Source organism: Rhinolophus hipposideros (assembly GCF_964194185.1).
Source record: "Rhinolophus hipposideros genome assembly, chromosome: 20".
Taxonomy (NCBI): domain Eukaryota; kingdom Metazoa; phylum Chordata; class Mammalia; order Chiroptera; family Rhinolophidae; genus Rhinolophus; species Rhinolophus hipposideros.
Window position 1 is genome coordinate 14,005,383 of NC_138066.1, and position 144,179 is coordinate 14,149,561.

General features: G+C 42.6%; 4 protein-coding genes and 1 pseudogene across 7 annotated transcripts; 4 read left to right on the forward strand and 1 right to left on the reverse strand.

The window, feature by feature from the left end:
* Nucleotides 1-331: 331 nt before the first annotated feature.
* On the forward strand, nucleotides 332-19,378 carry CCDC92B (coiled-coil domain containing 92B). The gene is made up of 4 exons (XM_081028714.1): nucleotides 332-573; nucleotides 8,804-8,956; nucleotides 13,098-13,145; nucleotides 15,546-19,378. The coding sequence occupies exons 2-4, from the start codon at nucleotides 8,827-8,829 to the stop codon at nucleotides 16,136-16,138; spliced, it is 771 nt and encodes a 256-aa protein (XP_080884840.1). The 5' UTR covers nucleotides 332-573; nucleotides 8,804-8,826; the 3' UTR covers nucleotides 16,139-19,378.
* Nucleotides 19,379-23,138: 3,760 nt separating this feature from the next.
* CLUH (clustered mitochondria homolog) lies at nucleotides 23,139-46,034 on the forward strand. Of its 2 annotated transcripts, none has more exons than XM_081027636.1 (26): nucleotides 23,139-25,882; nucleotides 32,621-32,823; nucleotides 33,650-33,821; nucleotides 34,783-34,926; nucleotides 35,083-35,207; nucleotides 35,305-35,459; nucleotides 35,538-35,663; nucleotides 35,955-36,102; nucleotides 36,314-36,406; nucleotides 37,217-37,911; nucleotides 38,612-38,835; nucleotides 39,031-39,135; nucleotides 39,269-39,369; nucleotides 40,209-40,361; nucleotides 40,454-40,516; nucleotides 40,620-40,864; nucleotides 41,077-41,161; nucleotides 41,318-41,471; nucleotides 41,552-41,691; nucleotides 42,506-42,586; nucleotides 42,666-42,791; nucleotides 42,879-43,000; nucleotides 43,284-43,377; nucleotides 43,467-43,601; nucleotides 43,681-43,754; nucleotides 44,533-46,034. In XM_081027636.1, the coding sequence occupies exons 1-26, from the start codon at nucleotides 25,783-25,785 to the stop codon at nucleotides 44,717-44,719; spliced, it is 4,050 nt and encodes a 1,349-aa protein (XP_080883762.1). In that variant the 5' UTR covers nucleotides 23,139-25,782; the 3' UTR covers nucleotides 44,720-46,034. The 2 variants fall into 2 exon arrangements, with proteins under 2 accessions (XP_080883762.1, XP_080883763.1); XM_081027637.1 differs by having other exon boundaries at nucleotides 39,034-39,135.
* On the forward strand, nucleotides 29,480-30,067 carry LOC308489246 (uncharacterized protein; the record flags this gene model as incomplete). The annotated part of the gene is made up of 1 exon (XM_081030141.1): nucleotides 29,480-30,067. The coding sequence occupies one exon, from the start codon at nucleotides 29,480-29,482 to the stop codon at nucleotides 30,065-30,067; it is 588 nt and encodes a 195-aa protein (XP_080886267.1).
* A 10,158-nt stretch (nucleotides 46,035-56,192) lies between the features above and the next one.
* Nucleotides 56,193-119,442, reverse strand: PAFAH1B1 (platelet activating factor acetylhydrolase 1b regulatory subunit 1). Of its 2 annotated transcripts, XM_081027639.1 has the most exons (12): nucleotides 119,048-119,439; nucleotides 118,366-118,501; nucleotides 91,766-91,987; nucleotides 74,032-74,116; nucleotides 73,702-73,776; nucleotides 72,577-72,783; nucleotides 67,291-67,459; nucleotides 65,373-65,475; nucleotides 64,415-64,643; nucleotides 63,061-63,162; nucleotides 60,982-61,138; nucleotides 56,193-60,086 (listed from the first exon to the last, which is right to left on the reverse strand). In XM_081027639.1, the coding sequence occupies exons 3-12, from the start codon at nucleotides 91,795-91,797 to the stop codon at nucleotides 60,013-60,015; spliced, it is 1,233 nt and encodes a 410-aa protein (XP_080883765.1). In that variant the 5' UTR covers nucleotides 91,798-91,987; nucleotides 118,366-118,501; nucleotides 119,048-119,439; the 3' UTR covers nucleotides 56,193-60,012. The 2 variants fall into 2 exon arrangements, with proteins under 2 accessions (XP_080883765.1, XP_080883764.1); XM_081027638.1 differs by lacking the exon at nucleotides 118,366-118,501 and having other exon boundaries at nucleotides 119,048-119,442.
* Nucleotides 119,443-137,637: 18,195 nt separating this feature from the next.
* LOC308488587 (large ribosomal subunit protein eL15-like) lies at nucleotides 137,638-138,204 on the forward strand (annotated as a pseudogene). Its single transcript has one exon. The product of its transcript is annotated as a large ribosomal subunit protein eL15-like (transcript).
* Nucleotides 138,205-144,179: the final 5,975 nt, after the last annotated feature.

A 144,179-nucleotide genomic window follows, 5' to 3' on the forward strand; every position in this document is an offset into this window, starting at 1 on the left:
GGAGGGGCGGAGCGGATCGGGACCCGCGGCCTGGGCGCTGTCCGCGGTGCTGATCCGCCCGCCTCGCCCTTGCTCGCCAAGTGGCCGGCGGGTTCCCGGCGTTTCCCTTCTAGCTCCCAGCCGAAGCCAGCTCCACCAAGTCGGTGGCCCGCTGGGGTCCTTAGGCCTGGCTCCTGGGGCTCCCGGGGTTTCCCCCGCCCCAGACCGCGGAGCCGCCAGCCTCCCTTCCCCCCCGCCCCGCCCACTGCCCCTCCCTGCCAGTCCCAGGTCCCTCCTCCTCCCCCCTTATCGCTCCCGCCCCCCCAGCTCCCCCCTACGGCTCGTTCGCCAGTTCCGGTCACGTTGCTGGGTGTTTACGCCCGGAGGCCTCCCCGGACGCCCCCTCGGCGCCTTGGAGCCCCCCAGAGCGCGGGCAGTGCCGCCCCGCAGCCTCGCAGCAGCTGATGGCGCCGCAGCCGGAGCGGGCGCTGCGGAACCCCGGACGCAGCTAGCGCGGGGAGAAGAGCGCCTCCCCCACCCAGCCCGGCCCGGACCCAGGGCTCCTCTGGCCTGTAGCTCCCTCAGGTCCCCAAGGTGAGGAAGCTGGTGGGCGTGAGGGGTGGGCGCCGGGGTGACCCCGGGTGGGAGCAGCACGGCCCGAGCTCCAGCTCCCCTGGGAGGACTGGTGCGGGGCTGGGCACCGCAGCGCGCCAGGCAGACAGGACCCATGGTGCTGGCAGAAGTTGTGCTCCACCGTCCAGACTCGGGCCCTTCCTGGCCCTGGCGGAGAGTCCAGAGCAGCCGAGGTTAAGCCACCGCCACCTCCTAGCACACACGTCTTTCTTTCTGCCTACCTTTTTCTGTCCTGCCTGGAACCTCTCTCCCCCCTCCGCCTAGTCTCCACATCCCTCCACCTTCTCTGGGAGTCATGTTCCAGGAGTAATCAGGGCAGAACATCAAGACTGAAGCGGGTGGGCGCTCCAGTTTTCCCATATACCCCTCTCCTGTGTGCCTGAATCCTCAGCTTTGCTGATGTTGGGGTCGTGGGATTTTCAGTGGAGTGGGGGAGCCATAGCCTAGGGGTACTGGAGGAGGAAGGGCCTGGAGTGGACAGGAACACAAGACCCCTAGAGAATGTGGCTCCACCAGTAGCCAAGCGCCCCCCCTGACAGTCTCAGACATTTGTCAAGGGCTGACTTCTTGTTCCCAACTCAAGTCCCCCAGGAGAACCAAGGACCTGGGGGTGGGGGAAGTGATTATTTTTTAATACAGGCTCTTACTTGCCCTGGTGATTGCCAGTAGCATTCAACTCATTCTCCCTGTTTCACCAATATTCCTTGTGCTCCTGTTCCATGCTAGGGATTCCTGGAGACAAAAACCTGCCCTCAGGAAGCTTGTGGCTTAGAGCAGAAGACACACACACACACACACACACACACACAATACATGGTAGAATGCCTGGGGAACACGGTGGCAGGAGAGAGCCAGTCCAGCTCGATGGGGGTGAGGGAAGCCTTCCTGGAAAAGGCAGCGTTTGAGCTGACCCTGGGTGGGGAACAGCACTGCCCGAGCTCCGGTTCAAGGTTTAGGACGCAGAGATGGGTGGGGGGGAATAGTGAGGGATGTTCACAGGTATGAGGAGAGTTTGTTGTGAGAACAGCAAGAGGTAGAATCCGAAAGAGGAGGAGATCAGAGTGCTTTTAGATGGTGAAGAGCCTTAAATGCCAGGTGAGCGCCCAGTGGAGTGCTCCTACTTGCCAGGCACTGTCAGTTGTGTATATTGGGCAGACTGCTTACCCCCTCTGAGCCTGTTTTCTCATCTGTGGAGAGGATATGTGTACTAATAGAACCTTCGACATAGGATTATTGTGAAGATAAATGAATTAATACATGTAAAATGCTAAGAACAGTGCCAGCCATTTGTTGTAGTTATTATTATTATAAGTATTATTACCTGTACAATCATAATTATGATGTATTATTACCTGTGCATTCATATCTGAGAAAGACTTCTTGAGTTCCTACTCTCTCTCTTACTACAGGTCTCAGAGTCAGGTAGTTAAGAGGAATAACAACTAATAAAAATAAAAAACACTTTAATTCATTTTCTTGCTCATTTATTACCATGACTGTCCTACCTAATATGCCTGCCTTGGCAATTAGAATGATGCAAATAATTTTAACATTCTCCTTGAAACAAGAAGGCATGCTTAAAGAATTTTAACAAAATGTGGGTATGGAGTGTTCAGAACAGCCCAAGGATATTTGTTGACTCGATAAATATTTTCAGTCCCAAAGAGAAAAGACATACTAAGAATGAAATAGAAACTGGGAGAAGAGAAGCAGTCAAGGGTGAGAGGTGGCAGATAATGCAAACTCCATGCAAGCAAAAAGCAAGAGTCTTCAGTTCTAGTTCCTCTCCCAGCCACTGCATGTGCCTGAGGGAGAGATGGGGTCAGTAAGGGATAGGGGACATTGAACAGACTAAGGGAGGGAGAGTGGTTGGTCACCCAAGGAAAGATTGTATTAGAAAAGTGGTTTTCAAACGTTTGGTTAGCAGGAGCCTTTTCTCCAATGAATTTGTGTGCACAAACCCATGTAAAAGAGGAGTAAAAACAGCAAAGCCTCAAGCCCTGCCCCTTGCACCCAGACCTTTTGGCGTCATCTGAGACCCTTCTGCAGAACTCTGGGGCTCCATGGAGCAAATATGAAAATCACCAATTGAGATGATTCTGAAAACTCTTTAGAGCTTTGAGCGCTATGATTCTGTCCTTTCTGTGGTTCTTCCAATCCAAAGAACTGTAAGAACTGGAGAGGGGAGAGAACCACAATTTCCTACTTGCCAAGTCAGTTGTAGGCAGATAGCTGGGAAGGAAAGTGGGTACCCAGAAGCTCCAAAGAGACAAGCAGGAGGTGAAGTTGTTTTCAGGGATCAGGAGCTCAGGCCTTAGAGAGTCAGAATTGTGCCAGGGTCAGAGGGTTCCTGCGCCTGACACTTTGTCTGCAGTTGGGGAACTGAGCACAGAAGGCGCCTCCTACCAACTTCCCAAAGGGGAAAAATATTTGTAACTTTCCGACAGATCAGAAGCATGTCCAAAGGACTTTGGAATTAACTCTATACTTAACTCTGTGTTACGGGCCGTTTTTATTTAATTTTTAAAAATGAACGTTTGCCATCGAGCAGGAAAATGAAAAGAAGCACATGGACAACAGAGACAACGCAGTTCCTGAGGTAGTTAGGAGAGTGGACAGACGCTTCTCACTTTAACCTGTGAGGTTGGGGGTCTCAGACTGGGTGGGGGAGACGATGGAGCTGATGGTTCTCACCCTTCAGCTGCTGCCACTGGCCTGGACCCCGTCCTCAGGCACGAGGTTTGAAGCCAGGAGGTTCCGGGGCTACATTTCTCTGTTAAAACCTGACATTTTCCTGGGATGGGCCTTCCAAAGTACACGTGACTCCCCAGCCACACAGAGATCTGTTGTCCCTGGTTCCCCTTTCCCCACTCCATCTCCCGCCGTTCCCCAAACAAACTAAACAATAACGTCTAAGAAAGAATATTTGCCAAGATCGTTTGTGACCCAAATTTCTGCCCTGAGAAGAGCAGCCTGCCTAGTTGGAAGCAAATACTCAAGTCCTTCTGCGAAGGCACGGAAACAGCTGGTTGACTCATCGCGTCACTGTGGCCGGGGTCCAGTCTCCAGGGCTGTGTGGAAAGGGCTTTGACTCTCCTGAATCATTTGCACTTCAGCAGCTGGGAATAGACATTTTCTTCCTTCCTCCTAAGCACAGGCCCACACACCTTCATCCTCCAGTTACATGCACAGCACACACACAGATTCCAGAAAAGCAAGAACCCACACATTCAGGCATGCACACATCCGTGCACTCCTTGAGGCATGGAACAGGCGCAGGTGCCTGTACACACACACATGCACACACATCGCGACATAGATTTTTGAATAGCAGTGACCTAGCTCCCCTGTTCCTCCCAAGTAATGCCCCAGGATATCGTACTGCCTGCTTGGCCCCTGTTTCTCCCTGTTTGAGTCTCTTGAGCATGTCAAATCTAACATGTCTCAGGCTGGATCTTACCTTCTCTGTAAATCGGCTCCTTCACATCAATTCACCCTGGCTCTACAAATTCTCTGACTCATATATTCCACCGATATTTACTGGGCATCTCCTGTTTGCCAGATACTGTGCTAGGTGCTAGGGAACAGGAGGAAACAAAACAGTCCATCTTGTATTGCCAACAATCTGGCAGGAGAAACAGACAATAAACAAAAAATGCACTATATGCATGTGGTGATAAGCTCATGGGAGAAAAACAATGCGGATTAAGGGCGTGGAGAGTGACCGAGGGTTCTATTTTAAATCAGATAATCAGAGAAGGGCTCTGGGGAGATGACATTTGAACAGAGTCCTGGATGGAGGGAGGGAATTGGCCATGAGGGTATCTTGGTGAAAGGCATTCCTGGCAGAGAGGACAGCACATACAAAGTCCCTGAGGCAGGGGTGAGCTTGGCATATTCAGAAAACAGCAAGGAGGCAAGCATGGCTAAGATGGAGCCAGCAATGAGAGTACAGTAGGAGATGAGGGCAAACAGAGCCTGGGGCAATTAGGTAGGGTCTGGTAAGAACTTTGGATTTAGTTTTAAGCCTGATGGGAAGCCATTGGAGAGTTGTGAGTGAAGGATAGGGTGACATGAGCAGATTTGCTAAAGGAACTGTTGCTGCTATGTGGAAAACAAAGGCAAGCGTAGAAGCGAGAAGCCAGTTAGGAGGCCACTGCAGGGGTATACCAGAGGCTCGGCAGCTGGGGCTACGGAGATGGCAATGGAGGTAGTGAGAACCGACTGGGCTGAGGATTTTTTCTGAGGGTAGAGCCAACAGAATTTGCAGATAGATTGGCTGTGGAATACAAAGAAAAAAAGGAACCAAAGATGACTCCTAATCATTTGGCCTGAGCAATTGAGTGAAGAGGCAAATGGCAACGCTGTTTTTCAAGATGGCGGAAAGTAGGCAAGAGCAGGTTTGTAGGAACAACCACAAGAGTTTGGTACAGGGGCTTGTAAGTCTGAGGGACCTATTATACATCCAAATGAATGTATTAGGTAGTCAATCTAGTGTTCAGGGGAGTTAGTTTAGGGGTCAGCATATAAATAGAATTTACAGCTGTAAGATTGGACGAGATCACCTTAGGAGTGATTAGATAGAGAAGGGGTCCAGTGTGAAAGTGGTCTAATGAGAAAGATGAGAATGTGAGGGGGAAATCCAGCAAATGTGCCTTCATACTTGAGGTGCCCAAGCCGGAAAACTGGCACACATCTTGGACATCCCCTGCCCATCATCATGACCTATCCAATCCATCCCACATCCTGCCAATCCTACCCCCAAAATACACCTGGAACTTCTTTCTATCTTTACCTCCATCATCTGGTCCAGGCCTCCATCATCTCTCACCTTTAACCATGGCTACATTCTCCCAGCTGACCTCCCCATAGCCACTTTGCCCCCTCCAATCTGCCCTCCCCACAGCAACCAGGGTGATCTTTTTAAAATGCAAATCATATCATGTCCCTCCCTGCCTAAAATCCTTTAATAACTTATCAATTCACTTGGTATGAATCCAAAATTCTTAATATAGTTTACAAGACCCTGTGTGATCCTTCCGTTGCTAACCTCACTTCTGTGAGCCTCCCCCAATACCTTACACACCAGCCGTCACCAGCAGTTGGTAATGTCTCTGTTTCTCAAAGAGACCATGTGAAGCACTTAGTACAGGGCTTGGCACATAGTAGGGACTCAATAAATGTATTGTATCATTATTATCCTAACTCTGGGCCTTCACAGATGCTGTTTCCTATTTGGGATGTATTTCCCAGTACTCTTCTAATTCCTACTCCTCCCTCAAGTCTGTGTTACTTTTCTGTTGCATAACAAATTGCCACAAACTAAGTGGCTCAAAACAACATAAAAGCATTTTCTCACAGTCTACAAGGATCGGGAGTCTGGCATTTTTTACCTGAGTCCTCTGCTCAGGGTCCCACAGGCTGAAATCAAGACTGGCTGCATCTCTAACAGAAGGCTCAACTAGGGAGAGATATGCTTCCACGATCTCTTAGGTTGTTAACAGAATTTACTTCCTTGTGGTTGTAGGACTGAAATTCCTATGGTCTTGCTAGCTGCCAGCCAGGGACCATCTTCAACTGCTAGAGGCCTCTTTCAGGTCCCTGCCTGTGGCTTCCTCCATAGTGTGTGTCACAGCATGGCAATTTACCCCTTCAAGGCCAGCAGAATTTCTCTCAGGCTTCAGATCTCTTCCTTCAGTAAGGGCCCTTTGAACTGGCCTGCTGAGAACAAGCTCCCTTTTGATTAACTTAGTCAGTTGATTGGAGGCCTCAATTACACCTGCAGAATCCCTTCATCTCTGCATTAACCTAATCACAGGAGTGAAATCCATCAGAATTCACAGTCCCACCCACACCCAAGGTAAGGAGATAAAACAGGAGAGTGTGACTACCACAGGCTGGGAATCCTGGGGACCATCTTAGAATGCTGTCTGCCATGAAATCTCTACCTAAAGTCACTTCCTCAAAGATACCTTCTCTGACCCCAAATGTAAAATAGGTTTCACTTTATATGCTTTCACCTTACCCTGTAGGTTTCTTTTATGGTCCCTATCACATTATAATTGTACACTTCTTTGTATTATTATGTTTGTTTGATGCATTATTTATTTGTTTGATTCTCTCCCCTTCGCCCTGTGAGCTCCATGAGAGCAAAGATTTTGTTTTGTTCATCACAGTGACCCTGGTACCTAGTATAACAGGTGGCAATAGTCAATCATTGAATGAATAAATGACGAACAAGTGAGAAAATCCAGACAGGGATTAACCTACTCACACATTGAACAGAGAAGAAAAGGAACGTAGCACTAATTCAGCCAGGTCCTGTGCTAAGTGTGCCATCCATTTTAATTTCACTTAATCCTCATAGCTGTCCTAGAACTGTTAGAACCGTGTTTCCCCAAAATAAGACCTAGCCAGACAATCAGCTGTAATGCGTCTTTTGGAGCAAAAATTAATATAAGACCAGTCTTATTTTACTATAAGACCACGTATAATATAATATAATATAATATAATATAATATAATATAATACAATACAATACAATACCGGGTCTTATATTAATTTTTGCTCCAAAAGACACATTAGAGCTGATTGTCCAACTTGGTCTTATTTTCGGGGAAACATGTATTAGTAGCCTCATTTTACAGAAAGGGGGTTAAAAGGTTCAGAGAGGTTAACTGTCTTGCCCAAAGTCACACAGCAGGTAACTGAAAGACCCAAGATTTAAACTGGGGATTGTTCTCAGTGTAAATGTGGAATATTCTTAGGATTCAAAAGATTTGGTTGGAGAATTGGGTCTGCCACCACTTATTGACCATGTGAACTGGCATAAATCACTTCAGCTCTGAGTCTCTGTTTGTTTGTGAAATGGGGTGGTCATACCTACTGAAGAGGGGTTGGCAGAAGTAAGATAATGTCTATACAGTTCCTTAAACATAGCAGATTGTCAGTAAATGTAGCCAGTGATACCCACAGGCCAAAGGGCCACCCTCTGCTGAAATGAAGACCTATTTGGTTGGATTCTGTTGTCAGGGGGACACAAGGGAAGGAAGTCCAGAAAGAGAAGCCTATGAATGTGAGGGTCTCAGGTAGACCTGCTTTGGGTGACTTTATAAATGAAAATCTGCATTTGCAGAGACATACATGGAAGCCCGTTGGGAGGGGACCATTTGCTGAACAGAGCCATCCATCTATCCATTGGCCTTCTTCTCCTCTGTCCAGGGAATTCCTGGGGCAAGTGGAGGCAGTTCCTTCAAAAGTTTAGGGAGTCCCTGGTAGAGAAGGTATGAGCTGAGTCCTGGGTTCCAGAGGTCTGCACCTCCACTGCCCCCCACCCCCTCCTGTTTTTGCCCTCTGTCTCTCTGCTTTTCCAGGACTCCGATGATCGCAGGAAAAACTGACTGGGAAAGGGGAGGGGCCAGAAGAGGGCGCGCTGAAAGGCCAGGCAATCTTTAGGATTCAGGGATGCAAGCCTCCCCCTCCCATCAGTGTCTTAGGTTTCGTTTCCCCCATGGATTCACTGCATGGGTCTCCTTAGCACCCTCTCCCATTCCTCTTTTAAAAAAGAACTCCACCACCTGCTTTCAGCCCACAGTTAGTGTTACTAAAACATTCATCAGATCTTCCTCCTGCCTGACCTAGAAGAGCCCAGAGCTCTGGGTTGGGGTTAAGTCAGAGAAATGGAGTTCAACTGGGAGAGGGTGTTCTCAGAACCACCCTGCTGCCCTGCCAGGTGGCTCACGAGCTGGGATGCTCACAGGATGGCAGAGCTGGAAGAGACCTCAGGGTTTTTTTATTCCACAACTCTCTTAGTTTAGCCCTGAGAAAACCAAAAGCCCAGAGAGGGAAAGAGCTTGCCTAAAGTCACACAGCTGGTTAAGAAGCAGGCTAGAACCCATCTCTGTCTCTCTCGGTTTTCCTCTCTGAGAAGTAAAGGAGACCACGGGGCAGGGGAGTGAAGCCATTTCCCTCTGGACCTCTAGTTTTTCATCTGTTAAATGGGAATAATCATATTTCCCTCCCAATCCACCCACATGTTCGTGAAGCTTTGGTGAGTAAATACAGGGGAAATGACCATAGAGGCAGAATCATCTACCTGGTGGCAACAGGATCTGAGATTGAAGGACACTGTGAGGGATCTGAGGGCAGATGGAACCAGAAGATGTGGGTTCACTTTGTCCTCTTCCCCAGGTGGGGCCCAGGCTTGGGTTTCCATGGATACCATGTCCCTGGAGCATCAGATCCAGAGTGTGCAACGCCACATCAGCTTCCTGAAAAAAGAGCAGATGGCCTTGCTGCGAGACCTGCACCTGGAAATCCTGAGGCTGCAGAAACGCTGCTCAGGTGAGGCTTGGAAGGATGGCTGGGGGTGGGGGCAGGGTGGGCAGGGGCGACTGCCAACATCATAATCATTTGTCTCTGAAGGGGTGCCCACCGTGAGTCTCTCTAAGCCTCACAGCAATCCTGCCAGGTGGGTGTTCATCACCCCTTTTTCTGGATGACGGAACTGAATCTTGGGGAGATGAGATACAAGTTTTAGGGCAAAGGGCTCTGGTTCGGCAATGGAGGGAAACCTGGAATCCATTCCTGGGAATTTCCTGTCCTTTTCTATCACATGTTCACCCAGCATCTCCCAGCCCTAAGAAGTCCTTGGTCTAGTTGGGAAGACACACACACACACAGGGAATATTAAGAGGTATAGAAAATAAATAGGGCCAATGGGAGTTCCTGGGTAGGATCCTGTATGGCTTGAGGCATGGATAATGGAAGAGGAGACCAGGAATCCCAGGTTCCCCAGAGGAGAGAAGCATTTCATTCTCTGAAGGCTGAGTAAGATTTAGACATACTGAGACATTACATGGGAATGCAGGTAGAGAAAACATTCCAAATGAAAGGAACAGCATGACCAAGTCCAGAGGTAGGAAACCAAAAGCTTAGGAAAAGTTCTATTTGATGGATAAAGCTGAGCTTAAAGGAGTATGGTGAGAAATACGGCTGGAGCCAGATCATGGAAGACCTTGAGAAATATCAGGACAGCTAAGAATTTGGTCTGTCCTCCTGGGTAGTGGGGAGCTAATGAAGGTTTTGAGCAGAATAATGCTGCATTAAGAAACTCAACCTGGCAGTTGTATGGAAGATGAATTGGTGGTAGAGGGAGGCAGGGAGGCTAGTGACAGAGCTGATGAAATGGTCCAGGAGAGAGACGAAGGGGAATAGAAAGGAGAGGACCAGTGGGAGGCAGATGGAAGGAAAGTACTTGGCAACCAGTTGGATTTGTGAGCAAGACAGAGGAAGGCACCAAGGACAAAGCTAAATCCGGAGCCTGACCTCCCTCTTGGACTTGAGGCCTCAGCTGCCTGGCCCTCTCAGAGGCCTGGCTCTGGCCTAGGTGCTCACTCAGGCTGAGTCTTCAAGTGCAGGCTTTAGAGCCAATGACTCACAGAGTGTCTCAGCTGGAACAGCTCAACCTCCTCATTGTACAGGTAGGTAAACTGAGGCCCAGAGAGAGAGAGAGAGAAGCAATGTTAGTGGCAGAGCCAGAATTAGAACCCAGAGCTCCCAGTCTTACGTGCCTCTGCAGCTTTCTGCACATTCTGTCCCCAAAATGTTCAGACTTCTACCTCTTTTCCAGCCCCTCCCTGTGCATGGGAGGCTTCTCATTCCCCAAAGGGAAACTGAGGCCCAGAGCATTTGAACACCCTGCCTGGCTTCTAACTTTGGCATGGGAAACCAGTAGTCCTGACTGTCGGCCCCACAGCGTCCTCTGGCTCCATATGCACTGGCCACATTCCAAGGCCAGGCTCCCTGCAATCTCCCCCAAAGCCTGGACAGCAGCCATGGCCAGCCCCACGCCAACTCACCCTGCCTGATGCCACTTTTTCATTGCAGTAGCATTAAAGGATGTTGAGATGAGTGAACCCTAAGACCCAATAGCTCTTCCTGTAATATCTTTTTGCTTTGCCCTGTTTCTGAAGACCTGGGTCCTTCCATTCAGAACACAGGCCAAGATCCCAAGAAAGTGTAATAGGCAGGAACAGAGGGCTCTTGGCCCCCACCACTTTTCTCAAATGGGTATGGGCCTGCAGCCTCTTGGTTATAGATTAAGGAGATAAAAATAACTCTGGGCTGGCCTGGGGCAGCCACTCTTGGGCCTGAAATGACTGAATAAGGCCCTCCCTCTAAGGGATGGGGGATTGAGGAGGAGAAGGGAGCAGAACAAAAGAGAAGAATTTTTTTAAAAAAGTAAATTCAAGAGGGACCCAGAGGCTGGGAAGGGGAGGAGGGGAGAGGGGAGGGGCTGATGTAGGAGCCAAGGGGACAGGGCTGCAGGGAGAGCCTGCCAAAAAAGGGTGACAACTCAGAACGAAGGGCTTGAGAGGTGGGTGGTGGGGCAACTAGATGATAACAAGAACTGACCCTACGTATTATTCAGCACTGATTCAGCCCTGAGCTGAACCCTCTGTTTATTTTCTCTCATTTAATCCCAGCAACAGCCCCTTGTGAGGCAGGTGTGATTTTTGTCTCCATTTTGCAGATGAGAAAACTGAGGCTCAGCTCAGAGAGGTGCTGTCACTGGCCCAAGATCACATAGTGTATCTGACCTCACAGCAGCTCATCTAAACCTTGGGGACTGTGACTGGAAGATGGGCAAGGAGATTTGATGGCTGGGGGAGTGGGGCCCAGCTGGGATTCTATCTCCCCTCCCCCACTCTGTGGTTAAGGGTAGAGGAAAAACCAGTCCATGAAGAGTTTGTGGCAGAGCCAAATTCCCTTGGGCTATGCCCCTGAATCTAGTCCAGGGTCCCTTGGGCTACACAGCAGGGCCTTGGAGGAGGTGCCAAGTTGGCCCCAGGAAGCCCTGGGGATGGAGGCATCAGTCCTCCCAGGGTCCTCAGGGAGGAGGTTCAAACTCCAGTCACAGCAAAAGGCCCAGGTACCCCGGTTCTCAGTCTCCTAGCAATAGCTGACCTCCCCAGGGAAGGTACCTACAGCAAAGCCCACGGTCTCTAGAAGAGCTGGGTGAGGGCAGAGAGCAGGGGCAGGCAGAGGGTCCACAAGGCTGTCTCTGTAGGTGCTGCTGTGTGCTGGTCTGAGATGAGTTACCTGCCTCCACCCCCAGGTTCACACCTCCCTTTGGGCACTAGACTCACACATTCAGGTACACACAGCTGCTCCTGAATAAGTGCCCTCACACAGGCAGCTATGACTCCCCACCTCTCTGGTACCCCTTTCCCAGCTCCTGGTGGAGTTGGGGAGGGCGGGTTGGACTGGAAAAATGATCAAACTCAGCTGGCTGAAGGGGGGGCCGTTCTGGGCTGTAAGGAATGGGGACTGGGAAGACAGATAGGCAGAGAGGTGGGGGCTGGGCTGCTATACTGCTCAGGAAGAAAGTGCTCCTACACCAGCGCCCTTGACGGGCTCCTTGGCTGCCCCGCCCCACCCCTCAGCGCCAAGCCCAACACCGTGCCAAGTACCATGCAGGCTTTCCATCACCAGGTGGCGCTGTGCTCCTTGAAGCCCTTCTCCTTGCCTGGTGGAATATGATGGAAGCCGGGCTTGGAAAGGGGCAGGGCTGACACTCAAAAAATAACATTGGCACAGCAGTGCTGGCTGTGAAAACAGTGAAACGCATGTGACCTCTTGGTAAATAACCGCTACTCTGAGTCCTGCTCCAGTGACCCAAGCAGCCCAGGACCCTCGAGGCTTCCCAGATCCACCGACTAAACACTAAAGGGGTCTTCCAGAATGGCTCTAATTGGTTGGCATGTTAAATATTTATATATCACCTCTGGGAAGGGGCAAATACTCCTCCAACCCCCAAAGCAAGCCAGGCTTCTCAATCCCACCAGTGTTGAACTAACCCCGAAATCCAGGCCATAGAGCATGCACTGGAAAGATCCCTGGGCTTGGAATCAGGCAGATTAGGCTCAGGCTGTGCCTTGACACCTCTCTTCATCTCTTCCCTCTCTGGGCTGTAGTAAAATAGGTAAATAGCATGTTTCCCCGAAAATAAGACCTAGCCGGACAATCAGCTCTAATGTATCTTTTGAAGCAAAAATTAATATAAGACCCGGTCTTATTTTACTATAAGACCGGGTCTTTAATATAATATAATATAGTATAGTATAATATAATATAATTTAATTTAATATAATAAATATCTGGTCTTATTTTACTATAAGACCGAGTCTAATATAATATAATACCCAGTCTTATATTAATTTTTGCTCCAAAAGGCACATTAGAGCTGATTGTCCATCTAGGTCTTATTTTCAGGGAAACACGGTAGGTATGGGGGGGGGCATGATTTGGATAGTTTCTAAGGATCTTTACTGCCATTTTTACTGAGCTATAATTCCCTGATCTCCCTCTCTCTCTCTCTCTCTCTCTCTCTCTCTCTCTCTCTCTCTCTCTCTCTCTCTCACACACACACACACACACACACACACACACACGTGACTACCTTGTTTTTCTCTCTCCCCAGAACTGACCCATGACCTGGAGATGAGAGAGGCTCAATCTCACCAGCAAGGTAAGAGAAGGATGACTGATGGGGAAGTGCCATGGGAGCCCAATAGATCACCTTTTCCCCAGCAGTTAGTAGGATCCAAGCCTTCTCTGTCCTCAGTCCAGACTTGGGGACAGCCACTCCTCAGCTTGTTGAGCACAGTGCAGGATGTCAGCCCCACTTGCCCACTCAGCTGGATGACTTTGTGCAGTGGACAACCTGCACCACCATACTTAGTGCCATGTATCCGTGTCTCTGGCCAAAGTAGGAAAATGAAAGCAGGAAGGAGATGGCATCCAGGAAGTCCACCTGGCCAAGTTCATTCCTCTCTGAAACCTACCTCCTCAGTCCTTCCCATCATGGCACAAGTGTTTCCCATGGTCAGTGTCCATATCCTTCAAGATGCTGAGTATCAAGATGCAACACAATGGCACATGGGGGCCTTGACTTCAACAACTTTAGCCTAGATGAGTTAAAAATAGACACACGCACATTAGCAAATCCTTCATTTTTACAAAAGCATGACTTCTTACCAACGTAGCCATTCCACTAAAAGACTTTTTTACAGATTATGACTTCAGCCATAAAATGCCAGGTGGGGTGGAGAGATGGTGTTCAGTGGGGACAGAGTTTCCGTTTTGCAAGATGAAAAAGTTCTAGAGATCTGATGCACAACATTGTGAGTACACTTAGCACGACTGAACCATACACTTAAAAATCTTTAGGACAGTAAATTTTATAGGGTTTTTTTTAACACAACTTAAAAATAACTTTTTTTAGTGGAAGGGGTTGCATTGTTGAGATCTGAATCACCAGATTACATGATCTCTGAGACCTAGGACTGGGTGGTACCCATGGTCTTGAAGTATACCGCACATTACCGACATCGAGAAGTATACCGACATCGAGAGGGACTCTGTTGGTGCTTCATTAAAAATGAATCACAAAAATAGTCTTTCTTAGCCAGGAGAGATTTAAGAATGGACTCCTGCCATATTGATTTGCTGCTCATACAACTAGAGCTACACGACATGAGTTAGCGAGGGGGAAGGCTGGAAGCTTAAGGTCAAAGGGTAGGAGCCCTACAAATTGCTTTGCGTATTCGTGCATAACAACCTAAACACATGAACTTGAAGGAATCCTGCCCACTTCTTTTAAGTGGCAACCATGGGCTACCTCTTGGTGCCTAGGTACTTGGGAGGAAGTGGGCACACATCCCAGACACCAAGTAAGGACAGTTCTGTGACAACAGCAGCTTTCACTACGGCTATTGCCCTTCCTCTAAAACGGTTTTGGGAGTTATCTGGACTGAACTCACTGCCCCAGTTGTCTGGTTTTTATCTTCTCTCAGTGGGCTTGAGAGCTCTCTTTGTTTTCTTTTTTTATGAAAATCACTTGGTGATTCCATTCCAGAGTCACCTTTTACCTACTTTTTGTCACCGTTCAGCTACCTGTGTCCCTATACTCCCTCACATGTGCCAATCCTGGGATGCTTTCCTGCTGAGATGGAGCTTATGATCCAGGAGGCAGGGGTCCTCAACTCTGGGGGTCCATTAGAATCACCTGGCAAGATTTAAGTAGTGCCAGTTCCCAGGTCCATCCCAGAGATTCTGATTCAACTGGTCTTTGGTAGGAGCCGGGAAACTATATTTTAAAGTTCTATGGGTGGTTCCAATGTATTTCGGGGGTTGAAACCTAATGCAGGGGACAAAGGCAAACAACAGACAAGTAAACAAAAAATTACAAAATGTAATAAATGCTCTGTCTATGAAGGAAAAAGGTTGGGGCACACTGGCTTCCCTTTCTGCCCACACTCCTACTTCTTTCAGCCCCTTCTTGCTCTTGCATGTTTCTCCTGCCACAGGCTTTTGCACAAGTTGTTCCCTCTGTCTGAAGCACCCTTCTCTCCCCTCTTCACTACTTAACTCCATGCATCCTTCAGATCCTAGCCCAAGTCGCTGTTCTGCTGAGGAGCCTTCCGTGCTTGAGTCACATTCTCGTGTTAGTCAGGGCACTGGCACCTGACTAACCTCGCCTTCGTTTTTGTGATTACGTACCATATACCTCTCCCCCAATGCTGGATGTAAGCTTCATGAGAATGTTTTCTTACCCACCATATTCCCAATGCCTAACATGGTGCACATAGCAAGGGCTCAACAAATATTTATGGGGTGAATAAATGGTCAGGAAATGTTTTGCATGTAAGCTGAAACCTGAAGAATTAGAGGAGAGTTCAAGCAGACGGTAGGATGGATGCAGGGGCCCTGAGGAAGGAAAAATAATGCTTGTGTAGCCGTGGGGAGGGAGAGCCGGACAGGACGTGTAGCTGGGGAGTCAGAGGCCGTTGTTATGAAGATGGGTGAGCTGTGCGAGGGGGGGGGGGTCGGCCAGGCGGGGACTATCACCTCTATCTCCCCTTTCCAGAGGCGACGTCCCGGGAGTTGGAGAGCAGGTGCCGCACGCTGGAGTCCCAGCTGGCGGAGCGGTCTGCGGCCAATGCGGAGCTGCGGCGGGAGGTGGCGCAGCGCGAGGCGCTGGTGTCCGCGCTGCGCTGCAGCCTGCGCGCTGAGGAGCGCCGCTTCCTGGAGGAGCTGCGTCGCCGCAGCCACCGCGCCACCGTTCTGGGCACCGAGCTGCAGAAGCACACCGAGGCGGCCGCCTACCTCTCCTGCCAGCTGCATGCCGCGCGCCAGAGACTGCAGACACCACGCCCAGGCCCCGTCGCCGCGGTCGCCGCCGAGTCCCGGCCCCGCCGGCGCGCTCAACGGGCCCGCCGCCAGCCCGCCGCGGAGGCCGCCTCCAAGGGCCCGGGTCGGGACTGGGCTTCCTGGGACCGCGCGGGCGGCCTCCTGGATGACGCCGACCCCATGCCCGACCCCGCGCTCTTCCTCTACGCCCGGAGGCCCCCGCGGCCCAGCGGCCGCAGCCCCCGCCAGCCGCCTCCCCAGGAGCCCCCGGACCAAGCTGACCCACTGGCTGCACCCAGCCCTCCCAGTGCGCCCGGGGCCCCCGAGTAAGCTCGGGCCTGGCGGGATGGAGAGTGGGGGAGGCCGGCCCCCGGCTAGGGACGCAGCCCGGGCCACACAGGCAGATCCCGGGGGCCGAGGGAGCCGGCCGCTCCCCCAGGGAGCGGGCAGAGGTGGCCCCGGCTCCTCCATCCGTTCCAACCGCCCCGCCTTTTGTATTTCCCACCGTCTCCGAAGCTTCGAGCTCTCCGCTCCCGCGAAGGCGCTCCTCCGCGGGACTCCGCGAGCGCACCTTTTATGTAGAGGACTAGCAGTACTGATCCTTATCTGGTTCCCACCCTGCCACTGGGAAGGGAGGAGGTGGGGGTCACGCCATGCCCCGGGAAAGCTGACAATCGTTGGGCAGGAGGGGGAAGGCTGGGCTGGCCTACAGAAAGGAACCAGAGTGGCACTTAGCACCCCTAGGCCTTCCAACCTGTCCCCACCCCGCGACCTCCCCCAGCCCCGCACGGCTGCTCTTCCCGCCAAGCCTTCCTCCAAGGAGAGGCTCGGGTTCAGGGGCTAGAGGCAGGACCTTTTCCTCGGAAGCCGCTTCTCCTCCCTCTACCCCGCAGATAGGTCCTTACAGGTGAGCACCGAACACTTTAGAAGACACCTCCTCCCAGAGACCCTGGTGGGGAACGTGTGGCCTGATGGAAATTTGAACTTAAGGAAGGTAGCACCCACAGACCCTTAGAGAGGATTACAGGATGGGTTTGGTGGCAGAGCCTGGTCTAGAGCTGTCTTCTGCTGGGTTTCTCCACAGGACGCCAACTGAGATTCAGACGGGGAGCTGTGTTGGGGAAGTGAGGGGACGCTGGTGACTTGCCTGCCCTGTCAGGCCTATGGAGGGGCAGAAACTGCCTTCAGGAGGTAGCTGGGAATCTGAAGGTGCCCTGGGAGTTGCCTAGTCCTGTTTATTGGTGCTAATTTTGCCCAGCTTCCTAATTAGCTGGGTGCACCCAGAGGCTGGAAGAAGGGCCCAGTTTCTTGGAAGTGGCAGTTGTTGATGGAGGTCTGACAGTGGTGGGGTGCTCAGTGCCCTATTTAGGTTGGGGAGTGGCGAAATGGAACGTGGAATGCCCCACCTCCTGACTGCATTTCTCCCCAGCTCCCCTCTCATGACCAAAGGCAGTTCCAGTCCAGCTCATTGCCTTCACCCCACCCCAAGCCCAGCCTCGAAAGAAGGACAAAACCATAGAACCCCCATCTTGCCCGCCCCATGCCATCCCTCCTCTGTTGGTCCCTCATTGAGTCCTAAGTGCCTGTGAGGTCATCCAGGGGCTGCAGAGGGAGGACATGGGGCAGGCAGAGGCCTTTACCTCACTCACAAACATCCCATCCTGGCACATCCTGACGGTGGTTGAAGCTGAGCTTTCTGTGTGTCGCCCAGGGATTCATGAGATGAGCAGAGCCCATGCCTAGGGGTGATGAACCCTTCTCCCATCACAGCCTCCGTGAAGAAGAGGGGGAGAAATCCCCAAGCGTACCCTCTGACTCTGTGAGAGGGAGCAGGAAATAGCACACTCCCAGCCCACACAGACGCGTCCCCTCCCAGGCCTGTGGCGCTCTGGACTGCTGAGACCACTGAGCAATAACCAGCCCGGTCTAGGTGTCCAGCTACTGGGACGCAGAGGCCACGGTGAGGGCATCCTTGGCACAGACAGTGCTCTCCAGTCTAACCTGGGCCCCAGGAGTGGCCTAGGGGCCTTGCTCTGCCTGCCCCCCTCCTGAACCCCCACTCCTTCCAGTCTGTGATTGTGCCTCTGCTCTCTGTCTCCCCTCAAGTGTGTGTAACTCACTGTACCCTCACTCTGCCATCTCTCTTTCAGAGTGTGTCTACGAGGAGGCCTCTCTCCTCTCTTGGCTGCACTCACTTGAAGGGGCCCAGAGGACTGTGGGAAGGAGGGAAAGGGTACCTTTCTGGAGGTGTCTACCCAGACCCTCATGTCCCATAACCTCACTTTTGGGGTTAACAGGATGACTTTGTTACGTTAATTCTTCTACAGAGATGACAAAGTACTTTATCCACCCACCCACCCACGAAAAGCCATAGCTACGCCTACCCAGCCTACCCCCCAGCTCTATAGCAATAGCCCTCTTCCCCTTTTCCTCTGAACCCAAGCTGTCCATTGGGGACCCCTACCATACCCCAAGCCCAGGGATCCTCAGGTGACCTACCTGCCTCTCCCCAAGTGACCCCCATCAGCACCTCTCAAGTCCTGTCTCGCTTCCAACAACCAGTGATAATGACACTTAATTGTGTGTGGAGTGCTTGGAGATCCCCCAGATGAAAGTCCTGAGTGCTGGGGCAGCTGACTAGACTCTCAGCTGAGGTGTTGGGGGTGCCTGGGAAAGGAAATAAGGCAACCCTCCCCGCCCTACTCAGCCAGCTAGGGAGGGGAGGGGCTGAGGCAGACGCAAGGCTTCCAATTTTAACAGATGTTCCCCTTCCCCACCCCTCACCTGGAAATAATGGGCTAAAGATTTCCCTCCACCTGCCTGCCCTGGGGTTAGGAACAGAACCATTCGGGGCAGCAGAATGGAACTTGAAGTCAATGGCCTAGGCTTGGCCTCAGGGGTCCCAGAACTCAGCCTCAGGGCCTGGAAAGGCCCTGCCCACTTCCCTAGCTTGGGGAAACCCCCCCCACAAGCCCCTGGAACACTTAGGTGACCAGAAGGGAAAGAATTGTTTCTCCCCCTCCTCCCCTCTTGTCTACTGCAGGGATCCCCATTGGGGGAGGGGCATGGTGACATGGACAGTCAGGGGTCCTAGTTGGAGCTCCAGCCACCCCCCAAATGTGGACAGACCTAGGAAGGAGAGCTGAAGCTGGGGATACCTCCCTGATCTGGAAACCAGCCAGGGACCAGTGGGCAAAACAGCGTGAGGCTCTTTACCCCAACCCCTGCCATATCCCACCCAGAGTGGCCTGCAGTTTGGAGGACCAGTTCAAGGCTGAAATGGGGTAGCTCTTCCTCAAACAAGCAGCAGAACGGAGGCCTCCTTTGTGGAGAGGAAGGAGGCCTAGAGGGTATGGAACCGCACCTCAGCACAGAGAGACAGGGATCTGTAAGCACCCGCTCGCTGAGGTGCCAGCCTTGAATGGGGGACATGCAGGGTAGGGCAGAGGCATCCTGCTCCAAATTCTCTGTTGGCTGTGCTTTTTAATCCAATGCTTTTCAGAGTGTAGTCACTCACCCACAGAAATAGAGCCCTATGCGTTAGGGGTGACTGTCATATGCCTTATTCTTAATAAAATATCTGAAAAACACAAGCCAGACCTCTTCTCTGTGGCACTCCACCCCACCCCAACGCTGTTCCAGAAGGTGTGGGAGATGATGTGGAGGAGATAGAGAGTGGTTTGGGAGTCAGCCAGTGGGCTGGGTGAGACTGGGAGCTAAGATTTTGGAGTCCCCTCAGTAACTATTCCTCACACAAGGCAGAAGGTGCTCATCTGAGATGTCCCCCATGCTCAGGCTCATCCTGTCCTCGCCATGCCACTCCAATTTAAATGGAAAAAGGAGGCCTTACCTCAGAGGCTCCTGGCTAGGCTTGGGAGGGGTAGACTAGAAGTGATCCATGCCTGAAGTTGCCCATTGTCCTGGCCCGGAAAGAATCCTGGTATTCTGGCATCTTTGGCCATGCTAGTCCCCTTCCCTGACACCCACCCCCATCTGACCCAGCTGCAAGAAGCCCGGCACCCCAGAGAAGAGCCCTATTCTTATCCTCCACTAATAACAGTTATCCTGGGGCTGCAGTTTGACAGCTCAGCACACCCAACACCCACAAGAACCCAAGCTTGTACATTTTCGGTGTAGTTCTGTGTTGTGGAAGGCTCTAGCAGGAAAAGCAGCAGCTCTGTAGTCTAAGGTTGCAGGGGACATATTAGTTTTGCTCGAATCCTTCTTTTGATAACAGGACCATAGTTTCCTTTTGAGCAACTGCCCTCCCATCTCAGTCCATGTGTTGGGGGGAAGGGACTGACCCCACACACGTGATCCAGGTAAGGTAGGTCACACTGATTGGGTTGTAGGTGAGCACATGACTCAGTCTGAGCCAATGAGAGTTGATCTCAAGACTTTTACTGGAACCATTCAGTCAACACCAAGTTAGGTGATAGGGATCTAGAAGGGAACAAAACGAGATTATTGAGGACAAACTCTTGGGTGGCCAAAGTGACAGCATCTCAGCCTGGAGGTCTGGCAGGCTGTTTGCCACCACAGGGCCTGCCTGAGTATGAAGCACCAAAAAAAAAAAAGCAGGACCAATTGAGATGGAGACAATTCCTGAGAATTAAGCAGTCTGGATCCAGCTATGCCTGCAGCCCATATATCCTTGCCCTTTTCAGTTATACAGACCAATAAGCCCCCTCCCCCACTTTTGTACTTCAGTAATCAGCATTAATTTGTGGGTTTTTTCTACTTTTTATTTTAAACAATTTAGACTTAAAAGTTTTGATACAAATACAGAGTTCCTGTGTATCTCTCACCTAGCTTTCCCTGATGTTAACATCTTACTTTATTATAATACAATTATCAAAACCAAGAAGTTAACATTGGTACATGACTATTAACTAAACCACAAATCTTATTTGAATTTCATCAGTTTCTCCTCTAGGGTCCTTATGGGGACAAAGTCCCAGAGAGCATTTTCCAGGCTTTCAGCCTCACATAGAAAGGTGCTGGCTCAGGTGGTAGATGGTCATCAGCTGTGGCTAGTTGGCCGTCAGCTGTAACCAGTGAGCCATTGGCCACTAATATAACTGCCGTGGCTGCACTAGCAGCAAATGGGGGCTAGCAAGAAGAATGGGGGCTGAGCTAGTAAGAGCAGATTGCAGTTAGCACGGTGGATTGCAGCCAGCAAGTGAGGTTGGTTGGCAGAGAGAAGTGAACGACGGGTTGTGGATAGTGTGGCTCCTGCTTCCTGTGTCTCCAACCCGGCCACCAGCAAGACTATAGTGGTCTGACTCCCCTTTCTATGGCTCCGTGGGTGTTCCTTTTTGGCTTCGCTATATCCTGCGTTTTTATGCGGGGAGCAGGAGCTGAGACCCCGCATGACACCCTGCGTGACAGTCCTCTTTCTGTCCCAGGATCCTATCCAGGATCCCATTGCATTGAGTTATTTTTTCTTAGTTTCCTCCAATCTGTGACACACTTCTAAAAGCCATTTTGAGTTGAGTTTTAGTGCCTTGATAACTTCAACAGTCCTATGATGTCCAAGAACAACTAATCAGTGAAGGAAAAACAAGTGATGCCAACCAATAAAATATATTGAATAAAATATTCGCAGAGTTCTGGGGAGGGAGTGACCACTTCCAGCTGCCAGGACTAACAAGGAATTTAATAGACACAGTGGTATCTGAGTTTGACTTCGGAGACCTAGGATCGTTTCTACATCTGTCCCCAATTGACTTGCCCAAGGTCACATAGTGAAAAAGTCAGGGATGGAGCTAGACTTGAAGTCACACATTTTGATTCCTATCCAGTGTGTCCAGGTGGAACCAGCAGGCAGGCCCAGTTAGTCCCATCTCAGTTCCTGGCTCCAGCCTCTGGGGATTAGGTTTGAACCCAGGATGGGCTAGAAAGCCCAGGAAGTATGGCCCAGACCCCTGCTTGTCCCTGGCCTTTGATCTCCTGGGGCAGCTATGAGAGGGAAGGCCCAGCCCTGGATAAACATCTGCCCAGGATTCTGGGGTCTCGTGTACAATTTGAGAAAAAGGAGAAAAGACAGGGCAGGGAGAGAAGGATCTTAGGGTCTCTCCCTCCAACCCCTGACGGTGCTCTGCTGAACCCAGCCAGATTCACAGTGTGGGGTGAAGATGTACAATATCATCATCAGACAACTCAGAGATGATCCATGCAAACCCCTAATTTTACAGATTGGAGGACTGAGGCCCACGGCAGACTGTCGTCCCTTCCCTCCGGGAAGTTCTGCACACACAGGTTTGGGATTGAGGAACGTGGAGCATTTCCTCTCTTACAGGTCCCTACAGTCAGGTTAGTGAGGTAGGGGGGAACCCGCCTGCTATCCTTGGGAATTCTGAAAAGGAGGAGGCAAATAGGAATGCCCAGCTGAGTGGGTACATCCATCATAACAATAATTAGGGAGGTGGGAGGTTTTAAGCAGGCTAATTATGTAGGCTAGGTCTCAGCCTTGATAAACCTTCCTCTGTATTTACTTAGCACCTTTACCCAGGGGCCCTAAAGATGGGGAAACTGAGGTGCTCAGGAGTGCCACCCATACAGCTCTGCAGAAGGGGACTGTGTGACAAGAGCCTGCTAGGAAAAGGGGAAGGGGTCTACGGAAGTCAAGTTATAGCTTCTAATGCTGCTGAGACCACTTAGTCACCAGCACCCAGGCTGACCCGTAGGCACTCACAGCCCCTGACCTTGAGAAGGACGGGGGAGGAAGGCCAAGGGCTTTTCCAGGCTTTTCCAGGGCTCAGCCTGGTAGGTCTCAGCCAGGCATTGTGGAAATGATCTGAAGCTTATGATACAAAGGTCAAAGCACAGTGTACACAAAGAGGATATCTGCAAGGAAAGCCGAGATATTATAAATAACGATGGAGCTCAAAGGTGAAGGCTGGGCTGCTAGAAACGCTCCTGCTTAGCAAAAGGACTGCTTGGCACTCGCTACACCCGGTCATCCATTCAACTAACAACATTAAACGCCTATAATGCATCAGGCTCTGAGAAGATGCTGGGGATACCCAGATAAATAAGGTATGGGCCTTGTCTTGCGGAAGTCCCCCAGTCTAGCAGCTAGACCCCCCCCTGAGAACCAGACACCCCAGTTTGGCCAAGACAGTCTCGGTTTATGCCCCTTGTCCCAGTGTCATTATTGATAGTTTGCTTTCACTCTCAAAAGTGTCCTGGTTTGGATGCTAAATTATATGGTCACCTTAACCATAGCACAACGTACAGGCAATGGTGGAAATAATCAGGCCAAGCGGTGGGAGTAGTTGCTGTTAAGACTGTGATAAAACAACATTGATAGAGGCCGCTTGAGAGCAAGAAACAATCTGTTTAATATGTGATCAGAGGTCAGACCACCTGACTATAGAGAAAGTGATCAGAGGGTGACACTTTCTGTGTCTGTCTCCTCGTCCCCAGGCTTGCTATCCCCCAATTAAACCTGAGCTATACTTCTGGTTCTGAGTAATGTTACCAACATGGAGGCTTCCAACTTCAGCTACACTGGACTTGGTACAATTCTCCAAATTCCTTGCGTTTCATGAGTACAAACTAAGAACCCATCAATCAAGAGACTGGTTAAAAGATTTATGGTACAATCACAGAACAGAATATTATCCAGCCATAAAATGCAATGAGAGGGGTGGATGGTTGGCTCGGTCGGTTAAGAGCTCAGTGCTCATAACACCAACGTCGCTGGTTCAATTCCCACACGGTCCAGTCTGCACCCTCTACAACTAGATTGAAAAAAAATGACTTGGAGCTGATGGGTCCTGGAAAAAACCACTATTCCCCAATTTAAAAAAAATATTTAAAAAGAAATGTAATAAGGAAAGCTCTTTGTGTAGTGATATGTAACAATCTCCAGACTATATTGCTAAATTATAAAATCAGGGTGACGAATAGCAGGTACAGTGTGTCACCATTTGTGTAACTCAAAGGGTATATATGTATACACACACACACACACACACACGCATTTTATATGCAAAGAATATCTCTAGGAGAATATATAAGAATTGGTGGTCTGGGGAGGGAAACTAGGTAAAGTATGTACGAATACTTTGTATTCGTAAAGTATACCCTTTTTGTACTTTACGAAGTTTGAACCATGTGAATCTATTACCTATTCAAAATTCTAAGTAAAATTAAAATATTTTTAAAAAACAACTAAATGAGTGAATAAATTCCCAGAGTCACTCTTTCTGTGCCTGCTTATATGATTCCATTGACTTGCTCATTAGAATCCTTTTTACCCTTCAAAGTGCAGTTCAGAACAGCCTCTTCCAAGAAGCCCTCCCTGACTGCCTCCTCCACACACTCAGAATAGCCTTCCTTAGAGGCCTTGATGCTGCAGCCTTGTACATGAAGTTGCTGAGTGTATCTCACTTCATCTAACAAATTGAAACTTTTCCTGGCAAGGACTGGATCCTGTTTATCTCTGATCTTTCTGTAGCACCGAGCTTTTACAAGTGATACCACCATCTCCTTCCAACAGCTAAGTGAGGCTAGATACATATGGGTGTTTTTATTGACAGAGGAAGCAGCTGAGATTCAGTGAGGCGAAACTCAAGAGACTTGCTTAAGGTTACAAAAAGAGACAGGTGGAAGTTGTGGTGCAGATTCCAATCCAGTCTAGTGTTAGGTTCATGCACTACCCTGGCTACCTACCTTTTATGTACACCAAGTAGTCAGGTCTTGCTTTTATTCCCAGCCAATAGTCCTAACTGATCTCCCTCTAGTCTAGGTCAGTCCCCCTTCTCCCCCACTCAGCAGTCAGAGCATTTCTCACTTCCCTTCCTCCTGCTTAAATGCTCAAAGTTTTTCACTGGCTTCCATTCCCACCACCTGTACTCCAGGACAAAGTACACTTTCCTTTGCAATTTTTATGAGGCCCTAGGGCCCGCCCCAGCCCAGCTCTGCAGCTTCAGCTTCTCAATTCCCATTAGATCCTGGAAAATGTTAGGAATATGCCTTAAGTGCTTCCCAATGGCTTCCTGGGTCTGTGCATGGAAGACCGTCCTCACTCTCCATTCCCATCAATTCACTGGTAAAATGTCACCTGGGCAGCATTCTCTGTCCTCACTTCTTCTTAGTCCCTACCAAGTCCTACCACCTGAAAATCTGAACGACTGTTAAGCTTCCAGGCTGTGGATTCAGCCTGACCCAACTGTACTTCTTGTTCTCTGTACGACCTGAGTCTCAGCTTCCTCCTCTGTATAATGGAGATCGTGTACCAGTCTGGAAACGAGGACTCACTCATCTGGTGGGGGTGTCGAGGCCGCTGGCAGGAAGGACAAAGTCCTCCCTGGCTCAGGACAAAGTCTGTGGTGGGTTTATTTTTGACCCTTCATCCCCATTTGCCATTCTCCACTCCCGCCTCTAGTGACCATCCTCCACCCCCTCCTCAAAAAGCCAGGCACCCCAGTGCTACACCTTGGCGGCAAAGGGCAAGCTTAGGGAGGAGGGAGCTGAGGGTCACGCTAACATCGCAGATTAGAGACCGCGTGGTCATTTGGCAGATTTGCAACTGGAAACAAGAGGACACTGGGGGAGGAGACGGTTGGCAGTGGCAGTCTTAGAAAAGTCTCCACTCAAGGTCAAGGTGCCCGCCCGACGGGCAGCGAACCGCAAGTACGCCTCCCGCAGCCCCGCCCCTCCAGGGGGCCCGAAGCTTCTCTCTCCCAGGAATCAGCGTACGTTCCCTTTAAGACGTTCAAAAACGTCACAGCTTTGGTGACCGGCCGGCGAGGCGTGGCGCGTTTTGTCCCTCTCGAGCCGCCGTGGGCCGGGCCGGGCGCAGGGGCGGGGCAGGGGCGCGATGGTGGGGTCAAAGGTTACAGCGCGCACCACGTGGGCCGGTGACTCCGTCCTTCCCGCAGCGGCCGCGGCTAGCAGGGCACTTGGGTTAGTGGCGTGGCGGGCGGTGCGGACAGCTGAGCCGGACGCCGGCTCCCGCCGTCATGGTCATCAAAACGGACGAACTGCCGGCGGCCGCCCCGGCCGACAGCGCCCGGGAACCCAACTCGCAGGCTGGTGGCAAGGGACGGCCGGGCGCGGCCGGTGAGCAGGGCCGGGGCCAGCGGGGAGCCGGGCGGGGAGGCCAGACTGGGCCGAGCGGGCGGCTTGGTTCGAGGATCCGCGGAGATCGCCGCCTTCCCTCCGCGCCGGGCGGGGTCGCATCTCTCCGGGCCCTCCACCGGGCCGCCCCCGCCCTGAAGGTCACCTTCACTGTCGCCCCCGGCTACGACCGGGGCTTCGCACGTGGGGTCCCGAGGAGGGCAACGGCGGCGGGCACACGCGCGCCAGATCGCGGAGACACGTGCGCGCACACGCGGTTTCGGGGTGCGCCGCCGCCGCGGACAGAATCGGCGGCCCCACCCCCCCTGCTCGCGGGCACTGGCTCTCCGGGCCGGGGTCACCGACACTTGCTCTTCAGGCTCCGGTCCACGTCAGGATCCCAAAAGCGTGCCTTGTGCACGGGCTGCAGCCCTGCGAGTCAGGCGCCGCTTGGGACTCCCCAGGCGTGTTCTTTGGGAGGCGCGCGAGTTCCGCCGCGGGTGCTGTGACGGGGCTTCGCTGGTTCGTCCGGACGCCAGCCTTTAACCCCAGGTCTCCGGGCGCGGCCCTCTGCCGGTGCCAGTTAGCCCGGTCGGCACACCTGGGGTCTGCCTGTGTGTGGGGCCAAAGCCAGCCTCCTTGGCAGGAGGAGGTGTTTGTGCCAGAACTTGATCATTAACCCGCCTTATTGCGAAAAGTGGGTCAGCCCAGAGTTGCTGTTTTTAAGGCAAAGGTCGTCAGTGTGGAGTGGAGCTGCCGGCTCTCCCCCCGGGGGCTGTGTGGCTGTGGCTTTGGGAATGGCCGCAGCATTCTCTGGTGGGGACTGCTTCTCTCCAGTTCTCCTGGGCCTTCTTGGGTCCCTTCGTCACACCTCAGAGTCTGGCCTTGAGGCTGAAGCTGCTTCCTAGCCCATCCGGTGTCATGTCTGAGTCCTCGCAGAGCCCCAGGCCTGGACTGGGCCCTCTCTGCCCTGTGTGGGCGTGGGAGGGCAGAATGCGCCTTGTCTCCCACTTGCCCCCAACCCTCCTCAACAGGGACTTGTTATTGTCGTTCTACTTCCCACCCAGCTTTGGTGAGTCAGGATGGGGCAAGTGTTAGGTAGGCTCTCTGAGCCTGTCACCTGTCACAGCGGGTTTACCTTGTGGTAGGGGATAGGTACGGCGGCAGCTTTGCTGATTGCCTAGACAAGGCCAAGGTTTGGGCAAAACAACAGATCCTGATGACCCCAGCTTTGCAGGCTTTGCCCTATGTGGCTCTGAATCGGTGGGGGCATGCTAGATAAGAGGAGGTAGGTTAAGAGGGGCTGGCCGATTTCCTCTCTAGCAAAGAGACCTGCAGAGATGAAGCGACTTGGCCAAGGTCACACAGCGATGTGGCTGTCGAGAGCATTCGGATCTCCAGCTCAAGGCAGGCACGCCAAGGCTGCCCCGACTGTCCCAAGAGGAAGCTGCGACAGGCATGTTGGTTGGGATCGTGCTGAGAACATGAGGGCTAACGAGGGGAGAGTCTGTTGGAGGACTTCTCTGGAGGCCTGAGTGAAGCCCCTCCTCAGCTGTGTGCTGGAGGCTCTGCTTGGGGCAGCTTGGGGCAGGGGAGTGGCACAGCTGTTCATTTTGGGGAAACGGGGATCATACTAGCAGGTGGAGCATTGGCTCCTTCCTCTCTGGGAAGCTAGTGTAGGTAGGACTTGAATTACAGCCAGCCTGAATCTAGTCAAAGTAGGAGGGGGCATTAATGGAGCCTCCCAGTAGTCTCTTACCCAGCTCTGGAGGACTCCCTAATCCCACTGAAGAGGTGCTCCTCTTCTGTGGAGGGAGCAAGGGTCAGTTACCTTCTTGGAAATAAGCTGCTTTTAGGGGTTAAGAGAACAGGCAGGTTTTTCAAGTTCACAGTGGTGTGTCGAGTTCCTTCTGCCTAGAGGAGGGCTCCTTGGAGTTGGCGCCCAGTGCTGAGAAGGGGTGGCCGACTGGGGAGGAGCTTGGGGGCGTAGGGGAGCTCCCGGACAGGATTCCAAAGCTCTTCTCTTGGGTAGGTAGAGTAGCTTGAGGAGTACTGACTGTCCCCAGACCCTGCAGGCCTGCTTCTGGCCTGGGGGACAGGAGGAAGGCAAACAGGTGCCCGCATCCTGGAGTCTTCCCTAAGGCTGTTTGTCTACCTTCACCCCTTTCCCTTGAAGGCCTGAGTTCCTGGGATGGGGCCATGTGCCTTTTGGGGCCTTACTTCCTGCTGGAGCCTCACCTGCTGAGGCCTCGGCTGGGGCGGGGCCCGGCTCTGGCACCGTCTACTGAGTAAGGCCATGCCAGGCTGGGGAAGGCACACAGAGGCCACCCAGGATGGCCTAAGTTTCTAACTCCTCCTTTCTGCTGCCCATTGGGTCCCTGTGCTTCCAGGCCAGGGCAGGGCCACGCGTTGTCTCTTCATGCTGATTTGACCAATGAAAACTAAGGGTGTATATGCACTGCTGTTTGGAAAACCCCTTCCCATTCTGCAGAGGACCACTTCCCTTTCCCTAAAGCCCAAATGCTCAGGGATGCCCCCTGGGATAAGAGAGGTGGGGGTGCCAGCCCAGGGTGTAGAGGCCAGGGGAGGGAGTCCTATGGCTGGAGATCGATTTGCCTGCTGGGCTGAGTCCTGAGGCCTGGAGGAAAAGGGGGGGTGTCTTGTGTACCTGGGGGCGCCCCAGCCTGGGGGAGTGGCACTCAGAGCAGGGGCTTAGGCATCTGATGGGCCCGGTCTCTTCTTGACCTGGCTTGGCTGCCTGTTCCCTCTGTGACTTTGGGCAGCTTGCTTACTAGCTTTCTGGAGTCTCCGTTTCCTCAGGTGAGATGGGCTAGTCGCAGTGATTGAGGGACCTGCTGTGGATGGGCCCCGAGTGAGCACTGGCTTTCTGGTGACCGGAGGGAAGGTGGTTGTCACCGCTCCGCGGGTCATTGCCTGCCCGACCCCCTTCTTCAGAGGGTTAGGGTGTATTTGGGGAGGAGGGGAAGGTAGGAGGGGCTCTGCCAGGACCTGGCCCTTAGTAACATCTGGTATGTGCAGTTGCAACCTTTGGTGGGGTTTTGGGGGAGGCGGAGAACCTGGCCTGTGCAGGGCCATCAGGGCTGCCTGGGAAGAGACAGGACTGGATTGGAAGGGAGGGGGTCTGGAGTGAACCTGGCTCCCCGCACCCACCCTGGTTAGTATGGATGCCGGAGCAGTCTTGGCTGGGCCCTGGCAACAAGTCAGAGTGCCCTGGGAAGGCGCCCTGGCGAGGCTGGGCATGTTCCTTCTCCACAGCCGAACAGCCTTCAGCCTCTTGCTGCCAGCTCTGTTTCCCCCCCGGGGGGAGAGAGTTGGTTTTCTCCTGGCAGAGCAGGGGCTGCTGGGAAGGGAAGGCAGAGCCTGCCAGCTTCTTGGTGGAGTTGGAGGCCTGGGGCACGGGTGCAGTTGTCCTCTGGTGGCCCATCCCCCCTCCCACCAGAACCAGTGACTCTCTGGAAAGGGAGAGCTGCCAGGTCACCTGCAGGGGGCAGCATGAGCCAGAGGCCCCAGCCAGCACCTTGACCCAGGAGGCAGGCAGGGTGCTTAGCGTCTGGGACTGGTGGACGGGGCGGCCACCTCATGGCCTGGGTCTGGGTCTGCACCAGTTGTTGCCGGCAGATGGCTGAAGCAGTTCTGCCCACCCCCACTGGGGCTGGCGCTGAGGAGAGGACCCCCTTGCTGGACCCTGCCCCTGCCAGCCAGTCCCCGGGGTCCTCGATCCTGAAGGGCCTAGGTCCCCCAAACGCTGGCTTTTCCTGCCCCTCTAACAGCTTTATCAGCAGTGACTCCCTTTCTGGGGAGTATAGGAAGGTGGATCTGAGTGCTGATGGCAGCTCCACCTGGGGTCCTGGAGCCACCAGGGCCTCCTGGCCCACAGCTGTCCTTCTGGCCGACCTTGAGCAAGATGCGAGTCAGGGGGAGTGTGCCCTTCCTGGGGCCGCCCCGGCAGGCCTGGCCCCAGTGAAACCCGAAGCCAGCCAGAACTCCAGCCCTGGGCTGACCAGCTGCATGGGGGCAAGGGTAGTGGCAGAGGCCGGAATGGGGGACACAAGCAGTGCCGGGCCTGAGCCGGAGAGCTGCCTGCCTTGCTGTGATGGCGGTGGAGAGACTCCAGAGCCAAGGAGAGGGCGTCCGCTGACTAGACCAGGTGGGCTGTGGGGGCAGTGAGCCAGGTGGCCAGCTTCTTGTGGGGAGATCATTTGGTCTTAATCCAGTGTTAGGGAGACCTTCAGGGTCCCCTAAGAGGAAGGAGGAGGGGCAGGGCAGGCTGTCCTGGGGAGTGGAGGCCCATGGGAACCAGCCACATTCCTTTGAAATGTGATAGGGGATTGGGTACCCCCTGGGGTGGGAACCTGGTGCCAGGTGCCTTCTGGGCAGGCTCCCTGGACTGCCAAAGGGGGAGTGGGAACTGTGTCCCCCCCTTGCCTTGTCTTGCCTGCCCTTCTTGCCCTCCCCAGCCCGACTCAGGGAGTACAGTCTGCCTGTCTGGGTCAGGTCCCTGACTTTGCGCTGTAGGATCTCAGATCTCAAAGCTGCTGCTCCGTATTGGGTGGGGGCCCCTTCCTGCATCTTCCCTTATCCCAGGGGCTCTGCAGCCACAAAGCTTTTCTCAAAGACCCGATTGGGGGAAGTGCCTCCTCGTATCTGCCCTCCCTCTTTCTGCCTTTAAAAGCAGACCAACCACCGCCCTTCTCCCCGCCCTCCTGTCCCTCTGTTGGCTTGTCATAGGGTTGGCCAGGTTCTCCCTCTGTGTCTGGTTGCTTACTTTCTAGGGGCTGTGGGCTCCCTGGAAGGAGAGGTCCTTGTACGTCCTTGTGGTTCTCAGTAGTTTCCCTTCTGGTTTGGAGAAGGTCGCTGGGCATGGGGATTGGGGGATGATGGTCAGTGAAGGTCCACAGTGGCCAGGATGGAGGGCAGGGTGACGCGCTGGCACAAGAATCCAGGGTCCACTCTTGACTCTTGACCTTGGGCAAGGCTCTGAACTTTTCTGGGCCTCGGACGTCCTTATTTGGGGGAAGGAGGAGGAGACTGTATCTGAGCTCCTGGCAGTCCTGTTTATCACTAAGTTGAGGGGACCCAGGAAGGAGGGAGTGGCTTCTCTCCATGTCCCCCTGGTGTGCCCTTCTGTGCTGGGCTTATCTCCTTTCCCAAGGCCCTCGCTCCGTGTTTCTGATGGGTCTAGATAGGGCCCATACAGCTCTGGGGAAATGTACTGCAGCCCCACTTGGAACGGCCGTGTAGGGAAAAGTAGGGAAAAGGGTGGGATGGAATGGGGTCTGGAGCAGAGCGGGTGAGCAGACCTGTCTGGAACTCCCAGGCAAGGAAGGGGCCAGTTTGGTTGCCAGGCAGACCTTGGGTCGGAAAGCTCTGTGGGCCAAATGGGCACGAAGGCAGGCCTGGGTTTTGCTGGAGGGTTTCTGTGAGCAGGTCCTCTGCTCCCCAAGGGAGCGAGGGGGCTCTCCTTTGTTCCCCTTAGTGTCTGAGTAGAAATGAAAGGTTTTGTCACCCGCTCCCCCTTTCTCCACAGCGTGTGTGTTAGGTGCTGTTCACTATGTATTTACAGTAATTAATTCATTAAGTCAGTGCCTTTCTGTTGTGCACAGGCAAGAGGGGGAAAGCAGAGCTGCTGGTATGCGCAGCCACCCAGAATGCAGCAGTCCAGTGTTCTGGGAGGTGGTGACCACGGCTCTGGGGACAGTGGGAGGTCGTAATTCTGCCATAGGGTTGTCTGGGCAGGCTTTAGAGAAGAGGATTTACTTCACCTAGGCCTTGAAGGATGAGGAGGTGTTTGCCCGAGGAAATGTGACATTGGGGACAGAACAAACAAAAGCACAGGTGGAAGGGAAGATGTATGGCCTGTCATCAGGCTTTCGAGTAGTGTGGTGTGGCTACACCTTGACAGGGAGAGCTGGCAGGAGCTGAGAGGGACTTCAGGTTGGTGCCTGAGAGTGTTGGCCTGAGAAACTTGGATCGTGTGAGCAGTGGGGAGTATCAGAAGGTTCTAGGTGGTGCTCTTGAAATAGGGGAAATGGCCTGTACCGGGGCTGTGGCTGTCGAGTCCTGGTCCTGGGACCAGTGGAGATTAGGTTGGGTGACTAGATCGGGGTGTGGTACATTCACAGAGCGGGGACCGGTTTGTGAATCCCAAGCTGACAAGATGTCTTTGGTGATGCCACATATTGAAAAGCTTGAGCAGGCCTGGACCCGCCATGTGAGCTGTGATGCGTGAGGGTATTTGATGCCACGGGAGAGGGCGAGATGAGAAGGAGGAGAGGGACACTGACAGCTCAGACTGCTGGGAGAGGCTGGAGCGGGAGAACGAGGAATAAGAGCAACAGTGTCCATCAGGGACGAGGAGGAGGAATAGCAGAGAGGGGACGCTGCTGAGAAGTGGGACACATTAAGGCAAAGAAGACCCTTGGGTTTGGCCCTTAGAGTGGCATTGGTGACTCTGAGGAAAATGGTTTGGGTGGCACGCTCAGATAAAAGCTGAATGGGAAGAGTGAATGGGAAGGGAGAGCCCTAGAAGTGGAAGGGCTCTGGCTGTGGCCTGCAGGTGGCAGGACGGAGAGAAGTTTTGTGCCCAGGGTGAAGGGGACTGGAATCTGGGGTAGGGCTGAGTGTTGGGAGGACAGGCAGGTGCCCACCCCGGTGGATGAGGCGAACGGCCCACCTGACCAGCCAGACCCATCTTACTCATTGCTTTCTTGTCACCCGCAGAGCTGCCATCAGTCATGCTACTGAATGGGGACTGCCCAGAGAGCCTGAAAAAGGAAGAGGGGTCCTCCGAACTGCCCCGGGAAAATGGGCTGGATGAGGCTGAGCCGGGAGAAGAGACCACTGGACAGGAAGTCATTGTCATTCAGGACACGGGCTTTTCTGTGAAGATCCTGGCCCCCGGGATTGAGCCCTTCTCCCTGCAGGTGGGATGGGGACCAAGGCCCAAGCCTCTTTGGGAGGACAAGGGTGAAGCCAGCCCTTGCCTGTACTCATCCTGCTCCCATGTGATAGGCAGGAAACCGAGGGTCCTGTGCCTTGCCCCAGGTTACTCAGCTAGCATGGTGAATGTGGGATTCCAGGTTCAGGTCATTGTCCCATTGCTAGGGGACAGCTCCCTGCTGGGACTGCCAGCCCTGTTTGGGGAGAGGTATGGTGGTGGCTGGGGGGGGGGGGGTGGTGTCCAGAGCTCCTCAGCCCTCTGCTTTGTACTCTCAGGGAAGTCACCTCTCTGGCTGTGGCTTTACCATTTGCTGAGAGGAGAATAGTATTGGGTGGTCTCCAAGAGCAGAGCCAACTCAGGGGTCTTACAGACTGGTAACTCATTGGGGAATGAGGTAGTGCTCTCTTATGTCTTTTGTACCCACATGCTTGGGCCCCAGAGCACCCCTTCTGGAGCGGGGAAGCCATGTGCCCTGGGGACCTCAGCATCGGGCAAGGGAGAAGGCAGGATTGTTTTCTTTCCCCCATTCTTACATTTCCTGCTGCTCTGCTCAGGGCTTGCTCTTGGTCTGCAGAAATAGTTTAGGCCTGAGGGTACTGGGGCAAGACTCTTGTCGTGCAGACATGTGTGTATACTCTGCACTCACACACACAGGTGTAGATAGGCATGTATACATATACATATACATACATATATGTGTATATGTACACATATACAGGGCCTGCAATTTAGAATCCAAAAAGTGGGAAACTGGGTACTTTGGGCTGGGGAAAGCCTCACCAGGGTGGTCGGGGCCTTCTCCCTGGCAGGTGTCCCCCCAGGAGATGGTACAGGAGATCCACCAGGTGCTCATGGACCGTGAAGACACATGTCACCGCACCTGCTTCTCACTGCATCTGGATGGCAACATGCTGGACCACTTCTCAGAGCTGCGCAGTGTGGAGGGGCTGCAGGAAGGCTCAGTGCTGCGGGTGGTAGAAGGTCTGTCCGCAAGTTGGGCGGCCTGCCAAGGGAGGGCACATAGAGGCAGGGCCAGGTGGCACTCCAACCCCCCTAGCTGGTCATAGTACGTGGAGGCTCAGTGGTACCAAACTGAGGGGGAGGATTGGAGCACAGGTCTGCTGCTCAGGTTGTCACCTGTGCCCCTTTTAACTTCATGGGTTCAATACGAGTTGTGATTTAAAAAATAAAAACAATACCAAGCAAAGGCTTGAAATTGGTCCAATCAAGTCCTGTAGAGATAAAAGTTAGATCTCTTATGGAAACTAGTCTCACAACTCTTTGAGTAGGGAAGTCAGGCCCAGTGTGGAGCGATCAGCTGGTGTGGTCACGCCGGTGTAGTTGTAAAATAAAGCTTTCGTGAACTTGGGTCCCCTGGACAGAAGTGGCTTCGAGGTTCCCAATGTGTTGACTTACAAGGAAATGTGAAAAAAATGTAACCCAACTGAGCCCAGACTTGCTTGATCATAGACCCCCTTCTCCACCACAAGAGCCCCCATTAGCATTTCATGACACACGTATTAGGGGGCAGTGTGGTAGTTCGGGTCCTGTTAGGTTCTCAGGCCAGCCCTGGACGCAAGCTGCCCTGGGAGAACAGGACAGGCTGTGGCGGCCCCGCGGCTCTGCAGGCCTGCTCACTCGTGACACTTGTGAACAGAGCAGGGGGCTTTGTGGACAAGCTGAGGCCTGTGTGCTTCCAGAGGCATTTCTTGTGCCCTTTGGCAAAAGGTTCTTTGCAATCAAGGATCCCTGCCCACCAGCAGGTAGGTGTGTGTGTTAAAACCAGAACTTGAGCTTACGTGTTCATAATGGAATTTGCCAATGGAAGCCTAAAATTGAAAATCGAGAAGATCCATGGTCGCACCGTGGCAGACCTGTCTGTGCTGGGAGGGTTGTTGCAGGGAACAGAGCCCTGCAACACCTGTCACTTCCCTCCTGACAGAGCCATACACCGTGCGTGAGGCGCGTATCCACGTGCGCCACGTCCGAGACCTGCTCAAGAGCCTGGACCCATCCGATGCCTTCAACGGGGTGGACTGCAACTCCTTGTCCTTCCTGAGTGTCTTTACCGATGGCGACCTGGGAGGTGCACGAGGCATTGTGGCTGGGCTTGGGCAGAGGGGCCAGGCCGTCCCGCGTGGAGGGGCTGGGGCTGGAGGCACCCAGACTGGGGCCAGTTTAGGCAGGGAGTTTGTTGGCCCGTGGGTAGTCCTGTGCTGACCACTAGCCTCGGGTCCCTCAGACAGCGGGAAGCGGAAGAAGGGCTTGGAGATGGACCCTATTGACTGCACGCCGCCTGAGTACATCCTTCCAGGGAGCCGGGAGCGGCCACTGTGTCCCCTGCAGCCCCAGAACCGTGACTGGAAGGTGGGATTCCCAGAGCAGAGCTGCGAGCAGGTGTCTGGTTGGGAGGGGACCGCCACACTAGGAGGCCCGGCCCACTCATGCGTGCCCGTTCCCGCAGCCCTTGCAGTGCCTGAAAGTGCTCACCATGAGCGGCTGGAACCCACCCCCTGGGAACCGTAAGATGCACGGGGACCTCATGTACCTGTTTGTAATCACAGCTGAGGACCGGCAAGTCAGCATTACTGCATCCACGCGGGGCTTTTACCTGAACCAGTGAGTCCTTGTGCAAGCCTGTTCCAGGCCCGTGGGCGTCCTGTGGGGAGCCTTGTGCAATGACCACCCTCTCTGCAGGTCTACAGCATATCATTTCAACCCCAAGCCCGCCAGCCCCCGCTTCCTCAGCCATTCCCTGGTGGAGCTGCTCAACCAGATCAGCCCGACTTTCAAAAAAAACTTTGCCGTGCTGCAGAAGAAAAGGTAGTGCCTTGGCTCTCTCTCTCTGCCCCTTGCCTCATGTCCCGTGGCGGAATGGGGTGAACTAGCCTGAACGCTAGTGCTTCTACCCTAAGAAGCTGTGCCCTCCCTTTGGGGAGTTGTCAACCAGGCACTGAGATAGCAGTTGTAGGAGAGGTGCCCGTTTGCTTCTGTCAGGCTTTCCGGGGGGGTGGGGAGACACCGGAGCTGTTGGGGACCTCAGAGAAGAAGAGGCCCAGGGCGGGGCTCTGAGCTAGGCAGGCCTCCCCATCTCCCCTCCTCTGTCCGCCATAGAGTCCAGCGCCACCCATTCGAGAGGATCGCCACCCCGTTCCAGGTGTATAGCTGGACAGCCCCCCAAGCAGAGCACGCCATGGACTGTGTGCGTGCAGAGGACGCCTACACCTCGAGGCTGGGTTACGAGGAGCACATTCCTGGACAGGTGCCTGTGGCCTGGGCCTGCCACCCTGGGCTCCTCCTTCCCGTTCCCTCTGAGGGTGCACCTCCCTGGGGGCTCCATCTCCTCGTCTTGTTGTTTTCACGTAGGAGCCCGTGGGGCTGTCCATGGGGAGGCGGAGGAAGGGACTGCCCAGAGCACAGCAGGTCGTGGGGCACAGCCTGAGCGGGTGTCTCCCTCCCTGGTCCCCCTGCAGACCCGGGACTGGAACGAGGAGCTGCAGACGACAAGGGAACTGCCCCGCAAGAACCTGCCTGAGCGGCTGCTGCGAGAAAGAGCCATATTCAAGGTGCCCACATCCCCTGGTGCCTGACCACCTGCCCCCTGCTGGCTGGTTTTCTTCTGGACAGAAGGGAAGCCGGGACGGGCTGTCAGGGTGCTGCACCCTGCGGGACTTGAAGCTAGCCGCCACCTCTTGGCAGACTGCCCCTACTCCTGTTCCTGGTGCCTGAGACTTGGAGTCCATAGGCAGGGCTGGGACCTGCCTGCAATGTAGGCTGAGTGGCAAGGGCCGTTCCAGGTTCCCGCCCTCCACTGAGCACCGTCGGGCCCTTGCCTGGGCATACATGCCCTACTGTGATGTTATGAGTACTTTTGTTGAGATAAGAGACATGAGGAAAAAGTAGTGCTTTTAAAAAACAAGTTAAATTTAAAATCCGCCTTCATCTTAGCGCTTAGAGATGATAAAAAGGTCTGAATGTTTTGGATACTAACTTTGCCAGGGGCTGTGGGGTGTTCCATAGGCATTGTCCTGTCCCCTCTTGGACACTTTTTAAGGCCCATACTTGTATCGTCAGTGCTTTATAGATGAGAAAATGGTCCGAGAGGTGACCTGTCCAAGTTTACCTGGCAATTAATTGGTGGATCCCACACCTGCACCAGCCCTTCACTCCTTGTTTGTTAATCACTGAGCCCTGCCATGTCTGAGTGTAAGTGATAAGTTTTTTCATAAAAGGGGCTTCTCATGCCCTTTTCCACGTGTGAGGACACGCCCCCGAGGCGGCCTGCTTGCCTCCCGGTCGGGAGAGTGCGGCCAGGCAGGACGGAGACCCGAGGCTGCGCTGGGCGGGCCCCTCACCGCCCCCCGTTGTCCCCCCAGGTGCACAGTGATTTCACAGCGGCGGCCACGCGGGGCGCCATGGCGGTCATCGACGGCAATGTGATGGCCATCAACCCCAGCGAGGAGACCAAGATGCAGATGTTCATCTGGAACAACATTTTCTTCAGCCTGGGCTTCGACGTCCGCGACCACTACAAGGATTTTGGCGGGGACGTGGCCGCCTACGTGGCGCCCGCCAACGACTTGAACGGCGTGCGCACCTACAACGCCGTGGACGTGGAGGGGCTGTACACGCTGGGCACCGTGGTGGTGGATTACCGCGGCTACCGCGTCACGGCGCAGTCCATCATCCCCGGCATCCTGGAGCGGGACCAGGAGCAGAGCGTCATCTACGGCTCCATCGACTTCGGCAAGACGGTGGTGTCGCACCCGCGGTACCTGGAGCTGCTGGAACGCACGAGCCGGCCCCTCAAGATCCTGAGGCACCGCGTGCTCAACGACCGCGACGAGGAGGTGGAGCTCTGCTCCTCCGTGGAGTGCAAGGGCATCATTGGCAACGACGGGCGCCACTACATCCTGGACCTGCTGCGCACCTTCCCCCCGGACCTCAACTTCCTGCCCGTGCCCGGCGAGCGGCTGCCGGAGGAGTGCACCCGGGCCGGCTTCCCCCGCACCCACCGCCACAAGCTCTGCTGCCTGCGCCAGGAGCTGGTGGACGCCTTCGTGGAGCACAGGTGAGGGCCGAGGCCGGCAGCACCCAGCCGGTGGGGGCTCTGGGCCTTACCCTGACGGGAGCAGCTTTGGACGGTGGCCACAGTCGTTACAGACGCGGTCCCAGTCTCACCCACTGTGACGCCACGCTCCCACAGGGACATCTAGGAGCTTTCTGTTGGTCAAAAACTAGCGAGCAGCGAGACCACGGGCTCTCAGCCAAAGCAGTGCTCTTCCCTTAAGGCGCATGTGGAAATACCTGTGAGGGTGTTATTGAAAGTCCCAGTGCCAGGGCCCGGGAGGACGGCCAGGGGGTCGCTGCTGCTGGCATTTCGTGCTGAGGTGGTAGCCACGTCAGGTGTCCTACACCTGAATAATTCTCCCTCTCACAATGCCTTTGGGGTTCCTGTCCGTCCCGAGAGCCCTGGCCTGCATGGTGAGCCATTCCCCTACCTGCACCCCAGCTGTTCTCTTCCTGTCTGGGAAGATCTGTTTTTGCTGTGACCTGCTGCCACCTGGTAGGATTGCTGGGTTGGCGCGTGCATGTATGCATTGGCACTCGCACGCTGGGTGGGATGTTCCCATGCCAGCAGGATGTCCAGCCCAACATTCGTCACCCCCAGCAAGCCCAGAGCCCGGGGCCTGGCTCTGGTCCCCGCAGCCAGCAGAAAGCTTCTAGGCCAGTGAAGCTGCCACACACCCCTTTCCCATCCCCATCTCTAGGTACCTTCTCTTCATGAAGCTGGCTGCCCTGCAGCTGATGCAGCAGAAAGCCAGCAAGATAGAGAACCCAACCTCACTGGAAAATGGCAGCCTGCCCTCCTCGGAGTCCAAGCCTGAAGACCCTCTGGGATCTGAGGCGGGAAGTGAGGAGGAGGGCAGCAATGCTAGTGGCCTAGCCAGGGTGAAGGAGCTGGCAGAGACCATCGCCTCAGACGACGGGGCAGGTGGGGCTGCTGTGGATGCCCGGGGCGGGGCTGGAGGGGAGCCCCAGGCCTATCTTAGCAGCGAGGGGTGGCTCCCGACCCAGCCCCAAGGGAGGCAGGCAGATGTGTTTGCGAGGAGCTGGGGGGAGGCTCGGAGCAGCTGGGCTCTGCCGATGGCAGAGTGCGGCCACCTCCCAGCGGGCCGTGTCTCCACAGCAGACCCGCGGAGCCGGGAGGTGATCCGCAACGCATGCAAGGCAGTCGGCTCCATCAGCAGCACGGCCTTCGATGTCCGCTTCAACCCTGACATCTTCTCACCAGGCAGGTGGTGGGGCAGGGCGGGCAGCGCACCGCAGGGCCACCTTGGGGCCACCCAGCTGCGTGCTGGCATCTGTCTCGCCACCCGCCCCCGCCTCCTTTTGCCTAGCTCAAGCCTCTGCTGTCCCACTCACAGGGGTTCGCTTCCCCGAGTCCTGCCAGGAGGAAGTTCGGGACCAGAAGCAGCTGCTGAAAGATGCCGCTGCCTTCCTGCTCTCCTGCCAGATCCCCGGCTTGGTGAGGGAGGGGCCACAGGGTGGGGGGCTGTTACAGGCCTTGACACCTCAGCCATCTCCGACTCCGGAGGCTTGTGGCACCTTGACAGGAGTGACTTCTGAGACCTGCTGAGCTTTGATGCAGGCGGGGCAAAGTGCTCCACCCCGTGGTGCAGAGGGGGGCTGACCCAGAGAGACCAAGGGAGGCATTAGGCGTAGGCTCTGCTCTGCCGTGCTCTCCATGTGGGCTGGTGGCTGGGGGTCTGTCCTCTAAGCCCCTGCGTGACGGACAGCTGACAGGGCAGGGGGTCATCTGGGAGTAAAGTTGGGGGGTCCTGCCCTTTTCACCCTCATGGGCTTTGTATGTAGTCCCTGTGGATGTTGGGGTGTTTGCTCCCTACTAAGACAGCCCTGTGGTCAGGTGGCATGCTTATCTCAGATCTTTGAGCCGAGCCTGCTCTGCCAGCTGCCCGGGCCCCCTGCCCAACCCTTCCAATGCTCGGCACGGGTAGTGTGAAGCTTTGGCCCGAGTGGTCACCTCTGCTCCTCGCCTGGTCAGAGGGGAGCCTGTGCTGCCCGTTGGGTGTTTCTCAGTTCACCTGTGGGACTCCCTCGTCCCTGCTTCCCCATCAGATAGGCAGTCACCCCTGTTTTCCTTGGTTTGTGTGGAAGGCTGAGGGACACGTTCTCATGTCCTCGTTGCTGCTTTGTCTCCTCCCCTCTTCCAAACTGGTAGCTGGGGTCTTCGTCCCCTGCTTTCTTGTTGGGTGGGCGTCAGGATAGTGTGAGCTCCCCTGGGAAGAACGGGACAGGAGGAGGCAGAGGGCCTGGGCTGGGGGCCTGACCTGCTACAGCCCACAGGTGAAGGACTGCACAGACCACGTGGTGCTGCCCATGGATGGGGCCACGCTGTCCGAGGTTATGCGCCAGCGTGGCATCAACATGCGCTACCTGGGCAAGGTGCTGGACCTGGTGCTCCGGAGCCCAGCTCGGGACCAGCTGGACCACATCTACGTGAGTGTTGCCCGGTGGCGGGGGACTATGAGACGGTGCGGCGGGCTGGAGGCCTGGGGCTGACCACAGCTTCCCTCTTTGAACCTTTGTAGAAAATTGGCATTGGAGAACTCATCACCCGCTCTGCCAAGCACATCTTCAAGACGTACTTACAGGTACCACCGCTCCCTCCCCAGGCCGGTTAGGGTGCAGTCTCAGGAAGAGCCCTGGGTTGGGGCCCGAGGGCCCTCATGACTTTGGTCCAAACCTCCCTCTCAGGGAGTCGAGCTCTCGGGCCTCTCAGCCGCCATCAGCCACTTCCTGAACTGCTTCCTGAGCTCCTACCCCAACCCTGTGGCCCACCTGCCTGCCGACGAGCTGGTCTCCAAGAAGAGGAATAGAAGGAGGAAAAACCGGCCTCCAGGAGCGGCAGATAACACCGCCTGGGCCGTCATGACCCCCCAGGAGCTCTGGAAGAACATCTGCCAGGAGGCCAAGAACTACTTTGACTTCAGCCTTGAGTGGTGCGTGACACGCCAGGGGCATGGCAAGCAAGGGGGTCCTCTGACAACCCAAGGGGCCGAACAGGAGAGAAGGGATGGGAGCCGTCAGTCCTGGCTGGAGGGCGAGGGTGGCCGGGAGGGTCCCTGGGCTTGGGGCGAGGGGGTGCAGCAGCTATTGAAAAGGGCAGAGGTGGGCGCTGGGCTCTTAGTCCCGCCTTTCTCTTCTCCCCCAGTGAGAGCGTGGACCAGGTTGTAGAGACGTACGGTCTGCAGAAGATAACACTGCTGCGGGAGATCTCCTTGAAAACCGGAATCCAGGTGGGCAAAGCGTCCTTCCCGTGCTCCAGTGCCCGCCAAGTCCACTGAGCCAGGTGGGGGCTCGCTCCTCACGTGGTGGTGGGTTGGGAGGTGCTGGCCATGTGCGCCTGGGGTGGAGGCTGCCTGTGCGTATGTGGGCGTCGGCTGTGTCCCCAGATCCTGCTGAAGGAGTACAGCTTTGACAGCCGCCACAAACCCGCCTTCACTGAGGAGGACGTGCTCAACATCTTCCCCGTGGTCAAGCACGTCAACCCCAAGGCCTCGGACGCCTTTCACTTCTTCCAGAGCGGACAGGCCAAAGTACAGCAGGGTGCGTGGCCAGCTGCAGCCGGCGGGACGGGGGGCCCCCTGGCCTGAGCCTGACCTCGCCACCTTGGGGTTGCCCTGCAGGCTTCCTGAAGGAGGGCTGCGAGCTCATCAATGAGGCCCTGAACCTGTTTAACAACGTGTATGGAGCCATGCACGTGGAGATCTGCGCCTGCTTGCGCCTTCTGGCCCGTCTCCACTACATTATGGGTGACTACGCCGAGGTGGGACTTGCGTACCGTCTGGGTTATGTCAGCAGAGGCCTGGGGGCTGGCGAGAGAGGGAGCTGCAGGAAGTGGGAGTACAGGCCTGTGGGGGTGGAGCCCCTGTCCGAGCTCCTTTGGGTGCTACTCACCAGGCGGGGCCAGTGAGACAGGGAGGTGCCGGCAGAGACCAGGGGACCCCGGGAGCCACTTGTTCTGTCTGGGCTTTCTCCCCCCATGTCCCCCACTCAATAGCTGTGTCCTTGGGGGAGCTGTGGTGACAAAGTGGGAGTGATGGCTGGGCCTCCCTTCACAGGGACGGACGCCGGGCAGGATAAATTCTGAGACTAGTACTGTGTGAGCACCCTTTGAAGCTCTTAGGAGTGTCCCTGCTCGTTCTTTAAGCAGTGTGTGTGTGGCCTGGTGGCATTCATCTGTCCTGTCAACCCCCAGGGCTTAAAGAGGCTGTTTCATGGGGCAGGCACACTTAGGCTCCCCACTCCCCTGCGGTCACAGAGACTTATCTAGGTGTGTTTTTAAAAAATTATTAATACTTTATTTTTAGCACAATTTTAGATTTGTGTATATGTATTTACACAGATTTTTATAAGGGGGAGAAAAGGTTTAAGACGAGATTTTTAAAAAGATGAAACAGCCTGAGTGTGGGGTGGAGACTTGCATGGTCACAACAGCTGAATTTTGACTCCTTTACTGCCTTGTGCAAAGAGAAAAATAGAAAGTGCAGCCCCAGGGGACAAGGCCAAGCTGCTGTAGGGGCTTGCGAGTTCAGAGCCAGGCAGACTCACCCCGGAATGACAACCTCCCACCTCTCCAGGCCCTGAGTAACCAGCAGAAGGCTGTGCTGATGAGTGAGCGAGTGATGGGCATCGAGCACCCCAACACCATTCAGGAATATGTGAGTGGCCGTCTGGGTAGAGGCTGCACAGGTGGGTGGGGCCCACGGCCGTGCTGGCCTGACATGGCTGCCCCTGCAGATGCACCTGGCCCTGTACTGCTTCGCCAGCAGCCAGCTGTCCACGGCCCTGAGCCTGCTGTACCGCGCTCGCTACCTCACACTGCTCGTGTTCGGGGAAGACCACCCTGAGATGGCGCTGCTGGACGTGAGTGCTGGGGAGGGGCGACGGGACGAGGGAGCCTCTGCTTCCGGGGGAGCAGGAGCTGACCAGGGCCCTCCCTACTGCCCCCAGAACAACATTGGGCTGGTGCTGCACGGGGTGATGGAATATGACCTCTCACTGCGCTTCCTGGAGAATGCGCTGGCGGTCAGCACCAAATACCATGGGCCCAAGTCCCTCAAGGTGGCCCTCAGGTGAGGCTGTGCCGGGTGAGGGGGCCGGGAGGCCCAGGGCCATGGGGACAGGGTCCCAGGAAGCCCTGGGTTTGAGGGTGGGCACGGGACTCAGTGCTCTGTCCTGTCGGGCTCCTGAGGAAATCTCTCAACTTCCATCCCTGCTCTGAGTCTGGGCTTGTTGGTTCCCCTTGCATAGATCGCGGAGCGGGATCTAGGTTAGTCCGCATCCCCCCATTAGTCAGGGCCCCACTGCCCAGCTTCCTCACGTCCCTGCTTTGCCCCCCATGCCATGCTTCTGCAGCCACCACCTTGTTGCCCGGGTCTATGAGAGCAAAGCCGAGTTCCGGTCAGCCCTGCAGCACGAGAAGGAAGGCTACACCATCTATAAGACCCAGGTGGGCTGCGGCGGGGATGGGGGTGCAACTGGGCCTGTGCCTCGGGCAGCCCTGATCCCTTCCTGCCTGCGCGGCTCTCGCCCCTGTAGCTGGGCGAGGACCATGAGAAGACCAAGGAGAGCTCCGAGTACCTCAAGTGCCTGACCCAGCAGGCCGTGGCCCTGCAGCGCACCATGAACGAGATCTACCGCAACGGCTCCAGCGCCAACATCCCACCCCTCAAGGTACAATCAGGACGGAGCTACGGGCCCCGCCCCAGCCTCCCGGCGCCTGCACGGTGCTCATCCTCCCTGTCCCCCTCAGTTCACAGCCCCCAGCATGGCCAGTGTCTTGGAACAGCTCAACGTCATCAACGGTATCCTCTTCATTCCACTCAGGTGAGGCTCCTCCACCTGCCCCCCACCCCCACGGGGAAGTTAGTTGGCCTTTCGTTTCTTTGGGTTTTAAAATGTATAATCCATTGTCGTAGCTCAGTGGGGGAAAGTACAGCCAGGGGTGAGAAGTTGTTTGTGCCTCCTTCCGGAAATACTCGGCGTCGTCGAGCAAACTTGTCTCTGTAATCTTTTTTCTCCTCCCTCTTCTTTTAAACAAAGTTGTAGCAAACCATGCTCATAGAGCCGTTTTTCTTCGCTTTCTACATCTTGGCTTCATTCTTTCTTTGGCTTCCCGCTGTTCCAGGGTAGGGATGTGCCTTAAAACCGGACCCTGGGACTCCGGTGCGGCTCTTACAAACAGTGCTGCCATTGTGAGCCCCTCGGCCTTGTGTCCGTCCTCGGACGTGGCTTTGGTCAGCCAGAGGCTAGGGTGTTTACAGAGGATCTTCTGCGTGTCACTCAGCCGCCCCACTCCCGTTTTCTGTGTGCAATCTGCCATGGGAGCGACCACACAGAGCAGCGGGTTTGCACTGGGTGTAAAGACTGATCGGGAGCCAGGCCCTACCTGAGGGCTCTGTCAAGTGCATGAGTTCTTCCTTTTTCAGCACTAGGGGGCCTTCCTGCTTTGGGGAGTCAAGGGGAGCACTTGTTCCACGTAGGCCTCGCACCAAACAGCACAGAGCCTGATCGTGTCCCATGTTTAAGTGGAGCAAAGCCAGTAAGGTGGCGGAGGGCCCAGGCCTGCTCTGACACCCACCCTTCATCCCATCCTTCTACTCAGCCAAAAAGACTTGGAGAACCTGAAAGCTGAGGTGGCGCGGCGGCACCAGCTCCAGGAGGCCAGCAAAAGCAGGGATAAGGCTGAGGAGCCCATGGCCACCGAGCCTGAGCCGGCGGCGGCCCCAGAGGATGCGGCCTCTCACCTGCAGGCTGCCAAGGACCCTCCTTCCCCAAGCTTGCAGGGGTAGAAAGGGAGAGACAGACGGACAGTCAGTCAGCCGCCCCGTTACCCAGTGACCCAGACTTCAGGAGAAGGGGGCACGCCCTGCAGATCGGGAGAGGAAGCAAGTCCCTCTTCTCCCACGTTTCCAACCCCAAACCCACCCCCCAGCATCCTCCTGGGACCCTGGCCTGCCTGCACCCCGAGAGATGTTTTTGCACTGGCTCAATGAATATATGATGCAGAAGCCTAATTGAAGACACGTGAATGGAGTGTGTGGGCCTCAGTTCCCAGCTGGGGGTGGGTGCCCCTCAGGCCCCCCATCCTCCAGCAGGTGTGTGCGAGTGTGTCCGTGCCCGTGAGCGTCTTGATCCGTCCATCCTAACTTGTACATAGCCCGAGTCAGATCGGAGTGGGTGACGTGCAGATGCGATTTCTCAGGTCATTTGTATGTTTGACATGGCTGCTGCTTCTGCTGCCACTACCCCTGGGCCCAACTTGGCTTAAAGTCCAGGTTTGAAGCCAAAATGAGGGGAGCTTTTCTGAATCCTGAAATGGGATGGGGAGCCAGAGCTCTGTGGCAGGGCTGGAGGGCTGGGGTGCACTTTAGCTCTGTGGCAAGATGAGAGCTGCAGCGGCTTTATTAATCATGGTTGGGCCTGGCCTGGCTGTGCTTGGGGAGGGGAAAGCCTAGGGGGGCTTGGCAGTGGTGGTTCCTCAGACGCCGCTGTGCCCAGCCCCACCTGTCTGCCTCCCCGCTCCCTCCTCCCCAGCTGGGGGTACCTTGGGGGCTACAGTCTGAATGTATCCTTCTCCCCATTTTAACCTGAGCTGCCTAACGCACAGTGGGAATGAGTAGGGCAAAGGCCTAAAGGAACCAGGACTGAATCATGGATCCTGGGGGGAAGTTACCTGATACAGGAGTAGTTGTCATTATTCGTGGAACCCAGCTCCCTCCCTGGTTCTTGCCACACAAGCACCTTCAACAGCGAGTGGCTCTGGGGTGGCAAGTGGGGGCCAGCATGGAAGGTGGTGGCCCCACAGGCCCCTCCGGCTGCTCCCTCTCCCGCTGCCTATGCTGCTTCTCTGTACCTGCTGTTGGGGCCCTGACGGCGAGGAAGGTTGCCACCCTTGTGAGCTTGAGGGAGCTGTTCCCCGGCTGGGGCCTCTGCCTAGGGGGAAGCTGCTTATGGGTATGGTCTGTCCAAACACCTTGTTTCAAAGGGAGTGGGCGTGAGCTAGCAAGCAAAGCATCCCCACAGCTGATCAAGAACTTTTTCTTGTTTTTAAACCATCACGTCTTCATTTCACATTGGAATAAAGTGAGTTTTTGAAACCTGCTGCCCCAGCCTCTCCTGTGTGTTTTGTGTCGGTGTCGTGAACCTGGGCCTGTTGCCGGAAATGTTATCAGGTGGGTGCAAAAGTAACTGCGGTTTAAGAGGTTAAAAATAATTGCAAAAACCACAATTGCTTTTGCACCAACCTATTAGTAAAAGACTTAAAAACCCATGAATGTGTTTAAATGTGATCAAATTCAAGGCTGTCCTCATGTCATTTAAGAGGGAGGACAAGGGTTGGGGTCACAGGCACCCAGCACGGGTTTCCCTGCTGCCAGTCGCTAGACGCGTGAGAGTGGCACGTAGATGAACCTCACCTGGCGGTCACAGGAGACTCGCTCCATTGTGGTGGAGGCTGGAGCAAAGGCCAGTGGAGTGAAGGGTGCTTACCAGGTGGGGGCCCATGCCCTGCGCATGCTGGCCTGATAAGTCACCAAACACTGGGCCTCTGTCCTTGTGCCTTTGAGTCTGAAGGATTGGGCAGCACACCCACGAAGACTAGGAGTTTTAGGAGAATGGAGGAGTGTCTAAAATTTGCCATCCTGGGGTAAGATTTAGGGCTAGGAAGACTGGAGATCTAGTGAGAAGGGGAAGTGGGGCCACCTAGGCCAGCTTGGGGGCAGGGCCTAGGAAGTGGGAATGGGGGTGAGGAAGCCTGTCTGAGAAGAGGGGGCGTCTCAGTTGGTGGCTGCTGCTTGGCCATCCCTGCCCTGAGCCTCACGCACATGTGAATGCTTTTTGGAATACTGGCAGCGTTCTTTGTGTCTCGGGTATTTCAACCCTAATGTGTTAGTTTTCCTGAGCCAACTGGATAAAAACATCCCTGACCTCGAGGTTTTCTTTAAAGTGGTCGTCCTTGGTGACCGGACATACGTACCCCCCATCCCCACCCCCCATCCCCTTCACCACCAGTTTCCTTCACAGTCTCACGGTTGTGTTCTGAACACGCCTTCCTATGGCCTTTATCCTGTGAACACCAGTCACGTGCTTCACAGCACTTCTAGAAACGGAGACATCACCTTGTAAAGCTGAAAATGGAAGCAGAGCATGGATCAGGTTTAATTGTACCTGAGAGGCCCGTTTTTCCTGGTTGATCCCTTAAGCATATTAGTGTTGGATACCTTCTGATAACCCAGATGACGAGGCTGGTGTTTTATAAAGGAAACGAGACGAGGTGTGCACTCCACCCTTTCTCTTTCCCAGACTCCAATTTTTTTAAAAGGGTGAATAGTGGTCATCAGGAAGGGTTCATGTACCATCTGGCACGTGTTAGGTCATGGTCTGTGTCCATGGGCAGCTGTTTGAGAAGGAAATTAAGTTTCGTGAGCCACACTTATCATGTCTTTTCATGTCCCCCACCTGGTCTTTCACTTTCCACTCTAAGGTTTGCTTCCATGTTTGGATTTCTTTTAACATGCATTTTATAACTTCAAATATTTTTTAAATTATAACCAAATTACTTTTAAGGTACCATCTGTCTGCCCTCTTGTCCTCCAAACTATCATTGAGTGAGTATGAAGAGAACTGTTAGACTTCACTAAAGAATTCCTATCTATCCTGACACAGAATAAGGTATCGGATGTGGCCCAAGTATGTGCTCACCACTTACTTCCAGAGTGGAAACTCCCAGAGCAAATAAGGCATGCATAATCAGGACACCTACAGAGGGCAAGTGACCTCACTTTCCTCCAATGGAAAGTGAAACCCCCCCGCCCATTCAGCAGGCAAAACTATTGATTAAAAAAAAAAAAATCAGACACCAAGATGCAGACCATTCCGGACACAATTACTCTGAGAATACAGTCATTTCTTAGAGCATGAGGGGAGTTGGCAGCAGGATCACGTGGTAGAGAGGGGCTCAGGGATGGGAGGAGGGCATTGCCTGTATTACTAAAAGTCAAAAAATTGCTTAAGAGATGTGAGAAGGTCCTTCTTGGCATTTAAATAGTTAATAAGATGCTTTATACAGGCTGAACCAGATAAGGGAAAGAGCAAGTATGTTGGGGTCACCAGCTCACCCTTTAATTAGCTTCATACCGTTGGCATATGACCTCACCTTAAGTGAGCCTGTTGTCTATAAAAATGCACTACTGTCCACCAGCAGGCGGTCTATGTGAGACTAAGGGTGTGTGTGGAGAAGGTGTCGGCACTGAGCAGGCATGCAAATGTTGGTAATTTCCCAGAGGGCTGGTGACTAAGTGGGACTGATGTCCTTAGAAAATATTCACAAAGGAACAAACTCCACGTGGCAAAGTGATGGTGGAAAAAGAGCTCTGACTTCAATCCTGTTGTGAGACCCAGGGACCAGCGACTTTTGTCCAAATTTCTTCTTCAATGAGTAGCTGAATCATTTAGATCAGTGGTTCTCAAACTTGAGCCTCCATCAGAATTGTCTGGATGACTTGTTAAAATAGAACTGCCAAGACCCACCTGTTTTAGATGCAGTGGGTCTGAGCTGGAGGCAAAATTTAACAAGTTCCCAGGTGATGGCTGACGCTGCTTGCCTGGAAACACATTTTGAGAAACACTTTCCTAGAGGATTCTGGTATGTCAGCGGTTGACTTGCACGCAGACACAAAATGCTCACGTTTCACCAAAGACTAGGGACAGAGCTGTCACTTGGTGTGCATGGAGACCACACCAGTTCTTCACCAATTCTTCCACTTCCCTATCCCTCATCCTCCATCGGGGACAGACACAACCATGAATCTTGGAAGGAAGCTTATTGTGTGTGTGTCATGCGGGGGACCCTGCTCGCTGCGCCATTTGTCGTGCAGGGTCTCAGCTCCCACTCCCCGCCCAAGAACGCAGGACATGGTAAGGCCAAAAAGGAACACCCACGGAGCCATAGATAGGGGAGTCAAACCAATACATTCTCGCTGGCGGCTGGGCTGGAGACACAGGAAGCAGGATCTACATAATCTGCCTAACAGCAGTCCGAGCTTGCCAGCCACCATCTTCTTGCTAGCCCCCATTCCTTCCTGCTAGCGTAGCCACAGCCGTTATATTAGTGGCCAATGGCCTACGGGTTACAGCTGACGGCCAACTAGCCACAGCTGCTGGCATCTGATCACAGTTGATGGCCATTTACTACCCGAGCCAGCACCTTTCTATGTGAGGCCGACAGCCTGGAAACTTTTTGGGGGGCTTTGTCCCCACACTCCACCCCTACAGGGTCTCGCCTCACAATCTACGCGACAAGTGTCTTCCGCGAGGGTCCCTGTGCGAGGAGCCTGGAGGTGAATGCAATATCCTGTACACAGCCAGGCTCTCTGAGCACAGCCAGGTTTTCTCAGGGCACCACCACAGTACTTCTGGGCACAGCCAGACTTCCTGGGCTTCTTAGGGTACCACCTGTCTCCCCGGGCACAGCCAGAGTTTCTCAGGGCACTGCCACTCTCTCTGGGCACAGCCAGACTTCTGGGCTTCTTAGGGTACCACCTGTTTCCCCGGGCACAGCCAGGTTTTCTCAGGGCACCACCACAGTACTTCTGGGCACAGCCAGTATCCCCGGGCACAGCCAGAGTTTCTCAGGGCACTGCCACTCTCTCTGGGCACAGCCAGACTTCATGGACACAGCCAGGGCTCTCAGGGCACTGCCACTCTCTCTGGGCCTCTCGGGGTACTGTGCTGGAACAACAGCGGCTCACATCAAGGTGCTTACATATTATCAATGGCGGCCAGTCAAGACACAAAAGCAAACATCCGCCAGTCCCACTACATGGTGGTATGTTCCCAAACAGTCAAGCGTCCATTAAATCAGGGATAGAAGGCAATTCCTCATAGTCCATAGTCATTTGCCAGGGCTGTCCTGGGGGTGAGGGACGACCTTGACCTCACTCTCATCTCCCACGGAGGATTCAGCAAGCGTTTCCTCCTGGGACTAAAAGTCCTGCATCCGGGCTGCCTCAGCAAGCAGTTCCCAGCCCACAGGGCGGCAACAACCTTCGCTTTCTCCGCTTTCTCCGGCCTCTGCTGGTTGGGGAACCATCCACATCTTTCCACCCCTCCACGGGAATCGAGCTCTCCGGCAGCTGCTCCTCCTGGTCTTCCTCAGACTGAGCTTTCATACGCACAAACTGCTCCACTGCCCTTCGGAAAGCTTTGGTCAGCACCGTATCCTGTCGACTACGCCATGTGTCACGCGGCGGACCCTGCTCGCTGCGCCATTTGTCGTGCAGGGTCTCAGCTCCCACTCCCCGCCCAAGAGCGCAGGACACGGTAAGGCCAAAAAGGAACACCCACAGAGCCATAGATAGGGGAATCAAACCAATACATTCTCGCTGGCGGCTGGGCTGGAGACACAGGAAGCAGGATCTACATAATCTGCCTAACAGCAGTCCGCGCTTGCCAGCCACCATCTTCTTGCTAGCCCCCATTCCTTTCTGCTAGCGTAGCCACAGCCGTTATATTAGTGGCCAATGGCCTACGGGTTATAGCTGACGGCCAGCTAGCCACAGCTGCTGGCCACCTGATCACAGTTGATGGCCATTTACTACCCGAGCCAGCACCTTTCTATGTGAGGCCGAGAGCCTGGAAACTGTTTTTTGGGGGCTTTGTCCCCACACTCCACCCCTACAGGGTCTCGCCTCACAATCTACGCGACAAGTGTCTTCCGCGAGGGTCCCTGTGCGAGGAGCCTGGAGGTGAATGCAATATGCTGGACACAGCCAGGCTCTCTGAGCACAGCCAGGTTTTCTCAGGGCACCACCAGTACTTCTGGGCACAGCCAGATATCCTGGGCTTCTTAGGGTACCACCTGTTTCCCCGGGCACAGCCAGGTTTTCTCAGGGCACCACCACAGTACTTCTGGGCACAGCCAGACTTCCTGGGCTTCTTAGGGTACCACCAGTCTCCCCGGGCACAGCCAGAGTTTCTCAGGGCACTGCCACTCTCTCTGGGCACAGCCAGACTTCATGGACACAGCCAGGGCTCTCAGGGCACTGCCACTCTCTCTCTGGGCCTCTCGGGGTACTGTGCTGGAACAACAGCGGCTCACATCAAGGTGCTTACATATTATCAATGGCGGCCAGTCAAGACACAAAAGCAAACATCCGCCAGTCCCACTACATGGTGGTATGTTCCCAAACAGTCAAGCGTCCATTAAATCAGGGATAGAAGGCAATTCCTCATAGTCCATAGTCATTTGCCAGGGCTGTCCTGGGGGTGAGGGACGACCTTGACCTCACTCTCATCTCCCACGGAGGATTCAGCAAGCGTTTCCTCCTGGGACTAAAAGTCCTGCATCCGGGCTGCCTCAGCAAGCAGTTCCCAGCCCACAGGGCGGCAACAACCTTCGCTTTCTCCGCTTTCTCCGGCCTCTGCTGGTTGGGGAACCATCCACATCTTTCCACCCCTCCACGGGGATCGAGCTCTCCGGCAACTGCTCCTCCTGGTCTTCCTCAGACTGAGCTTTCATACACACAAACTGCTCCACTGCCCTTCGGAAAGCTTTGGCCGGCACCATATTCTGCCGACTACGCCATGTGTCACGCAGGAGACCCTGCTCGCTGCGCCATTTGTCGTGCAGGGTCTCAGCTCCCACTCCCCGCCCAAGAGCGCAGGACACGGTAAGGCCAAACAGGAACACCCATGGAGCCATAGATAGGGGAGTCAAACCAATATATTCTCGCTGGTGGCTGAGCTGGAGAGACAGGAAGCAGGATCTACATAATCTGCCTAACAGCAGTCCGCGCTTGCCAGCCACCATCTTCTTGCTAGCCCCCATTCCTTTCTGCTAGCTTAGCCACAGCCATTATATTAGTGGCCAGTGGCTCACTGGTTACAGCTGACGGCCAACTAGCCACAGCTGCTGGCCACCTGATCACAGTTGATGGCCACTTACTACCCGAGCCAGCACCTTTCTATGTGAGGCCGAGAGCCTGGAAACTGTTTTTTGGGGGCTTTGTCCCCACAGTGTGACATACCAGTGAATTACTTAACAGGTTTTCATCAGCTATCTGCATTTCAGGAGAGGAATGATGAGGCTCGAACTCCCATCCTAGGCGAGTGGTCGGGCACATCTGATCTTACAAGGAAAGGGGAAAAGCTGCAAAACACAGGAAGCTAACTTCGAACAAATTACTTAGATGCTCTTGGCCCGGCTTCCCATTTGGGGAGAGTCCTCTCCCAGCGGGAGGCAGGAAAACAACTGGACTGTAATTAAAGAGCCACTACATGACTCAACAAGTCCTTTATACATGAAAAAGCCTGGAGACTTAATGGGTGCCCTAAAAACACTTTGTTGTTTTGTTTTTTTTTTAAGATTTTTTATTAAAAATATAGCTAACAATATTATATTAGTTTCAGATGTACACCATAGTTATTCAGCATTTATATACTCAAAGAAGTGATCAGTATGTTAAGTCCAGCAACCACCTAACAATGTACCACACTATCAGAATGTTACTGACTATATTCCCCATGCTGTACATTACATCCCCGTGACTTACTTGTCTTATACCTGGAAATTTGGACCTCTCATTCCCCTTCACTTTTCCCCCCTTTTCTAATTTTTCAATTGCAGTTGACATTCAATATTATTTTATATTAATTTCAGGTGTACAGCATAGTGGTTAGACCTTTATATAATTTAAGAAATGACCCCCTGACTAGTCTAGTACCACCTGGAACTATACATAGTTGTTGCCATATTGACTATAGCCCCCGTCCTTTACATCCTGATGACTATTTTGTAACTACCAATTTGTGCTTTTTAATCTCTTCACATTTTCCACCCTGCCCCCCAACCCCCTTCCCATCTATCACGCCAACAAATCTAGTACCCATCTGACACCATATAGAGTAATTACAATATTATTGACTATGTTCCTGTGGGGACAGAGCCAGGAGAGCAGTTTCCAGGTTCTCGGCCTCACGTGGGAAGGTGCTGGCTCAGGTAGTAAATGGCCATCAACTGTGATTGGATGGCCATCAGCTGTAATCAGATGGCCATCGGCTGTTACCGGTTAGCCATTAGCCACTAATATAACTGCTGTGGCTACGCTAGGGGGTTGGTGGGTTGGCAGAGAAGCAGGCAGCGGATTGCAGCTAGCAAGTGGGGTTAGCAAGCGTGGATAGTGGATTGCACATCATGTGGCTCCTGCTTCCTGTGTCTCCAACCCCGCCGCCAGTGAGAATATAGTGGTATGACTCCTCTATCTATGGCTCCATTTTTGTTCCTTTTTGGCCTCATCATGTCCTGCGTTCTTGTGCGGGGAGCAGGAGCTGAGACCCCTGCTATAGCCTACATCCCCACGACTAGTGCATGAAAACAAATTTATACTTCTTAATCCCTTCCCTTTTTTAACCCACCCAACCCCTTCCCATCGGGCAACGATCAAACTGTTTTCTGTATCTATGAATTTGTTTCTGTTTCGTTTATTCTCTTTAGATTCCACATATAAATGAAATCACATTGCGTCTGTTTTTCTCTATCTGATACACTCCACTCAGTACAGCACCCTCCAGGTCCATCCAGGCTGCCACAGAGGGCAAGAACCCAAGAACCCAAGAACCCACTCCCTTCCCTGGCTGAGCAAATATTCCATTGGATATATGTACCATATATGTGTATATATGTACCATATATATGTCTATCCATTCATCCATCGACAGACACCCAGGCTGCCTCCACATCTTGGCCATTGTAAACAATGCTGCAATGGGTGCACACGGCCCCTTGCAGTAGCTTTGTGGGTTTCTTCAGATAATTACCCAGAAGTGGGATTACTGGGTCCTTCCTTGTCTCTTGTTATAGCCTTTGTTTTAAAGTCTGTTTTTGTTTTTTTTTAAGATTTTTATTGGGGAAAGGGAACAGGACTTTATTGGGGAACAGTGTGTACTTCCAGGACGTTTTTCCAAGTCATTGTGTCTTGGTGTGGGCTTGTTTGGGTTCATCTTGTTTGGTACTCTTCTGGAGTTTTCTCCTGTTCTTTCATTTGGGATGCATGTCTTTATTTCCTTATTTTGGCCACCTCTGTTTTTTTCTATGTATTAAATCTGCTGAGATTAGACCTCCCAGTCTTGGCTGGGTGGTCTTATATAGTAGATGCCCTGTGGGACTCTGGCACAGTCTCCCTGGTCGCCTGTGCAGGGTGTTCGAGGAGTGTCCCTTGTGTGGGTGTGTGCACTCTCCTGTTACAGTTGAGGCTTGATTGCTTTGGACATCAGTGGGTTGGACTGACCCTCAGGTTGATTGGCCGTGAGGTTTGGTCACATCCACAGCTTACAGGATGCTGTGTGGGGGACTTACCCCACTGAATGGGATTTGCCCTAGCGGGTTCTAGTGCCTGTTGAGACCATGCGTTGTTTATGCTGCTTGTGAGGCTAATTGGGTGGTGCTCTGCCATGGTCTGAAGCCAACCTCCAAGCATGTTGGTTCTGGAGCCTCTTTGGAGGGGCTCTGGAGCAGGCCCAGGTCACTCACTGCTTGTGACCGGCTAGGACTACCTGGTAGGAGCTAACAAAGCGATCTGTGGTTGGTCGCTGCCTGTGCTAAACCTGGAGGTGCGTGGGAGAGTTCACATGCTGTGAACTGAAGAAGGCTGCCACCAGTATTGGGCCTGGGGTAGCTCCAGGACACCCAGAAGCCTGATGCCACCTGCCCGCTGCCTATAAGGCTCAGCAGCTGATAGCGCCTTGGGCAGCCCGTGAGTTGGGTGAGGCAGGATTTTAGTCACCAGAGTGGGATGAGTTGTGTTCACAAGCTTAGTGTAGACTCTGGATTGGTGCCAGTGCTGAGCCTGGAGCTACTCAACAAATCTCAGAGCACACCAAGGCCAGTCACTGCCCACCTAAGGCCCGCAGACCCTGAATTTTCCAAAAAGAGTGCAATGTAGGCAAGGCTGCCTGCTCACTAAGAAAGTGAGTCCAGTGTTGGGTGAATTGGGTGGGGCAGGGTCGCAAAAAGTCACCAGGCTGGAGTGGAGCTCACCAGACCAATTCAGATTCAGATTTGGCCTGTGTGTGAGGGGTAAACATAGGAAAGTTAGGCCCTGCCTACTGGCTGCATGGGAGGACCCCTCACTGGGAAAATGGCCACGGTCCCTGTAATACCCTAAAGCCACTCAACTCCCTCCATGTCTCTGACACCCTCAAGTCACTGTCCTTCCACTGGAACCCAGGGTACCAGCAAGTGAGTCTGTGCATGAGCAAGACAGCTGGGCTTCCCAGTCTTCTGACCCACCCTGAGTTGGAATCCCCAGCTTTTACAGCTAGATGTAGTGGGGGTTACTCTCCGTGGCACCAGCACTCTAGGCTAGGGAACCTGGTGTGGGGCTGGGGCCTAGTTCCTCAAGAGGGGTCCTCCATGGCCAAGATGTTCCTCCTGATTCTCAACAACCAGCTGGAGGTCTGGGGCCCGTTCCCCATCTCTACCCCTCCTACCAGTCTCGATATACCTTCTTTATATCCCCAGTTACAAAACTGTTCAGCTAGACTTCAGCTGGTTCTCCAGGTTGATGGTTTTATAATTTAGTTGTAATTTTAATGTGTTCATCGGAGACAAGCCCAGCAGTTACCTACTCCATCTTGAGTCTCAAATTCCCTAAAGGTACACTGGATGCTAGGTGAGCAGTATTCTGAGGATGAAAGTCAGGACATCCAACATGTTAAGCAGAGAAAGCCTTCAGACTTCTGAGGCAAGACTGAACACTCTTTTGGTACATTTCAACCAAAATTTAAAATACTAAGACTCTTCAAGAATCTAAGGCCATTGGGCAGAATAAGAGGCTCCTTCATTGAGAAAAGTGGGGAGGGACCTCAATCTCAGGACTCTGACGACAAGAGGGCGAAATCTTTTTACGGGTGGCTGTAATAGGTCATTCCTGGTTTCAGCTGTAGAGACACTGTCAGGAAGAGCTGCTGGAGGGGGGAGGGTGGCGCCTTAGAAAACTAGGCTGCAGCTGGCAGATCCCACCACAGGAGCCCCCACCACCACTGCTCCTAGCTCCTTTCTCCAAATAGGGAGAAGAAAGCAGACAGCACAGGCAGTGCTGACATTGCTTTGAAGGAAAAAAAGCCTTCCATCAACGGCCTGCTACCCTGCCACCAATTTACATCATACTCTGTGACCAGTGCTTAACACAGCTTCAGTCCCTATTAGGATTCAACTTAAAAAGTTTTAAATCTGTGTACAAGGAAACAAAAAAAAATAAAATCACATCTAGTTTTATAGGCATTTAATAGTTTACCAATTGGTACAATAAGATTTTTTAATATGCAGAAAACATGAATAAATTTTGTTTTACACAGTTGAGAGCAACAAATCTTACTGTAAAACACAAGAGCAATATTATATACATTCCTTTACTGAATTTTTTAAAATGTGTCAATATCTTCAGTTTACTCTTACAATCTGGGGAATTGTTTTCTCCAATCACCACCTCTGCAACGTTCATATGAAATCAATGCTTGCCTTCATGTCAGTGTCAGAATCAACTTCTAACTCGAAGATTTTGTGTTTCTGTCATCTTCAGAGTGAGCTGTAGGGGTGCCTGAAGGATAGGCAGGACAAGAAAGCAGCTACTTACATGATATAGTGGAAAGATAAAAAGGCCAGTTCAGTCCAGTTGTGACTTGTAAATCCAGCTTGCCCTCCCCCCACCCCACTGGAAAAAAAAAAACACAACTTTTTTCACCGATTTTGTACATGTTGCTTCTCTACCAGGAGATTCTTCTTTGCATCATCTAGATTAACACATTAGACTTATATACAGCTGGACAGAAAGAGTAACCATTTTAAGTGCCTTGTCCTTTAATTCAACAATTTCAACTTCAGTTGCTTTAAGGATTATCAAGCCACCACGGTCAACAAAATACCCTTTACTTTTAAATAGTTTTTCTTTAATTAAAAAAACTATTTAATGAGTGATATTACCTGGAAGTTCACACAGAAACAGAAAGAAGCAAACAGGAGAGCAGGGCACTGACAGTGAGGAGACTGGGTCTGCTGACCTACAGCCAAAACTTCCAAAGACGACAGCGAGCGCCGCACAGCCCCGACGACTCGCTAACACTAGCGATCTTACAGCAGTGCTCTGGGCACAGCACTGGTCACACCACACTCGGACTAAACTGGACGGTCTTAGTCTCCTAAAGTGCAAGATGCCATGTCAAAAAGCAACTATTCTCCAAGCGATGTCTAAACCAGTTTCTGTGGCTTGCATTTTCAAGGGTGCAGCTAGGTCTTCTTGGGCACATTACATAAGGGTGGCACTGGAATGTCTGTTTTCACACACACAAAAAGTCAGTAATCATCTGAGGATGCAATTCTACCAGCTTTTTATTTCTTAATACATGGCCAATTTGACTGAGAAAGTGACAAAGCAGCAGTGAACCTCTAAAACCAATTAATAAATTCCTCTACTTACAATCCAAACCAGTAACCTAATCATTGTACTTATCCCAGGCAAGGCACAGGGTTAGACAGCAGACAGAAAATGGAGGCAACAGGAAGAAAGGGCATCAACAGGGCAGTGTCAAACAACAGTGCAGGAAACCTCTGCAAATCTGATTCTGTATTGGGGATGGATCACTCTCCCCCACCCCCTTCATTATTCAAACAGGGCTCGTTACATTTGGATCCAGTTGAGGACCATCCCTGAGATTCAATGTTTGCTGCTTCTTAAATGGAAGATGTCTGAACTCAACTAAGCAGCGGGCTGTGGCAATCTCCCAAGTAAGGATAACTGTTTACAGAGCAACGATGTTTCTCCTTTGTCAGTGAAAGTCACTGTATGCTGCAGGGTGAAAAACCCAGCAAACAGCAGCTTGTTTCCTCTTTAATCGGTACCATTTTTTCCTTTATTGTTCATATCTATGAGTGATTTCTAGATGTTGTGGCTTACCCTTAAACAATTTGTGTTGCTACATGCTAAAAATGAATTAAAATACATGACATTTATACATGTACAAACAAATGTTAAGATGCACCATTTCTATGTATTTATATTTCTTAAAACAGGACAGGAAATAGCAGCAAATGAGAACAAAGATATTTTTCCATAGCTTTTGTAGAAAAATCCAGTCGGAACAGCTAAGGGGAAACAAAAAAAGACTTCTCAATGTGAGCAGGGTTGTGAGGCAATATTGTCCTGAAAGTTATTCTACTGTATTTAAGAAATTAGCTTAAGTTGTAATTTATGTCCTCAAAGATAGCCATTAGTTCTCAAAACACTTTTCCTTCCAGAGATGTCTCTCAGGAATTAAAAACAAGCAAACAAACAAAAAGACACAAGCTAGACATAAAGCTGCTTCTAGTATATATATGGCCTATTCTCTGTGTATCTACAAGACGTTAACTCTACCCTTTGTCCTTTTCAGAAACCAAATTTTCATTAAATATACTAAAAGGGACATTTAAAAAGTCACCTATTACACAAATGAATAAAATGTAATTCCGAATAAATTTCATTGTTAAACTGTCTTTTGTTATTTCACTGTTAACTTTTCAAATGACCTTCTTAAAAATAACTGTTGGTTAGCTAAGCAATGGAATTATTTATTAATAATCTGTAATGGAATATTGTTTCCAAAGTCACAGATAATTCTTAAACCTACTTGTAGTAACTTTGGATCACAATATACAATATGTGGCGGACATGTACAATGCTGAACAGCCCAATTGGGGGAGAGGGATAACGGAAGTGATTTTCCTTTAGCTGGGAAAAATTCCCCGAGTCAGACCTAGTTTTCAGAAGCATGAGGATCAAAAAGGGTTCATTCTAAAGCATGGTATTCCATAGCAAGATTTATTCTACTTTTATGTGTTAGCACTTCTTCAAGCTCAGGACCCAAAGACACGGAGGTTGTATGTGTGTGAGATACATATATATGGACTTACCCACTTAACAGACAGGCCCATATACTTACAAACATTTACATAGAAACAAACGGTGAAAACACAGTACATCTTTATGCACGCTCCATTAAACTGTCTTTTTTTTAACTTTTAAGTTAAACACAGTTCAAACTGATATCAGAGTCATGTTGAAAAACAAACTGCTGTATTTCTCCCACTCCCTTAAAATGGGCAAACATAACGTTTTCAATATTTCTGCCATTATGTAATGCACATTGCACATCCCTAAAAAACAAAAACAAATAGTGATTTATTGTACCATGACACACTCAAATGGGAAGATTAAATTCTACTTGGAAGTCACATCACTATACAGTCTCATAGTATGGAGAATACAACTAGAAGTGTGTATTTCTAGTGTGGAAAATAGAAGTTTAGAGTCTTACAGTGTTTTTCAACCTGTTTACAAAGCATTAAGACCCAAATGAAATAAATGATTTGCTATTAGCTGCTGAGATTTTTCTTATTTGAGATTTACAGTCATTTTCTTACATAAATATACCACTAGCCTTCGCCTGATAGGCTGCCAAAACAAATGTATCCTATTGGTTTGGCAAATGTGTCATGACAACACTTCCGATGTGTGATCCTCAATAATGACATAGATGGTTCAGAAGATTTTGAATTGTAGCCTTATTATCTAACATCCTTAAAGAAGATTTATTAAGCACACTTAAGTGATGTTACATAAATACACATTTCAGAAAAAGCCCTAATAACCACCACTTTCCCCCAAATGGGGCCATCAAGTCAGGCACCAACAGACAGCAGAAAGAAAAACAAGAATTAATAATCCAACATAAAATGACACTGTCAACTATTCAGTTTAGTGCCCTAGTTCAATTTATTCAACTTCTGCCTTCTCAGGCCTGGTGTGACCAATGCCAGCCCAGGTTTTTAAACCCTATGGTACTTCTAGACAACGTATGTAAATTTACAGTATACAATTTGGATTCACCATGCATGAATACTTTGTGTGTAACATTTAATAAGCTCAATCTACATCCAGAATAATTTACATGAAAGGACAATATTTATTTAAACAGAGCTCAATGGGGTAACCATGGTATCATCAGAGTGCATCCAGAGGAAAAAAGGGAGCAGGGGCCACATGAGACTCAATCAACGGCACTCCCACACCTTTACTGTTTGGTCTACACTGCCAGTAACGACATATGGTGCCGTCTTATGGAAATCTGAAAGAAAAAGAAAAGGCTTAAAGTCAGATTGAGTCACGTACAATTTTTAATAAGCCACAAAATAAGCAAGTCCAAGGGCCAGGAATACCTACTTTTTTCTACACCCACATACACCCCTAGAAGGTATCAAGCTAACCAACTATGTTAAGGAAACTGAGACTTAATAGTTAAATCCTGTATTAACACTTTCAAACAAACAAACAAAAACCCTATCCCAACTGAGGCTGAATAAACATTCAATCTAACAAGGGTAGCCGCAATGTGTCCATTTACTGAACACTAACTATGTTCTAAGCTAAATGCTAATGCTTTATATTCATGTTCAAATCCTGTAACCATCCTGTAAGGTGGGCATTAGCCCTATTCCGCTAAGGTTTTATCTTCACCATTAGGTCCACCACACCCGAGCGTATTGTATTTTACTCTATTCACTATCTTCGATTCTAGATTCAGGTCCAGATGATGGTAAGGATGTTTATTAAACTGAAATATAATTCCCTGAGTTCCTAGCACATGATAGTATATACCTGCTAGAGGAAAAAGGTCGAGCAAGATTTCCTTTGAGAAACTTACAAACTAGCAGGGGAGAAAAATTACCTATCAGCGTGGTCAGAAAGCATCCTCTTCACAATTCTAATTTCTAAAACCAATGTTTTGCAATGGAGAAAGTAATTTTTATTTATTTATTATAAGGCTGATGATGGAGAGAGAGAGAGTTAAGGAAAAGAGAATTTAAAACAAATGGTAGGAATCATGAAGTTTTTTAACCTCCCTTCTCTATTCTGCCCTAAAAGCACATGGTCATTTCTTACCTGGAAAAGTCCATAGAGTTACATAAAACTTTGTTACATCCAAAATCTAGTTGCTCAGAAACCTCATAACTCATACATACCCAAGGAGGTAACAAAGTGTTCATGCGCATTGAGGGTCTTCATGCATCGTTTGTTCTTATAATCCCATACACGTAGGGTCTTGTCATCAGCACAACTCAAAATAAACTTCCCCCCAGAATGGAACAGAACTCCACGTACCCAGTTATCATGACCCACCTTAAAAACAAAAAGGTATCTGACTTAGTAAAGGGATACATTATTTAAATAGCATCTATGAAAACAGTAAGTCATTACTCAAAGTGCACTAAAACTACAGTACCAAAGGCAATGCTAAAAAAGACAAAAAGATCGAAAAAAAAAGTCTTGGGAATTCTTCTAGATTAAAGAAGACTGGAAACTAACAAGACATGACAAGTAAATGCAATGTGTGATGCCTGGCTGGTTCCTGGATAGAGGCTAAAATAAGGACACTACTGGGATAACTGAAGAAATTGTGTATTAATATTGGAATACCCTTGTTCTTAGGAGATACATGTTGTCACGATGTCTACAAGTAACTCAAATTGTTCAGCAAAATGTACACACACGTATACACACATATGAAAATGTTAACAACTGGGGACTCTAAGTGAAGAATATATAGGTATTCGCTGTGTATCTAATTCATCCATCCATCCATCTATATCCCCTGTCCAACAGTTCCATTTCTTACAATTTAGCCTAAGAATTAAGAATGTGCCCAGAGTTTAAAAAAATGTTCATCAAAGCACTATATGTAATCAGCGTAGAGTATGTAATGACCTGAGCAAGTGTCATACACTTTCTAAATTAAAAGTTCACTACAAAGCAGTATGTACAGTATAAAATGTTTACTTAAAAAACAAACAAACCACATCACCACATTCATCTACATAGTAATTTAAGAAAAAGATTTAGAATTGCACAGTCCAACAGGGTAACCATTAATCACATTTGGCTATTTAAATATAAACTAAAATTAAATACAATCGACAAGTCAGTTCTTCGGTTTTACTAGCCACATTCCAAGAACTCCACAGCTGCACAGGGCTAGTAGCGACCACACTGGATCGAGCAGATACAGATCATTATTAGAAAAAGCTCTATTAGACAATTCTTGTCTAACAAGTACACTTGGTAGGTATTATTAGATATGGTACATGATCTAAGTGTGATTTTTATCTTCTTCTTTTGGCTTTTCTGTATATTTCTAAATTTTTCTGAACTGTAAATAACTGTTACTTAAAAAGCAAAAAAGTAACCCCCTTCAGCTGAAAAACAGGAGACAAAAACCTCCAGGGAAATGAATGGTGAACCATGTTATTACAAAAGAGGAGAGCACATGCTACCTGATTTTAAGTGTAGATCATCTTTTCTAATAATATATTATACCTCAACTCAGCTCAGAATATTATTAGAGGAGAGTTTAATTTTCTAATCAATTCTTGATGATACTTTCATGTATCTATCATATCCTATAGAGATAATCAATTCAAGGTACAGTTACCATCTAAAGAACCTCTAAAACAAATATGGATGCCAAATTACAAAAACTGCTACTGGATTAATGACCACAGATCCCCTTGGAAATTTCTTAGGCAAACAAGAATGCCCACAACCCCATACTGTAGTTTATATATCCTCATACTGAAATCTAGGTGCTTCTAAAATGAAACAAGCATTTCTAAGTCATAAAGCCAGCACCATTAATTTCTATAATAGTAAAATAAAATAAACTGAAACGTGAAAAAAACAGGTAATAAAGGATTCATATTAAAATAAAATATAGTGAAACAGACACAAACAGCTTCAAAAAAATGAGTCTATACTCATTTGCCATCCATAAGAGATGTATCATTTTTAAAGATACAGTGAGCTAGGACCTCCTTCCAAGCACTGACTGGCTTTGTAGTTCCTTTATATAACATGACATTGATTAGGAATAATTTTTATAGCACTGTAACAATGGAATAACAAAAGTTTAAGAAAAAGTATCTTTACAAAGAAGTTATTTTAAAGCCTAGTATAATTTAGATTAAATTATATCACAAGACATCTGACCCCAAAAGATATAAACACAGTAACGATGCAAAAGCAGCAGTGCAATTATTCAAACTTACCAGAGTCATAAGGCACATGCCAGTACTGACATCCCACATCTTAATAGTCTTGTCTCTGGATCCAGACAGCAAGAATGGCCCAGGCTTGCCACTTTTTTTAGTCTATAAGAAACCATATAAAAGTTGATTTTTCCATGCAAGAAGTTATGTAAGGACTTTAAAATGATCACCACAATCAAACTAATTAACATATCTACCGCCTCACAGAACTATCTCCCCCCTTTGGTGGGGATCCACCTTCTCAGCAAATTTCGAGTGTATAATATAGTATTATTAACTGTAGTTACCACACTATACATTAGATCTCCAGCACTTACTCATCTTGTTTTTCTCTATCAAAATGCAACAAGTCTTTTAACACACCTAGGCTATGCAGATAATATAAAAATAGAAAATCTTCACTTAGGTTAAGATTCAATTTCTACAATACCAAGATGATAAATTTACTGCTCAAGACTTCTGTAATTAAGAAGGATTTAAAAATTATTTAATCCAGCCTGTAAAGTCCAGCCAGAACCAAATTTATGACATATGGTAAGTAACCACCACCAGAGGGCAGTAAAAAGAATTTGAAAATGCAAGCAGCCAGCCAAAATAGAGATTACAATAGAAGCTTCATTTAGAAAAATAAACTTTGGGGAGGTGGGGATGGGAGCAGGTGGAGATTCTCCTCCTTCCTTTCTTAAAATGCAATTTTAAAAAATCCACAATAGGAATGTCTCTATAAAAAAAGAAATGTGCTTAATTTTGGCTCATAACAACTTATTCACTCACAGAAATAATATTCTGTAATTTACTTTTAAGGTATTAATCATAAAGAATAAAATGAAGAACACAAGTTAAGAATCGTAAAGAAATATAATAAAAACTGAGACTCAGCTAGTGAGTCTAATGATCAAGAGTATCAAAGGCTTCCATATGAATTATTATTTAAAAACAAGTATTTACAATACTGAATTGCATTTCACCAAAAATTATTTTACAAATAATTATGTTCAATAAAGAAGGATATTCTTCTAAAAGATAACTTTAATCTCTCCCATAAGTTTTATCTTGCTCTGGTATACTCTTAAAACAATGGCATTTCTGATAAATGTGAATGACCATTTGAACTCTTCAGGAGAACACCCATCCCTAGCACATATTAAGGGTCCAGCTGACAGCAACAATAATCACTGGTTAAAAAATATAAACACATCTGCAAACTGGAAAGAGTAAAGAATTTCAAGATCCAGAATTCTGGAATGCAGATTTTTTAATGCCTTAATGGCCCTGAAACTGAGAATCAGAAGAACTATCTAAGGTTCTGAGATATGAGCAATAAAATCATGACGTGACACATAAATCACAGTACCTCAGATCCTGTTGCTTCAGAGATGGAAGAATATGAGCTTTCTGGAGCCCAGGAAATGCACTCTACCACATGCTCATGTTCCCGAAGCTCAGCCTTGCACTCCTTTGTGGCTACGACCCACACGCGCACAGTCTGGTCATTGGAACAGCTGGCTATCAGAGTGCCATCCTGATTTGGCCGCACCATACGTACCCACTCTCTGTGTCCTGTGAATGTCTTCACACAGTAGCTGTCAAAATAAGTAATAATTTACATTATACATAGCAATCATTGGAACACTTCCCAAAAGCAATACAAAACTAGCTATGCACTGGAATGAAGAGAATGGCATCAAGTTAGAGAAATCGTATGCAAGTCAACAGAATAAATGTACACTCCTGGTTAATAAAAGATAGGGACAGGCTGGAAAGTCAAACATCAGTTAAAATAAGTTGACGGAAGTTATCATTAAGGAGCTAACCAAATCAACAAAAAAATCTAGAAGGTAAAATATATAGAGAAAATCTTTCAAAACTAAACACACACAATAAACCTGACAAAAATATTTCTAGCCATGTTGGGAAGAAAGCATGCTCTACTAATCTGAGTAAAACTGGTAGGTTAAGGTTCTATTATAACAATCGTGTAATTCTAAGCACAGCCAAATTAAACCTAATAGGGGCATACCTGCACAATGTTATTTACATTTTATTTCAACCCACAGAGAGATCACCTAAAAGAAGACCACAGACAAAATAAGCCATTACACAAAAAATGGCTCCCAAGGAAGGACAGTTTCTTTTATAATTTCTGTTCTTTTTTGGGATACATTTAGAGATCAAAACTTAATTTTAAAGTATATAATAATACATTGTCATGGTGATCATTATGGGTTAAAGCCAAAACTACTGGAACACTCAGAACACAATTTTGTTACTGTCTCTTTGGCTGATACACCTTTTCAACTAAATCTACTTACCCAGTTTGCACTTCCCACATTTTTATAGTTTTATCCCTCGAGGCAGACACTATATGATCTCCATTGGGCATGATGGCTACCGAAGAAACATTGTGGTCATGGCCTAAAACATGTAACACAGCAACATATTAAGTGACATACCAGTAAGTTTACCATGATACTCTTCATGGGATTTCAAATGTCATAGCAACTTTAAATACACTGGGCTTTATAAAAAATTTGTTCAGAAATTTGGATTTACACAAAAAAGTTAAGGAACTAGTAACAATAAAATAACCCACAATGAAATAAGTAGCCAGCTCAATTTATGATTCAATTTCAACCTGTACAACTGTTTTAAAATCACAAGGCATCAGTATTATCAGCACTGTATTAATAACACTGAATGTTTATGTATGAACACTAGAAAAAACACGTTTCTACTGGTGATATTCTAAGATAGTAAACAGAAATAAGATTTATACAGGTAAACAGATTTTTAAAATGGGGATTTGGTTCCATATTTAAAATAGTGGTTGAAAATGATTGTTTTTGTTGTTGATGTTTATGACGGTAAAAAAACCGCATTATTCTGTATACATTATTTCACAATCCTAATTAGCTATCCTTTGGGAAAAAAGCCCCCCAGTCCTAATAAACACACTATTTTAAGGAATACACAATGATTGGAAAGAACTCTTCTTAAATTAGAGCAACAAGATACAGGCTAAAGAAACATAAATACAGAGTTTTTAAAAAAGTATTCAATAGAATTCTTTTACTTGGTAAGCTTCATGAATGCATTTAATTTGGGAAGAAAACACACCCTTCAAATTATACCCTCTATGTAACCACATAGCTTCCCAATGTGCTAATATCACTGGATAATTTATTCAGAAAAGTGTTTATTACTAACATAGTATGTGTTCCTTATATAAAATCCAAACATTCAAATTTCATTATGTTTAAAGAAACAACAAAAATTCTTATTTAGTGGACACCTTCTACGTGCCAGGTACTAAACCAAGATGAATAAGTATAGGCATCCTTCATTTCATTGTGCTCTGCTTCATTGCACTTCATAGATACAGCGTTTTCATTAACATCCAGATAGCACTCTCCACCGGCAAAAAGATTATGACTCGCTGAAAGCTCAGATGATGACTTTACCTTTTTTTTGCAATAAAGCATTTTCAAATTAAGGTATGTACATTGTTTTTATAGACATAATACTGCACACTTAGTAGAGTACAATGTAGTATGAACATAACTTTTATATGCACTGGGAAACCAAAAAATTTGTGACTCGCTTTATTGTGATATTCATTTTATTGTGGTGGTCTGGAATTGAATCCGTAGTATCTCCAAGGTATGCCTTTATGTGATCTCAGTTTATCCTCACAAGCCTATGACTTAGGTATTATTACCTCTATCTTGAAGATGAAAGAGGTTAAAATTTCCTAATGCCATAAGTAAACAAGTAGGAATCTGAACCCAGATATCTGATTCCAAAGCTCTTTCCAAAGCCAAATTGCCTCAGAGAACAGTCTCCATGACAAAACCCAGGAAAACAACCTAACAATGAGACACTACAGTATACGTGGAACATTAAAAAAGTGAGCAAGGAAATCTGGGTTCCAGCTTTTATTACACCAACTCTTACTGAACTTCAGTTTCCCAAAGATAGATGTCCAAGCAGTTTTTCTTATCTAAAAATATTCATGGAAACAAATGAAATATTTTATATAACTAAGAGATATTTAAAGCCTCGTAACAGAAACAACTGTCAACTACTGTGGCTTATCCATGCACTATCTAAATCATAGGATCCTCCACCAACACAGACAATTGAACGAAGGGAACTTGCACACTGTTAGAAAACAATATTGTCTCTGGAATGCCAGGTTAGAATATCAAAATAACCATTCTCTACCCTTACCGTGCATGGTTCTGATGCATTCAAAGCCCTGAAAATCCCATAGTTTAATGGTCATATCTGCAGAACAGGAAGCCAGAAGCTTGCCACTGTGGTCAAAGGAAATATCCTGTACAGAGTCTGTGTGCCCCTTAAGAGTTCGTTCAAAATCTCCAGTTTCATAATCCCACACCTGTCACATGAACAGAAAATTGGTTAATATCAACCTATAATTCTTTTTTCATTTCACATTTGCACTCAACAGTCCAGTCTGGCACCTTACTAATTAACTGAGCAAGTGACAAAGGGTAACTGTCTTAGAAATAGCACATCTTGAAGTGTAAATTCGTCTTTTCTCTATAGTGAAAATTGATGGTGCAATTATTAAATTGACCTCTAGTACTACATTATCTACCATATCCTAATTATGCTAGTGATTAGCTATATAAAGCCATAAGACAAAGTCCCTTCGAGTCTGAGTAGGCAACAGACATATAAATAAGTAAATGTAAGTACAAACAAAAAAGTTTTAGAAGGCTATGACAGGCATTTATATGTAGAATATGAGGGAACTGATAAAGGAGTACTCAATTCTACTAGACAAGCAGAGCTCAGAGATCTAAGAGGCCCAGAAAAGACCTCATAAGTCGTAACTCCATGAATAGCAGATGAACAAAAGCGTATGTCGTTCTGATGTAAAAACAAACTCACAGCCACATATATTAAAGATGACTTTTCTAATAGAAATAACGAGCTATCAATAATAATTGTTAGGGAGCATTTGAGATCTTGCTCCCTGGTTTATGTTGTCAATCTGGTTCAAATAACATTTTATAAAATTTTTTGAAAAAGGAATAAATATTAGAAAGAGATCTCAAGAACACATTAGACTTCATTCTGTCGGCCAAATGCAAGCCGGAAGTTTAATCTTTAACCAATTACATTACTCTAAAATCAAATGATTAATTTCATTCTTCCCATGAGTTCAAATTTATCTGTGGTAGGATGTATATTAACCAATTTAGAGAAACTTAGAAAATGCATTTTGAAAACTTGGAAATAATCTAAATATTCAACATAGGGAATGACTAAGTAAGATATAAAATTTGCAACTATAAGGAATTTATGACATGTATAAAATATTATGTAAAGAACGTAAGATTATACACATTGTAACTACATAAAAGAATGAACCTAAAAAAAACAATCTAACATTTAATAGAAAACTTATATAACCTTCCCAATATAAACAAAAATTTTATCATTTAAATGTTCAAGTACTTCTACATAGAAGTGTTACTGTTTAATTTTGTGTAATTTTGTTAGATTTATCCTTAAGTATTTTGTGGGGTTTTTTTGATGCTACTGTAAATGGCATTTTAAAATTTAAATTCTTCATTCCTAGTTTATAGAAATACAGTTATGCTTTGTACTTTGACCTTGTATCCCATGATTCTGTTAAATTCAGTCAGAGTTCTAGTAGCTTTTGTAGATTCTTTGCGATTTTCTACATAGAACTTCATATCTACCAATAAAGACAGTTTCATTTCTTCCTTTCCAATCTGCGTGCCTTTTATTTTTGCTTCTTCCTTATCGCACTGGCTGAGCACTCCAGTACAAAGGTGAATACACGTGGCTGAGAATGGACATCCTGGCCTTAGTTCCTGATCTCAGGGGGAAAGCATTCAGTTTCCCACCATCATGTTTATGTAGGTTTTTCGAGTACCTTTACCGTTTATCAGGTTAAGGAAGCTCCCTTCTTAGCTTGTTCAGAGTTTTTACTCATGAACGCATACTGGAATTTGTCAAAAGGCTTTTTAGGAACCTATTACATTTTTTTGTTCATCGATCACAATGATTTGATTTTCGAATGTGAAACCAACCTTGCATTCTGGAATAAACATTACTTGGTTATGATGTATTAATAATTATCCTTTTAATGAATCGTTGGATTGAATTTGCTTATGTTAGGGATTTTGCATCGGTGTTTATGAAAGGTATTGTATTGGTCTATAATTATATGTATTTAAATATCTTTGTCTTATTTTGGTATGTTTAATTTTGACACCAAGAATTGATGAATATTTCACATACTGAAAAATAAATAAGGTGTGATCTTGAAGTTCACTTCAGTTTTAGTTAACTTTCTTTCCATGCATTCATTCAAGAACATTAAAGCATTTTCTCTAAAATAAATATAACCAGAAAATTAACTCTGTTTCTTCACAAATAGTAAGCAAATAAAGCATTTCAGTGTTAGTTTAATGTCAAGAATTAGTAAGAATTTTATTTTTCTTTGTATTTACCTTTTGTATGATTGATTATAAAATAAATGATCATGATAAAAATTGTAATGTACTGATATAAAGGAAATAAAAAATATCATCAATGGCATGTTTTCCTGAATTTTTTTCTATGCTTTTCAAGTATAATGAATGTGTATACTTCATTATCCAGTTTTCCCTTTGCTTCTGATAGTAACAATTTTTCCATGTCATGAAAAACTTAGTAAACATTCTTTTGAAAGGAGTCAAGCGAAAATCTTGGAATACTGAAAAATATCTGTCCTCATTTTTCAATACTTAGGTTATACAGTGATGGTGAAAGAAATTTTGGTCAAAAAGTATAAACTTTTAAAGCTCTTCATATAGTCTGCTAAATTGTTCCACCACAAGACTGTATTACATGTAACGAGAATGCCTGCTTCATCAAATTCTAATCACCACTGGGAATTCTTATTTAAAAAGTAAAACATCTTGGCAGATTTGATACATATTGTAATTTTAATTTGCTTTCTTCTACTATTAGTAGTGAGGCCAAAACTTTTGTTATTGTTGGTTAGCCAGTTTTTCTTCTTCTATGCATTAATTATCTGTTCATTTCCTGCAGTCCGTTTTTCTACTATTAGCCAGGCACTATACTATTATATGTATCATGTATATGTTACTTCATTTTAAGCAAAAGAATCTTATGACATATTTTTAATTCCCTTTCCCAACAAATGAATCGAGCCTTAAACATATCAATCACTTTGGCCAAGATAGTCACAAAATTACAAAAAATTCTGTCTTTGTGTTCTCCTTTAAGCTTGGAAAGTAGTTCTAGCATAATCACATTTAGAAATCACCTAGTTTTCCACAATAGAAGAAAGAAAAGTATGGAAGGGAATTAGACACGGTTTTTTTTTTTTTAATTCCACAGAATATCCAAGGAAGTAATTTATGAGGGAAAAAAGTGAATAGAAAACATTGTTTATGATAGTGGATAACCATAACTTAAATAACTTAAATAACTTAAAAGTCCAAAGGAAGATTTGTTAATGGTAGTACTAAAACACTGCTGACACTGATAAGTATTCCTTTATTATCTGGCCAGAACTATTTTCAGCAGTTTCCCTGTATTAAGTTATTTAATCCTCCCCAAAGCCATATAAAACAGGTATTAATTATCTTCATTTTACAGATGAGGAAAGAGAAGCACGAAAAGTTAACTTGCCCATGATCACATTAATTATTAAGTGGCAGGGTCAGTACTTGAACCCAGAGCCTGTGCTCTTGACCATTAACTATCCTAAAAAGCCTCCATATATAAATCAAACTATCAGTTTGATATCATTAAAAATGATGATTCATTAGAAACAAAGAAAGGTTTTTCTAAAATAAGTTTAATAATAAAGGGAAACAAAACTAAACAAATGCCTTTTATTAAGAAAACCACGTGTGCATATGAAATAAAAACAAAATGGAAGGAAAAACTGACTAGTTGCTGAGATATGATCATAGAGAAAAATTTTAAAACTTCATTTATAATATTTTAGAGTTGACTCAACAGATATATTTTAAGGTGGTACATTTACAGTTCTGTTTTCTGCTTTTACACCAACACTGCAAAATCAATAGTTAAGACTGGATTTTCAACTTATTCAAGAATTTCTCCTTCACCCCTATGTCTCATGATAGCAGTGCAGTTTTTGTACTTAAAAAGACTGTCATGAAATCAATAATTTAAATACACGTCTATATACATTTGAAAAATAGCAATATATTAGTGCACTAGTATGTAATCATCCCGGCCTACAGAAATACATGGCGCACATGAATTTAAGGCTCTCTTCCAATGATTTTGCAGCCGCCCACTGGATCACCAGAACACAAGATGGAAGGAAGCCATTGATTTAGAAACTAAAGAAACCACATAAGGAAAACACAAAACAATGTTTAACAACGAAGAACAGGTTATGTATAGTCACATTTGTCATTCCTGCATTTTATGCTCGACTGCTGCTATATGATGTACCAGGAGTGCCCAAAAAATGTATCCAAGTGGCCACTTTGGTCAACGTTGCTCAAGCGGTAATTAACCATAATCAGAAGTGTCTGGATGCTGATGGTAACCACTTTGAGCACCTCTTTAATTGCAAACATGACTTGTATTCATCTTTTGTTATCGGTATATATCGAGTATCACAATTTTAATAGTTTTCCTTTCTTAAAATATATATACATTTTTTTGGCACCCTCAGTATACAATTGTAATCTACTCACATTTTCTTAGTTAAACCTCTACAAACAAAATTTATAATCTAGAACTTAATCTGAAATATGTCTTAGAACACAGAAACATACCTAAACCTTTTAACTATATTTTATTTGTCTTTCTGCAGGTGGTTTATACAACCGCCATTGTATTGTGTCTGGATCAAAGGGAATTATAAAAACTACCTTTTTTTGATCAAAAGATAAAACACTAAAATGTGTATGATTATTGTGAAAAATACAAAAATGAAAGAAAGAAACAACACAAAGTGAAAAGCCCCTATATTCCCACAACTCTGGAGAGAACTGTTTAATTTGGAATGATAGCCAATATTAACTATATCAAGGAGAGCCTAATTTAAATAAATCCTCTATTGGATTCTTTTGCAGAATATATTCATCCCCCGAATTACTAGTGCTATAATCCTGTATTTTCATCTATCACCTCTGCTTAAAAGGCACACACTTCTATCCTCATTCTCCAAGAACAAAAATTATTCAAGCACTAGTTGGCCTACTGGGCAACACTAAATTAGCAACACCCATTTTCTCATATTCAGTGAACTTGTTTGGCCGCTTGCCTCCCAGCAGCTACAATGAAATTTTATTCTAATTCTGTCTTTTAAGGTTTAGAACCAATCACACAGTTTCAAAGAATCCCTTCTGACTTTCTTTTCAGGTCCTCATTTTCAGGATCTTTTTCTCTCACCCAATTAAATTTAAATATGCTTTTAGTAATTATCCTATTAGACATCATTCATTTTGAAAAAATTACCTTAATTGTAGCATCCTCTGAAGCAGAGACCATAACACTGAACACAGGGTGGAAAATGACTCGAGTGACTGGACTCCTATGACCACTCAATGCATATTTTTCAGGTGGACGGGGAATCCATTCTTTTGGGTCTCGTTTCTGACCAAGAGGTCCACCCGACGTAAATTCTTCTTTTGCTTCATTTAGTTTTGATTCTAATTCCATAACCTTGAGAATGAACACATAGTTACATACAGATTCCAATAAAGATAGCATATTTGATATTTTTAAATACCGCCTTTATATTGCATAATATACATATATGTGCATGCATGCAGGATACTTGAAAAAAAATCAGTAATTTACAAAGCATTCATCAGATTTATTAAAAATGATCTATATCATATACCAGCAAAATTTTTAGTGGTATGACAAACTAAAAATTGAGAAAAATTCAGTACAATTTTGTCTTACTTAATTCAAAGAAAAATTCCAATTTATATATACTAATTAAAGGAAGAGCAGTACACACCCACGTTGAGCCCTCTGAAGTCTGCTACTCTTAATTCTTCCCAAACCACAGTTTACATTGTACATACTAATAATATTAATATTCCCAATAAAAGCTAACACTTATTTAGCATCTATGTGTTGGGAACTTTGAATAGATTAACTCATGTTATAACAATGTTATTTATTGTATACTCTAATCTTGCATATTAAAAATTAAATTTGAGGACCAGAATATTATTTATTGCCTTCACTTTACACATAAAAATAAAAGCTCAGAGATAAAAATAACTTGTCTAAGCACATACTTTAGTGCTCTTTTCCCAGCATCATATTGGCTCCAAGCGTTCTTCCCATCTAAGTGCACAAATAAATTCTTTACTATCAATTCCTTGAAATTAGGGTTGTGTAGATTCAACCCACCAGTACCCGGTTTACACGAGTTAGCATGTATCAGCAATGATCTGTCTGGGTCAAGGATCTTTTCAATACACAAAAATGTATTTTTATTTGCCTTTTCAAGGTTAAATATAATTATAATTAATGCAGGAGAATAATTTGTTATGCTAATAATTTCAGAAAGTTTATGTAAGAACATTCCAAATACAACTAACTTTAAAGAAAAAACGTAGTTACCTTCTTTTGTAATCTAATAACGGACGTCCATTTTTTTTCCAAAAGGCCAGCATATTTCTTATCTAATTCTTCATTCTAGAGGCAAAAATGAGAACCATTTAAAAAATGGCTCAACTACAATAGTTCAAGCCATACAGACCATTTATCTAAGTCCAAGAAATCTAATTATACAAAAAATCTAATTATACAAATGGGTGAAAATCAAGTTTAGTGCCAAGTAAAAGACAAATGATAAGATCTGTGAATTACTCAGGTGACTGTTAACTGCTGATACTTGAGTAAAATCTACTCATTAACTATACTAGGAGTAATTGTAAAAGTCAAACATACCACATCTAATTCAGCTTCCTTTTTAAAAACCGAATATGCTTCTTCATAGCCATTTGAACGAAGATAATCTGCTATAGCTCGATTTCTGAAAGAAAACAAATTCAAATGACTCCTAACAAAATCTCGTTTCTATTTTGAAGAAATGATTTATTTAAAAATCTCATGACATTATTTTAAGAGTATTACCTTCCAAATCACACAAGTATTTCCCAAAAATGGACCCCCTCCTCCCCAAGCCTGTAGCCATGACATAGTACACCCACATATATTATTCTTGAGCTTTTAGTTTTAAGATTCTAATGTGTTCCTTACCTTAGAGAGTGGGTACTCACTCTGTAGGTCAAATTATGGCTTATATAATTAGGTATCAATTTGTGACAGTAATCATCTATTTTGTTCCTGTGTACCTTTAGCCTTCCCTTACTACTTGTTATGCAACTGAAATTTAGTTTTGCAGAAAGAACTGTTCTGATAAAATTACAATTAAGAAGAATTTTAATGTAAGAGATAATTTAAATCATTAGAGTAGGTGGAAAAAAGGGCACAAGCTATAAACTTAGCATACGATCACAGAATAAGACATTCATTTAGAATTACAAAGAATGTGAAGGTTAAAGAAGCTGAATTAGCAGATGGCCTTTTCATGATCTTATATTCTTTCAAACAGAAAATCAACTACCTCTTTCCTAAGGCAACGTATTCCAGTATCTCTCTCTCAAATTTTTTTGTGAGTCTTAAGTCCACTGTGATACAGATAGTTGTTTGCTTGGGATTTTCTTTAAAAAGTGATTTTAGCAATCACTTTAACCAGTGTTTTGTGTTTTCTTTCAGAGATAATCTACCTATAAACACATATCCCTGCATAGTCCAGAAATAATCAATACTTGTTTTTAAAACAAACTACAAGTACAGTACACTACGTATGTCTTACACAGAATGTCACATCCACTTACTTAATCTTACCAATCATTCTTTATCAGATGTAAATCTGCCTTTTCTTTTATATTGTATTTCCATTATGGAAACATGCTTTTATTTTACTATTACAAACAATGCTGTTATGATTATCCCTGTATAAATGTCAATGCTATTGCCTCACTAATGCTTTTGGAAATAAAAACACTAGTCATATCGTAGAATTGGTGGGATTAAGTGTTAATTCAATGGCACGTTAAAAATTAAACAAACAGTAGAGAAAGACAACAGGGCATTAGAGCAAACACTTCATGTTCCAGGCAATTATTAGCATAGCAAAGATTAAAATACAATAACTAGTGTAAGACAAGCTTAGCACATGGCTTTCCTGGATGGGGGGCTGAGGAAAAGTAAGTTCTTACTATGATTTTGAGTCTGCGTGCTGCTCATATCACAGCCTGTACCTTCTGTCCTGTTCCACTAATGATAACTTGATTCACTAACAAGAATCTTCTTTACACACAGCCAAAATCTACTTCTTAATTTCCACCAAATAGTTCTACCTGGGCCTTCTAAAATGATACACAATAGGAAGGCAATGACTCTCTCAAAACATTCCATGAAATACTATGTTGTCAAAGCCTGTAATATAAACCTTCAACACAAATAAACTTTCTTTTGGTTAGAATATCCCAAATAATAAGGGAAACAAGCTAAAAGACATCTATTTCTTAGCTTTATTTTCTTTCAATCTAAAAAACCAATAGCAAGCAAATAATGGGGGAAATGTCAAGGATAAACGAATCATATATATAGTACTTGTAAATATTTACTGTTTCTACCTAGTTCCACTTCTACTTCAGGGTCAAGCCCTAAGGCCTGAAACTGCCTGAACACACCGCACACAGCTTACAACTCTGAAGCTCATATAACAGGTAACATGTATGTTACATATGCACAAATTGTAATGATTATAAATCTTAATGGATTTTAAAAAAATGGATAAATCGTGACACTTTTCCAGATAAGAATGTTAAAAGGAAAAAATGCAAAATGACTATTCCTTTTTCCTTATTAAAAAAAATTTCCAATAAACATAGGAGTGCATACAGATTTTTGAATTGGGAGTGACGTATTCAATAATGTTGTAAAGATTTTATTGGGTATCCGATGGACATGCGTCCTATTTGGGAGACCACCTCAGGGATACTGTGGATGCCTGATCACGGCATTGTACACCAAAAGCTAAACATTAATGAATGCCAACTATAATTTTATATATATAATGTGATGGCTCGGTGTGAGGTCGGAGGGATAGTGGATGGGGGGAGGGGGTTCACAGTGTGAGGGATATAAATGATGAACGTCTAAGTATTACCTTGTCTAGCACACCTGAAACTAATAAATTAAAAAAATAAAAAATATAAAAAAAATTCCAAAAAAAAAGTTAAAAAAAAAATTTTTCCAACACTTTGAGATTACTGCTAACCTTTCAAACTAATGTCATACCATGTTCTTTGTCCGTATGTTCACATCACTATGTAGGCGTATGCATGGCTTTTAATTAAGTAACTTAATCTGCTAATTTCATTCAACATGTTGTGAAAAATCTTTCCTTCTCAGTAAATATTCATTTATGACTTCACAGTTATTAATACTCAAAACAATATTCCATTATATAAGTGCACCCAATTTTATTTACGCAATCATCTATTGCTAATGCTTACTTAGGCTGTTTCTAATTTTTTTTCCATTTTAAACAATGTTGCAAATAAATATTCATATAGATAAGCCTTTCTCATATTTTTACATTTGAATCAAAAGATAATACAGACTGAATGTTTGTATCCCACCCCACCCCACCCCAAAATCTTATGTTGAAACCTAATCCCTAATGTAACGGTATTTGGAGGTGGGGCTTTTGGGAGGTGATTACTCATTAATAATCTGCCAGTGCCTTGATCTTGAACTTCCTAGTCTCTAAAAGTGTCAGAAATAAATCTTTCTTGTTTATAATAAGCCACCCAATTTATGGCATTTTGTTATAGAACCTGAACAGACTAAGACAAAAGTTACACACATTTTTTAAGACATTTTGATAGCTATTGTCAAATTGCTTCCCCGAGTTGTACCAATTCATACTCCTACCAGTAGTTATGATTGTCATTCCTTTACATCTTTATTTTTCAAAACATTTGGGTTAATATTTACTGACTGAAATAAACAAATAATTGATACCTTTTGATTTTGCTTATGTAACTTTTATGAACATGGACTAGATGCTAAATTTTTAAAACTTCTGCAATCCAGCCGGTCCTTGAATAACATCGTTTCGTTATAACATGGATGAGATGCCGAAGGAACTTAACTCTTGTTCATACATCAATTAGCCTAAAGTAAAATTGGTTCTTCAGTTCCAGAACCTATCGATGATGTTAAATGAGGACTTCCTGTATTTCCAAATTCTATGTGGCTTAACCCAACATCTGTATTTTAAAAGTTTTTGTGTGGCAAATATGATTAATTAGAAAGATGTAGGTAATTCCAAATGTGCATAAAGTAGCACCTCAAATATTCACTGTCTCTTGATTCTAAAACCATCCTGTTAAATTAGGTAGAAAAGTGTGGTACCTCTACATTATGTATTAGCAGACTGATTTATCGAAGGTGAAAAAACTAGCAAGTAGTGAAATGATTTAGGAAAACAATCCAATCGTATTTTTTCATAAATGTGTTTAAAATGGACTTAAACTGCTCTTAAAAAAGCCCTACACATAATCCTTGAAACCAAGAATGACGCAAACTTTTAACCACTAGATTTGTTCGTTTTTTTGGTAACTTGACTAAATGTGGAAGATGGGAGAAAATAGTTGATTCACAAGTTTCTGGTGGATCATCGCAACATTTACTAGGACAGGAAACACAGAAGAGGAAGAAAAAAAGGGAGAGAGAGACTATAATAAGCTAAGTTTTAAATCTTTTGACTTGAAGTAGCTTAAGATATTGAAATGAAGATATATGATAGAACAGGTAACTGGATACACAAGCTAGAGGCTTGAGGGAGATCTGACAAGAAAAGGATTTGGAAAAATTAGCAAACAGGTAGTAGTGCTTCAAACTATGTAAGTGGTGAAAGACACTTCAGAAGAAGGTTATACAATGGGAAGAAAAAAGGAGACTAGAAGGTAAATAACGAACCTTGACAGATACCAATACTTAAGCTATTAGGTTGTATGACAATTATACTTCAATAAAAAATATTTTTAAAAAGAAGCTATCACAGTGAAGGACCCTAGTTAAGAGAATTGAGAAATGTCAGCAAGCCAATGGAGAAGGGAGTTTCAAAGAAATGAAAATGGGTAACAGTGATAAAGATCTAAGAGAGGTCAAAATAAGCCTAAAAAAAGTCCAAGCAATCTGGCTACTAAGAGGTCCATGTTGACTTTAGCAAGTGCATTTTTAGAATTTAAAGAAGTGTTAGTAGTCCATTCCACAATAAGGTGTCAACTGAGCACTATGAAATATTGGAGTCGGGAGGAGCAGTGAGTTTTTCAAATATCAGTGATGGGATCTCCTTCTATCTAATAAAGGTAAAATATTTAATAACACCATGACATTTGAGAGTTGAGGAAAAGAGATATCACATGTCATTAATAATATAATACGGAACTACCAAAAGAGCAAGATATATGTGCAAAAACAGACAATAAATTAGAACTGAAGTTTAAATGAGTCTAATACCATTAGGGATAGTTGTACAACATACTGATAATTTACGAAGTCTACAACCCAGTCCCAGAAAAGTCTAGTCAATTCTATTTCCCAATCAAATACAATTTAGTCAGACTTCTTAGTCACACTTCTAGCCACGGGTCAGGTAAATAATAATGACAGTCAAGCAACAGAAGTCAGATTCCCTGGGACAGGTAATTTTGGCCCCGCACCCATTGTCTCATCCTTTAATATCTAAGCCAACTACTGTTCCAGTGAATGTGGAACCTATAACTGAAGCAAGGAGTACTACCATCCCTTAATGTAAGAATAAGACTGAATAATCTCTTGGTTCTAACAGCCTCAAGTGTGTTTCTGGGGTTTGCTACTAACTTCAGTTGTTGACCTAGCGTTGATTTTCATCAGTTTTATTAAGGATGGAAGACTTATTACTCTTTTGAAACAAGTGGACCTCAAGGTACAAGTTTATAATAATCTCTCAAAGAAACTTCATATACTTTATTTAAATTAACCAATTAAGCCCCAGGAGATAAAGAAAAGCAACCAATCAGGAAAATAAAAGAAAAATTCATGCAGAAGTATAATAGGTCATTCTGAGTAGACCAAAACCCAGTAACCCTTATAGAATCAGAGAAAATGGTTTAAATCAAAAGAACTGAGACGAAGGGTTTTTATCCATGAACAAACAGAACTGACTAGACAGAGCTCAGGCTCACATGTGTAAAAGCACCACATTGAAAATAGTCCACTGCTGTCCTTTGATACTATTACAGTAACAAATGAGATTGTGTTCGTTTTCTAAACTATTCCAAGTTTATTAAAATGCCAGGATTAGATTTTAAGCATTTTGGCCAACTTCCTACACTGTCTTTATTGTTTTTTTATTCCCCAGAATAATTCTGTAGCCATAACACAACACCATACCACTACCAACCCGTATACACATTCCCTCTTATAAATGAAAATAAAATTTTTAAAAGTTACTCTAAATGTTATGAACTGCCAAACGATGACAACTCTAAAAAGACTGTATACAACCAACATACGCTTGTATCAACAAAAGCAGAATACTTCAAAGTGCCAAACATCTCTCCCAAATTTTAACCGGAGCAGAGGGAATTACAGAGCATGCATTAGAGAAGACTAAGGTAGAAGCTGTTTTTCACAGGTAAAGAAACAGGCTCACAGAGCTTAACTGACTTTTTGATTAGCAAGTGGTGCAGCTGGGAATCAAACCTGGTTCTCTTGGAGTCAAAATGACATTAGTATTTTTCAAGCTGTGTACTCTAGCACTCTGTGAGGTTGAATAAAAGTGTCTGGAATTCTATACACATCTTTATTTCATTGCTTATATGAGGAGAAACAAGGGTAAATCAAAAGCTGACAAACTGAGATTTTTTCCCCTCAGGCCCATTAAACAAGATACACTGAAAAAGGCTGATCTCACATATTCAGGGATTAGAATAGCAATGGAGGGAAGGTGCATCTCGCTAAAAGGCTACAGCTGCCCAGTGAATCTGGGATGCCTGCAGGGTTATGAGGGCACACCATTAAAATAACGGAGGAAACTGGCAGGATCAAGCATGGAACTCCACGCCACCAGGAGCATACTGTTCGCTGTAGTGCCCTGCTCCAGAAGAAAACTCTCACACCAAAGGCTACACCTTTTTTTAAAAAACTATTCTTTCTTTTTCTTTTGAATTTTATTGGGGAATATTGGGGGACAGTGTGTTTCTCCAGTGCCCATCAGCTCCAAGTCGTTGTCCTTCAGTTTAGTTGTGGAGGGCGCAGCTCAGCTCCAAGTCCAGTTGCTGTTTTCAATCTTTAGTTGCAGGGGGCACAGCCCACCATCCCATGGAGGGAATTGAACCGGCAACCTTGCTGTTTAGAGCTCGTGCTCCAACCAACTGAGCCATCTGGCCGCCCCTCTGGAAGGTCAGCTTGTTGCCTTCAATCTAGTTGTGGAGGGCACAGCTCACTGGCCCATGTGGGAATCGAACCTGCAACCCTGTTGTTCAGAGCTCTTGCTCTTACCAACTGAGCCATCCGGCCGCCCCAAGGCTACACCATTTTAGACTAACACCAATATGAACTCCACAGTCCTAGAGAAGGTGTGAATAAAGTTCATTTCAAGCAGAGACTACTGAGGGCCATTCATTCTATAAGCTGCTGCCACACAGGTAACATGACTTCTTAAATATGCAACAATCACACACTGAGCCTTTGCGGAAAGAGAAGCACAGATGAGCTCCTGGCCATAGGTCTTACACCTTTCCAACCTAACATGCCCTGACAAAGGGTTGTTACAATGACCATCCTTCACCATCACAACTGAAGATACCAACTTCCAAAGGGGAGTCCACGATTCAATTGCTACGAGTCTTGGGACAAGTACAAGCACAGTAAGACGTCACAAGGAGATTATCCTGGCAGTGACAAGGAAAACTAGAATGAAATTTAGGGGAGCGAGTCAGAGTGAATGGACCCTCATCCTCACCATTAAGCAGAAGAACAGATGCCTGGTATACGAGCCTATCAGTTACCGTTTCTCGTCAGCAGATATCTGGGTCTGAGGTAGAATCTATCCCTCACTCTCCACACCAGAGCAGAAACAAAACCTATCTACCCAATAAGTAAAAACACTGTTGGATATTCTAAAAAAGCAAGCCAAAAAATGAACACAAAAAATGCATTACTATTCATTCTCATTGTGAGACAAAATTTTTTGAGTCATGAAACCACAAAGCAGATGGCACCACTGAACAGTTCCGTTTTGATCCCTGCCCTTTATTTATGTTTTCTTCTTTATCCTCTTAACCTGTTAAGAGAGTTGGCATGGCCTAATGTTAAGTCAGAGGTCAGCAATGTCTCCAGAGGGGGACATTTTGCCTTGTTCCTCAGTACAACTTGCAACTTTTAAAACATATTTTCCCTCTAATTTTAATACGTCTATAATAATTATAAGACATTTATTTTATTTAACTGTGAGATCCATTTAAAATACAGTAAAAAATTATTTTGTATACTTAAGAAACCCATAAGGAAAAGTCAGGCTGTACAACAGGAAAAACAACTCTGAAACATTTACATTTTTTAAATGTAAAGCAAAACAAGGAAGGAGAAAGGGATGAGTGTCTGTTATATTAGGTGTTGTTGTTCTTAATGTTAGACTTGTTAAAATAATAAGCCCGTAAACAAATACTTCATTTGTGAATTTGAACCAAAATTATGAAATTGCTGATGGTTTCAAAAATATATTTAACATTTGACATTACTGTAGGCATCCTTAAACATATTTAAAATGTCATCGAGGTCAAGATTGCCTTTCTGTGAAACTCATACAAAGCCCTTTTATTGTCCCATTTCATTTCACTACAGGATTTGACCGTATTCTGGAGGATTGTATTAGAAGAGGATTGTTACAGAAGAGGAAGGCAATGCCACAAATGCCAATCAGGAAGTTGAGAAAGTTAATTATATATGTTAAGTAGCTCCTATTTCAAATAGGAGGTTGGAAGTCAGCTGAGGGCTGGGATTCAATTAGGTATTTGAGAGTGATGAAAGGGGATGAGGGACAAGTAAATGATTCATCAGGCAACAGTGGAATGACAGCCACCTATTAGGACTTGACGCATACTAATTCTAAAAATATAAATTCATTAGTCGTATTGAAGATTACTGACTATCCTACTGTTCAATGCAGGGTAAAAACTGCTCCATCAACAAATGGATCCTACATTTACCCAGGTAATTCTGAAGATAGTTAATATGATATGGCCTGATTTTAAGAGATCTTCACTTTTATTCTTTAGGGCTTGACTTAAAATGTGATCTTCCTTTACTGAGTTGCTATCCCATCTAATCTGCTTGTATGCTTCTGAGAAATAGGTCTTTTTAAAATACCACTTTCACTAAAATCTCTTCTTTTTTTGCCTTGCTTGTCCATAATCTGTTCCTGTTCTGTCTTTTCAGTCGTTTTGCTCATTTAATCTTATTTCCAATATTGATATCTATTATTCAGATGGATTGCTTTGGGAACCATTTAAAATGACAGTACTGATTATAGGCATACTTGTCTTACTCTTGACATCAATGTTCCTGACATTCTTTCTAGTGTTTTACCATTAACTGTTACATTTGGTTGAAGGTTTGAGAGATTTATTTTTTAAATGTTAATGACAAGATACTTTTTTAATCTTAATGAAGACCTTTCCTGGTTAAGAAATATTTTAAAATAAAAAATGTTGAAGAATTTGATCAAGTATACACTGCGATCTTTGTCATGTACTATTCTTTCCCTTTCTCCCCTTCAGTCCCGTCTATAATGCCTACTTTTTCTTTTTTTCTTTAAGGCCCAATTCACATCTTGCCTTCATAAAAAGATTCTTCTATTGAATCTCATTTTCTTTTTTTCTTTAGGCTTTACACACTTCAGTAACTTTGGTTTTGCTCCTCAGATAGATTTACAATTTCCTGGAAGAAAAGGGACCATAACCTGACCCTCTTTTATATTCTTTAGTGTGAAGCTGGGAAATATGAGGTGTGATCAAACAATATGGTGAATGTTTAAATTAAAAAAAAATGTATTACAGTAAAAGACACATTGCCATTAATCCCCCGCACTTTGAACACACTCATCCCACCGTTCTTGCCACTTTCTGAAGCAGTTCTGGAATCCCTCTTTTGGGAGCGTCTTTAGTTACGCTCTTGTGGCTGCCTCCATGTCCTGAATGGATTTGAAACATTTACCCTTCATGGTCATTTAGACTTTGAGGAAGAGCCAGAAGTCGCATGGTGCCAGATCCAGTGAGTAAGGTGGAAGAGGACACACTGTCATGTTTTTATTTGACAGAAATTGCCATATACCAGAAGCGATGTGTGGCAGGAAGCGTTGTCGTGATGGAGGGTGGTTTCTGGCACGCTTTAAAACATACCTTTTCTCAACTGTAGCTCACACCCGACTGACTGCACCAAACAAGTTGAGACTTGTCACACACTGTTACTAAGATTTGATCCGCTGCTTCCCATATTGAAGATCCCTGCCTTTCCCTTTGATGGCACTCAGCAGCAGCATTCTCCGTATTTTGTGACCACAATGGAAAGGCTCCGTGTCACACATCACTTCTGGTACGGAAACTTGTCAAACAAAAACATTACGGTGTGCCCTCATCTACCTTATTCATTAGATCTGGCACAGTGTGACTTCTCTGGCTCGTCCCCAAAGTCAAAATGACCATGAAAGGTAAATGTTTTGAATCGATTCAGGACATTGAGGCAGCCACGACAGTGCAACTAAAGACACTCACAAAAGATGACTTCTAGAACTGCTTCAGAAAGTGGCAAGAACGAACAAGGCCTATCTAGTCCTTTTTGTTATTAATGCATTGGCTAGAATCTCAAATACAAGTTTTAATGGTAGCAGAAACATACGAACTCTGAACCTGTTCTTGTCTTTAATGGGAATGCACCTAATATTTCTAAATGTTTGCTGTAAACTTCTGGCAGACCCTTAATCAAGTTAAAAAATATCCTATTTTAGCCACGTGCAAAAAAATGAAACTGGACTGTTATCTGTCACCATGTACCAAAATTAATTCAAAATGGATCAAAGACTTAAGCATAAGACCTGACACAATAATCTGCATAGAAGAAAACATAGGTACTAAACTTATGGACCTTGGGTTCAAAGAGCATTTTATGAATTTGACTCCAAAGGCAATGGAAGTAAAAGATAAAATAAACAAATGGGACTATATGAAACTTAAAAGTTTCTGCACAGCAAAAGAAACCATCGACAAAATAAAGAGGCTACCGACTGAATGGGAGAAGATTTTTGCAAATAGTTCCTCCGATAAGGGTCTAATATCCAAAATATACAAGGAACTCATGAAACTCAACAACAAAAAAACGAACAACCCAATTGAAAAATGGGCAGAGGACCTAAAGAGGCATTTCTCTAAAGAGGACTTACAAATGGCAAATAGACATATGAAAAAATGCTCAACATCACTAATCATCAGAGAAATGCAAATAAAAACCACAATGAGATATCACCTCACCCCAGTCAGAATGGCTATCATCAACAAGACAAATAGCAACAAGTGTTGGAGAGGCTGTGGAGAAAAAGGAACCCTCATACACTGTTGGTGGGAATGCAGACTGGTGCAGCCGCTATGGAAGGCAGTGTGGAGGTTCCTCAAGAAATTACGAATAGAATTACCATATGACCCAGCAATCGCTCTCCTGGGTATCTACCCCAAAAATATAAAAGCATTTCTCTATAGAGACACGTGTACTCCAATGTTCATTGCAGCTTTGTTTACGGTGGCCAAGACATGGAAACAACCAAAATGTCCTTCAATAGATGAATGGATAAAGAAGTTGTGGTATATATACACAATGGAATACTATTCCGCGTTAAGGAAAGATGATATAGGAGCATTTCTGACAACATGGATGGATCTTGAGAATATAATGCTAAGCGAAATAAGTCAGACAGAAAAAGCAGAGAACCCTATGATTTCACTGATATGTGGTATATAAACCAAAAACAAGACAAACAAATGAAAAACAAGAACTCATAGACACAGACATATTTTAGTGGTTACCAGAGGGTAAGGGGGGTGGGGGGAGGGAGATGAGGGTAAGGGGGATCAAATATATGGTGATGGAAGGAGAACTGACTCTGGGTGGTGAACACACAATGGGATTTATTGATGATGTAATACGGAATTGTACACCTGAAATTATGTAATTTCATTAACAATTGTCACCCCAATAAATAAATTAAAAAAAAATATATCCTATTTATTTTCTAGGAAAATCTTAACAATCAGAAATGGATATTAAAAATAGGATTTCTGCATGTTTTGGATGGGCCACTGTTTTTCTATTTATTAACATATTAATTATATCAATAGGTTTCTTAATGTTGAGAAACCTTTGAATTCTTGGAATTATACTTGGCCATGATTAACTTTTTCACTGTTATATTATTTAGTATCTTTATATCTGTGTTCATGTTAAATATTAGCTTGTAATGTTCTTCACTATTTTACTCTTGCCTAGTGTTGCTATCAGGGTTATTCTAGCCTCATAAAATGAGATCCTAAGTTTTCCACCTCTTTCTATGTTCTTTAAGAAACCATACAATCTGGGGAGTTACTGGTCCTTAAAGACTGAACAGAATTAGGAGTCTAGTTCATTTTAAGTTGCCTTTCTCATTACTTTATTGTTCATTTGTGTCTTTTCTCTTTATTAATCAGTTTTGTCTATTTTATGGTCTTTTAAAAAAGCTAGTACTTAATTCTACCAATCAAGTTCACCATGTTATATTTTCTATTTTATTTATTATTAATTCCTTCCCTCTGCTTCCTTTGGGCTTATTCCGTTTTTCTTATTCTTCAATTTAATGTGTATTTCATTTCTGATCTTTGGTTTTTAAAAAAGATTCATTAAAGACTATCTAATTTTCTGTATGTGGTGTTGGCTACATCCCACAGGACTTTGTTAGGAGTACCCTCAGTATTACTGCTTCCTTTACTTCCTAAGTTTCATTTCAACCTTTTAACTCCAGTTATTTAGATGTACATTTTTAAATGTTCATGTAGATAGGTTTCTTGTAGCTCTCTTTTTGCTATTAATTTTTATTTTTATTGCATTATGGTCAGCAATGAGGCCTTCTGCTTTTTTGGAATTTGAGATTTTTCTTTGCAGCCTACTGAGTGGCATTTTTTCCCCTTAATACTTATATAATTGAGTGAGGGAAATGTATAACCTAAGAATTGTTCACCTAACTTTTTACTTGTCATTCATTTATGGGAGAAAGTAAAAAATTATTTCCTAGCATGCAAAGATTCAGGGAGATACATTTATGAGCCCATCTTGAAAAAGGTACATAATGACAGAATCCACCCAACTAAGTGAGTAATCGAAGTAAGAATACAAGAATGGTCCAAATTCATCATTAAATATGTGTAGTATGTCAATTATACTTCAATAAAGCTGTAAAAAAAATACAAGAATGGGAAAGTTGTGGCACAAAAGAATTAGGTGTGAGCAAGCCCTCATTTGCACTCAAGGAGAGTGCAAATATCATCAACCAGGATAACATAAAAATAAGATTTTCTTTGTCTTTCATGGGGAGAGATCAATGGGTAAACTTTGATAAACAAATAGAGGTCCAAATTTATTTTGTTAAAAGTAACTATTAGATGAACTAACAACAAATACTACTTCCAAATTCACAGAAAGGGTGACAAAAAATATTAAAAACAGGTTGTAAAGTACAATTCTATCTTACAATCTTAAGAAAAAATATTCACGAAATTTTTGTAAATATATGAAAAATATCTGGAAAGATAATAAGAAACAGAGATAATGTTGGCCAGCTTTGCAAAGCGGCACTGAGAAACCGAGGAAGGGATAATGTTTACATTCTGATTTGTATTAATTTTGGTAATTGAATTCTGTTTAATGAACCAACTTAAATTAGAAAACTGGTTCTGCCTCCATTATTAGTCATGAAACTGGATAATTTTTATTTCCTCAATCTTCAATTTATCTATAAAATAAAGATATCTGTGATATCCACATAAATGTTTTTTATATTATTCATGTTTGTATACCTCAGAGTAGTAAGAACATAGAAGGCAGGCAACACTCATTTAATGATTTGAACCACATTTAGTAGTACTGCTCAAATTACCTGTTTCAAGTATGTAAAAATTCTTTTCATTTCTACCCCAAAAATATCTAAAAGAATTTTATAGGCTAATTGCTACTGGTATCCAACCTATTAAGAACGCTAAAATGCCATAAAGGCAAATTAAGGTGTCAGACTTTATCTTACTTGTAAGAGGTACATAAACATTTATTTCTTTTTAGCATAGCAAATATATATTTATATTATTTTCAAACATAGGAGAAAAAGCAAAAACCTTCATTTTATTTCCTTACTAAAAACTAGAAGATACTAAATCTATTCCCCTTTATATTTAGATCTATAAGACAAATATTCATTACTTGAGCCCTTTTAAGTCCATTCTTATCTAAAATTCTCCACAAATTCAGTCAGCTGAAATTAGGTTCTACCTTTCTCAACTAATTTTTATCCAAATTAACAGTTCTATATTTGGCCATAATATTTAAATATTCATCCTGAGTATGATGGTAAAAAGCATGATTTGTAGTCAGGTTACATAAGGCTTCTAGAAGAAAAAGATCTGAATTGATTTAGAAACAAGAATGATTAAAAACGAGATATACCTTCAATAATATGCAGTTATTATTAGGTTGGTGCAAAAGTAACTGCAGTTTTTGCAATTATTTTTAACCTTTTAAACCACAATTACTTTTGCACAAACCTAATAATTACAATGTTATTTATAATTACAAAATAATGGGAACTACCTAAATGTTCAAATATAGGAGAATGGTTGAGGAAATAATGGTATACACACAGTGGAGTACTATCCAGCTGTTGAAAGGAAAAAAAAGGAGGAGGATCTTTATGAAGTGATATGCAGTGAGCTCCAGGAGATACTGCTAAATGAAAAAGAGCAAAGCGCATAAGAGCACATATAGTATGCTACCCTTTATTTAAGAAAGGAGGAATAAGAAAACATACATATATCTCTCTTATCTTTATAAAACAATGGGGCTGGTTCTTACCAGGGATAAGGGTGATAACTTAGAAGGGATTCAGAAGAGAGTAACACTTCTGAGTATACATTTTGGTATAATCCTCTACATATTCAAAATATTATATTAACACAGATGGGAAAGGGGATGCAGAAAACTGAAAAGCTAGAACAGACGAACCCAAATGTATCTCAAATAAATAATATAACCACATGAAGAGGGAAAAATACAAAAGTAATCCAAGCAACTTACAAATAGTACTGTAAACCCTCACTTAATGTCATCAATAGGTTCTTGGAACTGCGGTGAAATGACAGACAATGAAACCGATTTTACCATAGGCTAACTGATATAAAACAAGAGTTAAGTTCCTATGGCATTTCATTAAAATTGTAATGAAATGATGACATTGAAAATGATGATGTTGAACGAAACATTATTTGAAGACCTGCTGTATCTGATTCCATAGTCTGCTTTGGGCAGAGTGGACAGGGAGAGGACTGCATACAAATTCTGAACCCTTTCCACGAGGTTTGTTTCATGAAGTGGTATGAGCATAACAATTCCAAAACTATTTTAGAAGTATTATAGAATTGAGCAAATGGGTCAACATACTGATACTGCTGCAAGACAGGATCTCAATATAGAAGAAGAGATACAAATAAGGCAGAGGGGAAGACAAGAAAGAACCGCATGGGAATAGACTGGAATTAAAGTATAGCCTAACGATTTCTAAAATAAGTATGTGTACGACGTGTATATGTACCTATCAGTGGTTCTCAACTGGAGGAGACTGTGCACCCCAGAAGACAGTGGCAACATCTGGAGACATTTTTTCCCCCCAAGTCAAGTTGTCCTTTCAATCCTAGTTGTGTAGGGTGTTGTTCAGCTTCAAGTTGTCCTTTCAATCTTAGTTGTGGAGGGCGCAGCTCAGCTCCAGGTCCAGTTGCTGTTGCTAGTTGCAGGGGGCGCTGTCCACCATCCCTTGTGGGACTCGAGGAACTGAACCAGCAACTTTGTGGTTGAGAGCCCACTGGCCCATGTGGGAATCGAACCGGCAGCCTTCGGAGTTAGGAGCACGGAGCTCTAACAGCCTGAGCCACTGGGCCGGCCCCTTCTGGAGACATTTTTGATTGTGGCATCTATGGGTCGAGGCCAGGGATGTTGCTAAACAACCAGTGTACAGGTCAGCTCCCATAGCAAAGAATTATTTAGCCCAAAATGTCAACAGAGCCAAGACTGAAAAACCTGAGCACAGATGTACACCAGGGTGTCTGTATAGGTGGTTATACATACTTCTGTTTCCTGGTTCTGTCTATGTAAAGGGCCCAGAAGCAAAAATCACCTAGTAGTAATAAGTACACTTACTGCCCATATCTTGATCTTTAATACCATTCCACACTAAGAGGAACCAGGGCTTTTTGGGGCAATGGCTGATTCTAGGGCTAAGGCAGGATTGGTACACAATAAGCCTGGAACATCTTGTTATGCCAGAAAGAAGTGCACATACAAAAATTAGGGGCACATTTAAGAGTCAACTGAAGAGCCTCTCCTATGGATTAATCTGGGACAATTCAAGCATCAAAACAGTGAAAATAGTAATAAATGATGAAACTACTGAAAATGTAAGAACCCATGAGATCATACCAATAATGAAAAGACAAGTAAATAAAAAGGAGGACAAGGTCCCTTGATTACAGTAAAATGCTGAGTGCTGACTAGCAAATGTGGAAATAATAAGAGTGTTGAAAAGTCATTACTTTGCAACCACCTAGGGGAGGAAATATTGATGGAAATAATGTTTACATAGTCTTAAAGTGTCTCCCCATTTATTTGTTGAAAAGGAAATAATAGTAACTACACAGTGGAGAAATCAGGCATCTTGAATGAGGGATCAAAATTAACATCATCATTGAAGAGCAGATGAACGAACTTTAAGTGTCTTTAGATATGATATGCTGAGAATAATAAAAAAATTACTTATGCAGTATTCTGGCTAAGAATGCATACCTGAATGTAATCATGAGGAAACAAATTCAAGCTAGACAAATGCAAAATGAAGTACACACTATTAAAAAAAAAGTGGGGGGAGGGAACTATTCTTCAAAAATATCAATGTCCGTGTAGCCAGTTAGCTCAGTTGGTTAGAGCTCAGTGCTCTTAACAACAAGGTTGCCTGTTCAATCCCCAATGGGCCACTGTGAGCTGCACCCTCCACAAACAGATTGAAACAACTACTTGATTTGGAGCTGATGGGTCCTGGAAAAACACACTTAAATAAATACAAGTTAAAAAAAAAAAAAGCTTTGCTAAATAAAGCGAATCCTTTAAAAAAAAAAAATCAATGTCATAAAGGACAAAGAAAGGTTGAGGACATGTTCCAGATTAAATGAGACTAAAGAGACACAACAACTGAACATAATACCTTATGGTGCACCAGGGAGGATTTAAAAAATGCTGTAAAGGACATTACTGGGTCAATTAAAAAAGTTGGACTATGAAGGTGAATTAAATAAATGTATTATTTTAATGTTAAATTTACTGAAATTGCTAACTGTACTGTAGTTTTATGAAAGAATATCCTTATAGGACTCCACACTGAAGTGTCTGGGAGAAAGCTCCTTGATGTATGCAACTTCTTCTCAAATGGTTTAGGAAAACAATATTGTACGTGTGTACATGTACACATACAGCTACAGCGTGCAAATGGGAAAGCAAATGGTAAAAAATGTTAATAAAAGGTGAATCTGGATAAAATGTATATTAAGTATTCTTTGTACTAATCAGACAAATCTATGAATTTGAAATTATTTCTAAATAAAGTTTTTTAAAAAGACACAGAACACAAAACTAATTTTTCCCCCACTGTATTCTTCACCTACAAAAATAGAAGGCTGCAAAACATGGGATGCTGTAAGACACCACATAATAGCAGTGGTCAAATCATTTTCATGCCTCTCTTTAATGCATTTGCATTAATTATTATGTTAGCCACCTCATAAAGTTCAAATACTGTAACAGCCATTGGATGAAAGAAAGTACAGTAAGGCAAAGGCAAACAAAACCTTAGTAGTAATGACAAAAAAACTTTCATTTTTCTAATACATGGATTCCAGACAAAAAAATTTAGAAGAGCTTTGAAGCACCTATCTTCCAACTGAACATAATATATTTAAGACAAGCTTAGGATAAAATATCTCAACTAACTTGTTTGTTTTGCTTAAACTTATACGCAATAAGATCACAAGGGTAAATAATGTTATGCCAAAGTTAAGACCCAGTTTTAAAATCAGACCAACGGCCCAAACCAATACTTGAATACTCATAACAATAGTTAATGAGGATAGACTCCCCCCACCACACCCCTCGCCCAAAGCTGTACTTTAATTTACTACTTTGTCCTTTATCAGAGGATTTAAAAAACACACAAGACAGAGAAACTTACAGTTCATCTCGTTGTCTCTGGGACAGCACCATTTTGGCTGTAATGTCAAGCTTATTTGATACAGTGGTATGTCCCCTCCTTTGGGAAATCAAAAGGCTTTGTGATCCCTGGATTTATAGTTAAATATGCCACTAAGTGGCTTCCACGCAAGGGAAGATGATTCTTTTACAAATGAATTCAATGAGTAACCAGGAGATATTCAACAAGTAGGGTTCATTCCACCTAAGGAGAAAGAGAGAGAGAAAAGATTATTTCTTTCACTTAGAATTTAAGTTACTACTAAATTATTACTTGTGGTACACACTTTCAAAGATGAGGTTATTGGGATACTAATATGAATATCAGCTATTTTCAACCTATTTAAAATTATCTTTAATAGTTTACAGCACTATTTTAAAATGTACTCACTTCCTACCATGTGGCTGCTATTATATATTGATACTAATTCCATTAAATTTCAAACATTAACATGACTTCTCTAGAAGACTATAATTCTCCCTTAAAGACAAAAAAAAAATCACATTTCTAATTTACAAAAAAGGTATAATCTTAAAAGCATGACAGACAGGGGTTTCATAAACTGTCCACAAGCCAAAAGGTACCAACCATAACTGAAGTCATCTTCAAGATGAAATATTAGTCACTAATAATCTTAGAATAGCTGGTGTTACTTATAATGCAAATAAACTATTTGGCAACCTAATGTTCTCTTAACCAATGCATTTATCAAGAAATAATTATTATTTCAATTTATTGTGTCCTTTAGAAGCATGTGTTCTAAAAATAAAAAGTGAATGAACTAACAGATTCTATGATAGTAATCTAATTCTTTAACCTAGTTTTTAGGGAGCATTACTTAATACCTCAGAGCCCTTTATTTATACCTATAACACTATAAGATTAATTTCTATACAGTATCTAAAAAGTATCGTGATCAGCTCAATGAGAGTAAAGGTAGGCAAAAATAAGCAAAATCAAGCTTTCTTAAAGAATTATTACTCAAAGCTCCTATTTTACAAAAAAAAAAATTGGTTTGTCATCACATTGCACAAAAATAGCTAGACAGAATTTCCACCGTGGTTAGGAAATATATGAGATAATCTTACTTAAAATGCAGACCACTGGTTTATATATAACTCAATTGGAAGGGACACTTCAAAGAAATACGAAATCATCCTCCAAATGAAATAAACATTTAACGAAGGGGCTATGGGACCACCTATCAAGAGACACAACATGAAGAGGTGACAAAGAGCATTTAGTACCTTTTTCATGTCACACCAAGCACCGAGGATACAGCAGTGAATAAGCCAATCCAGGTAAAATGAAAGACTCTGGTTTTAGAAATGAACTGAGTCAAAAAGTGAGTGCCCAATGGCAGGTGTTGATTTTAATGGAGATCCCTCTCCATTGAGCAATTCTAGTAAATGTTAATCAGGGATTTATTTTATGATTTTTAATCATCTTCTGACCTGGAGGCCAGCTAGCTCAAAATGACAGCTGAAAACTGTCATACCACTATGTCTAAATCTAGAGAACTGTGACTGTCAGTAATAGGAGAACGAGAACCAAACACAATGGACAACCCAGAAAACCACCCTTCCTTGGTATTTAACAACTCTTAATTATTTAAGCCTCACTTTTCTAAGTCTTAGTTGTCATCAAGCCAAAGCATATAGGGTCTCATACACTCTTGACAAAGGTCACAGAAGGGGAAGGATTACCTGAGGTGGGACTATCTTTACTGTCTACAGGTTTCTATTATCTGGGATGAAGGTAATACATTGACAAGAGAATTAATCATATAAGCAAAGTGAAAAAGGAACATGGCAAAAATCCGTTTTAATCAGGAAAAAAATCCAATATTTTATGTGCGTTACAAGGTCTAATTTAATTATAGACTGCCTCTAGCCAAAAAAGAAAATCAATGTATAACAACAACAATAGTACTGGAATACTAGGGATGATCTAGCAATAAAACCAAGACATAAACAAATTAGTGAATGCACAGTATACTGGTATACTGCGTAAGCTAATTTATTCATTCACCAATCATTTCCAAAACATTTACTGTGTATGTGCCAGGACCAGGTTTAATGAAGAAAAAGACTTGGTCTTTACACTCAAGAAGTTAAGAGTCTACTGGAGGAGTCACTGAAACAGTGTGAAAGTGTGACAAGTATTACCACCTGGGGGGGGGGGCGGTGACGACACCAGATGAATTTGAGGAGGTTAGCAGGGGCTTGATCACAAAACAAGCTCAGGTCTTTACAATTTATCCTAGAGGTAATGGGGAGTCATTAGATAACTTTTTTTAGAAAAATCACTCTCACTTTTATAGTGAAGAAAGCACCAGAAAGACTGCCAAGGAAGAGAGACCAGATAGGAGGCTCGTAGTAATGATGAGGATTCACACTAGCATAGCAGCAGTAAATGAAGACAATTAGATGAATTTAAATTATTTACCAGACAAATCTTACAGGGTTGGAGTTTAGATGTGGGCAGCAAAGAGAGAGATTAAGATCAGTCAAGGATAACTTGCAGAGATTTCTGGCTTAGAACTAAATTGAACAGGAAACTCTTATGTGTGAGCGAAATGAAGAAAGTATATGAATCATTCCATTTTAGATACGTTGATTTCAAGGTGCCTGTGAGATTTCTAGTAGGAAGTTGTACAAATAAGTCAGCTCTAAAGAGAACCACCCTACCAAAAAGGAAAAAAAGGTTTGAGATGGTATAATTGTAGCCATGACAATGGGTGAGATGATGCATGGAGAATGTGTAGAGCAAGATGAACAGAGGGCCTAAACTCGAGTCGGAAGAGCAACACCAACACTTAAAAAAAAAACAAGTCTGCAATTGAGGCTGAGAGAAAGCAGTGAAAGAGGTAAACCTAAAAACCGGAGAGAGTATGTCACAGAAGCCAAGGAAGTAGGAGAGGAATCAACATATCCAAAGTTATCCACTATTTATTTGGCAAAATAATGTCTGAAATGGGTCAGCTCCATAAAGCACTCACTGATGACAGTGGTTTCAGTAACACGGTAGCCACATGGTTTAACATGGCAAAAACCGTATTTAAATGGGCTGATGAGTACAAAAAGGTGAAGTAAAGATGGTACCATGAAGAAATATCTTAGGAATAGATGAAAATGTTGAGAAGCTGTTTTGGGTTTTTTTTTTTCCTTCAACCAAGTGAGATGCTTAAATGCTAACGGTGGAGAAAAAGAAAAAAAAAAAGACACAGGAGAACTAAAGAAAGGAATAAAGAATTTTAGTATCACTATTTTCACCCCCTAATCAACCAAAGGCAAAAAGACAACCAGACATGATCTATCTCTTGACAGAATTGCACTACACCACCTATAAAGCATTGTCATAAAATCAATCTGAATCTGTTCAAGTCTCTGGCTCCAACTATCAATTTGCAACAAGTATAGAGGACAGAAGAACATGTTAAAGACACCATCGGGATATAATCAGCAATATCCAGACTGTGAAAAGCCCTATAAAATAAATGACCCAATTTCTTCAAATTAATTGCAAGGAAAGAAAAAGTTGGAAAGGGAAACCTATAGATTAAGAAAGACAAATGACATATCAACCAATTGCAATGTATAGACCTTATTTAGAGCTGGATTTTAAAAATTTGATTATAAATAAAGAATTGTTTGCAAAATAAATCATTTGAACACTGACTGGATGTCTCACGATATTAAAGAACTGACTTTTTTCAAGACTGATGATAGTATTGTGGTTATTTTACACAATGAAAAACTTATCAGTTAAAAATGTCTGGGATTTGCTTCAAAAAATTTGGAAAGAGAGAATGGGGGAGATAATATAAAACAAGATTGGCCTTGAGTTGTTAACTGTTGAAGCTGGCTAATGGGTACCAAGAGGGTTCAACATACTATACTCTAATTTTAAGGGTCTGACATTTTCTATAATAAAAAGTTTATTTTAAAAAAACCAGGAGAACGAAATATTCGATGGAACAGGAGCTAAGGGAGGAGGAAGGGAAAGGAATGTGATCCATATGTAGAAAAGTCTTAAACATAAAGATGGGTCACCTCTTCTGTGTTAGAAAGAAGAAGATGGTGAGGTCATTTGCTGAGTAGAAGGGGTAAGGAAGAAGGCATTCAGAGGCTTGAAATAGCCATTACGGACAGCAAAGAAATGGAACAGAAGGACGTTTTTCAGATTGGAGACAATGAATTTTTAGTGGTGTCAATCTACAAAACATGAGATTCTTCTTTAACAAGTATGTACAGTCTGGCTGCAGACAAGGAAAAGTTGCATATTTAGAGACCTAGGGTTGCGTTGAGGGTTTGCAAGGTATGTGACCAATGCATGATGAGGAGAGTTGAAATAATGTATCATAGAGCCTAAACCAGGGGTGTCAAAACTGCGGCCCGCGGGCCAACTGCGGTCTGTAATCCATTGTTAATTGGCCCGCAGCAAATTCCAAAAATATATTTAATTTACTTAAATAAACCAGGTGAGGCAATACGTACTTCACCTCGAGTGAGTGGCCCGGCTGTTTGTGTATTTTACCGCATATGGCCCTTGGTGAAAAACGTTGAAAAAAGTTTGGACACCCCTGGCCTAAACTGCATTGTGCAGAAAGTGAAAACAGGAAAGGCAAATAAATAGAAAGTAGAGAGATCAAGAAAACAGGTTCCTATAACCTGGGAGGAGTGTATAGTGGTGAGTATAGCTGCCTTCCTATAAACTGGGAGAAGAGTCAGAGTGGATGATTAAAGACTTCCCAATTTGTTAACTATTACTTATATTACTATTATATATTTTTGCTATCGGAAAGCACAAGTACGTGATTGAGCTATCATACCTAAAATAATACAATGTATAGCCTTTCTCAGATTTACCTGTCCAGTTACCTGTTAGCTTAATATTTTAACATGTAATTGCAAAATATCACATGACAACAAAAATAAATGGATCTCAAATGGAGCAAAGAAGATAGTTTAGAATATTTTGCAATTAACAATCTATAACCAACAGTACAAATAAACCAGGCAATATTTTCATACCACCTGGTGAAGGAATTCTTAATCTTTTTGGGCGGTGTGGTGGGGTCCGATGGATTCCTTTAAGAATGTGATGAAAGCCTAGATCTTTTCCCTCAAAGAAGCACATATAAACAAAATATTAGATGCATTTTAAGGGGATTCATGAATTCTTCCAAAGTCAACATAATGAATGAAAAGACAACATTTTTGAAATGTCTTTTGGCAGTATTTCAATAATCCCTTGTAAGCTACTTGTATATATTACAAACATATTTCATAGAAGAGTCTCGTTTTTTCCTTTGCATGTCAATCTCCAGACATTTTTAAAGATCAGCTCTGCTGCCTAAGCACTAGTAACAGAGGCTTCAGTGTGTTTTCTGGAATGCTGAATTCTTTAGCATTTTATATTCTAATATTATATCCACTCCTCTGCTATACCACTGCAACTCTCCTAGACAACAATGTTTCACTGCTTAGGTAAGTACCTCACCACAGAAAGAGAAAGGGGGAAAGTGAAAAAGAAAAGACAAGGGAAGTAACATAGCATTAAGACATGATCTTATAAAACGGGATAGTGAATGAATTGTTAATTTAAATTCTTCTCATTTTAAATTTCGATGTGTTAAAACAGGTCTCACATTTATCAAAACCTTTATAAAATATTATTTCATTAATAATCTACTTCATAGTTGGTCCTTGCTAACTAGGAGTTTATAAACTAGGGGAAAATAATGCAGAAAATAAAGGATGTGTGTGAGGAAAAACATAAGTAACTATATGTTAATATAGAAGCATTAACATAAAAAATGGAAATCATCAGATTCATTTATTAGATGTAGAAGTAGGAGCTTGAGAGCCACTTAAAGACATACAATAACTAGGTGATTACCAACGACTCCTGCTCTCATGAAATTTCCACTTGACAATGCTTTATTTAAAAAGGGTCAGCAGATTACCTATCTTGCTTGAACAACACATAATATTATAGCTCATAATCCTAATTCAAATATTGTCCAGATACAACAGAGGCAAACCAGAGGCTACTGTCAATCAAGAATTATTGAGTACCTTCTCAGACTCATTTTCAAGAGTTAAATTGTTATTTCCCAATAAACTGCAAATCATGATACTGTGCAAATCCTTTAGAACAGTTCCAAAACAAACAATTTTTTTCAATGTCACTAATGGGACATAAAATATTTTCTTAATCTGTACGATTATTCGTATTACATATATACCCCTCTTGATGTTTCCAACTATTTTTACAATTTTATCCAATAATTTTTACACAGATTTTATACACAATAATCCAACAAAGAAAACAAAAGCTGATCTTTTCTTAAAAGGTGGTAAAAAATATTTGTCTATAATGAATTAAGGTCTCAATTTAAGTTAGACAAATAAAAGCTACTTTTTTAGTTATGCTGGCTATACACGATGTTTTAAAAGAATCAGATCAAGGTTTAAAGGGCACAGATAACCAGCATCCAACAAAAAAGATACACTGATATTTGGTCATTTGTGTCACATGTCATAATGTTCCTACCTAATACAATACTCTGTCCTTTAATCAAAAAAGAATCAAACTGAAATATCATATAAGAGAATACTGATGTAAAATATAGTCAAGTTGCAGAAAGTTGGAGAATTAGAAATTTTGTATTTATGAACAATCTATACATTTCCATTCTAGGGTGAACGTTACAGTTCCAAGAATGTTCTGTATGCCAGCAAGGTACAACACTATCTTAACTTTAGGGTTACACAATCAACGCAGCAAATGCTTAGTGAACCTCACCTTAAGTTTTAAGCTACAAGGAACAAAATTTAATCAAAACTGGAGGTTACTCACTTTCTTTTTAATATACTAAAAACCAGGTGGAGTTTACCAAGTAATATTTATGAAAATATGGGATTGGAGCATATTATAAAGAATTCCTGAATTCTCTGTAAGACTTCCAGTTCTATAATTAAAAAGCTGTGTTCATATAGCCTAAGCCTGAGTTTTCTCAACTATGAAATGGACTTAAATGTGAAATTTACCTCACAGGGTTTAGTGAGAATTAAACAGGATAATAATATAAACTCTGTAAACTAAAGAATACCATACATGTTACCCACTGACATGAGTTCTGAACTTTAAATGTATTTTCAAAATCGTACCTTAAGCACAATGAACACCAGCAATGAATCTGGGACATGCTTTCTTATAAAAAGCCCCTGAAATTGGCTTAATTTTTGACACATTTTTCAAAAGGTGTAATGAATAATGTTTATGATCTCCTGAGTAGTCTCACGACTGATGTTCTGCAAATCATGAGAAATAAAAACAAGTTCTTGTCTCCCAAAACATGGTCTTGTCCTCTAGAAATGTTTTCTTCATTTGTGCAGTCTTCTCTTCCCCGCACTATCCCTAATTATTTGCACCATCCCCAAGTTATCTGCACGATCCAAATCCTTCTGATTTCTGTATGATTAACCCAGCAGACACGTTTTGATTTGTACAGTCCTGTAGTAAAAGGAGGAACATCTATAATTATTTAAATAATTGGTGGTGGGTGACTTCATATTCTAGAACTGAGTTTGTAGAGTGTACCCATTGTATCAGAACATTGATGAACATCTGGATTGTCCTTGCATCTGAAGATGCAATGTTCTCTGTATACATCTAGATAAGAAATATGACAGCGTTACGTTTTTTAAAGAAGTGTAAAATTTAACCAATCACTAGACCTGATTAGCTGTGGTTGTAACAAGGTGGCTTTATGAATTATGTTCACATAATATACAATCTGAATTGGTGTAAACTATGATTCAAATTTTAAAAAGGACACATTGAAGCTCTTTGCTATTCTGTAGTATTTCTCCCTTAGCACAAAATACTGGTTTTTTAAGTGGCATGGCTTTGCTTCAAAGAATGGCTAGATCCAAGTGACTCCATTTTAAAGCCAAAAGAAAAATTCCCAAGAGCAGTACTTAAAGGAGTCAGAGGAAAATACTAAACAAGTTATTCCTCTGCTTGTCAATGGTATAATAATAATGTATCTGTTATTACTAGAAAGGGCCCTCCTGGATTTAAACAAAGATACTTTTTCCCTTAGATTTTCTCCTACAAATAAATCTAAATGATTGACAATGGAAAAAAAAAAACACAAATAATTGGTGGTGGGTATTTCAAGTGTGCCTGCAAATTCTTTATCACTGCATCAGATGACGCTCCTTAACATGGCATCAGACATTATTCCAGGTTACGGGTTTCTCTAAGTTCTCAGTATTTCACCTTGCCTATTATTCTAGGTAAAAACAATGTTTAAAACTGTATCATTAATGCTGCACTGCAGTGCAGTCAAAGAATGAAAAATAAACTGAACTATGAAGTCAATGCATTGCATATTCTGAAAATTACTCCAATCTATAGTTTAAATCTGTGAGATTGATTACACAGGACAACAAAGTACCCCTAAGAGTAACATAATTTCCTTAAATCAACTTTTATGATTTCCTCACTTTCCCATCTACAGAGATAAGCTTCTAGAGTTCCAAAATCATTTTCTAATAAAAAGATAGCAAAATTGACCAAAACGTTAACTGTTCTTCCACTATTTTGTGCTCTGTGTGAACAATTATGAGAAAAGATTTTTCCCACTCCCACAATATGAACATTTTAGATCACTGAATGTTTTTAATCAAATAGCTAGGCTTTAATGTCTACTTGTTCTTATTCTGCTTCAGCTTGGAGGCCCACAATTCACTGGGACCTGCTGTTGACATGCAGTAACAAAAGAAAAAGACCAGGTTGGTTCATCATTGAGGTACAGACTGAGCTCAGGCATAGTTCAATGAAAAAGTAAAATTCTTCAAACAGCCGCACCATTTCCTCACTTTCCTATTAGTTATAGCTAACTACCATATCTCATATTTTGCAAGATTTAAGTCACTCATCCAAATTGTACACAGAAAACACATTTTGCATTTTTCAATTAATCTTGGGCCAAAGATTAAGATATCACTTTTTTCACTGAGAATTATTCCTACCAATTTCATCTAGTAAATATTAAGGCAAGTGTTGCAAATAGATGCTTCATAGCTTCAGATTATAATCTGAAGAAACAAAGCAGAAACCTTTTTTGAGGGGCAGCTGCCGGATAGCTCCCTCAATAGGTTAGAGCGCGAGCTCTGAACAGGGTTGCCGGTTCGATTCCCACATGGACCAGTGAGCTGCATCCTCCACAACTAGACAGAAGACAACGAGCTCAGTGGAGGGCAGCTAGATGGCTCAGTTGGTTAGAGCCTGAGCTCTCAACAAGGTTGCCAGTTCAATTCCCATATGGAATGGTGGGCGGCGCCACCTGCAACTAAGATTGAAAATGACAATGGACTTGGAGCTGAGCTGCGCCCTCCACAACTAGACTGAAGGACAACGACTTGGAGCTGATGGGCCCTGGAGAAACACACTGTTCCCAAAGATTCCCCAATTTAAAAAATAAATAAATAAACCATTTTTGAGCTTTGAAATTAGATTTAGATTTTAAAAACACAGTAAGTAATTTTTAGATGTCCAATTTTTCTTTTATGATCAGCCATTTTTGTCTTTGCCATTCACTAGAACACTGGTGAATATTATGAGACGGCTTCTATTATACCTCCTGTGATTAATTTTATGTGTCTACTTGACTAGGCCACAGCACCCAGATATTTGGTCAAACGCTAATTTAGATGTTGCTATTAAGGATTTTGTTTTTAGATGAAACTATCATTTAAATCAGTAGACTGTGAGTAAAGCACATTACCTTCCATAATGTGGTGGGTCTCATCCAATCAGTTGAAGGCCTTAAAAAACTTATATCCCCCAAGGAAGAGGGAATTTTGCCAGCCAACTGCCTTTGGACTTGACCTGTAACATCAATCTTCCCTGAGTCTCCAAACAGCCAGCCTGCCCTGCAAATTTTGGATTTACCAAGCTTCATAATCAAGTGAGCTAATTCCTTCAAATATCTCCCTCCCCTCTCCTCTAGAGATTGATTGATTGTGGGTCACTTTTTCCTTTCAAACATAATACATACTATTGGTTGAGTTTTTCTGGAGAATCCTAACATACCTACAAACTCATAGTTCTGTTCTAATACTATAGCAACATTTATTATTAATAGGCTTAGCCTTTCACTAAACTCTACTGGAATGAAAACTATTCACCTCTCATTTTACCTCCTCTGATACCTTCCAGGCAAATTAATGCCCTCAAGGATTATCAGATGTAAAAAACTGCTTCCCATCTACAGCACACAGGAGAGATATCCTGAACAAAGGCTACTGAGAGGCAAAACAGGTAACTGAGAACTGATCCTTTCCTGTTTCCTCATCACTCTCTCCACTAAGAGTTTCTGATGTTCAATGCCACTGCAACTTATAAGCACCATCTCATTACTGCTGATCTTTCCTCTCTTCCCTTTTCTGTCCTTGCTGCTGCTTTGTAGGCCTGTCTGCCTCATTACTTCTTGGCTCTCCCTTTATGGACATTAAGCAGGATGCATTGGCATTCCCGTGGCACACAGATCAAACACATACTAGATCTGTGTTTACCGTCCCAGCAGTGCTTGCTTGTTGATGGGTGCTCAAAGACTGCTTCTTCATTATTAAAAAAAAAAAAAAAAGTTTCCCTCTCTTCTTTAACTTATGGCATGAAGCCATTTTGAACATTCTGAGCGTTCCAAAGAAACTAAATTCTGACGTGCTTAGATTTCGTTGTATAACGCTTTTTATCTCAAACCAGTTGTTTTATATGATACAACTGTGTATGCCTGTAAACAGTGGAAAGGAATGTCAAAAAAGACAAACATTTGTTTTAATATGATTTTAGAAATTATGGGTCACTTTTTTCTTTTAAATTTACTTCCGTGTCAAATACACTTAAATGAAAGCAAAAGGAAAAGATCTACTATTTATATAGTTATCTTACAGACATACAGTCTGATAGGAACACTGACAAAACAAAATCATTCTGGATTGTAAACTATTCCTTCTAAAAATGTTGGGTTTCCCATAAATTGTGTTCTACCTTATCAAATCCATTATTTTCAGATTCACTGGGATTCTATGATGCCAAATAAATATCTCATAAAAATGAAGAATAGTAAATTATACTACTTGCTCTCTAATGTAACTTCCAAGTTGGATTCCATTATTCTATTAATTGAATGACATCAAAAGAGAAAACAAATTTACCGAACAGATGCTGTTGATCTGTGTGAGTTTACAGAAATTTAGGCAATGATTCTGTAGAATTGAAACAATAATAAATGCCACACGTGTATTTTTTTCAAACTAGATGTACTACAATAGTTGAAGACAGAAGTAACTATGGATCTTAACTAGGAGTATACATTAGAACCATCTGAGAAACTTCCTGAAAATAATCATGGTGAGGCCTTATCCTCAAGAGATTCTGAGAAGGCATCTATTAATAAATTTAAAAAATTTCTCCTGGTTATTTTAATGCACAATCTCAGGAGCCATACACTCAACAGTACAAATTACAGCTAGTCCTAAAGGGGAAATCAAGAAATCACCAGTGTCAGAAAACTTTAACTCCATCCAAGGGGCAAAAAACAAATTGTGAGGCCAAGGGACTCTGATTCCAATGGTATTTGCTATAACTGTCACTCAAATTCAAAGACATAGTTACAAAACCCCTCAGAGAAAGAGATGTTATATTAACAGGAAAAAAGAGGTCAACCCCAAATTTTGAAATAAGTAAGCATTTTTCATTATAGTTAAGCTTTTATTAAAGATTTAAAAAAAAATCTTTCAAGAAGAAAATACAATTGATTTATGTATTATATAACTATCTAGTCTTCCTGTATGTTCTAAAAAAAGCACATTCTTTTGCACATACATTAACTTTGTTGCTGTTTATCTTGAGTGTATTTTCTCCCCTTTGTATCTAGACCAGGTTTCAAAAAACTTTCTGTAAAACATTTTTTTATAAATATAGTAAATATTTTTAGGTTTTACTGACTTTACAGTTTCTATAGCAAGAAAGCAACAATACACAATATGGAAAGAAACAGGTGTGTCTCTGTCCCAATAAAACTTTATGGACAGTGAAATTTGAATTTTATGCAATTTTTACAAATTATTAATTTATAATTTTAACTTTACAAAATGAATTTCACAAACATTTTTACAAAACAAAATTTCACAAAATACTATTCTTTTGCTTTTTCAACCACTAAAATTGTGAGAATCATTCTTAGCTTGCTGTACAAAAGCAAGTAGCAGGTAAGATCTAGCTTGCCTATCATAGGTTGCAAACCCCCTTAAACTAGACAAATGAAGTTATTTAAACAGGCTACTTTTAATAGTAGTATCTATTTCACAGGGTTTGTCAGGCAGATTAAGTGAGTTGATACACGTGCTGGTACATAGTATATGATTCTATACATACATAATTGCTCTTGGTTTCTGTATCTCCTCCATTTTATTTAACACCCCCTCACTGTGTCACATTGAAATGTTTTGCCTAAAATGTGAGTGATTGTTGTAAAAAGAAAAGAGCCTTCACTGTTGAGGTAGAAAAAGTATCCAATTATGATACATTAGCTTTTCCTGGAAACTAACTTTCTAGCTCTCTTTCTCAAAAATCCAAAGTAAATATAGAGGGTACCACAAAAATGTATACACATTTTAAGAAAGGAAAAAACTATTAGAATTGTAATACTCAATATGTACCAATAAAAAAAGATGAATACAAGTCACATTTGACTTCTGCAATTACAAAAGGTGCTCAAAGTGGTTACCACCAGCGTCCAGACACTTCTGATTACGGTGAACTACTGCTTGAGCAACGCTGACCAGTGTCCACTTGTGCACGTTTTTGGCACCTCTGTATTACAACTTGCAACTGATCCATAGCAGTAGTCCTATTAATTGAACCTCAGGCATTAAAAAATCTCTCCTACTAAGACCTCAGAGGACATAAAGATGCCTAATTTTCAACACACGTATGCAACTGCATTTAGGAAGGATTTGTCTATAAATGCATCATTACATTATAACCAAGACATGGCTTACAAATTCAGGTTTAGAGTACTTTTCCCGTTAGTTCAGTATGTAGGCAATTTAATTAGCCAAAGAAAGTTAATGCCTCTCACTCTGGCCGGGCCCAACCTAATACTAAATTGTGAGTCAAAGAATGTTAAGAAAAAGCTACCTAGGATGCAGGTAAGGCCATTTATCTCCAGAAAGGTATGAGGTAGCATTCCACGTGCCCAAATCTTCACTATTAAAATGTTTTATTTTGGATGCATGTCCCTCACCCACGTCTTGCAATTTTCCATTTGCCTTCAAGATTCAGCCTAAACACAGCAGCCCATCACCACCTATGTGAAGTTCTCCCTGGCCAGCCCACTCCCCTTGGCAGAGGTAGGTACTCTCTCTCTTCTTTAGTCTCACTGTATCATGTCCATACAATCCTAATAGCTACATTTACTGAATGCCATTACATACTAGGCCCCTTTCCTACAATGTTCAATTCTTATAACACCCAGTGAAGAAAGCAATATCCTTATTTACCAGATGAGGAAACAAGTTCACTAAGGTTAGGTCATGAATCCAAGGTCAAACAGTTAGGCAGGTGGCAAGGCCACTGATTCAAACCACGTTTGTTTTTGACTCCCACACCAATGGTTTCGAACAGCAGGAATGAGGACAGAGAGGAGGCCAAGTAGGCAGGATTCCCTTTTTATCTGTTTATATATTGGGTTTCTGCATATGAGTTTTTTGGGTAAAAGTTTCCACTGCTAAAATAAATTGGAAACAAATCACTGACTCCACCTTGTGCTGCCTCCTGCATTCTCTGTAACTACATACCAGCCATCGCTAGTGCCAGACAGACCTCCTCAGGAGCAAACACTGAACTCAATTTCTTTGCCTCTAGTACCAGGCACAGTGTCTGGCATTTAACAAATGTCTGTAGGGAATTAAACTCTGAAAGTAAGACTTTCCAAATAACTATTTCCACAGTTACAGGCAATTATAAATAATTTATAACTGCATAGAAATTTATAGTTAATAAACTTCTTTCATAAATATTATCTTCTTAAAAAGAGAAAGCACGCTGAACTTTAAAAATGTTTTCCAAAAATGGCACATTCATTCAATATTCAAAGCTTTATTTTAATAAAATACCAATTATCCAACAACTGTCATACAGTATTGGCAAAAGACATTAACCATGTTTCATCTTCTTGTTTTAATTGCCATACCGAAATACTATTAGGATTAAACCTTATCAAACTGCCAATAATGGCAATTACACGGATCCAACCTAATACTTATCAATGGCATTAAACAACATTAGCAGACCTCTCAGCAGCTAGCATGAATAAAACTCGGATTTATTTATTTACATAGTTTTGACCAAAAAATTAAGCAGAGTTAACTCCTTCCTCTATGATATCCGAGTTCTTTGTACATACACATATTTAACACTTCTCACACTGTAATTATCTGCCTTGTTGGTGTTTCCTCAACAACACTCTTCCAAAGCTGCAACCTTGACATATTTACTCCTCATTGTATCTCTACTAAATAGCTCCGTAATCAACACATAGTAGGCATCTCGTGTTTCTAAATGACTACTATAGGCCTCACAGTAAAACTAAGATAAAAATTCATTATGGTTTCAGAACTACAGATGTATTGCATCACTTTATTCTCATCCCTTTTTAAAATTCCAAAAAATCAAATTCTGAAATATGGGCAAACATCGAAGTCCAGCTGCTTGGGACTGGTTTTGATGTAATTTTTCTTTGTAAAGATTGAACACTAATTAATACATGTCAGAGAAAGCACACCAATTTAAAAATCCTGCAGAAAATCAACTGGCTCTCTTTATGCTGAAACTTTAAAAATTAAAGACCTTTTGACCTGCCAACATGTGTGTTCCTCTTTTGGTTTCTGTTTACATTTTCAAGTGATAATTAGAAAAACAGCTACAACAGCCCTGTAGATATGATTTTTTAAAAGTCAAAACAAAGTCACACAAAAAATTCTTAAGGCAATGGCCTTAAGAACAAAAAAGCTTGCTAATATTTCCAAGTATACAAACAGTAACAGAAGACATACTGTTCTATGTGCATTTTTTTAAGCACAAAGTATGGTGAATACTAATGCAGTAAGGAATTATGACAACACAGAAATCACTGCAATTCTTAAGAAACAGAGTAAGATTCTAAAATTGGTTATTTCACAGTGATAGTTTTGGAGATAATGCATAGGAGATATTAAAGTAGAGGAAGGTAGGAAGTAGACCGTGACAGAAGCCTGACTAGGATGGAAACAATGGGAATGATTTTGGGGGGTAGTTTTATGGTCAAACTGTAATTACGCAAAAGTGGAATTTTTTTTTTTTTTGACACAGTTTACTACTTGCTCTTGAAGATGATGGTCTTCTCTAAGCTATGATCTTGGTCCTAAAAGCAGATCCCTTGTTTACATCCAAAGACAACTGCCCAGGTGTTAGGAGAACTCAACTGGAAAACCAGCAGTGTCTCAACTGAACCGATTTATAGTTTACTGTTACCGTAGTGAAAATGTGAAAATAAATGCCCATTTCTGTAATGTACATCTAAAGAAATTATAGTATAATCACATGTAAGAAACTAAACAACATAAACTGTATACATATCAGTACTATATTTTGTTAGACAAAAAAAGCAAGCTGTAGAAGAATATATAGAATAACATTCCTGTGACTTCTAAACAGTATTATACATTGTTTATGAATACATATGTATAGTAAAAAAGTATAAAAACAGGAAAAAAGGATATATACAAACTTTAAGAGGAACTTTACAACTGGGAAAAAGGAGGGAGGGGAATGGGATTGGAAAGAGGTACACAAAAAAATCAATTGTAACTAATAATGCTGTCTTAAAAAACTCTAAAGCAAATACGACAAAACTGACATCTGTCAATTCTGGTAGTAGCTCCTCGTATGTGGATTATTTTGTTAAATTACTGCAGGATATTTGCTTGCATGTTTGACATATTCCATAATAAAGATAAACTGTAAATACGTAAAATAAAATTTAAAAGGAAAAAAACACTTTTCTGAGTACATGACAGACCCTCTGACATCAAGTTGAATATGTAAATGATATATATGTAAGCACAAGGAATAAATCCCACACCTCTTAAGTCCTAAGGTAGAATTCTGGAGTCAAACAGCAGAGGTTCAAATATTAACTTGGCCACTTACTACAAACTATGCATGACCTTGGGCAAATTTTCAAACATTCTAAGCCTATTTGCCCATTTATAAAAGGGGCTAATACTGCCATCTACCTCAAACAGTGGTGAAGCTTAGTGAGATAATCAGTGTTAAGGGCTTGTCTGCCATTTTCTTTTCTTCAATAGAGCTCAGGAATAGTTAAGATGTATGACGATGATAATTTCACTTTGAAGACAATGATACGGCCTGGTACTTTTTGTACCTACATAAGCAAAATAAAAGATTGCATTCCTAGTAGTAAGGACACAATCAGTTTTGCCATCACAAGAACGAAGAAAGTAAAGGTAGACTGCCCTATTATCAACTCACCTGAACCATCATCACTATAATAACAAAGAACAAATATTTACTGAATATTTACTATGTGCTAGGTACTGTTCTAGGCTCTTTAAATGCAATAACTCGTTTGATTAATTAGATAAAATTTTACATAAGCTATACCAGAGAAAAAGCAATAGATACCATGTAAGATTATGAATTCAGAGGAAAAGAAAATTTCTTTCAGGTGAAAAATATTAGGGCAGGCTGCCTAGAAAAGGAGATCTGGTATGCAGATTCAAAAGACAGGCCAGAGGATACACAGGAAAAGAGAAGAGGGTGAAGAGTAAAACAGCGATAGATCTAAGGAACGTCATAAGACCGAATCATAGGATACACAGCAGGCAATAATAAAAAAGAAGAAAAGGAGAGTTAGGATACATTAGAAAAATCCTTGAGTGCCCATTTAGGATCAAACTAATATCTATTAAATACCATGTTTCTAGCAACGTGCCCTTTGCACTTCATATACATAGCTCACTAAAGATAGTAAAAATCTTTTTGATAGTAAAAATGGGTTTTTGACAAGAAAGTGACTTGAGAACTGTGGTTCAGGAAAATTAATCTGAGTGCTTTATGCAATATCCCACATAATTCCTCCTCTTATTCTCTACTAACACCCAGTCACACAAGCTACAAATCTGAGATGTCTTCTAATATTTCCCTCTCCCCATCACACTACTCATTCACAATCCTACCTCCTAAATCTTTCTCCAATCAACAACCTTAACTGTCACTGTCTTATTTCAAGCACTAATCATTCTTTCCTGAAAAAAATCTCCTATCCATATTAGTCACTGGCATTCACATAAATTATCTAAAACATACATCTGATCATAATGCTCGCCTTTGCTTGAAAATTGTTTGTTGACTTCCAAATCGCCTACACACTTAAATAGAATATAATTTACAAGTTTATTGATCTGACTCATATGTACCTTTCCAGGCGCATATCCATATGTACTCTACAATCCCCTGCCAAACTACTTTTCAGCATACATATAAATAATAGTTTTTCATGCTTTTGTACTTGTGTATGTTATCATTCCCTCTACCTAAAATGGCCTCCATGTCCACTCCAATTATTTATTCCAGGTTAAGTTTAATATCACCATTCTCAACCATCTCTGGTGGGGAGATTTGATGGGTCCTGCAATAGCCTAAGTGACAGATATCATATACAATGTACACCACTATATCCAGGACCTAGACTTAAAATACTACATAAGGACAATGAATTTCCTACCCATTTAATTACATATTTCACAAAAAATCTAGAAACTTCAAATTCAAGAAAGTTCTAACTTCAAGATTTTTCCACTGTTATAAAACCAAATGACAAAAAAGTAGTTTTAAAATGACAAATATAGAAATAGGGAGGGGAAGTAAGATATATCCAAGGAATGAACTGGTGATGAAATACTCTGGTCAAAGTTTATTTTATCATATATGAATAAACAATGAAAAAAACTGGATATAACAGAATTAACAAATTTTAATTTAATGATTCAGCAGTAACTTTAACTTTTTACAGTATTACCATGGTGCTATTATAATTACATATCTCAACATAAAGATATAAAAACAACGTAATAGAATCATTATTCAAGCTTTCTGGCCTTTTGAACTTGGGCTAAATGAAGAGTATTCTGAATATATCCTTAAAGAGAAATTTATCTGAGAAAAATAGCAAAGGCCTATGAATTTAGAGAACTTAAACACTATCTCATGCTGTTCTCATTTTTATGGAAGCATCACAATATACCCCAAATGTCTCAAATATCACAGCATAGAAGACATGTAAGACCCAAAAAGTACTTTAAAAGACTATCACTTTAAAATGTTAGAAATAATACTTTATGTGGGAGTCAACCTTGACTCCTTTTCCCCTCTGTATCCAATCAGTTACCTGATCTGCCAGTTTATCGCCTCAATATTTGTTGAATTATTCTCCTTCTGTCTCCTCCTTCTGTCATAATTATTAGCCATAAATTATGGCTACCATAATTTATATCATCATCTCTCACCTGGATTCATTTTGACAGGTCTCCCTTAATCCAGTCTTGGCCCATTAACATCCACCTTCTACACAGCCCCCAGAGTCATCTATTTAAAATACAATCTGACCATATCACTTCTCTACTTAAAACCCTTCACTGGCTCCCTATTTTTTATTTATTTAACAAATATTTACATAGCACTTACTGGATGTTAAGTGTTTTACAAGTGTTCATTTACTCCTCACAACTACCTGTGAGAATTTAAATAGCTAGCCTTTACATACACACACACACACACACACACACACACACACACACCCTCTACACTTAATGGTTATCCTGTTAAACATACAGAAATATAACCAAAAAAAACTTTCCCTAACCAAAATAACTTTCCCCAACTTTGTTCCTTCCTCAACTCTTTTTCCTTCATAACATCCACATCCACTCAACAGCTCAAACAAAAAACAAACAAAAAACCCCCAAAACCTCAATTCCTCACTCCTCATCTCCCTCACTTTGCATATCCAACTGGTTACTAATTTTATACAAACTGAATCTCTCTCAAATTCATTCTTCAACATGCACTCTAATTACACAGTCTCCTCATAGGTCTACTTATCATAACTTAAAATCCTCCACTGGCACCTCAAAACGGCAAAAGCAGTGCTTCTCAAAAGCAATCAACCAGGGAGCTTATTAAAAATGCAGAAATCCCAGGTGCCCCTCCATGGAATTTGTACTGCATAAATCTAAGATGGAGCCTGGAAATTTACATTTTTAACAGGTAAAAATCTCCACCTGAGGACGGGCTATGCACCACCACTGCAGCCACACTGAGCAGGGAACTTTCCTCACCAACCCAGTTGTACTTCCTCTGCATGAAACCCCAGTGTGACAAGGTTTCTTCAAAGATGTTCAACCAACACCTCTGTGAAGACTTCCTTGAAAATTTTGGGCTCTCATCTCACCAAGTACATATGTTGATTGTAGAATTGTTATGCTACTTCTGCATATTAAATATGTTTAGAAACTTTAAGATCTTTGAGGGCAGGAGTTGATAATCATGTATCCTCAATACTTGGGATATAATATAGCTTAAATATAACAAATGTTTGCTGGACAGAAAAATTGATGAAAATTTAGAAGATAAATAAAAATATGTTATGGTGTGGAATAATTTTTTTAAAAGTAGAAACCCAATGAGATTCTCTATACAAGTGTTACAATGGAAAGGTTAAGATATAAAAACAACTGCAAGAACTGTAATAACTACAATTCTCAATTATCTTGCTCTTAAATAATAAATAATAAATTCTCCTTAATATAAATGTCTTTCAGGACATGGATCTACCAGTTGTTTTTAAAATAAAGAGTCTAATCAAAATGTTTTGTTTTCTGCTGTAGTATTTAAAACATTTTTGAAGGAAAGGGGAAGAACAAGGTGTGTCAAATACTAACATAGAACCAATGAGTAAGATACCCTATGTGTTTTCCTTTGCAGATCACGCTCCCAAATGGGGAGCTTTTCTCTACAATCCCAACACTAAACTTTACTCAGAATAACTTCTAGAGGGATATATAATTTATTTAATAAGCTTCTTCAAATACTTGCTCTGATCTTTAGTCTCCAAACTACTGTTAAAATATTTTACTTTTTAGTGGCTCAGGTGGTTAGAGCTCCATGTTACTAACTCCGAAGGCCGCCAGTTCGATTCCCACATGGGCCAGTGGGCTCTCAACCACAAGGTTGCCAGTTCAACTCCTGGACTCCCGCAAGGGATGGTGGGCTGCGCCCCCTGCAACTAAGATTGAACACAGCACCTTGTGCTGAGCTGCCGCTGAGCTCCCGGATGGCTCATTTGGTTGGAGCGTGTCCTCTCAACCACAAGGTTGCCGGTTCCACTCCCACAAGAGATGGTGGGCTGTGCCCCCTGTAACTAGCAATGGCAACTGGACCTGGAGCTGAGCTGCACCCTCCACAACTAAGACTGAAAGGACAACAACTTGACTTGGAAAAAAGGCCTGGAAGTACACACTGTTCCCCAATAAAGTCCTGTTCCCCTTCCAAAAAGAACTTTTTTTACTTTTTAAACAACTAGGAAAATGTTGGGGTTATTTAAATTAATAATATTTAAAACTCTAAGTGAAATTTTTCTGATAATAAAGATGTAAATTGTTTTAATAAATGGCGGAGAAGAGATAAATCTGCCTTTCAGAAGAATTCCAAATAATATATGTAACATTCCCCACTCTGGGACACAGACTTGACTCACTTCCAAAGGATAAAGTTTGAGAAAGGAAAGAAAATTATGAAAGAGAAAACTGGCACACGCTACATCAACCAAGTGATGAAGGTTAACATCACCAGTAACGTTTTGTGGGTATCATGAAGCCCCTGACATGATGTGATGAGAAGTGCACTTCACCTCTGTTTCTTTCCCAAAAACGCATAGCCCCAGTCTAATCATAAAAAAAACAAAACAAAAAAACCCACAAACATCAGACAATCCCAGTTTAGGGGACATTTTACAGGATACCTAACCAGTACTACTCAAGACTGTTAAGGTAAAGAAAAACAAAGGAAGACAGAAACTGTCACAGACCAGAAAAGGATGGGGAGACATAACCAAATGCAAGATGGAATCCTGGATTGGATCTGGAACAGAAAAATGAATGGAAAAACTAGTAAAATCCAACTAAGTCTGGAGTTTAGCTAATAGTAAATACCAACACTGACAAATGTACCACAGAAATGTAAGATGTTAGCAATGGGGAAAATTGGGTGGAAAGCATGTACAAGAACTGTGCATTATCTTTACAGTTGTCTGTAAATCTAGAATTAGTCCAAAAAAAAAGCTTATTTAAAAAAAAAAAGGAAAAATGTGATTAAAATAATATTTAAAGGTACAAAGCTTTTGATTGTTAAAATAAAAATGTAAATTGTACTCTGCAGTTTAAATAAAATGCTTACTTGCAGTATAATTTTATATTAAAAAACTGATTTTTGTTGTTGTTTGTTTGGCACTGATTTACATAGCACTTCTTGCCTACTAAGAAGCTTTGAAGCCACCACTGGTTTCAGATAACAATGGATACCAAAGGGGAAAGAATCTCCAATACTAATTCTTAAGAAATACACTTAAAACTGTAAGAACTATATTAATATAGTAATGGCTTTCTTTATATGCTTAAACAGTATGTTAAATTCTCTTCCTTAAAAAAAAAAAGGTCTAACAATAAAAAAAATTTATTGAAGGATTTATAGGCCTTTTATCATTCAATAGTAGTAACCACCCAATGAGTTAGATACTGTCAACATTCATTTATAGATAAGGAAACTGAGGCTCCTCCTCAAGGTATAAAGCTGGGAAGTCGTGGAGTTAGTATCAAGATCTAAAATATTCATATATGATTTTAGTCAGCAGCTTTATTTAAATTTCTCTGATAATGCCATATTTATAGCCTTTTTCCACCTTTAAAAACTAAGTTAACCAAAAAAACCTAATCAATAAAACAGACTCATTAGCTACACCTTCCCTGCTTTTGCAATCAGCATATTTTTGATAAAAATATGAGATGAATAAACAGCATATATGCCTTATGCATACATCATAAATGCATCCTTCTATCTTTGCCATAGATTAAAAGTCAATTAATCAACAATGTAAAAATCTTAATAAACACAAAACTTTGCATAATGCCTTCAAAAGTTAAATTCCTTAAAAATCTCCCAGATTCTTAACTTTACTGTTATCAAGAGACACTCTCTCAGAAAATTTCTTAACAGCCGTACTTAACTTGTCAACACCTAAGAGCTCAAGGGCAATAATGAAAATGCAAAGAGCAGCTCATTACAAAATGCAAATGCACTTTGTCCAGTTGGGTTAATTCACTTCTTATACTTGAGAATCTTGTGGCCCTATGTCAGAAGCATGACACTGTTCCCTAAGACACCATAAAATCTCTTTAAAGGAAGTATAAACTCTTTTCCTTCCTTCACCTTAATTCCTGAGAGATCGCTGAAGTTATTACAAAGGATAGCACATTTCCTTTCACATAACCCTGCATTCAATCAAATGCAATATTTACTTATTAATACTAATACTACCTGTATATCATGTGTATGCATGCAACAAGTCTTTATTAACTTATTAATATTACTGTAAAGCAGTAGTAGGCACTTTGTGGGAGTCACTACTCAAATGTCTAAGGCCTTACGCAAGCAAAATAGTTAACAATATAAGACCATATGTTAATAAATGCCAATTTAAATGATGCAGGCAATAAATGCCATGATTTTCACCATTAAAAAAAAAGAAATTGACAAACATAAGAATAATCATAAAATAAGTCCATTTTGTCAAAAGAAAAAGGAACATTTCCTTGATCACACAAGGTAATACCCAGGTGGTTCGGTGCCTGTAATACATACATACCTCATTCTAGCTCTTGCCTAACATGTGACATTAGGAAAACAAATTCTGAGTTTCAGTTCTCTCACCCATAAAAATACCAACCTACCTCAAAAAACAGCTAACAGAACAAGTGAAAATGAGTACCGTATTATTTAAGGAAATAAAGCTCTAAGGAAATGTTTATGACAATGTTAAATGACAGTAACTTCAGAAGTATTCTTGACAAATGCTCAGATCAATCCTAACTAGGTAAGTTTCAACCAAAAGCCACCATCTTTTGAAGAGAAAAACAACAAATCAAAATAATAAGCACTTGTGATGCCTGCATCCAACGAGTATAAAACATTACACAAATATCAATTAAGTCTATAACTGCCATGGCAAGTTTAAAAATTATGCACATAGCAGAAGCTAAACTAAGGTTCCACTTAAATGACTAGCCCAAAGTGTCAAATCAAGTGAGCAACAAAACTAAAACAATGCAAAAAGCCTTCACTGCAGTTAACTATTAGGCTTTTATTGCACAGCATCTTTCTTCATGAAGAACAGATTTCCCAAAACATTTGGCTTTCAGCAACTAGGATTCACTCTACAGCTAAGCATCTACAGGAAAACAGATTTTCTTTTTCTTTTCAGAACTTATATTACATACTATTAGTTTTATTTTAAATAGAGCAACTTTTTAAGTAATAAAACAATGAGTTTTGTAGAAGACACAGAACAGTGGCAAAGAATTTCCACTTCAAACTTAACTATTTCTCTCTTTAATGTACACGAAAATAGGTTACTTGTCATTATGAAATATTTTCACAACAGACTAGAGGCAAGTAAAAAAAAAATCTCTTTTAGAACCCACAGCAGGTTTAAAACTAACTAAGTAAGCCTCAAGTCCTTTTGGCAAAAGAGTGCATGATTCACTGCTTTAGAACTCAATGGGAAGAACTGGAAAATTCACTCTGATTACCGTAAGATTTTGTTTTGGGTTTGTTTTTTAAGCTATCCATCCTAATGTTGACAACTTCCATAGTTTCTATGGCTTGTTTATTAAGTAGTGAATAATATGAACCTCATGTAAACAAAAAGTCATGTATATATTTATATATAATTTAGTACATAGAAGGAAAACATTTACATTGAAAAAATATACACAATGAAACATGAATGTTCTACCTAGAAAACCAAAAATTATATGGTTTGACTTTTCCCTTCCAGAAATGTATCAGAATCTCTTACATACTAGAGTTACTTTATCTAGAAAACAGATACCAAGTAATTCCATAAAATGAAATCCATCCCAATCTTATTAAAAGTTTTATAAATGTAGGATTATGAAGAATTTCAAAAATTGACCTCCAAATTAAGCAAAAGATTCTGCCACATGTATCAGAAACCCACACAGATACACATCTGGAACTAAAGCTCTTAAAGTCAAATTGTTTTAAGCTCCTGATCGATTAATGATCTATTGAAAAATCACTGCCCTTAGTGCACTTTTATAGCTACAAGTACTAGGGATGGAGATATGTCAGACTTGTAACTGACTTATCATTTCTAACCTTACTCACTCCTCACCATATGAACCCTTCTACTTTCTAATCTCATTAAAAATAACAAGTGCAAAAATACATACACTCATAGTTACAAGGCTCATCAAAATCACATTTACCACATAAATTTGACATTCTTTTGAAGATGTCTATTCACATGAATGCTTAATACAAAACGTTAAAGTGACCTACTCTCTCTTATGGTAGTACCTTACAAAAAGGACCCTTTCGAGGGACCACACAACTGAAAATGTCCATATAGAGCCTTTAACACAAATTATCTTATCCTTTTTTACTCATCTTTGATGTTTGTTATTAAAAAAAAATTGCAGATTTATTGTTTTAATGCAAACTGAAAGAAAATATCTGTAGTATTAGATTTTTGCAACATTTGTATTTCTTGCCAAATATTTCTGGCATTCGTTAATTTACATTTACTTGACTAAAACAAAAAACATTAAGAAGGGTGTGTGTATACATATATATGAATGTGTATGTATGTATATGTACAGATACATATAGACAATAAGTGTCTGTTTTAGAGCAGGGACATTGGTTTTTTACTCCATTCACTACCCACCTTGCAAAAAAAGGTGGCAACTAAACATGAGATTTTAAGATTTACTACAGAGAAATGCCTTTGTGGTGGCAGCATCAGTTAGGATCAAATAACATTACAAAATCTAAGCAAGAGAAAAATGCTATGAAAGGGCAATCTAAATCTAGCACTTCACAGCTTTTGCTCTCTTACTCCACCCAGTCTCCATGGCTCAATGGCTGTTCACAGCATCCACAAATATTAGCCCCTTTTTTTTTAAAGGGGGGGGGGGCAAAATAGGGCTAGCTCCATGAAAATCAACATATATGGAAATATTTTGTGAAAAATTGGGTTCCTTTCCCTGATACATAAAAAAAAGCTTCAAATTTGTTATAGGAGATCCTCCCCTTCTAAACAATCCAAACAATGATCATCTATAATAGAACATGAAAGAATAAATCACCCAAGTACAGATTACTCTCCTACTCTAATAAAAACTGCAATTTGCAACTGCCACTTATTTTTGCAAAACTGTGTCTTGAAAGATCCCCATGAGAGATTAAAAGCAGCTAATGCCTTAGACCGCCATCAGAATTTTTTTAAGTAAAAGCGTTTATATATTCAACATTGTATCATTACAGACATACACGGGCAGTTAATTTTTCTGATTAAGGGACTGAACCTCGCAGCACTCAAACCCTGCTGCAAAAAATAAATGAATAAAAATTTTAAAAATTTAAGCAAATACTGCTGTGGCAAAAGGGGAGGAATGAGACTACTGGTCTGAAAGGCCCAAGTACTGCCTCCTCCGCCCTAGCCTCAAAATGAAATTCACACAAAACAATCCACCTCCCAACAAAATAGAATTACCAAAAATGGCACACATTTTTTGTTTAGACTTTATGACGTTATGAATCTCAAGGACTGTGTGTTTAACTAGAGGTCGGAATGACAGTTAATATCTTTCTTCTCTCCCGATTAGCCTCTTAAGGAAAGGGGGAGGGGGAAGCTTGGCATGACATCGCCCATTGAGAACGAGACCACAAATCTGGTTCTTCAAAAGCACAATTTCTTAACCAAGGGACTGATACAAACCCTAATCCCCAAAGGAAATCTCCTGCCCTCCTCCCAAGGAGTTTCTTGCTAAGTCACTGAAGAAAAGCAGAAAAACAAATAAAGCCCTGCTCTCTTATCTCGGATACTGAAAACCTCCTCATCCTCGCCACTCACGGTTTGAGAGGCAGAATTAAAATCTGCCCAACACCGCACAGGCATTTCTCACCTGGGAGTTAAGGAAGAAGGCACTGCCTTTCCTAACGGAGTGGGGAGGTTAGGTGAAGAGGAATGGCTGAGGGCCTCGAAGCCCCGTGTTACAACGTCAAAAGGCAACTCCCGTTTGAGGAGCCGGTGGCAGGAAAAAAAGAAAACAAAACAAAACAAAAAAAAAACCTGCCTGCTTTGGTGGATGGATGCTGCGGCTGTTTCTGTGGGTCGGGCCGCTCCTCCTCCTCCTTAGTGGGTGCAGAGGGTGGACCACCGCACAGGGGAGCCAGGAGAGGGGTGGGCCATCCTCCTCGGGTCACCCCATCCTAAGGACAGGTTGGGGACGGAACGCCTGGAAGGCCTGGAGGTGCCGAGGCGGCGCGGGGCCGAGCCCGGTTCCCGAGCCGCCAACCACGGGAGGGGTGGGGACAGCGGAGCTCGCTTTCCGGGGCCGGGGAGAGGGCTGAACCCTTTCCCCAAGATCAGAGAGCGACCTGCTCTCCACGCCCTTCCTACCCAAGAATACTTTTCTTGCTAAGTCACCGAGAGAGGAGGGTGATCCCTTCCCGGGGAGGGCCGCGGGTGGAGCCGCGGAGGCCTGGCAACCCCGGAACCCGGGCGGGGAAGGAGCGGAGCGAGGGCAGCGCCCTCCTCAGCCGGTCCCCCTCCTCCGTGTGTCTCACTCAACGGCCGTCGCGGCCGCCATTTTGAGAGCGAGGAGAGAAGAAGAAGGAGGAGGCGGCGGCAGGGGGAGGGGAGAATGGGAGGGAGGGGACCGGCGCAGCCACATCGTCAGGCCGCCGGCCCGGCCCGCAGCCGCCCGAGCGCGGTGAAGAAGACAGAGGGAAGGGCGCAGACCCTCGCCGCCTTACCGGAGCGCTGCACTGCCGCCTCCGCAGGGCCTCTTCCGTCCTTCACTCCCATCCACCGGCGGGGGAGGGGGAGAGGGAGAGGGAAGGGAAGAAGGAGGGAGGGAGGGAAGGAGGGAGGGGGAGGATGGCGCGCAGGGCCCGGGCCCGGGGAGGGGGAGGGGAGCGGGCGGGCTCCTCAGCCGTTCCGGGGCTCGAGCCCAAGCCTGGCGCTCGCGCTTTCTCTCGCTCGCGCCCGAGAGCTCCCCTCCTTCTCCTTCTCGCTCCCTAGACCCCGGTGTCGCTGCTCGTTCGCTCGCTCACTCGCTATCTCGGCCGCCGGACTCCGCCGCCGCCCCGCCGCTCCAGCTCCGTCTGTCACAGGAGCTGCCCCAACGCCCTGACGTCACCGCGCCGCCGCCGCCGCCGCCGCCGCCGCCGCCGCGCCCCAGACCGGCCGGGAAGAGGGAGGGGAGGGGGCCGAGCGCGGAGGAGGGGCCGCGACGCATGCGCTGACCTGGGCCGGGCCCTGAGCCGCACCGGCCTTCGGCTTAGCGGGCGGGCGGGCGGCTGGTGCGGCTTGGCGGTACCCAGAGATCGGCGAGCGAGTTTGCGCACGAGGCGCTGCTCCTCGCGCCTTGTACGTCTGTGTAACCTTGGAAAAAAGGCGCTCCGTTTCCTAGACCCTCATCTGACTGTGCTGGCTCCTCGCGAACTCCGTCTCTGTTCACCTCCCAGTCCTGCTTTTGCCGACCAACGCGCTCTCCCGCCTTCCCCCGGCTAATTGCGGTACCCGTTGGCATCCGTGGCTTCTGGCTCCCCATTCCCCCCCCCCCACAGGCTTCAGAATAAAGCGGAGCCTGAGCCAAGCTGCCTCCCCTTCTATCTCCAGCCTTCGGGTTTATTTCCCAGCTTGGGCCCGGGGGTGGGAGTTTGTTGTGTTGGTTTGGGATGAAGAGCTGTTGAGATTAAGTCTGATGGAATGCCTAATTGTCTTCATTTTTATTACAGATTTTTAATTGGGAGCATTCGCTTTTAGATGTGATTCAGCTATTCTTTTTTTAGACACACACACACACACACACACACACACACACACACACACACACCTGAAACTCTGGAAGTCTCAAAACTGACTCCCAAAGAAAGGTCTGGAACTTTATCCCTACATGGCTTGTGAGTGTGTGTGCACGTGTGTGCTAAATTATAGGTCGAAATACTGATGACAAAGAAGTCTTGGGAATTTGTAGTCAATTTATTCCACGCAGACATTTAAAAAGAGGCCAGATTGGAGGTTTTGAATCATTCAATATGGGATATTCTTTCAAGAAGAGGTATCTACCGTAGTGTGATTGTCTCATCATTAATTTGTATTGCCCAAGGAAACTCTTTTCCTGAAACATAGGTTTAGGCTTATGTTCATGGATTTTATTCCCTTTATGCAAGTAAATATTAGGTTGGTGCAAAAGTAATTGCGGTTTGAAAGGTTAAAAACTGCAAAAGCTGCAATTACTTTTGCACCAACCTACATACACTGCCTTTGAGAAGCAGCTGAGTTAATGAAAGATATAACTTGGGTATGAATCCTGGATCAGCCACTTACCAGAGATGTGACATTGGCTAAATTACTCTCTCTGACCTGGGCCTCTCTATGAAATAGACTTAATAACTAACTTGTAAGGCTTTTGTGAGAATTAGAGAGGAGACACTACATGTGTGAAGTAGATTGCCTTACTGGGTAACTCATGTAACCATTACTGTAGCTTGCTAGCAAAACAAGGTTTCTTTCATCAAGAAAAGTTGTCTCTATCCTTGGAGGTGATCAAGAGGAACACAAGCAAATTGCATGGAGAGTTTGGGTTTTCCCCTTCATGAAGGCAGGGAAGGAAATCAAATGATCTCTGGAAGGTATTTTCCAGATTTGCAGTTCTGGGCTTCTCTAGTTTGATGAGGAGAACACGAGGCACAGAAATTTAGTCTGTGTAATGTCCAGTAAGTCAAGAACATGAAATAACATACCTTGTCCTGAGTATCTTTGGTTCATTTTTGCCTTTTAAAATATTATTGCCTAATGTCACACTATTTGATATTTAATCAGCTGAGTAAATCTATTCTTTATTTTTTAAAATGAATGTTCTAAAAGCCAACAAAATTGCCCAGAAAGAGATCAGAATCACATCGATAAACACTGATACGATACTAGCAGGTAGCACTAACCCCTATAAACCTTGAGCTCATAGATTCATATATTTAGAATCCTTTAAAATTTGTATTATGTAATTATATACTAAATTGAGATCGGGTTTTATTTCTATAGCAATCCTTAAAAATGGATTTATTTCTATAGCAATCTCTTTGGAGAAATATGTAAAAACTTTCTTCCTTGATTACAATTTTTTTCTAAACAGAAATAAAACTGTCGTGTGCTTGACTTTATATGGAAGCATGTGTTCTTTCTATATACTTTCCTTTCAGTTGCTAAAATGATAGATCCATCTTAATAAACACTTGTCTATAGAGAATGGAGAATTAAGACATCTATGCTATCAATCACAATTCGTAAGGACTTATACAGAACCTACTAGATCCATCCAGGAAATATTTAAAAATGAATATTTTGGATGATTCTTGAAAAAAAACTAAGTATAAACATCTATTTTAGGCAGAAAGTGAAATTGAGTTTGACTTATCCAGTTTTTTGTTACGAATTGTTGCTTGCCATAAATAATGCCAGCAAAGGTTCACAAAAACAAATAACCAAAACTCGGAAAAAACACAAACAACAACAATAAAAATCCATTTACTACCACAATCTAACAATCTCTCCATTCATTTGAATTGCAAATCTTTATTTTTCCAGCAGACATTTTCAAAATGGAAACATTTGTTTCAATTGCTGTAGTAAAATTAGTGTTAGTTTAAACAATTCTACAAATGAGCTGACTGGAAGAAATGCTCCAAAAATATTGCTATTGGGGAGAGGACAAAATGTTTTCTAAAAGTAGCTCCAGAGCAAAAGTCTGTTTACAATTGAGCACACATGTTAAAACATTATTTTGAGAATTAAACCGTCCTGTTTATAGACAAACATACATTGTTGTGAGTGCATATTTGATACAAAGCAATTAGTAGATAGTGAGAAGGTAGCTTTCAGGCATACAAATTATGTGTGTCAAAGTCCCATATGAAAGAGAACCATCACTCAACTGGTAAGAGACTTAACTCCAGGAGATTTTAGCTAATTAATTTGTGTACTTGCATTTTCCCAAAGCATGGACCTGTCAATGAGGGCAAGTTCAACTAAACCAGTCATTCTTCACCTCAGCATCATGACTTCCTCATGTGTCACGAACATTGGGAGGCTAGAGAAACAAATGAAAAACGATGAAAAGAGGTGAAACTCTCAGACTGGACATAGAAGAAATATTTAGAAGCCGCACTTTGTAATCTGAAACCTTTTTTAAAAATTATTTATTTACTTTTTTCCATTACAGTTGACATTCAATATTATTTTATATTAGTTTCAGGTGTACAACACAGTGGTTCGACATTTATATAATTTATTTAGTGATTCCCCCTGGTTACTCTAGTATCCACCTGGCACTATACATAGTTGTTGCAATATTATTAACTATATTCTTTATGCTATATTTTACATACCCGTGACAATTTTGTAACAACCAATTCGTATTTCTTTTTTTTTTTTTTTGGTAAGATTTTACTGGGGAAGAGGAACAGGACTTTATTGGGGAACAGTGTGTACTTCCAGGATTTTTTCCAAGTCAAGTTGTCCTTTCAATCGTAGTTGTGGAGGGCGCAGCTCAGCTCCAATTCCAGTTCCCGTTGTTAGTTGCAGGAGGTGCAGCCCACAATCCCTTTCCGGAGTCGAACCAGCAACCTTGTGGTTGAGAGATCGCACTCCAACCAACTGAGCCATCAGGGAGCTCAGCGGCAGCTCAGTTCAAGGTGCTGTGTTCAATCTTAGTTGCAGGGGGCAGAGCCCACCTTTCCTTACAGGTGTCGAGGAACTGAACAGGTAACCTTGTGGTTGGGAGCTCTCTGGCCCATGTGGGAATAGAACCGTCAGCCTTCTGCATTAGGAGCATGGAGCTCCAACAGCCTGAGCCAGCGGGCAGGCCCCAATTTGTATTTCTTAAACGCTTCACCTTTTTCACCCAGACCGCCAACCTGCCTCCCCTCTGGCAACCCTCAGTTTGTTCTCTGTATCTGCGAATCTGTTTCTGTTTTGTTTGTTTGTTTATTTTGTTCTTTAGATTCCCCATATAAGTGAGATTATATGGTATTTGTCTTTCTCAGTCTGACTTATTTCACTTAGCATAATACCCTCTAGGTCCATCCATGTTGTTGCAAATGGTAAGATTTTATTCTTTTTTATGGCCAAGTGATATTCCATTGTATATATCTTCCATTGTACCACATCTTCTTTATCCAGTCATCTATTGATCAGCACTTAGGTTGCTTCCATATCTCGGCCATTGTAAATAGTGCTGCATCTAACATAGGGGTGCCTATATCTTTTCAAATTAGTGTTTTGGATTTATTCAGATAATTACCCAGAAGTGGAATTACTGGGTCATAAGGTAGTTCTAGTTTTAATTTTTTGAGGAACTTCCAAACTGTTTCCCATAGTGGCTGCACCGATTTGCAACCCCACCAACAGTACATGGGGTACCTTTTTCTCCGCAGCTTCGCCACTTGTTCTTTGTTGATATATTGATGGTAACCATTCTGAGAGGTGTGAGGTGATACCTCACTGTGGTTTTAATTTGCATTTCTCTGATGATTAGTGCCTGTAATCTGAAACCTTAAAAAAATAGAAAAATAATTTTAAAGTGCTAACAAAGAAACAATATAAAAAGATTTATCACATTCATTCTAGATGTCACCACAGTAGACCAGGCACAGGGTAAACCAAACTTTCTTCCCTTTTATGTCTGTTTGTACACCTAGTAAAGATTAATTCTCACTTAGAGGACTTAAAGAAGGCTTTATGAAGCAAGTAATTTAAAGCAGAACTTTAAAAAGTTCATTCAACAAATATTTATTAGTGTCTTCTACGTACCAGACCCTGTGCTGTGTGCTGAGTGTACACAATGAGCGAAACAAACAGAATCCCGGAGCTCAGGTAGTTTATATTCTGGCAGAAGACACAAGGAAAAAAGGTGACAAAGCTATGAAGGCAATAAACAGCACTGAGGTGGAGAAAAACAGGAGGGGCTACGTTAGTGAGTGTGGTAAGAGAAGACATTTCTGAGGAGCGAGTGACATTTAAACTGAGGTTTGAGTAGCCAAGGGATTCCAGATTAAGGCATAACAAGTGCAAAGTCCCCAAGGCAGGAAAATGCTTGCTGTGTTCCAGGAAATGAAAGAATGTCCAGGTGGATGGAGTGAAATGATAGTGAGGAAGGAGTCTTCTTGACTGCATTGGTCCAGGGGACACCACTTATATTTTATTCCCTGAATAACCCAGCAGAGGAAAAAGCAGGCGACAAGATCAGAGAGACAGGTAGGAATCAGATAATGCAGGACCTTGAGAACATAGTAGGGAGTTTGGATTACATTTTTGTAGCTGTGTACAAAGGTAAGGACCAAGAAGAAAAAAAAAGGAAACACATTTTGTCCCTTGCCTTTTGATCTTGAAGACTTTTAACAAATCATAATGCTATTATTTTATCTTTTTAATATGGACATTTTCAAATATATACAAAAGTACACAGGATGATATAATGAAACCTCATAAACTCACGGCTAATCTTGTTTCATCTATACTCCCACTCATTCCCCCTCATTATTTGAAGCACATGCTAGATATCACATTACTTCACTATTAATAGTTTAGGATGTATCTCTTTTTAAAAAAATCTTTTAAAAAAACGTAATCACAATGCCATTATTAAACCTTAAAGAATAACAGTAATTCCTTAAGAATATTTTGATACTACCCTTTGATCTTTGCTTCACCAAAGACAATGAGCGATCATAAGTTATGGGGAAACTGGACAAGCGTATAGTTAAGCAATCTTGGATAATAGAATTATCCTGAATTATTTGATAATTCAGCCTGCAATTTTCTTATGGATAAATTTAAAAATTAATATAAGCAAGTCTTCTATCCAATTAAAATGAATATTACTAGTAGAAAGGATTTGCACAGCATGTAAATGGCAATGGCTGAAACTTCACACAGTAAGTGTTTTATCTGCCAAATTTGACCCAGGAAAATTGCTTGTAGTCAAAATCGTGACCACAGTAATAGAAACCATAAAAGAGAGGCAACAACAACAACAACAAAAACCTTGATAAATATGTCAAATTTGCTTTGTAAAATTATTAGAGGAAAGAACCAAGTCCAAGGAAAATAATTCAATTAAAATAAAAATGAAAATAGAAAAAATGGAAGTGGTTTAACTCTGCTAATAAATACATTTTCCCTAAAAATTCTCTGAAGTTAGTATAATTCTGATTAAAACACTTGGAATTCACAAATGCTGAGTCAACACGTCCTTAAGGTCAATTCCATAAGGGAAAAAACTTCCTGGATCTAGGGCAGCCCTGTCCAATACACATACAATATGAAACATGAATGTATTGTAATTTTAAATTTTGTAGTAGCCACATTTTAAAAAGGAAAAGTTGAAATCGATTTATCTTTTTTTCCTACTCTTTGAAATCCAGTGTCCAATTTACACTTACAGAATATCCAAATCCACACGAGCTACATTTCAAGTACTTAATAGCACATGTGGCTAGTGCTACTAGACTGGGCAGTACAAATCAGGGGGAAAGACAATGTAGGTAGAAAGAATGGTTTGAGGAAAGGTATGGAGTTATAAATGTGGAAGGCAAGTTCTGGGAATAAGAAATGGAACAAGAATAGCTGAAAAGGAATGTTTGTATCTGAGGGGACGGGGACGGTTGATGGAGGGTTGCAGAGTGGGGAAGGGAAAAATACAGAGTGTGCCAAAAAAATGTATACGTATTTTAAGAATGGAAAAAACTGTATTAAAATTGTAATACTCAATATATACCGATAACATAAGATGAATACAAGTCATGTGTATACATTTTTTTTGGTAGCCCCAGTATATGGGCTGTAAGATTGGGAAGAGAATCTAGACTAGAAGGTTCTGAATAGCTTGAAGCTTGTCTGTCCTGTTTGCTATGGGCTGCTTGTTATATTGCCTTTGTGTAAGACCATAAACCAGTAACCTTCATCTTCCAAACAGAACTTTCCCTACTGCTTCAACAGCTCACTCTTTTCCCCTCCCATATTGACTGTACGAAGAAAAGAAGACTGAATTCCAGGTCTCAAAATGATGGCCCGGAAAAACCACTAATGCTAAGTTATATCAAGACATACCCTAAATCGTGGTTTTCATACTTTTTTTCTCAAAGCTTATTTTCCCAAACAAAATATTGTACAGAATTCCCATGTGTATAAAAACAAGCCAGCAAACAAAAACAGAGTTTCCCTGTTTGAAGTAAGGGTTTGGGGGCACAAACTGACACCCCCTCCACCAGTACACCAGCAGGAAGAAATTTCTATCGTTTCACTGTGCATCTTTGAGAGCATTTACAACTCACATCAGATTCGTTAAAAAAAAAATTAGCACAATAACTCTATACTAAGTAGATTATGGCTGCATATCTAGAACTTATGATTTCCTCCTGGATTTCAGTATACAGTACTTAGATAAACAAAATAATATTCTTTTCCCTAAAATCACTTTTGATACATGCATATTTAAAATTATGTAAAATTTAGTTCCAAATGTCTTCTTTTTAAAAATTGGAGTTTATTTTAAACACATATGCATCTTCTAGGACGGCAAACAGGTTACTGTGAGCACTGACAGATGAGATGGAACATAACTTAGGGCAGAAGGCCCGTATGCCCCACAAACCACAGCCTGCTTATTTGTGAGATTTCCTTTTCTTTCTCACTAGATATTTGTTTCATGTATTGATGATTTATGCCATGACAAAAAATTGGGAAAATGCAGAAGTTATGAAAAAAAGGAAAATCACAAGTAATCCCATAATTCAGATATAACAGTGAAAAAATTATACATACACTTTCAATTTTTTGCATATACGTAAATATTTTTGATAAAATCGGGATCTTAGTTTAAATGCAATTTTGAATCTTAACACTTTTTACCCGAAGGTTAAAAAAAATCAACATTTTCCCATGTCTTTAAATATTTAGTCTTCAAAAGCATGATCTTTTAATGGTTACTAAATAGTCCATTGTATTTGTGTTTCTCACAGGGCGACTATTGGCATTTTGGATGGGACAATCCTTTCATTTCTTTATTAAACTTTTTATTTTGAGATAATTGTAGACTGACATACAGTTGGTTGTAAGAAATAATAGATCCTTTATACCCTGACACCCTACCCCAATGGTAACACCTTGCAAAACTACAGTACAAGATCACAGCTATTGAGATTGATACAATTAACATACAGAACGTTTCCACCAATAGGAGGCCCCCCCACATTGCCCTTCCATAGCGAGTCACATCTACTTCCCTCCTGCCCACCCCCTTCTTCATTTCTAGAACTTTGTCAGTTTACGAATGTTATATAAATGGAATCAAATAGTATGTAAGCCAGTCCTTTTGAGATTGGCTTTTCCCCCCCACTCAGCATCATTAAATGGAAATTGATGTCGATTATGTAGACAAAGGAATTCCATAGTTTATTCCTTTTTACTGCTGAGTACTACACTATGGTATGGATATACCACAGTTTAATGATTCACCTGTGAAAGGGTATCTGATTGTTTCCAGTTTGGTGCAATTACGAATTAATCTGCAATGAACATTTGTGTACATGTTTTTGTGTGAACCTAAGTTTTCAATTCTCCAGTATAAATGCCCAGGAGTGCAACTGCTGGATCACATGGCAGTTGCATGTTTGGAGATATATATATATATATACTGTGTTTCCCCCAAAATAAGACCTAACCGGACAATTAGCTCTAATGCGTCTTTTGGAGCAAAAATTAATATAAGACCCGGTATTATATTATATCATATTATATTGTATTGTATTATATTATATTATATTATATTATATTATATTATATTATATTATATTATATTTGATATAAGACCCGGTCTTATATTATAGTAAAATAAGACCGAGTCTTATATTAATTTTTGCTCCAAAAGACGCATTAGAGCTGATTGTTGGCTAGGTCTTATTTTAGGGGAAACAAGGTGTATATATATATATATATATATATATATATATATGCACACACATATGTATATCATACATATATATCATACATATGTATTTAAATATATGATATACATATATATACCGTGTTTATGCCATATATACACACACACATATATGCTGTATATATGTATATTTACATATACATATATACAGCATATATGTGTGTGTGTATATATATAGTGTGTGTATGTATATGTGTATATATATATACATATATATATATGCTGCAAGACTGTTCCAGAGTGGCTCTACTATTTTACATTCCTACTAGCAATGTATGAGCAATCCAGTTTCTCCAAATCCTTGCCAGAATGTGGTGTTGTCACTAGTTTTGGTAGTAGCCATTTTTATAAGTTTGTAGTGATATCTCACTATGGTTTTAATTTGCAATTACCTAATGGCTGATGATGTTGAACATCTTTTCATGTGATTATTTGCCATCTGTATATCCTCTTCAGTAAATGGTTCCTCATGTCTTTTGCCTACTTCCTAATTGGTTTGTTTGTTTATTTACTATTGAGTTTTAAGACTTCTTTATATATTCTAGACACGAATCCTTTGTTGGATATGTGGTTTGCAAATATTTTCTCACAGTCTGTAGCTTGTCTTTTGATGCTTTTAACAGGGTCTTTCACAGAGCAAAAATTTTTAATTTTGATGAAGTCCAATTTATCAATTTTCTCTTTTTTAAAATGTGTATTTGGTGTCAAGCCTAAGATCTTTGCTTACCACTAGATCCCAAAGATTTTCTGGTTTTTTTGAAATTACTATTGTTTTACACTTAAGCCTGTGATACACTTGAAGTTAATTTTTGTATAAGTTGTAAGGCTTAGGTTGAGGTTATTTTTTTTAACTGTGGATGTCCAATTGCTCCAGCACCATTTACTGAAAAGGCTATCTTTCTTCCTAAATTGTTTTTTACACCTTTGTCAAAAGTCAATTGGGCATAATTATGTGGGTCTATTTCTGGGTTTTTTATTCTGTCCCATTGATGCCAATCCATCAATTCTACACAGTCTTGATGACTGTAGCTATATGATGAAGCTTAACATTGACAAAAGGGATTCCTCCTACTTCATCTATATTTTCAAGATTGTTTTAGTTCTTCTAGTTCTTTTGCCTTTCCATATAAATTGTCGAAAAATCTTGTCAACATTGACAAAAAACAGTTAATGGGATTTTAATAGTAATTGTATTAATCCTGTACATCAATTTAGAGAGAATTAACATCTTTTCTGGGTTGATTCTTCCAATTAATGAACATCACATGTCTCTCCTTTTTTTTAGGTATTTTCTCCTTCAGCAATTTGTAGATTTCTGTATGTAAGGTTCTGAACACATTTTGTTAGATTTAGACCTAAGTATTTCATGTTTTTTGAGTGATTAAAAATGCACTGTATTTTTAATTTGGTGACTACTTCTTCATTGCTAGTATATGGAAAAACAAAAGTTTTTTTGTTTGTTATGTTTATCACTTATCTTGCAATTTTGCTAAAGTCACACTGATTAGTTCCAGGAGGGTTTTGTTTTTCTTTTTCTTTTTTTTTTTTTTTAAGATTCCTTGGAATTTTCTATAGACAACAATATCATCTGAACCAGGGAGATTTTTATGTTTTCCTTTATGATACATATATGACTTTTACTTCTTTTTCTTGCCTATTGCACTTCCAGCACTATGTTGACTAAGAGTGATAAGAGCAGATATCCTTGACTTGTTCCCAATCTTTGGAAGAAAGCATTCAGACTTTCCATGTTTGCTGTAGGCTTTTTGCAGATGTTCTTTATCAAGTTGAAAAAGTTCTCCTCTATTCCTATTTTTGTGACAGCTTTTATCGTGAAATGGTATTGGATTTTGTAAAATGATTTTTCTGCAATAATTGTTATGATTATGTGATTTTTCTTCTAAAACCTGCTAATAAAGATTACATTGATTGATTTTCACATGTTGAAACAGCCTTGTATCCCTGGAATAAATTCCACTTTTAATGCTGTATAATTGTTTTTATATGTTGCTGAATTCTATTTGCTACTATTTTGTTAAAGATTTTTGTGTATGTATTCATGAAGGATATTGGTCTATAGTTTTCTTTTTTTGTACTGTCTTTTCTGGTTTTAGTATCAGGATAATACTAGTTTCATAAAATGAATTTGCAAGTGTTTCCTTCTCTTCTATTTACTGGAAGAGACTATGTAGAATTGGTGTTAAGTTTCTTTTTAAATATTTGATTTCCATCTGGGCCTGGAAATACACTTTTGGAAGTTTTTAAACTTCCAATTAGGAATGGAAAAGGGGATATACTTACTGACCCTGCAGACATCAAAAAGATAATAAGGGAATATTATGAAAGACTCTACACACAAATTTGACAGCTTAGATGAAGTGAACCAGTTCCTTGAAAAACACAAACTACTCCAATATGAAACAGGTAATCCAAATAGCCCCATAACTACTAAGGGTATTGAATTAATAATTTAAAAACTCCCAATTCAAAATAGATTGTTAATCTATTTTGAGTTGATTTTTATATATAGTGTAAGGTAAGGGTCCAACTTAATCTTGCAGTTTTCCCAGAACTATTTATTGAAAAAACCGTTCTTTCCTCATTGAATGATCTTGGCAACCACACTGAAAATCAATTGACCATATATGCAGGGGTTTATTTCTGGGCTCTCTCTTCTGTTCTATTGGTCTCTATGTCTGCCCTTATGTCTGTATCTCAAGATTTTGATTACCGTGGCTTTGTAGTAATTTTTGAAATTTAGAACTGCAAATCCTCCAACTTTGTTCTTCCTTTTTTGGCTACTTGGGGTTCCTTAAGATTCCACATGAATTTTAGGATGAGTCTTTCTATTTCTTAAAGAAAAATGCCATTAAAATTTTGATAAGGATTGTATTGAATGTGTGTTGAATTTTAATATTGTCAATGTTAAAACTTAACAATGTTAAATATTCTAATCCATGAACACAAGATGTCTCTTCACTTACTTAGGTCCTCTTTAATTTTTTACAGCAACGTTTTGTGATTTTCAGTATACAAATCTTTCACCTCCCTGGTTAAACTGATTCCTAAGTATTTTATTCTTTTTGATGGTATTATAAATGGAATTGTTTTCTTAATTTTCTTTTTGGATTGCTCATTTTTAGTGTATAGAAATGCAACTGTGTTTTTGTGTATTGACTTTCTATCCTGTAACTTTGCTGAGTTTATTAACTTTAACAGGGGTGTGTGTATGTCAGTGTGTGTGTTTGTGTAAAATCCTTCGTGTTTTCTACATACTGTGTTTCTCTGAAAATAAGACCTAGCCGGACAATCAGCTCTAATGCGTCTTTTGGAGCAAAAATTAATGTAAGACCCCGTCTTATATATTGTATTATATTATATTATATTATATTATATTATATTATATTATATTAATCGGTATATTATAATATAATGTAATATAATATAATTATAATGTATAATTATAATGTAATTATATTACATTATATTATATATTAATTATATATTAATTACACATTAATTATATATAATTAATATATATTATATATATTAATTGTATATTATATTAAATATATACTTATATTATGGTATACAATATAAGACCGGGCTTATATTGAATTTTGCTCCAAAAGACGCATTAGAGCTGATTGTCCGGCTAGGTCTTATTTTCGGGGACAAGGTATAAGATCATGTCATCTACAACCAGAGATACTTTTACTTCTTCCTTTCTACTTTAGATTCCTCCTCCTTCTCCTCCCATTTCTAGTCTAATTGCTCTGTCTAGGACTTTGGATACTGTGTTGAAATACATGTGGTGAAAGCAGGCATCCATGTCTTGTTCCTGGTCTTAAGGGAAAAGCATTCAGTGTTTTACCATTGTGTATATAAGTTGTGGGTTTTTCATACATGGCCTTTATCATGTTGAGGAAGTTTCCTTCCATTTATAATTTATTGAGTGTTTTTATCATGAAAGGATATTGAATTTTGTCAAATGCTTTTTCTACATCAATTGAGATGATCATGTAGGTTTTTTCCTTTCATTCTAAAAAATGCTATATTACATTACTGATTTTTATTCATTGAACCATCTTTGCCTTCCAGAAATAAATCCCACTAGGTCATGGTGTGTAATCTTTTTAATATGATTCTGAATTTGATTTGCCAGTATCTTGTTGAGAATTTTTGCACCAATATTCATAAGGGATACTAGTCTGCAGTTTTTTATTTATTGTAGTGTCTGTCTGGCTTTGTCATCAGGGTAATGCTAGCCACAAACAACGAGTTTGGAAGTATTTCTTATGTTTGTTCACAACATTCAAGGTGTGTAGTTGTACTTAGAATTAATAGGGAAAAGTATATCTACACCATCTTTCCAGAAATGGAAGTTGGGACAGTACTGTTTTATGAAGGATGTGTCACATCCCTGGTTCCTGGGCACTAATGCCAGCAGCATTCCTCAGTCATAGCCAAAAATGCTCTGGGTTGGAATTACAATTTTTCTTTTATTGAACATTCAGGTTATTTCTAATATTTCATTATTATACAGAACATGATGAAATTTTTTTAACATAAATCTTTGCGTCATTGACCTAGTTATTTCCTTAAGATAGGAAATATCGGGGTGGCCCGGTGGCTCAGGCGGTTAGAACTCTATGTTCCTAACTCTGAAGGCTGCCGGTTCGATTCCCACATGGGCCAGTGGGCTCTCAACCACAAGGTTGCCAGTTCGATTCCTCCAGTCCCGCAAGGGATGGTGGGCTTCTCCCCCTGCAACTAGCAACGGCAACTGGACCTGGAGCTGAGCTGCGCCTTCCACAACTAAGACTGAAAGGACAACAACTTGACTTGGAAAAAAAAGTCCTGGAAGTACACACTGTTCCCCAATAAAGAGCCCTGGTCCCCTTCCCCAATAAAATCTCTAAAAAAAAAAGATAGGAAATATCTTATTCTAATCCAAAAATTAGCATTAGGATTATTAGGCCAAAAGGTAAGCAGGTTTTTCTTAAGGCTTTTAATGTATAAGTATAAGTCACTTTTTAGAAAGGTAGTGTCGGTGACTTCACTGTTCTTACAAACACTGAGTATTATTTTTTTCTGAAAAAAATTCTCTTTTATTCATTACAGAATAATCAGGAAACAAACAAAGACAAGCAACATGAAAATAAATCTTCCCACACAGAGGTAGTTACTTTTTCCATTTTGGTATCTATCTTCCCATAATTTTTAAATTGTAGTTATATAGTTACATTTGCATATATTGTTTACTTTTATAAAAACTCAATCATACTACATATACTGTTTTAGAATTTGTTTTTTCAATTAACAATATATCATAACTACTTTTCTTTGTCAATAGATAAACTTCTACATCATTTTTTAAAACAATAAACATTATTATAATATCTTGTAGTTTCTGTGAATCAGGAATTTAAAAGCAGTTTGGCTGGGCAGTTCTGGCTTGGGGTCTCCCGTAAGGCTGCAGACAAGATATCAGACAAGATACTACCTGGGACTGTACATTTTTAATAACTATTATATTAGTACTCTTCTGGTTGCAAGGGACAAATACAAATGAAAGTAGCTGAGGCAAAAAGAGGAATGTATTGGCTTATATACCAACCATAGAAAGTGTAGGAGTGAAGGACTGGAAACAGAGATGTGAATTTTTCCAGGATACACTCTTTCAGCCTTTTGTCAGTGCTTCTTCCTATGTGCCCAATCCATTCTCTTGGATTGACTTCTTTCAAATGTTTGGAGAAATCACACCCATTGCAGTTGAAAACATTCTACTACATGGTTGTACCTTAATATATGGATATTCATAATATATTAAGAACATCTACAAATCAGTAATAAAAAGACAATACAATTTGTATATTTATTTATACTTGAAAATTAAAAGAATAAAAAAAAGAATAATTTTATTTAATAAAAAAATAAAAGAAAAGAAAAATAAAAGAGTAAGAAAATAAAAGAATAGAAATGGTCAATTCCTTGAAGGTGAGAATTTTTTCATGAAGCTATCTGTACATTAGCACTTTTTTGAATGATTCTTTGATAATGTTTTCAGTTTCTGCTGTGATCGTTGGTGTTTGAGGTTTTCATCTTGTCCTTGAGTCATTTTGAAGAATGACTTTTCTTTCTTCATCAAGATTTTCAAACTTTTTGGGCATAGAATCATACGAGGTTGGACAATTACATTTGCGAACTCATCCAAGAAAAAGTGCTACATACCTCTTTGCTGAATATCACTATGGTCACCTTCGAAGTACTCTCCTTGAGAAGCCATGCACCGGTGCCAGTGCTTAGTTCACCCTTCAAAGCAATGTTGGAACTCTTTTTCTGGAATGGCTATCAGAGTTGTCGTCATATTAACCTTAATGTCTCGAATGTCTTCAAAATGTCTTCCTTTCAATATTTGCTTTATCTTTGGGTAAAGAAAGAAGACATTGAGGGGCCAGATCAGGTGAGGGGCAGATCAGGTGAGTAGGGAGGGTGTTCCAATACAGTTATTTGTTCTGGCTATAACTCCCTCATAGACAGTGTCGTGTCAGCTGGTGCATTGTCGTGATGCGAGAGCCATGAATTATTGGCGAAAAGTTCAGGTCGTTTTCATGTAACTTTTTCACGCAGCCTTTTCAGCACTTCCAAATAGGAAACTTGGTTAACTGTTTGTCCAGTTGGTACAAATTCATAATGAATAATCCCTCTGATACCAAAAAAGGTTAGCAACATTGTTGCAACAAGTTTGCTAACTTAATCATCAGACCTCATATAAAGTAGATTCATTTAAAATAACTCTTGGCTGGATTTTGACTGGGGATGCATCATATATATATTATATATATGTATATTATATGTATATAATATATATAGATATAATTGAAATCTTAATTTTAGTCTTCCAATATATAAAAATGGCATATCTTTCTATTTATTTATGTCTTCTTTAATTTCTCTCAAGAGTTTTCAGTTAGCAGATACCAAATGTAAATAAATCTTTCATTACATTTATTCCTCCAGATGATTTTTTATGCTATTATAAATGCTATTTTTGTTTGGTTTGCAATTGCTTATTGGTAATACATAAAAAGCAACTGATTTGTGTATGTTGGCCTTGTGTGTTATGACCTAGCTAAATTCACTTATTAGTTCTAGTAGGGCTGTTTGGGGTAGATTCCATAGAGTTTCCTACATGCACAATCATGTCATCTGCAAATAAGAATAGTTTTACTTCTTCTGTTCCAATCATTATGCTTTTATTTCCCTTGCCTTATTATAATGGCTAGGAATTCAATACAATGTTGAATAGAAGAGGTAAGAACAGACATTCTTGCTTTGTTTGTTTCCATTCTTAGGGGAAAATGGTTCACCATTAAGTACAATGTCAGCTGAGTTTGTTTTAGATGCTCTATATCAGATTGAAGTTCATTTCCATTTATAACTTGATGAGGTTTATTTTAACCGTAAATGATTTTGAATTTGTTAATGTTATTTTTTTGCATCTACTGAGATGATTATATGATCTTTCTCCTTTATTCTGTTAATACGGTGAATTACACTGATTAGTTTTTGAATGTTAAACCAAACTTACATTCCTGGTATAACTTCCACATGGTACTCTAAATCTTTTTGTTTTGTTTGAACTTTGTACCATGTGCATATATATTTATTAAAAATTAATTACTTAAAAAATTGAAATGTGTATACCTGGGCATTTATCCTAAGAAAAAACTGAACAAATGCACAAATATGTGTCTGTACAAGAATGTTCATTGCTGCATTTTTTTTAAATAATAAAACGTTGTAAACAACCCAAATATCCACCATTAAGGAAGATTAATTTATATTTAGACATTTGAATAGGAATTAGCCATTAAAACTTGTAACTTAGATCCATATACGAGAATAAAAAAATGATTAAGATAGCTTATCATATTTAAAAAGCAACTAACAAAACATATGTGTAGAGTGATCCATTTTTAAACACATACACACACACACAAACACACACACATTGAGAAAGATACCTGAAAGGATGAAGTCGATCAACAGATGTATTGACATGGAGAAATCTCCAAGATATATAATTAAGTGAAAAAAAATCAAGTTGCAGAACAATACATATAGTATAATCCATTTATGGTAAAATAAAAAAAAATGTATTGTATACATACTTATAGTTTTGTGTTCGGGGTTGTTTGTTGGCAAGCAACACAATCTGACTGCCTAATTTAGGAAAACAAAAAACAACAACAGAAAAAGTTTATCAAGTGATTAGGGTCTTCTCAGGGACTTAAGCAAAATGCGAGGAATCAGGTGTCAGAAAGAACAGAAATCAGAGCCCTAGGGAGCTGGGGAGAAGCAACCGATGGTAGGTTCTTTATGGTACTGCTGTTAGAATATACACACTCCAGTAGGTTTTTTCATTTTCCAGCTCAATATTTAAATTACAGGGAGAGAGATTTTGATTGTCTTAGCTTGGGCCATGCATGTGCCCACTCTTTGATGACAACCCAAGAGAGAGATTGTCTCTAATATGGAAGGTAAAATTCGGGGACTATTTGTGCAGGCAAAAACAAGACATGATCTCCTTGGTACAAAAATACACAATTTTCTTTGGGGAATGCACAGCTTTTCAGATAGATTATGATGAAATTGTACCTACCCCGTAGATTGCGCAATTTGGCTGCTATTTACTTTTGAACCTCTAAGTCATCTGAATTTTGTTACAAGGAGGGTATATTCCTGTGCTCTCCATGTTGACCAAAGCCAGAGCTGCCTTCCAGTCTATGACGAATGCCAATATTAGAAAATGAGCCTCATGCAGGAAAAATGTCGGGGACAGGAAATAAAGAGAATAAAGAACCAAAAGCCAATATTAACTGCAAAATATTAAAGACATTACTATTAAAGTCAGGAACAAGACAAGGATGTCAGCTATTACTACTCTTAGTTAGAACTAGTCTTAAAATTCTAAGCTAATGTCATAGGGCTTGAGAACATCCAGTTATCTATTAATATATTCTCACCAACAATGAAACATTATAAATTCTTTCAACTTTTGTCCATTTGGTAAATGAAACAAAAAACAGAAGTCATCATTTGTAGATTATATGATCACTTACCTGGAAAAACCAAGAAAATTAACTTTTAAGTTTTGATTGAAGAGCCGGGGGTATGTAACGGAAAGCACTCTCATATTTAGAGGAAGTATAAATTGTACTATGGAGGGCAATTTCTCGGTAGGAGTCAAAAACACTAAAAATATACATCTCTTGCTTTTTTTCTTTTTTTTTTCTTTTTTTTGGTTTGGCCGCAGCCATCAGGTAATTCAAGATGGGCTCTTACAAGTATACCCAGGAGCTATGGAGGAAGAAGCAGTCGGATGTAATGCGCGTTCTTCTCAGGGTGCCCTGCTGGTAGTACAGCCAGCTCTACGTTCTACAGGGCCCCCAGCCCCACCTGGCTCGATAAAGCACGATATATCGGATTTGTGTGAACCGCGGTGGCCGCAAACACCCAGTGCCTAAGGGTGCGACCTACAGCAAACCTGTCCATCAAGGTGTTAACCAACTAAAGTTTGTTTGAAGCTTTCAGTCTGTTGCTGGACACCACTGTGGGCCTCTGAGAGTCCTGGATCCTTACTGGGTTGGTGAAGATTCCACTGACAAATTCTTTGAGGTTATCCTCATTGATCCATTCCATAAAGCTATCACACGGAATGCTGACACCCAAAGGATCACCAAACCAGTCCTCAGGCACAGGGAGATGCGAGGATTGACATCCGCAGGCCACAAGAGCCATGGCCTTGGAAAGGGCCACAAGTTCCATCATACTATTGGTGGTTCTCCCCGTGTGGCTTGGAGAATTCATAATACTCTCCAGCTCCACCGTTACCGCTAATACGAGTAATATTTGTAAAATAAACAATTTAGGACAGTCAAAATATATCTATATATCTATATCATCTCTTCTGACCCAGAAACCAAAACGCAGGCTTGTTTTTCCTATGAAAGTAAGGAAATGTATAAAGATTTGGCTACAGTAATTGTTACTGGAACATGGTTTATAGCTATGAAAAATTGAGAACAATCTGAATGTCTAACAACAAGGGACTAGTTAAATGATGTTTTATTCATATAGAAGTGATATTGTAGATTAAAATGTGTTGGTAAATTACTATTTTCATACTATAGTGCTCAATTTAAAAGATCACAAAATATTATGTACAATATGATAGCAATAAAAATGTATATAAATAGTCCTAAATTGTCCATCAAATTTATTTTGGTCAAATTTAGTTTGCTCTAAAGGTAAATTCTTTTTGAAACCCAAGCCAAAACACCAATGTAAATGTAAGTTTAGCACCTGACATCCCAGCTAAGCTACCAGGAGCAAATGCAAATACAAAACTCAGAGATAATCCTGACATAAGAAGAAATGCCTGTTCTGGGACCTTAAAATGAAGCTTCTTAATGAAATTAACATCTGTTTGAATAACCTCTCTCTGTTTACAAAGAGCATAAACTCTGCCAGCATATCTCAGGATGGTTTTAAGGGCCCTGAAGGACCTTGGGAACACGTTGCTCCTGCCATTTAGAAGCTTATCCACTGTTGAAAGAATGCAAACAAGATGCTTTCAGCTAAATATTGTAGTGCCCCTAGCAAAAAGAAGGGCCAGTGCTTGCTCTGCGACAATTCCGTTTTCTCCAACCATGAATCAGCCCTATTGTCCCACCCGCCTCTACGCATCATTGATTCTGCTCATCACAGCAAACGGCAAAGGCAGGAACATGGCAGAGAGACGGAGCCTCTGGGTGAGGAAGAGAACACGAGGCCATTATAGTATTTAATCCTGCTTGTAAAGACGGAGTCAGGGTTTCAGCAGAGCTGCTTCAGAAATGGTTGGAAATGTGTCAGAAGGCTAATTTCACCGAGAGTATCTAATTAACAAAATAATACTTGGCAGTTGATCAGCACTTTTTTTTTTTTATTCAAAGATAAAGGAGTCTCCAAATGTGAATGTATAAAATTTTTCTGGGCACCGTGCCATGTCAGACTTATCCTTTCTTCCTCCACTGGCTTCCCTTTCACCCCAGTTTCTTTTATCGATTCTCCTCCCTGCTCCTTCCCAATTGGAAACAAATGATAGTTTAACCTGGATAATACTCTCCCTTGTTTTCATTGTACCAGCAGATGTTCATTCAGCTGTCCTAAACCTTTCATGCAATTTATTGTATAAAGAATAAAAGGGGAGAAATTTTTGTCTCCCGGTTATAGCCCCCATTGCCCAAAAAGTCATCTCTCTTTTTAAATCCCCTTAAGGCAGCTCAAGGCCAGGTCTTTCTACTCCATGATAACTTAATTTACCTGTATTGTATTTGTTAGGACTCTTGGGTTGTAAGTAACAGAAATCTATTTGAACTAGCTTAAGAAAAAAAAAAGGGGGGGGGGACAATTTTTAAAGGATAGGTACTTTCACAGCACCAAAGGCCAGGTACACAGCAAGGCCACTGAAAACATCTGGAGCCAAGAACAGTGAAGCAGGCTTCTTGAGTCCCAATTTCTCCCTCCCTGCTTCTCTGCTTTTTTTTTCCCTCCTCCAATTCACTTGACAGGCAGAATATGACCACTGTACAACTTCCAATTCACATGTTAAAATTCCACTCAACTGCAGACTGATTATCTGTTTCAGTCCAATCCTAAATTCCCCAAAGAAACAACCTAATCATCAACCTGGGCAACTTGTCCACCTCCACTGCAAACAGCCACCGCCAAGAAAGCAGTGGGGGGGGGGGGTGGCAAAATGGCTCTCAAGAGCCCATTCCAATGATGTGGTATGTAAGTGTGCTTCCCAGAAAAAGTGGGGTGCTTAGTGGACAGAAGAAATGACCAAAAACATAAACCAAATCAGTTTTTATTCTTAAAGCTCAGGAATATTCTAAAGAAAAGATTTCGAATACATTTTTATAGAATGAAGTTTGCATGACCGTGGTCAGTTCACATAGCAGAGTGGAGACATATGACCACTTCTCATGGTTAGTCCAAAGGACCATCCTCTTTGATCCCAGTTGCACCAAATCTCTTAGCCTTTCCAGTTTTCAAGGACTAATAAGCTCAAAATTAAGTAGTGAGTATTGACTTTTGTTTCCAGTGCTCCTGAGGACTGGACAGATTTATGGGAGTAGCTTGAATCTTGGAAAAGGCAGTTCAGTGTTCAATGAAGGTCAATAATCTATTGAAAACAGCACCAAAAGCTTTGTCATCTTGGCCAATCGCTAGCTTTTCTGGGTTTCTTCATTTGTAAACCAGGAGGGATAACATTTTTACTCCTACCTCACAGGGTTGATTGTGGGTCAAATGAGATTATATAATCAAAAATACTTTGTAAACTATAAAGAACAGTACAAATGTGTCCCTGTATATCCCACCACTCTCCAGACTTTGGCACAAAATGAGATAAAGAGTTATTTTATACAATATAATGGCAGTTAAGAACAGGTTTGTTTCAACAAATGGTGCTGGAATGACTGGACATCAATATGCAAAAAAAAAAAGGAAACATGATCTGTACCTTGTACTGTATATGAAAATGAACTTGAAATGAATTACAGATCTAAATGTAAACATAAAACTATAAACCTTCTAGAATAAAATAAAGGAGAAAAGATTTGTGACTTAAGGTTAGTCAAAATTTCATGGATAAGACACAAAAAGCATGAACCTTAAAAGAAAAAATTGACAAATTAGGCTCATTAAAATAAAAGCTTCTGCTCTTGAAGAGACACTGATAAGAAAATGAAAAGAGAAGACATAACTGAAAGAAAATATTTGCAAAACACATATCTGATCAAAGATTTGTATTCAGAATACGTAAAAAACTCTCACATTCAATAGTATGAAAAAAACCCAATGCAAAAACGGACAAAAGATTTGAACAGAAACTTCACCAGGTAAGAGGAAAAGATGGTAAGTATAGGGAAAAAAGTTCAACATCAGTATCCATTAAGGATGTGAAAAATTAAAACTGTAATGAAATGCCACACCATACACCTATTAAAATGGCTAAAAAAAAATAAAAAAAAATTACAATGCCAAAAGTTATAGAGGATACAGAACAACTGAAATTCGCATACATGATGGTGGGAATGCAAAAATGGTACAGCTGCTTTGGAAAACAGGCAGTTTAAAATAGTTAAACATACGTTTATCATATGACCTAGAAATCCTACACCTAGGTATTTACCCAGAGAAATAAAAATAATATATCTGCACAAAGACCTGTATGCAAATGCCTATAGAAAGAAGAAACCAAATGTCTATCAACTGGTACATGGATAAATACATGTGGCACAGCCATATAATGGAATAATATTCAGCTATAAAAAGGAGCAAATTATTGATACATTGACATGGATGAATCTCATATAAATTGTGCTGAATGAGAGAAGCCAAGCTCCAATGATTCCATTTATAGGACATTCTGGAAAAGTCAAAGCTATAGGGACAGAAATCAGATTCGAGTTACCAGGAGCTAAGGGTTAGGGTTTGGAATGGACTACAAAGGAGCACACAAGGACTTTTTGGGGTGACGGAACTGTTCCATATCTTAATTATGGTGGTAAGTTACGTGGTTACATGTGTTTGACAAGTCAGAACTGTGCCCCTAAAAAGTGAATTTTATCCAGGTCACGGACTTGTCTACCGTGTTCACCTGGTGCCTGGAACAGTGCTGGGTACTTAGTAAGGGCCTGATGAATATTTGTTGAATGAATGAATTAATAAACGAATGTTTTTTTAAAAAAAGTGAATTTTACTGTATGTACATTATTCCATAATAAACCTGACTTTTCGAAAAAGGACAGTGTCTCAGGTGCTCAAAAAGTTAAACATAGAATTTTTTTTTAAATCACTTTCTTTATAATCATTATTATTTTGGGGGGGGAAGGAAGGGAAACAGGACTTTATTGGGGAACGGTATGTACTTCCAGGACACTTCCAGTGTGTACTTCCTTGACTTTTTTTTTTTCCAAGTCAAGTTGTTGTCCTTTCAATCTTAGTTGTGGAGGGCGCAGCTCAGCTCCAGGTCCAGTTGCCGTTGCTAGTTGCAGGGGGCACAGCCCACCATCCCTTGTGGGAGTGGAACCAGCAACCTTGTGGTTGAGAGGACACGTTCCAACCAACTGAGCCATCTGGGAGCTCAGCGGCAGCTCAGCTCAAGGTACCATGTTCAATCTTTAGTTGCAGGGGGCACAGCCCACCATCCCTTGCGGGACTCAAGGAGTTGAACCGGCAACCTTGTGGTTGAGAGCCCACTGGCCCATGTGGGAATCGAACCGGCAGCCTTCGGCATTAGGAGCATGGAGCTCCAATCGCCTGAGCCACCGGGCCGGCCCCTGAGCATAGAATTTGCGTATGATCCAGTAAATCCACCCCTAGATATACACTCAAGAAAAAGTGAAAACAGGGACTCAAACACATATAGCAGCACTATTCACAATAACCAAAAGGTGGAAACAACCCAAATGTCCATCAAAAGATGAATACATACCCAAAATGTGGTATATACATGCAATGGAACATCATTCAACCTTAAAAAAGAATGAACTTCTTTTGCACACTACAGCATGGACGAACTTTGAAAATATTATGCTAAGTGAAATAAGCCACACACAAAACAAATACTATTTTATATTAAATATGAAAAATCTACTGTGCTCATTTGATAGATGAAAAATGAGATTCCATTTTAATTTGCATTCTTTATTAGGGAGCTTGAACATTTCCCCCTCTAGGTGTCTATTTATAATCCCTTTTTTTTGTTTATTTGGTAATGTTCTTGGTACATTTTTCTATTGCTGTATCCATCTTTTCCTTCTCAATCAGTAAGAGATATTAACTGTTTGTCTATTGCATATATTTTCCCCAGCTTGCCATTTGTATTTTAAGTTTGTGGTGGGATTTGGCATTAAGAAGGTTTTTTTGTTGTTGTTGTTAGTATTTTTTCAGTCAGAACTATCTTCTTTTCCTTCCTGTTTTCTACCCTTAGGGTCATATTTAGAAAGTCTTTCTGCTCCCCAAGATTATAATAATACTCATTTATTTTCTTTCTGGAACATTTATGGTTTCATTTTGTACATTACTTGCCATGTGGTAAGGGGTAGAAATAATAATACCTAACATTTATGGGGCACATTTTGTGTGACAGGTACCACGTTCTTAGTTTTTAACACCCATTATCTCTTTTAGTCCTCACCATCATAGGAGGTAGTCACTTTTATTACCTTGTTTATAAATATGGGAGAAATAAGGCTTAGGAGGTTAAGTATCTTGCAAAACTGGCATTCAAAAACAAAGTTTATTTACTCTCAGAGCTCTTAATTATTGTTGCGTATATTTTCTAACTTCCTCCAAAAATCATTCATCGACTTTTCAAATATCATTTGTTGTAAAATCCAGCCTTTCCCTCACTGATCGAAAACGCCACTCTTACCATCTAGTGGCTTTTGTTAAGTTCTTGGGTCTATTTCTACCCTTTCTTGTCTGTTCTATTGATTCTTCTGTCTGTTCTTGTGCCAGTAACATACTGTTCTACTGACTGCTACATTATTTATACATTCTATTATCTGGTAGGCCAAGTCATCCCTAGATGCTCTTCGTTTTTGAAGTTTTCTGAAATTTTCTTTATTATTTATTCTTCCAGAACATCTTTAGAACTACGTTGCAAAGTCCCCAGGAAATTCCATTGAGATTTTTGCTGGAAGAAAATATTGGGGCCTGGGGATGCCTTGCATGCTGAGAACTGAGTTCATCAGATTCCCCACTTCATAGCACACAGTTCTGTGGAAGTCTCTTCACTTATTTTAACCCTTCCCTTA

Coding starts and splice junctions, on each gene's coding strand:
- CLUH (XM_081027636.1), top strand. CDS start 25,783: ATGGTCATCAAAACGGACGAACTGCCGGCGGCCGCCCCGGCCGACAGC. Junction 35,460..35,537: donor CGGGGCTTTTACCTGAACCA/GTGAGTCCTTGT, acceptor CCCTCTCTGCAG/GTCTACAGCATATCATTTCA. Junction 40,362..40,453: donor ACCAGCTGGACCACATCTAC/GTGAGTGTTGCC, acceptor GAACCTTTGTAG/AAAATTGGCATTGGAGAACT.
- PAFAH1B1 (XM_081027638.1), bottom strand. CDS start 91,797: ATGGTGCTGTCCCAGAGACAACGAGATGAACT. Junction 67,460..72,576: donor CAGAGGATGCTACAATTAAG/GTAATTTTTTCA, acceptor TTCATGTGACAG/GTGTGGGATTATGAAACTGG. Junction 63,163..64,414: donor CTGAAGCAACAGGATCTGAG/GTACTGTGATTT, acceptor GGTTTCTTATAG/ACTAAAAAAAGTGGCAAGCC.
- CCDC92B (XM_081028714.1), top strand. CDS start 8,827: ATGGATACCATGTCCCTGGAGCATCAGATCCAGAGTGTGCAACGCCAC. Junction 8,957..13,097: donor GCTGCAGAAACGCTGCTCAG/GTGAGGCTTGGA, acceptor CTCTCTCCCCAG/AACTGACCCATGACCTGGAG. Junction 13,146..15,545: donor GGCTCAATCTCACCAGCAAG/GTAAGAGAAGGA, acceptor TCCCCTTTCCAG/AGGCGACGTCCCGGGAGTTG.